Below are 132,367 nucleotides of genomic sequence, written 5' to 3'. Positions count from 1 at the left end.
GCATGATTTTTTTTTATTGATGTCGACACACACATAGATATAGATATATACATACATACATACATACATATATATATATATATATATATATATATATAGAGCAACTATATTAATAATTAGTGAGTTACTTTAAATTGTAAAAAAGTTTTTTCTAAAGTAAATTCTCGATATAAAAAAATAATAATTTTACAATTTGTTATATATAATAATAATAATGATGATGATGATGATGATGATAATAATGATTAAAATAAATAGTAATTTTTAAATATAATTTGAAACTTTTCATAAAAGGATTTTAGTAAGATAAAATTTTAAACTTCTTAAAAGAGTACAATTTATTAAACTATTATTACTATTTTTGGTAGTAGAATTTTGCTGAGTACAATTTAATTTATTTATTTGAGAAAAAAGTACAATTTTAAATTAAATGAAACTTAGAAAAGTTAGTTGATAAACTTGTTTGAGAATAATATTATGCCAAATGACTCTTGGAAACTGATTCCTTACAAACCCACTTACATTTTCTAGCCTCAGCAATACCGAGACAGGCTCTAAGAAGCCCAAGAAAGTTTTCTAACGGTTTGGGGTAGCCACACATTTGGGTCAGGTCCTCGAAGACCTTTTAATGATTATTAAGCTGGTACCCTTAAGTTTGTTCAAAAGAAACTGTGAATTTGACACATTTTGTAGCCTAGGGGCCATAAATGACAGAACTAGAACTCCATGATCATTGTAATGCAAACTCATCCACTACAGAATTTTGAAGATGATTTGTACTAATGCCAATACCACAATAAACCAAACTAATGTGACAAAAACGAACGGGTACATAAAATCCTTCCCATCTTACTATGTGCTTGTTATGTTTTCTTTTGTAATTAAGCAATTTGATAAGAATCGTCCAAACCAGCAGTTTTTTCTTGTTAGCCTTAGGTAACAGCTCCACCAAATCCTACTTAGTGTAGCCCGATTTTTTTCTGCTCTTTTTTTTCATAAAACGCTATAGATTTTGGTTATGGTTTGTTGTAGCTTTTGTTCATTGAGGGTGATTTGGAGATAGTCATCAACTCCGATCCTTATAGGGCAAAGCTAATTCTATGTCCTCTATTGGTCACCTACTTCAAAATGCTAAGTGTCATATAGAGACATTTGGCAATATATATATATATATATATATATATTTTTTTTTTTTTTCTCTTGTTAGGCATGAAGGTAATTCTATAACTCATAACCTTACTAAGCATACTTTACATGTCATAAGCTTTTTAGTTTGGATAGAAAATGTTCCACTAGTACTCCTTTAATTATGTTATAATTCAAGCCAACTTAGTTTTGGTTCCTTGAAAAAAAAATCCTCAGTTTTCTTCCCAAAAAAAAATTGTCATTGATTGCCAACACCTAATCCATTAGACCTAACATATTTTTAGTAAGATAACCTCTATTAAAGTCACATAATTTGCATAAATGACTCATTAAGCCATTTGAATAAAATAAAGTGGATGGTAATTTGAAATGCCAGATAATAAAAATTAAAATTCTTATTTCAACTGGATCTAATCCAAAACTTTATTCATAAAACAATTAGTCATTTAACAGGAATAGTTGTGACTATCAACTACATGTTTGTAAGTTGGAACCAACCAAATGTTGTTCCATTAAGGAGTTGGTTTGACTACTGAAAATTACTGATTTTGTTGAATATCCATCGATACTTGATAGCTAGTGCTAGAGAAGTTGTAACAATCATGACCAGCTAAAATTTCTATGAAAGGTCTTTCACTTATACTAGATCTGTCACACTTTCCCACCTCTTGTTTGTTTCTTTGTTTTTTTCCCACCTTTTTTGATTGCCAAAGTCTGAGCCCACCTCCATGTATTTGATGCCCTTTTCGTTACAAAAATCTAGAACCCAACTTTTTGGTGGTCTAATTTTGACACAGGAGCTCTCTTTTTCAAAGGAGTTCTACTTTATGAATGATGCTTGTCAATGCCATACTAAAGAAGACAAAAACTCGTGATACACGTGAGGAACATATTATATATGCATATAGTCGTTCTTGTCAAAACGTAGGACCTAACATTTTATACAAGGTTGTTAAATCCGGGATCTTACGTAGGATCATGGGAGGTAAGTGAAATCGTGAATCGTAGGATCGGATCGTGGATCATAAGATCCTACATTATTTGAGAAAAAAACAAAAAATACACATTGGTATGTTAAATAATCACATAAATTATACATTTATTAATATAATTATCATACATCACTATATTTATTTATAAGCATCATTTAAAGAGGCCAAAAATCTCAAAATATGACACTCTATTAGAATATTTTTTATTCGGATCCAACTGACTCACTCTCTACATTAGAGTGGAAAAACTTGGTCTATTGAGATTTTATTTTTCATTTAAGTCCAACTGAGTTTTCTATCAAGTTTAAAAACATTACAAGAAATAAAGGTGGTTTGGAATCATCAGAATTGTGTGATCTTATCAATCCTGAACGATTGCAAAGATCCTTGAAAGATCTGGATTATTTTGGGCAGGTGAGATCGTAAAATCGTAGGATTGCAGGATCTAGATTGGGATTCTGACAACTATGATTTTATGAACACTTTTCTATAAATAAAAAAAAAAAAACATTTTATGAACAATCAATTATGTAGTGAAAAGTGGTTAAGCCAATTAAAAAGAAAAAAGAAAAAAGTGGGTCAGTGTTCAAGCGTGTCTTGTCTTTTTATAACTAATTAAGCTTTAATTAGTCACATTTTTTTTTTGGTTTTGATAAGATAACGTCATCAATGACGATTGACGACTGACAAATTTCTGGTTTGCCAAAAATTTAAGTTGCATATGTGCTAGCTTTCGTTTTGGTTTTGTTTTTTTGTTTTTTGTTGTTGTTTGACCTAGTTTTGTTTTTGTTTAAGTTATTTTTGTTGTTTTTATTGTTGTTAATTGAGGTTTTTTTTTATTTTTTATTTTTTAAAGGGGTTAAGGATTATGTTTGAGGAGCTATAATTATATTTTTGAAGTAATGTTATATTTACAATAAATCTTATGTGACAAACTGTTATTGGTAGGTAAAAAAAGATATCAGTATTGAACTTAAATCATAATCAATAGCAGCTTACTACCTAAGATTTATTGTAAAATTACTTTAAAAATGTTGTGGATAAAACATTAATTTTATATATTTTCAACCCTACAATTTTATTGATAATAATCTCTAAATTGTATCCACCACTCAATGGCTTCTTTTAGTTTGTCTTATTGGCTGACCAAGACCACCACTCTCCAAATTCATTTCACGCGTACTTCCATTTTTGTATATTTAAATTGGATGGAATTCATAGCTATCTATGCCTTATTAGATGTAGACATTCTAGATGTAATCTAAGCTTAGCTCTCTCTCACATGACTTAAACCAAACCTAACTCCACCCAACCTCCACTTTTTATTTTAAAAGAAGTAGGTAGTGTCACTTGGAATACATGGAGGGGCTAATTGAGTCTGCCCCACGTTTTTTGGGATTGTTTATAAATTAATGCTTTGAACATATCAATAAAGGGATTTCAACTTGAAAATGAAGTCATATTGAGGGTTATCTTTTTATCCTTTTTGGATCCTTCCAAAGTAGTGGTTGCAAAAAGAAACAAACATGATTAGAAAGTTAATGGAGGTCTAATATGATAGGATCATGTCTCAAATAATTTATAGTTAGAATATTAATAAAACGATAATATCGGCATCACTTCAATCAACAAAAAAAGAAATCATAATTAAGGCTCCTAAAAAGCGTAAAACATTAGATGGTGGAATGATGTCGTGGAAGTCTGAAGAAAGCACACACAATATTCTCTTTGATGGATAGAAACTAAATTATTAGTTTCTAGGCAGTGAACCTCGAATCCATGAGGGGTTCCATGAATCTACAAGGTGATAAATTAGAATTCATTGAAGAAAAGTTTGAGATAAACCCTAAAATTTTATTGGTAATAATCTCTAAATTGAATTTCCTTTTGAGGCTACAGTACGTTTAAATAGTAAAAACAAAACTTAAGGCAACTAGAAACCCTAAGGTAGCAACAAAAGAACATGATCCCCTAATTTGACAAAACAACGTTAATAGCACCTAAAAGTAAGGAAATAAATAACCTAAATCTAAAATAACAAAAATTACATAAAAATACTAAAATTAAATTATTACAAAATTAAATATAGAACCATGTTACATCAGACTCCACTTGAAACAAACTCCTCCTTAAATTGTTGGTCGAAATTTGAAATCTTTCACTCCAAATAAACAAATACTTTGAATGCTTTAATAACTTGATCTGGTTTCAAACTTGAATTCTTCATAAAGGGTAACATAAAATATCTTTTCATCTACCTTCAATTTATTTGCAATATCAATCAACAAAGGATTGATAATAAATTAAAATTTTCTACTCCAAGAAAATCAACATATTGTGTAGTCATCTCAACAAATCAACCGGAACTTGTGGGTGGTGGATGATGGACTTATCATCATATTTAATCTTAATTGGATCTTCCACATGTGGTATTGTATTTGTGTTTGCAAAACTTTTAAATCCTTATACAATCTAGAAAATTGTGCGGTCAATGGTTGTTAAAGTTCCCAATTAATATTTTATTTTAATGTTAAAAAATGAATATACAAGAGTCGTTCTTTTTTAATATTTTTGTGTCTGCAATAGATTGTGCAGATTCAAGTAATAGATTGAATCTGCACCATCTGTGGAATTTGCACCATTTGTGGCTTCTTCTTCTTTTTTTGCTACCGGGGACCTAACCGTGGAGGTAGAAGAGCTGTGGAGGAGATAGAGAGAAAAAACGTGCAAAGAGAAAGAGAGAGAGAGAGAGACATGCAGTGGAGAGAGAAAGAGTCAGCCATATAAATATTTTTGGGCTTAGAAATAAGTATAGAATGTATTAAATAAGAGATAATAAATGAGATCAATTAGGATATTAGCATTAATGGGACCTTCAATTTATTTGCAATATCAATCAACAAAGGATTGATAATAAATTAAAATTTTCTACTCCAAGAAAATCAACATATTGTGTAGTCATCTCAACAAATCAACCGGAACTTGTGGGTGGTGGATGATGGACTCATCATCATATTTAATCTTAATTGGATCTTCCAAATGTGGTATTGTATTTGTGTTTGCAAAACTTTTAAATCCTTATACAATCTAGAAAATTGTGTGGTCAATGGTTGTTAGAGTTCCCAATTAATATTTTATTTTAATGTTAAAAAATTACTATACAAGAGTCGTTCGTTTTTAATATTTTTGGGCTTAGAAATAAGTATAGAATGTATTAAATAAGAGATAATAAATGAGATCAATTAGGATATTAGCATTAATGGGACCTTCAATTTATTTGCAATATGAATCAACAAAGGATTGATAATAAATTAAAATTTTCTACTCCAAGAAAATCAACATATTGTGTAGTCATCTCAACAAATCAACCGAAACTTGTGGGTGGTGGATGATGGACTCAACATCATATTTAATCTTAATTGGATCTTCCACATGTGGTATTGTATTTGTGTCTGCAAAACTTTCAAATCCTTATACAATCTAGAAAATTGTGTGGTCAATGGTTGTTAGAGTTCCCAATTAATATTTTATTTTAATGTTAAAAAATGACTATACAAGAGTCGTTCTTTTTTAATATTTTTGGGCTTAGAAATAAGTATAGAATGTATAAAATAAGAGATAATAAATGAGATCAATTAAGATATTAGCATTAATGGGACCTTCAATTTATTTGCAATATCAATCAACAAAGGATTGATAATAAATTAAAATTTTCTACTCCAAGAAAATCAACATATTGTGTAGTCATCTCAACAAATCAACCGGAACTTGTGGGTGGTGGATGATGGACTCATCATCATATTTAATCTTAATTGGATCTTCCACATGTGGTATTGTATTTGTGTTTGCAAAACTTTTAAATCCTTATACAATCTAGAAAATTGTGTGGTCAATGGTTGTTAGAGTTCCCAATTAATATTTTATTTTAATGTTAAAAAATGACTATACAAGAGTCGTTCTTTTTTAATATTTTTGGGCTTAGAAATAAGTATAGAATGTATTAAATAAGAGATAATAAATTAGATCAATTAGGATATTAGCATTAATGGGACTTTCAATTTATTTGCAATATCAATCAACAAATGATTGATAATAAATTAAAATTTTCTACTCCAAGAAAATCAACATATTGTGTAGTCACCTCAACAAATCAACCGGAACTTGTGGGTGGTGGATGATGGACTCATCATCATATTTAATCTTAATTGGATCTTCCACATGTGGTATTATATTTGTGTTTGCAAAACTTTTAAATCCTTATACAATCTAGATAATTGTGTAGTCAATGGTTGTTAGAGTTCCCAATTAATATTTTATTTTAATGGTAAAAAATGACTATACAAGAGTCGTTCTTTTTTCATATTTTTGGGCTCAGAAATAAGTATAGAATGTATTAAATAAGAGATAATAAATGAGATCAATTAGGATATTAGCATTAATGGGACTTTCAATTTATTTGCAATATCAATCAACAAAGGATTGATAATAAATTAAAATTTTCTACTCCAAGAAAATCAACATATTGTGTAGTCACCTCAACAAATCAACCGGAACTTGTGGGTGGTGGAAGATGGACTCATCATCATATTTAATCTTAATTGGCTCTTCCACATGTGGTATTGTATTTGTGTTTGCAAAACTTTTAAATCCTTATACAATCTAGAAAATTGTGTAGTCAATGGTTGTTAGAGTTCCGAATTAATATTTTATTTTAATGGTAAAAAATGACTATACAAGAGTCGTTCTTTTTAAATATTTTTGGGCTCAGAAATAAGTATAGAATGTATTAAATAAGAGATAATAAATGAGATTAGGATATTAGCATTAATGGGACCTTCAATTTATTTGCAATATCAATCAACAAAGGATTGATAATAAATTAAAATTTTCTACTCCAAGAAAATCAACATATTGTGCAGTCATCTCAACAAATCAACCGGAACTTGTGGGTGGTTGATGATGGACTCATCATCATATTTAATCTGAATTGGATCTTCCACATGTGGTATTGTATTTGTGTTTGCAAAACTTTTAAATCCTTATACAATCTAGAAAATTGTGTGGTCAATGGTTGTTAGAGTTCCCAATTAATATTTTATTTTAATGTTAAAAAATGACTATACAAGAGTCGTTCTTTTTTAATATTTTTGTGTCTGCAATAGATTGTGCAGATTCAAGTAATAGATTGAATCTGCACCATCTGTGGAATTTGCACCATTTGTGGCTTTTTTTTTCTTTTTTTTCTTTTTTTTGCTACCGGGGACCTAACCGTGGAGGTAGAAAAGCCGTGGAGGAGATAGAGAGAAAAAACGTGCAAAGAGAAAGAGAGAGAGAGAGAGACATGCAGTGGAGAGAGAAAGGGTCAGCCATATAAATATTTTTGGGCTTATAAATAAGTATACAATGTATTAAATAAGAGATAATAAATGAGATCAATTAGGATATTAGCATTAATGGGACCTTCAATTTATTTGCAATATCAATCAACAAAGGATTGATAATAAATTAAAATTTTCTACTCCAAGAAAATCAACATATTGTGTAGTCATCTCAACAAATCAACCGGAACTTGTGGGTGGTGGATGATGGACTCATCATCATATTTAATCTTAATTGGATCTTCAACATGTGGTATTGTATTTGTGTTTGCAAAACTTTTAAATCCTTATACAATCTAGAAAATTGTGTGGTCAATGGTTGTTAGAGTTCCCAATTAATATTTTATTTTAATGTTAAAAAATGACTATACAAGAGTCGTTCTTTTTTAATATTTTTGTGTCTGCAATAGATTGTGCAGATTCAAGTAATAGATTGAATCTGCACCATCTGTGGAATTTGCACCATTTGTGGCTTTTTTTTTTCTTTTTTTTGCTACCGGGGACCTAACCGTGGAGGTAGAAGAGCCGTGGAGGAGATAGAGAGAAAAAACGTGCAAAGAGAAAGAGAGAGAGAGAGAGACATGCAGTGGAGAGAGAAAGGGTCAGCCGTATAAATATTTTTGGGCTTATAAATAAGTATAGAATGTATTAAATAAGAGATAATAAATGAGATCAATTAGGATATTAGCATTAATGGGACCTTCAATTTATTTGCAATATCAATCAACAAAGGATTGATAATAAATTAAAATTTTCTACTCCCAGAAAATCAACATATTGTGTAGTCATCTCAACAAATCAACCGGAACTTGTGGGTGGTGGATGATGGACTCATCATCATATTTAATCTTAATTGGATCTTCCAAATGTGGTATTGTATTTGTGTTTGCAAAACTTTTAAATCCTTATACAATCTAGAAAATTGTGTGGTCAATGGTTGTTAGAGTTCCCAATTAATATTTTATTTTAATGTTAAAAAATTACTATACAAGAGTCGTTCGTTTTTAATATTTTTGGGCTTAGAAATAAGTATAGAATGTATTAAATAAGAGATAATAAATGAGATCAATTAGGATATTAGCATTAATGGGACCTTCAATCTATTTGCAATATGAATCAACAAAGGATTGATAATAAATTAAAATTTTCTACTCCAAGAAAATCAACATATTGTGTAGTCATCTCAACAAATCAACCGGAACTTGTGGGTGGTGGATGATGGACTCAACATCATATTTAATCTTAATTGGATCTTCCACATGTGGTATTGTATTTGTGTTTGCAAAACTTTTAAATCCTTATACAATCTAGAAAATTGTGTGGTCAATGGTTGTTAGAGTTCCCAATTAATATTTTATTTTAATGTTAAAAAATGACTATACAAGAGTCGTTCTTTTTTAATATTTTTGGGCTTAGAAATAAGTATAGAATGTATTAAATAAGAGATAATAAATGAGATCAATTAGGATATTAGCATTAATGGGACCTTCAATTTATTTGCAATATCAATCAACAAAGGATTGTTAATAAATTAATATTTTCTACTCCAAGAAAATCAACGTATTGTGTAGTCATCTCAACAAATCAACCGGAACTTGTGGGTGGTGGATGATGGACTCATCATCATATTTAATCTTAATTGGATCTTCCACATGTGGTATTGTATTTGTTTTTGCAAAACTTTTAAATCCTTATACAATCTAGAAAATTGTGTAGTCAATGGTTGTTAGAGTTCCCAATTAATATTTTATTTTAATGTTAAAAAATGACTATACAAGAGTCGTTCTTTTTTAATATTTTTGTGTCTGCAATAGATTGTGCAGATTCAAGTAATAGATTGAATCTGCACCATCTGTGGAATTTGCACCATTTGTGGATTTTTTTTTTCTTTTTTTTGCTACCGGGGACCTAACCGTGGAGGTAGAAGAGCCGTGGAGGAGATAGAGAGAAAAAACGTGCAAAGAGAAAGAGAGAGAGAGAGAGAGACATGCAGTGGAGAGAGAAAGAGTCAGCCGTATAAATATTTTTGGGCTTAGAAATAAGTATACAATGCATTAATTAAGAGATAATAAATGAGATCAATTAGGATATTAGCATTAATGGGACCTTCAATTTATTTGCAATATCAATCAACAAAGGATTGATAATAAATTAAAATTTTCTACTCCAAGAAAATCAACATATTGTGTAGTCATCTCAACAAATCAACCGGAACTTGTGGGTGGTGGATGATGGACTCATCATCATATTTAATCTTAATTGGATCTTCCACATGTGGTATTGTATTTGTGTTTGCAAAACTTTTAAATCCTTATACAATCTAGAAAATTGTGTGGTCAATGGTTGTTAGAGTTCCCAATTAATATTTTATTTTAATGTTAAAAAATGACTATACAAGAGTCGTTCTTTTTTAATATTTTTGTGTCTGCAATAGATTGTGCAGATTCAAGTAATAGATTGAATCTGCACCATTTGTGGAATTTGCACCATTTGTGGCTTTTTTTTTTCTTTTTTTTTGCTACCGGGGACCTAACCGTGGAGGTAGAAGAGCCGTGGAGGAGATAGAGAGAAAAAAACGTGCAAAGAGAAAGAGAGAGAGAGAGACATGCAGTGGAGAGAGAAAGAGTCAGCCGTATAAATATTTTTGGGCTTAGAAATAAGTATAGAATGTATTAAAGAAGAGATAATAAATGAGATCAATTAGGATATTAGCATTAATGGGGATATATATATATATATATATATATATATATATATCCATTCTTAAATAAGAAGGCAGTTGTTTTTATTAACCAAGAAGATTGGGCAAGTGTGATTGGACAATTCCGTCATCACCCTATACTTCAATTCAATTTGATTCTTTCTTTTTTTCTAAATGATACTTGTCATACTAAGAAGACAAACCCATGATAAATATGAGAAATAGATTTTGCTTAAATTACGTTTTCATATCAAAAGATATGCCTTGATATCTTACGAACATTCAAGTATTGATTAGAACTTCTAATTGCATTATGATAATCTATTTTTTGAAACGCACATGAAATACTTCTTTTTTGGGGTAAAATGTATAAACTACCCTCTCAACTGTGGGTCAAAACTAAACTGATTAGCTGATTTTCTAATTGAAATTAAAAGTTCCTTGAACAATGAGAAATATCCAAAAATTGATCATTCTATCCAAATTTTTGTCTCTCCATATTTCAATCTTATTAAAAAATCTATTGATATATTCTCAAAATTAAAAATCTGTTTAAATTTAAGGATAGTATGAAAAAAATAAATAAATTCTTTAAGATTTCTATGAAAAAACCAAACATATGAATATTTATATTCCTAGACATTCAAATTTTAAGAAATCACATTCCAAGAAATTTGAATGTTTGGAGTAATATAGATTCACAAAGGTAAGTTGTGGCACAAACATAACTCTTTCAATAAAGTTAGAAAGAGGTACTACCATGCTGTCATCATGGCTAACCTATAAATTATTTATAGTTATTATAAAAAAATAAAAGATGACACAAACTCGTGATGCACACGAGGATCAAATTATGGTTAAAATATGTTTCTTGTCAAAATGTAGGCATTAACATTTTATGAACGAAGGTTCATCAAGAAAAAAAAAACATTTATGAATGATCAATCAAGTAGTGAAAAGTGGTAAAGTTCAATCTTGTTTTTTCTTTTAGGGTGCGTTTGTTTCAACGGTAAAGCAATTCTGGAAAATGTTTTCAGGAAAAGAAAATATTTTCAGGTGTTTGGTAACATTTTAAAAAATATTTTGGAAAATATTTTCTGGTGTTTGGTTGTCATCTTGAAAATATTATAGAAAATGCATTTTGTATTTGTTGCTCACATTTTCTCACATTTTCTCGGCTTCCAAACAAATATCATGAACAACAAAACCCAAAACAAAAAAAAACTCATCAAATTCTTACGATACAGCTCAACAAAACCCAAAAATAAAAAAATCTCATCATCAATTTTTCTCTAACAAATCAACAAAACCCAAATCGGTGATCTACGAAGAACGAAGACAGAGAGAGAGAGAGGCGACTGGCGATGGCGATCTACGAAGATCGTGCCGGCGCGGCGCGGCGAAGGCGAAGGCGAGATCGTGATCGGCGATGGCGAAGGCGAGATCGTGATCGGCGATGGCGACTGGGTTCGACGAAGAGAAAGGCGAAGGCGCGATCTCGCCGGGACTGGGTTCGACGAAGAGAGAAGCGACGGCGCGACTCGCCGGCGCGGGTTGGGGCGCGACTCGCCGGCGCGGGTTGGGGCGTGACTCGCTCTCTCTACTCTCTCTTCGTGCTCTCTCTCTCTCTCTCTCTCTTCGTGCTCTGTCTCTCAATTTTCTGGAAAATTCCCATTTGAAGGTAAAATACAAGTGGAAACGAATTTCCGGGTCAGAGGCCTAAGTTTTACAGTCAACAGAAAATATTTTCCGTTTGACCATATTTTCAGCACCTGCCAAACACCCGAAAACGCGGAAAACCATTTCCTGAAACCGTTTACCGTCGAAACAAACGCAGCCTTAATAACAAAGCTTTAATTCGTGGCATTTGGTTTTTTGGATAAACTGAACAGGTTACATCATAAAAGTATGACTTTTTTTTTAAGCAAAAAAAATATATCAAATTTGCCAAAAATTAAAGTTGCATTTGTGCGAGCTGTCAGGTTTGGTATCCTTGTATGAAATAACTTTATCATAAACCACTTTAACTAATAAATTGGGAATTAATTATTATAATCTAATAGTGGGGTATTGTCATACATAGCTTGGCTTACTTAATTATAATAATAAAAAAGTAAAGTATGCGGGCATATGGTTCTGCTTATATTTCATCATCAAAATAAGGTTTGGCTCATGACCAATGACTCCCATATATGGTGGAGAAGCTACAATTCCTAGGCGTTTTACAAAAATTAAAAAATAAAATAAAATAAAGGAGTGGCAATATCATAGGTGACGAGTACAATATTGAATGACGTCAAGATCATAGATGACGATACGGTATTAGTTATGCCGAAATAAAGGATCTTATATTAAAAAAAATAAAAATAAATAAAGGATCTCGTAAGCAACGGACTACAGTGGTCAGAAGGGCAATCATGGGTCAGTCAATATATAGACAAAGTATAGACACAGGAGCTCTCTTTTTCAAAAAAGCAAAGCAAGCGGTTCCAGCATTATGTTTTTTATTTTTTTGAATCTTCATAACAGTCACGGCTAGATACTTCTGTAAGGTTTCCAAAACTCTTACCTACCTAGGCTAGGTCCTAATTTTCTAAATGATACTTGTCATACTAAGGTGACAAACCCAAGATAAATGTGAGGAACAAATTTTGCTTAAATTACGTTTTCATATCAAAATGTAGGCCTTGATATCTTACGAGCATTCAAGTATTGAATAGAACTTCTAATTGCATTATGATATTCTATTTTTTGAAATGCACATGAAATACTTCTATTTTGGGGTAAAATGTATAATAAACTCTCCCGTCTACTACTGCGGGTCAAAACTAAATTGATTAGAAGATGATGTGCTGAAATCGTCAGTAAGTTGTAGACTCCAAAGGCCTATAATAGGTACCTATGGCATGAAAACAAAATGGACCAAACAGAAGACATCAGTGTGGTACCGGCCAAGAACCTTCTGAAGGTCAAATTAGTGAATGAGAAATCTCTAAGAATTCTATAGTGAAAGAGCTAGGGATTTTCTACGTACCTCAGGAAAGAAAAGATCTGGTCCTTATGTAGTGGTGAGTAGTGAATTGAGATCCCCTTAAATGTAGAGATCTTTCCTTGTGGATGGTATTTGGTGTTAGGGTTCCCGTGATTCTACGGTGTCTTTCCATATGATAAAAACATGTGAGCATGATAAGGCCTTGGTACGTGATGCGCAAGATATTGCCATATATGAGTACTTGTGGGGATCACGTATGGCCATGCTAGACCCGTCGGCTTCTCCATTCTATCGGTCTTATGGTTCATCGTCACTTCATTTCTTCCTGTCCATATGGGACGTATCCGTCGGCATTGGGGTCGTATGTTTTGCTATTGTCGTTGGTTCATCAAGGGTCCTTCGTTGCCTTAATGCCGACAACCCCGCAGAGGTTGTCTGCTCTCTTAGCCTTCCGTTTATAAATGCTTGTTTTTGTCAAAAATGCCCCCATCAGTTGCCTTCTACTCCATGGCTCTGTTGGCCCTAGTTGACGAGTCGTGGAGTATCATAAGCATTAATTACGACCTTTTTGAAAAGGGTGTCATTAAATGTCCTTGAGCAATCTTGGTTTAAATTTTGGGTGACACGTGGCGTTAGCTGGTTGGCCTCGTTTCCAATCATAGGCGTCGCTTCGTATAACGCATCCCTTGCTTTATAAATAGTTCCTCTCTTCCTTTTTCATTTTTCTTTACTTCTTTCTGAGAGCTTTGTGAGACCTAGAGTTGTCATGTTGTAGATCACATTGTTTGTCGCTTGTGAACTGTCGTCTTTTGAGAGAACCGTCGCTCAGATTCTTCATCCGTTTTTCTTGTAAGTTTCCTTCTCTTTATTTTTAATTTCTACTTTTGTGATCAGTCATCTTTTGTATTTTGAGACTAGTCAAATAGGTTTTTAGAAAACCTCCAGCACTTGTAGGTGGATAGATGTCAGATAAAGAAGTGACAAGTGAAATATCATCGTCAATTCGTGAGGGTGCGAGCTACTACAAGATCTATTCGTCGCACGAGCCCGAGGAAGATTTCACTCGGTCCTTAGAAAGGGAATTATCTACCCATTCCCTCAATGATGAAGAGGAGAATGAGAAGGAAGAGGATGAGGGAGATGTCAAGGGAGATAAGTATGAGGGGGGAGAAGAGCATAAAGAAGACGAGGAGGATGAGGAAGACGGGGAGGATTCATCCAAAGGAGTAGAGACGGTAGGTCAGGGGGACGGGGGCAATCGGCCTTTTATTCTACTTTTGATATGGACGGTTAATGATTTTAACTAGATGATGTCGGATAAGTCTTCAATACCCTTCGGGATCGCTATCAAATCCCTGAGTGCATCCTAATCCTTCTACCTAGAAAGTTTGAGAAGTGTTATTCTAGAAGGACTGTGGACATCGGTATGTATGATGCTATATTCGTTGTGGGACTAAGGCTGCCATTGACGGACTTATACCATCAACTTGCCAACTTCTTAGGCTTGTCTGTCAGCCAGATCGCTCCTAATACTTGGAGAATATTCATTGGAGCAAAAGTGATCTGGGGTTAGCTTAGTGGTGGGAATTGTCGGCTTACCCTCGACGAGTTCTTCTACTGCTACAAGCCTCAACATATTTCCTTATCTTAGGGTATCTACCATTTTCTAGCTAGGAAGATGTCGTTTAGATTAGTGTCAGACATGTCTGACTCCAATAGGAATTGGAAAAATCGTTACTTCTTCCTCCAAGGGACGGATTGGGTTTGTAGGCCTGAGGAGTGGGAAACTATGCTAGATGGTTTTGATAATACTTGGGGAATCGTAAAGGAGTCAAGTGGGCTATCCATTTATTTCATTCCACCCCTCCATCTGCTTTGTCATGCATCTAACACCCTTGTTCTTGTTTTCAACCCAGGTCCGTCCGCAAATAACCAAAGAGCAGGAGGCTTTCATCCGTCGGGTATTGGAGATCCCCTTCGAGCAAAGGAAGTGGAAGGAACTCGTCATCCTCGATACTTTCCACGCGTTTTGCGACAGCCCTGAACTGACCCCATCAGCTCGACGACTACACACCTTCTCTCGTCAACATAAGTCTTCAAACTTATTATTTATTCCAAACCGTCTGTTGTTTGTTTCTAGTGTTTATTCCTCCTTCAAAAATGGAAGCAGGAAGACAAAGAGCACTAGTAAGGAAGTTTGCTACGGCACTCAAGCAGCAGCAGCAAGGCTGCATCTCAACGTCGGCCTTTAAGGCCATCACTATAGGGATGCTTAAGAGAAAAAATGATGGCCAAGACGATCATCCAAACAAGAAAGGAACGGTCCCTCTATTGGTGACAAGCAGCCGAAGCACCCATCGCCCCCTAAGCCTTCTAGCCATGGAAAGGTCTGATTACGGGAAAGGGCCCTGTCATCCCTGCTCTGTCCACAGACAACTTACCCATAAGGATTATGCCATCGAGATGGTCAACTCGATCATCAAGAAGACAAACCTGGATCCTTATGCTGATAAAACCACAGAGGACTTGGGGGCGTCTAGTCTCTACGACCTGTTTAAGGTACGTTCTTCTTTAGTTATAATTTTGTGTGCTTTTTCTTCATTCTTTTCCTGATGGGTGTCTTGATTCAGGCGCTGGTACAAATAAGGGGGCTTCAAGATAGGTACGTTGCCAGCGAGGGGGTGATCTGTTAGTACCACAAGCATCAGGAGATTGAGAACAATGAATGGGATCAGTACAAAGAGGCCGTCCGTATTCTCAACGAAGAGCTGACGACCACTCTTGCCAAGCTGAAGGAGGAAACTCGTCTCAGAGAAGAGGTGGAGAAGGTGAAGGCTGATTTGGCGACGGAGTTGACCACCCTTCGTGGGTAGATGGATAAGGCAAAAGATGACGCCGTAGCGAAGTTTCAAGTTTCTCAACCCTTCTTTGACGCTTGCAGTGCTTATTATGGTGATGGATTCGACGAACGCTTAAAGCAAGTTAGGTCAATCTACCCTGACCTGGACCTATCCCAAATCGTCATATATGACACGATACTGCCGACTCCTAGAGGAGATGATACTGTCAATGATGAGCCCGATGATTCTACCTACACGATTGAGCAAGAGGCAAAGTATGATGGTGTGGTCAATGCCCAGCCTATTCCTAAAGGCCTTGTTTCTCCCGTGGTCTCGTCTATTGTGGACTCGTCAACTGAAGGTGGCCCAAACGTCGTGAACCCAACTGTCTTGGATGCTCCTCCATCTTAGCTTCCCTTTTTTAACTTGTATCTAAGCATTTTATCTCACTTTTTAGACAATAATGAATGCCCCTTCGTTTTTTGAGTTTTGATGTAAAACATTTTGCCCTCCATGGGCTTTTATCTATTGTCTTTTTCTTTTTATATTCGTTGCTTACACTTGGTTTTATTTGTTGGTTGATTGGGAATATGCCTTTGCCATATGTGTGCTTACAATATTCCATTTTATCCGTCCGTCATGTAGGACTTAGGATAATTTTTGAGGACCAAGTACTGGTCGGTATCTATGGTCATCCGTCCACCCCTTAGCATAATTTTTAAGGACCTGGTACCCATCGGTATCCGTGGTCATCCGTCCACCCCGTAGGTATGACTTACGATAATTTTTGAGGACTAGATACCCATTAGTATTCGTGGTCGTTCGTCCACCCCATAAGTAGGACTTAGGATAATTTTTTAGGACCAAGTACCAGTCGATATTCGTGGTCGTCCGTCCACCCTGTAGGTAGGACTTATGATTGTTTGAGGAGAAGAGAAAAAGGGCAATGTTTCTGATAATTCGTCCAAGTTATCTTAATAATAACGAGGTCCAAAAAGAATACTTAACATCCTAACATCTTTTAATATTCAAAACCAATAAAAATGTAAAAAGGAAAAGGTAACATAAGCAAAAGAAAAGATAACATAAGCTGCATCTAGCCATTACTAGTACTATTTCCTTAGGAGCTCGGTGTTCCACAGGAGATAGAGCTTCTGCCCATCGAGGGTTTCCAAGTAGTAAGTCCATTTTCTACGGCAACCAATGATCTTGTAAGGTCCCTCCCAATTGGGGCCCAGCTTGCCTTGTGAAGGATCCTTAGTGGCTGTTGTTACCTTCCTCAAGACTAAATCCCCAACTTGAAAGTGATGAGACCTGACCTTGGTGTTGTTGTGTTTTGCCATTAGGTCCTAATAACGAGCCATTCTTTGTTCCATTGTTGCTCTGACCTTGTCGAGGAGATCCAATTGCAGTCGCAATCCTTTTTCATTCCTTTCGCTATCATGGTGAGATATTCGATAGCCGGGATGACAACTTCTTGTCCGTATGCAAGGTAGAAAGGTGTCTCTCCTGTAGGTGTGCGAGTCGTCATTGTGTATGCCCATAGGACACTTGGTAAATCTTCTAGCCATACACCCTTTTGCCCCCTCAAGCCAAGTTTTGATCATTTTGAGTAGGGATCAGTTCATGGCTTCAACCTGTCCATTGGCCTGGGGGTGACCAGGAGAGGAGTACTGGTTCTGAATTCCCAATTGTTGGCAAAATTCCTTGAATGCGTTGTTGTCAAATTGCTTGCCATTATCAGAGACTAAGACTCTGGGGATACCAAAGCAAAAAATGATGCTTTTCCAAATGAAGCTACGAACATTTCTCTCTGTGATGGTGGCCAATGGTTCTACCTCAACCCATTTGGTAACGTAGTTGATCCTTACGATGAGGAACTTGAGTCATGTTTGAATGACGATGTTAGTTGTGTTTAAACAACTTTTTATGTTTAGCTATGTTTGAACAGCTCTTTTATTGAGTCATGATGATGTTGTGTTTGAACAGCTTTTTTTTTTTAGTCATGTTTGAATAACGACGTTAGTCATGTTTGAACAACTTTTTATGTCTAGCTGTGTTTGAACAGCTTTTTTATTGAGTCATGTTTGAATGATGATGTTAGTTGTGTTTGAACAACTTTTTATGTTTTGTTGTGTTTGAACAGCTTTTTTGTTGAGTCATATTTGAATGAAGATGTTAGTTGTGTTTGAACAACTTTTTTATGTTTTAGCTGTGTCTGAACAACTTTTCTATGTTTAGTTGTGTTTGAACAGCTTTTTTATTGAGTCATGTTTGAATGACAATGTTAGTTGTTTTTGAATAACTTTTTTATTTAGTCGACTTTAGTATTTTTGTATTAACAACTTTGCTGGCTATGACCCCATCGGCTGTGTATGAATAACTTTTGATTTGAAATTTTAACAACGGAGATCCTTGGGACGTCTCCCAAGAATAACTCCTAAGTGTTTCACATGTTTTTGTAGATAAATAACTCATGGATAATCATTGATAAATATGCATGGATAATGCTTTCATGTATTATTGATCTATGAATGACGAAAGCAATAACAGTCGTACATACTAACATGAAGATTGGGAAACTTGAAATGTAAGAGATTCCTTACTAGTAGTACTTCTTCAAATGTTCTATGTTCCATGGTCGAGGTAGTTCCTGGCCGTCTAAAGGTTTTAGGTAGTAGGAGTCTTCTCTAGAGTGACGGATTACTTCATAGGGGCCTTCCCAGGCTAGTCCTAGTTTTCCTTAGGATGGGTCCTTCGTTGCCTGCAATATCTTCTTGAGGATGAGGTCTCCTGTGTTGAACCTTTTTACCTTGACCTTTCTATTGTAGTATCTAGCCATTGCTTCCTTATGTTTGGCCCTTTGCTTCATAGCTTTCTCTCTGACTTCATCAATTAAATCTAAGTTGTTGTTAAGCTGGTTCTTCTGACCTTTATAAGTTTTAACTCGGAGGATCATTAGCCCCACTTCCACTAGTATGATGGCTTTAGTGCCAAACGTCAGTTTGAATGGTATTCCTCCCGTTGGTACTCTTATGATCATCCTATATGCCCAAAGGACATTTGGTAGTTCTTCAGGCCATGCCCCTTTTGCCCCCTCAAACTGAGTTTTGATAATTTTGAGCAAGCTTCTGTTCGTCACTTCTGTTTGACCATTAGCTTGAGGGTGCCTTGGAGAAGAGTAGTGGTTCCTGACTCCTAAGTCTTGACAAAATTTTTGAAACTTAGGATTGTCGAACTACTTTCCGTTGTTTGAAATTATGACACGTAGGACTCTGAACCTGCAGATGATGTTCTTCCATACAAACCTTGTGACTTTAGCCTCTGTTATCGTTGTTACTAGTTCTGTTTCTACCTATTTTGTGAAGTAATCAATTGCAATGATCAGAAATTTGAGTTGCTTCTTCCCTAAAGGGAATGGGCCCATAATGTCAATTCCCCATTGAGCGAATGGCCATGGTGAGGATTTGGGTGTCATCCTCCTGGTCTCATCTAGATATTTGTGAAGCATTGACACTTATCGCATGCTCTGTCGAGGTCGTGTGCGTCCTTTTGTAAGGTCGGCCAGTAATATCCCGCTCTAAGTGCCTTTCCTGTTAAAGACCTTGCTCTAACATAATTTTAACAAATTCCCTCATGAATCTCACAGAGCACATAATCTGCTTCTTCTGACTTGGCACATCTTAAGTGTGGGAGTGAATAACCTCATTTGTACAGTACACCGTCAATAATGACGAAGCAAGCTGCTCTGATATGTATCTTCCTTTCTTCTGTTTTATCTTCTGGGAGCCATCCTTCTTTCCAGTAACGAACGATGGGAGTCATCTACTCATCTTGTTCTTTTACCTTTAGAACTTGCTCACCTTCTGTACTTGGTTGCCCCCTTATCTCTACACATAGTTCGGAGGTTGTATTATAGTTGTCTAATGAGGCCAATCTTTCTAGGAAGTCAGCTTCTACATTTTTGGCCCGAGGGATTTGCACAAAGTCTAGGCCATCAAAGTGTTGCGAGAATTGTTGGACAATCTTTAGATACTTCTGCATCCTCTCTTCTTTGGCTTCATAGTCTCCCTTCACTTGTCCAATTATTAGCTAAGAATCAGCTTGGACAATAAGATTCTTTGCTTTGAGAGCTTTTGCTAGGCTTAGTCCTGTTAGCAATGCTTCATACTCAGCCTCGTTATTCGTTACTGAGAATTGTAGTCTAACTGCATACGTCAGTATTTCTCTTTGTGGAGATATGAGCACTACTCCTGCCCCTCCTACTTTCTTCGTGGTAGACCCATTTGTTTGGACTGTCCATGTTTTCATGGGGAGTTCTTCTTCCTTGCAGGGGTAAGTGAATTTTGCGATGAAGTTCACTAATATTTGGGCTTTGATCGCTGCTCGAGGCCGATATTCGATGTTGAATTGGCCCAGTTCAATTGTTCCTTGAATAAGTCGTCCTGCTGTATCTATCTTGTTCATCGTCTTTCTTATTGGTTGGTCTGTCATGACGACGATGGAATGTGCTTGGAAGTAAGAATGGAGTTTCCTAGAAGAGATCAACAATGCGAAAGCTATCTTTTCCATCCTTGGGTAATTTGCCTTTGCTCCCTAGAATGCCTGGCTGGTATAGTAGATTGGCTTTTGGGCATTTTCTTCTTTTCTGATCAGTGCCGGACTTACCGTGGTATTGGACACTGCTAAGTAGAGGTATAGCTTCTCCCCCATCATCGAGGGACTTAGTAATGGTGGCTTCGTCAAATACTATTTTAATTTTGCACAGGCTTCTTCACATTTGTTAGTTCACTGGAAGGATTTTTTCAAGACCTTGAAGAATGGCATGCACTTTTCCATTGCCCTGGAGACGAATCTGTTTAGTGCTGCGACCTTTCCTGTCAAGCTCTGAACCTCCTTCACTGTTTTTGGTGATTTGACCTTGATTATTGCCTTTACTTTATCTGGATTTGCCTCTATGCTTCGTTGGGACACCATGAATCCCAAGAATTTCCCTAAAGCAACAGTAAAAACACACTTTGTAGGGTTTAACTTCATGTTGTACTTACGTAATATGCTGAAGGTTTCTTTTAGATCGTCTAAGTGGTTGGCTTCTTCCTTTTCACTAGCATATCCTTTACATATACTTCTATATTCCTCCCAATTTGGTGAGAGAACATACGATTGACCAATCTTTGGTATGTGGCTCCTGCGTTCTTCAATCCAACTTTGTAGCAGTACAACCCTTAGTTGGTGACGAACGAGGTCTTCTTCGTCCATGAGGATTTGGTTGTATCCATAAAATGCGTTCATGATAGTTAAGATTTTGTGTCCAGCAGTTTAGTCTACCAGTTGATCAATCCTTGGCAAGGGAAAGCTATCCTTTGGCCAGACTTTGTTCAAGTCTGTGAAATCAATGCACATCCTCCATTTTCCATTGCTCTTCTTTACCATTACCACGTTTGCTAGCCAATCTGGGTAGAAGGCTTCCCTAATGAAACTAGCTTCTAGTAGCTTCTCTACTTCTTTAGTTATAGCTTTGTTGTGCTCTAGTGCAAATATTCTCCACTTCTGTTGTTCAGGTTTGCACTATGGGTTGACATTGAGACGATGCTGTATGATCTTCCTATCAATTTTGGGCATATTCTCGTGTTTCCAGGCGAAAACATCTTGGTTTGCCCTTAAGAAGGAAACCATCTTCTCTTTCTCCAGAGCTGGAAATGCTGATCTCATCTTCAATACCTTTGTCAAATCTCCTAGGACGATCTCAACTTCTTGTGGTGTTTCTGACGATTCGGGGATGGGTTCTGGTTCATTGATCACCCATGTGTCGTTCTCCCCAGATGCTAAGGCAGCTTGGTAGCACTTTCTTGCTAGAATTTGATCTCCTATGATTTCTCTTACTCCATGGGTAGTTGGAAATTTCACCTTCAAGTAATATGTTGACATTGTTGCTCTTAGTCGGTTGAGTGTAAGTTTTCCCAAGATGATATTATATGTTGAAGGGCAGCCAACTATAAGGAAATCAATTTCCTTGGTGACTTGTGCTGTGTAAATACTTGCAATTATGGTTAGAGTGATGATGCCCCTATGGACGATTTTATCCCTAGTGAAGCTTACTAGAGGAGAGGTGAAAGGCATGATCCTTTTCTTATCTAGTTTCATCTGCTGAAACGCAAGTAAGTAGATGATATTTGCTAAGCTTCCATTGTCAATGAGCACCCGATGGATGTTGGATTCTTCTACTCTGAGCTTGATTACCAATGGATCGTCATGGGGTTGCCTAATGCCATGACTGTCTCTCTCTGAGAAAACAATTTTTAGAAGTCCAAAAAAAATGGGAAAGGAAATGAAAAAAAAAAAAGTGAGATGTTGAAAATAAAGAAAAAAATTGTGAGATGTTGAAAAAAAGAAAAAGAAAAAAAATGAATGAAAGATGAAGATTCAAATAGAAAATGAGGACTTGGAAAGTGAGAAAAGAAAAAGAGAGGATGAAAATGAAGATAAAAGAAAAGGAAAAAAAAAAAAGTAAGAAAAAGGTGAGAAGAGAAAAAGATATGATGAGAAGATGAGAATGAGAGATTAAAAAAAGAGAGGAGAGAAAGAAAAAAGAAAAGAAGAGGAAAAATGATGAGAAGATAACAAAAGAAGGAAAAAGAAGAAGAAAAAGAGAGATGAAAAAAAAGTGAAGAGAAGATTTTGAGGAATCATATGACATGTTGTGCCTATGGTTCAGTCCTGATGTGTTTGGACCAAACTTGATGTGACCCATTGTGATTGATTTTTCCCTGATGAGTTTGGACCAAACTTGATGTGAACTATTGTGATTGGTTCTATCTTGATGTGTTTGGACCAAACCTGATGTGATGTGATATGATGTGTTGTGGTTGGTTTAGTCTTGATGTGTTTGGACAAAACCTGATGTGACCCATTGTGATTGATTTTGCCTTGATGAGTTTGGACCAAACTTGATGTGACCCATTGTGATTGGTTATGCCTTGATGTGTTTGTACCAAACCTGATGTGATCCATTATGTTGATGTGACCTAATCATTGTGAAAAATATAAAAGATTCAAAAAATTTCAAAGTTCCAAAGAGGAATTCAAAACCTTAAGAAGGATATCATTTAGAAAAAAAAAAAATTCAAAGTTCAAAAGAGACATTCAAAAAAAAAAAATCAAGAGAGAGATTGATACCTAAGAAGAAAGTCAAGAATTTCAAAATTCTAAGGATAATTTCAGAAGAAAGATTTCAAGTTTCAAAAATCCAAGAGAGATTTCAAAAATGGAAGTTTTCAAAAGTGGATGGATTTGAATGATGAATTTCTTAAATGATTTTGATTTCCTTAAATAATAATAAAAAATTTAAATAAATAATAAGAATGATGAATTTCTTAAATGATTTTGATTTCCTTAAATAATGATTTTTTTTTTTTGGAAATAAATAATAAGCGTCTTGAATGATGAATTCCTAGATGTGTAAGTTGTGTCTTTTAAGCTTTCTTTATGATGATATGATGATGTGTTAATGTGTTTATGGTGTCATGTTGATAACATAACGTGTGATGTGTGATTTTGGCTAATGATAGTATCCATTCTTTGTTGTGTTTCTTTGATTCTAAGCTCAGGATAGCAAACTTAAGAGTTTTGATGTGGAAGGTGTGGGTAGTGTCCTATTGTGAGAGACCGCGCCCTCGGTCCATTTTTTGGGTGTTGGGTTAAACCCACATGAGTGGGTGAACTAGGAGATGGAAAGTACAAGTCATTTGCTAGAAAATAATTTCAACACAATTAACATTAATAGGTCACTTCCATTTGAGACTTAATTAGTTCCAAATTTACCCTAATTAAAAAGATAATTACACAAATTACTGATTAAATAATTAATGTTTGACTATCTAATTAATTAAATGTGTGCAACCTTACCATAAGATGTAGTCCTAGCCAATCAAATTATGACATGTCATTAATCTCAAATTAATTATAATTATAACCAATTGGAATCAATTGTTCATAATCACGTATACTCAGACTCAATTTGTGATAGTGCATCTCAACCATTAAAACTTGATTTGATAATAAATTTCAATCTAATGGTTTGATCAGGGCTTATGACCAGTCGATTTGATCGTTACAACATCAAGATCATTTTGATGAAATGAGTTAAGGATCTAATGGCCAGAATTAAATTGCCTATTTCCAAGGTGAAATCAACCTTTTACCCTCCATGTGAGGTTAAATGCGGGTTGCAAAATGGGGTATCAAGACCTATACAGTAAAATATTCGTGCACATATCCTTCGGGAATTGGAGCATGCAAACACGATAGAAAATGTAGAGATAGAGATGAAAGACTAAGGTGTCACCCTGAGGCAAGAAACTCACCAAAATAAGTAGAGATGGAGATGGAGATGGAAGACAAGTACGACCTGGAGAAGTTTGAGGCAAGAGCCCCAGATGAACACCACAAATATTATCCTTTTAAGCTCATAAGAGCACCCTTGTTTGGTTGTTTGAGCTCGTAAGAGCACCTTTGTTTGTTTTGTTTTCTTTTAATTGACTCGAGGATAGTGAGTTACTCACTTTTTGCTTGTAATTAGCAAAACAGGTTCTAGGATAGTGAACCTGTTGTTGCTTGTTTCCAAAGCACCAAAGGTGGGAATTTAGACATATGAATCCCACTCAACTCTTTGGAGTTGCACCCCAGCCCATGTATGCATGATGTGTGTCATGTGTGTGGGTTGGGTCCGAGTCTTACATTGAAACAAAATATTTTTTCTCTAAGTCTTTTGATTCTGTTAGCGGAGCTCACAAATCAAAATATGGGCATATGTATACACCGCATTTTTTAACCCTTACAACTCAGACCCCCGTTCCCCAGTGATGCTGAAATTCTAAGACCCAAGGTTGGTTTGGGGCCTAATCGAATATTAAATTGACTTGAGGAATGTTAAATGGAAAATAAAACTTTTAATGAGCAAATAAATCTATTTTTGAAAAATAAGGACCAAAGGAACCCTCAAAATGCACATGCAGGAATCAACCTACGCACACGGACACGGTGCATGCATACGCATGCTCAAACTTGTGCATTTGTAGAGGATTCTAGAAACTATGAAAAGATAGTTTTTTTCATTAAAACTGAGTTTTTGAATGAATCCCACATCGTCTAAGAGTTGTTCCAAACTCTATCTTCTCAATATAAACAGCCACACATAGTACCTTTTAAAAAAACATATTGAAATCCAAAGGGAAAACACTAAGATTCACTAGAAATAGTGAATCAAAGAGGGATATTTTCACAAAACATCCTCAAATTAGTTTTCTTTTTATTAGAGCCCTATCTGGCATTGATCTTTGAGTTTAATATTACTAATCACTTTTTATTGATTGTGAGTAGATTTGACTAAGGGGAACGGTTGAAAATCAAGCTTAGGAGTTTTTTTTTTTTTTTTTCAAGGGATTGAGTTCTAAGATCTTTTCTTTCTTTTCTATTTTAATTCTGCTTTTTATCTTGTTGCTTTGCTTGTTTTATGTTTATATATATTTTTTTGTAGTTTAGGTTTATATAGTTTTTTATGTTTTAAAGCAAGTTAGGCTGTTAGAATTATTGTTTTGAAGTCCTACTCTGTTTTCTATATTGCTGTACTCTTGGCTAGGGTTTCTGTGGCCAAACCCATATGCACATAATCCTGCTTGTGCACGCAGGCTGGATTATGCGCACGTTGGCTTGTTCATGTGTGCAGATGATCCTACCCAAAAACCCTAACCCTAGTTTATCTAATTTTGTTTCTTATTTCCTTGCATGAAGATGCTTTTGTTTTGAACCTCCTTTGTATGTTTGTGTCTCTATTTCATTGTTTGATTATTTGTTTGCTTTTCATATGTTAAGATTAGGTTTTATCTTTGGTTGCTTTGTTTTGATGCCATGAACATGCATTCACATGTTCATGCATCAATGCCATAGGTGCTGAGGTGCAGTAAGATAAGTTATGCATTCATATGAACATGCATTTTTGACATAATCTTGTTTAGGATACATGATATGGTGGTTTGAATAAGCATGTTTGTGTTCTTAATATTTTCAAAAGATCTCTTGATGATACCATGATTATTTGCTGCCTATGTTTTGCCTTGATTTGAGTGCTTACATGTTTATGTCTTGGATATGATATGATGACATGATGATAGATGAATGCTAGGTTGATATGAGATGCCATGTTAGATGAATGCTAGGTTGTTAGGATATGCCATGATAGATGAATGATTAGGTTTTTGGGATGATTGATGTCATGTTGTATGCTTAGATGTATACTAGTGTGTATATGAGTATAGATACAATATTGAATATGTCTTTAATAGGGTTAATACATAAGGCACAATCAAAGGAAGCCAACCTTAGGGTTGAGCAGTTTTAGATACCTAGCACCTTCCCAAAATCGCACCTAAACTCCGAACCCATATCTCTGGTAGTAAGATCAAAAAGGTCCTTTCTCGAGGATGCTTCTGTTTTGATCCTCCTTTGTATGTTTGTGTCTCTATTTCATTGTTTGATTATTTGTTTGCTTTTCATATGTTAAGATTAGGGTTTATCTTTGGTTGCTTTGTTTTGATGCCATGAACATGCATTCACATGTTCATGCATTAATGCCATAGGTGCTAAGGTGCAGTAAGGTAAGTAAGATAAGTCATGCATTCATATGAACATGCATTTTTGACATAATCTTGTTTAGGATACATGATATGGTGGTTTGAATAAGCATGTTTGTGTTCTTAATATTTTCAAAAGATCTCTTGATGATACCATGATTATTTGTTGCCTATGTTTTGCCTTGATTTGAGTGCTTACATGTTTATGCCTTGGATATGATATGATGACATGATGATAGATGAATGCTAGGTTGATATGAGATGCCATGCTAGATGAATGCTAGGTTGTTAGGATATGCCATGATAGACGAATGATTAGGTTTTTGGGATGATTGATGTCATGTTGTATGCTTAGATGTATGCTAGTGTGTATATGAGTATAGATACAATATTGAATATGTCTTTAATAGGGTTAAGACATAAGACACAATCAGAGGAAGCCAACCTTAGGGTTGAGCAGTTTTAGATACCTAGCACCTTCCCAAAATCGCACCTAAACTCCGAACCTATATTTCTGGTAGTAAGATCAAAAAGGTCCTTCCTCGAGAGGACGCTATATATATGGTTCCTAGGCCATTGTAAAAAGGTCCTTCCTTCGTTGTGTCCACAAATATGCCTAAAAATCATTTTCCTAGAAATGGTCAATTGAATCCTAAAAGGAAAGTTTTCAAAAATAATAATAGACCTCAAGGAAGGGGAAACCCAAATAAAAATAACAAAAAGAACCAAAGACCCCCTTCACAAGATTAATTTTTAGATCCTATTTTGGCTGTGGCAAGAGTTGGCATATTGCTCGATTTTAAAAATTTTGGAAACGTGAATTTGTTCCATAGGCTAACGTAACCAAAGAACCTTTAGTGGCTTTGATTACAGACATCAATATGGTGCAATATATTGAAGAGTAGTGGGTAGATTCTGGTGCTAATAGGAACGTTTTCTATGACAAAGATTGGTTAATGTTGTACACTCCATTTGATGAAGAAATAACAATTATGCTTGGTGACTAACAAAACCAAGGTTCTTGGGAGTGGTGAGGTCGATTTGAAATTCACTTCTAGACGTGTGCTAACATTAAAAGATGTGCTTTGCACTCTGTCCATGAGAAAAAATTTGATATATAGCTTTTTGCTTAAGAAGACCGGCTTCAAGTAGACTATGGCATCCAATAATTATGTAATCACTAAAAAGGGTTTATTTGTGGGCAAGGGTTATTCTTGTGATGGAATGTTTAAGTTAAATGTTGAGAATAATAAAGCATCTACTAGTTCAAATTTATATGTTTTCTTCTATTAATTTTTGGCATGCTCGTTTGTGTCATATAAATAGTCATTATGTGGGAATCATGAGTAGTTTAGGATTAATTCCAAGACTATCAAAAGATTTTAAAAAATGTGAAACTTGTAGTCAAGCTAAGATTACAAAAAGGCCTCATAAAAGTGTTGTAAGAAATACTGAATTGCTTGAGTTAATTCACTCTGATTTATGTGAATTTGAGGGAATTTTAACTTGTGGAAGAAATAGATATATTATCACTTTTATTGATGATTTCTCAAAATATACAACTGTTTATTTGTTGAAAAATAAAAGTGATGCTTTTGAAAAATTTCAAGATTTTTTAAAAGAAATTGAAAATCAATTTGGTAGAAAAATAAAAAGAATAAGAAATGATAGAGACTGTGAGTATATATCAAGTGCATTCAACTCATTTGTTCACTCTTTGGGAATTATCCATGAAACTACTGCACCATATTCACTTGCTTCTAATGGTGTGGTTGAAAGAAAAAATAGAACTCTAATTGAGTTAACTAATGCCATGTTAATTGAATCTGGTGCACCTTTACATTTTTGGGATGATGCTATTTTAACTGCATGTCATATTTTGAATAGGACGCCACATAGAAAGTCACATACCACACCTTTTGAGATGTAAAAAGGACAAAAGCCAAATTTAGGATATTTGAGAGTATAGGTTTGTCTTGCTTATGTAAGGTTTACTAACCCTAAAATACCTAAGAGTTACTACCTATAATTTTCTTGGTTATGCGATTAATAATGCAACCTATAGATTTTTTTATCTTGAAAACAAAATAATTCTTAAATCTAGTGATGCAATTTTTCTTGAAGAAAATTTTCCTTTTAAATTGAAAAATAGTGGGGGTGAAGAAAATATTTTATCACAACCTAGTTCTTCTACTTCTCATTTACAAAATCAAGAAAATTTTGAATTAGAACCTAGAAGAAGTAAAAGAGCTAGAGTTGAAAAGGACTTTGGTCCTAATTATTATATTTTTAACATTGAAGAAAATCCCAAAATTTAAAAGAGGCTTTGATATCACTTGATGTTATACTTTGGAAAGAGGCTGTAAGTGATGAGATGAAATCTCTAATTTCTAATAGAACTTGGAAATTAGTAGATCTTCCACTGGGTTGTAAGACCATAGGTTGTAAATGGGTCCTTAGAAAAAAGTTAAAACCGGATGGATCAATAGATAAGTTTAAAGTTAGGCTTATTGCAAAAGGCTTTAAACAAAAAGCTAATCTTGATTTCTTTCATATATTTTCTCTGGTAACAAGAATTACATATATTAAATTGTTAATTGCTATTGCTGCAATTTTTTATTTGAAAATTCATCAAATGGATGTAAAAACTGTTTTTCTAAATGAGGACCTGGAGGAAGAGATTTATATAGATCAACCTAAAGTCTTTGTAGAGCTTGGACAAGAAAACAAGGTATGTAAGCTAACTAAACCCCTATATGGTTTAAAATAGGCACGAAAATAGTGGCATGAAAAGTTTGATTCCTGCATGATTGAGAATGTTTATAAATCAAATGAATGTAATAAATGTATTTATTCTAAATCATGGAATAATTTACATGTTATAATTAGCCTCTATGTAAATGATATGTTGATTTTTGGCTCAAATATGCATGTTATAAATGAGACAAAAAATATGCTTAAAAGCCATTTTGATATGCTCAAAATCATTTAAGAAATTCATCATTGAAATCCATCCATTTCTTGGGTCTTTTGTTGGCTAGAAATGTTTCATATGTTGTGCCTTATATATATGTTTGTGGATTAACAGTTTTTATTCGCTTACCAACCTTATTGAAGAAGAGAGAAAAAGTGGGGTCTAGCCTCAAGCAACCAAAAGTGCATCAAATACATAGATGTGGGTTCGGACTTTAGAGTTCAGACTCAAGCAATCCAAAAAATGTTGGTGCAAATACAATAATAATGGAAATAACATAATGAGAAACTGCATAATACTTCAAAATATTATTATATTTAAGAGAAAAATTACACATCACTACATTGGATTAAGGCACAACACTCGCTCTTTTTAAGGAGATTCAAGCTTTTAGTTGGCTAAACTTTGTACCTGATGCAGGTCAAAAACCAGACACGGCGACTGAGAGACATTGGAGATTCAACGATGAATGGCTGCAATGGCTGCTATGATGGTTGAAGCGACTGTGAATTTGGAGTAACACCAAAGAGAGATAAGTCTGCTAAGAAAACATCAGAGCAATGGCTGTTGGAAAATACATGGAAAATACGTTTTTGTATCTCATACAAATATGCGCAGCGGAAAATTAAAGGATCTATTTCATTCGCAATTGATAACATGTACTATGCAAGTTTTAGAATTAGAGAACAAGAAAGGGTACATTAGTGCGGTGAAATTCAAACCAAAGATCAAAAACACTTGGGAATACTTTTAATCTTCACTCCAATTCCACTTAATGCCCAAGATGTGTTGTCTCTCAATCAGTTTTCAAGGAGAGAATAGGAGAGTGTTCAACACTCACATGCAAACCATTTCATACCTTGTATGTTCTTCATGAAAACACTCATGAAAAGGACCTATAAAAAGCCTTAATGAAATTCTATATGTTTCTCTCCTTATATATAACTGATTATCTAATTGGGTTAGCCTTTTGAGCCAATCCAATTAGGCTCTTGTGTGTGGCTTGGAGTGGGACCAAAAGGGACCAATAAGACATTAGCTCCAATGGGCCTTTGGCTTTTCTGTCAACTCTTGACAAGTCCAAAGTTACCATTAACTATATTTAATACTACTATATAAATATAGTTGCACTCTAGGTCTTATCTTTAAATTATATCCCAAGACTTTATTGTACATGCAACCTCTTCATGAAATATTCATAGTAATACAAAGTCATGAAAGTAGACTATCACTTTAAAGATTACTACATCTTAATCCTTGAGTACTCGGTTTAATCATTTAAGTTATTCATTATATATTTATGAAATCTAATTCCATAAATATATATTTTAGTTTAGTTGAGCCCAACTCTCTGAATAACCAAACCCATTAAACTTATCTCAAAGGAATATTTTGTATCTTCGTTAAAAGACTATGAATTTCATCTTGAGAATATATGTTCCATCAACACTAAATGTGGCTGCCCAACATACTGAGATTTTGATCATGACTTTAGATCTCACTCGTGATATATTAAAGCAACCTACACTTTATGATCAGGTTCATTATCTTCTCAAAATTAAGAGTTCATGTAAATAGAAGTCGTGAGATTTATTATTCATTTGACAGTGGTTAGGAGAATAATAAATCTCACAGCGATCCAGTTCAATATGTCTTAACTCTTAAAACCTATCAACATACTAACTAGAAATCGCTATTTCCATGATCAAGACAAATCATCTTAGTTTATATGTTATAGTCTTCGTAGATAAAACACTCAATTTCATCACCGACTACGAACTACATTTTGAGTTTACAAAGAACTTGTGATTTACATTTTCTGTGACTAAATCACATATAATACATCTCATGGATTAAGATAATGTCTCATTAGTTCATTTATAAATAGTCTCATATAATTAAATAATTTAATTTTTTATGACATGCCAATAAATTGGATTTTAGGGCATAAACCCCAACAATGACTTTGATACCATGTTAAATATTAGATATGATATATTTCATGTTGAATATGCTTAAATAGATGTAGAAGAAGGAAGTATAAAATAGAAATACAATAACACTAGGGCTACATCGTTATTATATACGAGTGTAGTACAAAACTTGTATTACAATTAACTATAACATGAGTATATATAGTAGACTAAACTCTAAACTAATAGACTTCTAGTATAAGTAGGAGACTTGACTTGCACACAAAGTAGAATTAGGCTTGGGCCTATACTAATGGACTATTATATCTCTAATACCCTCTCTCAAACTCATGATGAAAGCTTAATGAAACCTAAAGATTTGATAAGGTTAAGAAGATCTCTTGAATGAAGTTTGGCTCTGTGACAGTAGTTTGAGAAAGGCAATGATCTTGTAATGTTGATGCAACTTCTAATGGTGACATGACTATACTTGAGAGTTTTGATGGTAGAAATAGGAAGCGAAAAAAGATGAATGCAAGGAAGAAACACTGAGGAAGACAAAGATTACTCTTAATCACACCATAAGTAGTAAATACCATGGCCACAAGAAGGTGACTCTGATACCATGTTAGAAATACTGAATGAATGTATTGTATTTCTCAAATAATAAAATATACATGAGTGCCCTTATTTAAGAGGTAGAATGTGTAATACAAATATGTGTGTTATACAAGTAAACAGGGTGGATGTGAGAGACCGAAAAAAGTAGCTCCTAATGATGCTCTCAGAAAAGGGGTATGGCATCAGTACCTTCCCTTTTCAGGATTATGTGTGGAGTTGTCACTATCTTTTGTTACAAAAAAGAAGAAAAAAGAAAAAACACACATGGTACACACTTGAATAATACAACCTCTCATTAGTTTGAATGAATTACAATTTTATATAATGAAATATACATGGCTTTGTTTCCTAGATTACAATCTATAAAAAAAAAAAAAAAAAAAAAAAACGATAACACACTAATGCTACGGACCAAAATCTAGACTCGAGAGCTAGGATACAGAATGGGAAGGTGTTAGACACCCATTCTACCTAAACAGAGTTTGGTCTTCTAGACTCTAAATGACCATTTATGTACTCATTTAAATGATGCATGACATATTAAAGTTCCCAAATTCAAGATTAATTCATCCTTTAAGGATTCAAAGTTTGTAGTTTTTATTTAAGAAGAAACCCAAAAATTGGTGATATTTTACATTGAAGAAAAAAAAGGTTCAAATCTGTATGTAATGAAGATACAGATCAATTTTTTATATGCAAAAAAATTTCAAATCTATATTTAATAAAAATACAGATAAGTTTTGTATGCAGAAAAAATTTTGGATCTGTATTTAATGAAAATACAAATCAGTTTTTATTCAAAAAAAATTTCAGATATGTATTTAACGAAAATACAGATCAGTTTTTATTCAGAAAAAATTTCAAATCTGTATTTAATGAAAATACAAATCAGTTTTTTATTGTTCTTTTAAAAAAAAATAGTAATTAATTGTAGATCTTGAAATTTAAAGGAGAACTAAATCTTAAACATGTTAATCAACTATTAAACTATAAGAAAAACATTGTTTGTATCACGTACAAAACATACGCAGCGAAAAATTAACGGATTTACTTCATTTGCAATTGATAACATGTACTTTGTAAATTTCAGAATTTAAGAACAAGAGAGCGTGTCTTGGTGAGATAAAATTCAAAACCAAAGATTAGAAGTACTTAAGAACACTTTTAATCTTCACTTCAATTCCACTTAAGCCCAAGAAGTGTGGAATCTCAATCAGTTTTTACGTACATGTTCAAGGGAGAATAAAAGAGTAGCTTACGCTCACGTACATATCATTTTCATACATTACAAAATTCTGTATGTTTCTCTCCTTATATATAACTGATTATCTAATTGGGCTAGCCTTTTGGGCTATTCCAATTGGGCTTTAGTATGTGGCTTGTAGTGGGACCAAAAGGGACAAATAAGACACTAGTTCCAATGGGTTTTGGGTTTTTCTATCAACTCTTGACAAGCCCAAAATTACCATTAATTATATTTAATACCACTATAAAAATATAATTGTACTCTAGGCCTTATTAATAAATTATATCCCAAGACTTTATTATGTATTCAACCCCTTCTTTAAATATTTGTAGTAATACAAAGTCATGAATGTTGACTGCCACTTTGAAGATTACTACATCTTAATCCTTGAGTAACCAGTTTAATTCTTTAAGTTATTCATCATATATTTATGAAATCTAATTTCATAAATATATACTTTAGTAACTTCTTACGAAAGTGGTTAGGCCTAACACTCTGAATAGTCAAACTCATTAAACTTATCTCAAGGGAATTTTTTATATCCCCGTTAAGAGATTATCAATTTCATCTTGAGAATATATGTTCCTTCAACATTAAATGTGACTGCCCAACATACGGAGGTTTTGATTGTGACTTTAGATCTCACTCCTGATATATCAAAGCAACCTACACTTCATGATCAGGTTCATTATTCTCTCAGGATTTAGAGTTCATGTAAATATAAATCGTAAGATTTATTATTTATTTGACAGTCATTAGTAGAATAATAAATCTCAAACGGTCTTGTTCAATATGTCCTAACACTTAAAACATATCAACATATCAACTAGAAGTCTCTACTTCCATGATCAAAACAAATGATCTTAGTTGATATGTTATAATCTTCCCAGATGAAATGTCCAATTTTATCACCGACTACAAACTGAAATTATGAGTTTACAAAAAACTTGTGATTTATATCTTTGTGATTAAATCACATAAATCACATACTATGCATCTCATGGACTATATGATAATGTCCAAATATTCATGTTAACAATATTTTAGATAATAATAAATCAAGTTTATTACATGGAAAATAATGTCATACATGGCATACAATAGGATTTTAAGGCACTAATTCTAACATAAACAACAAATTAAACATGTGAACATGGTAGAAAAAAAAATGAACAAGGTTGTATCAACAATAAATAAAATCAAACATACATTCCTGGAAATCTTACAATGAACAAAACACATAGTTAAGAAAGAAAAGAACAAACAAAGAATAATAGTAAAGACATACTTGCATGAATATACCCTTCAATGAAAGAATATTTTAGAAATCAAAGAAGTTTAACCTCTTTGAGATCTAAAATATGTTCACTTACGGAAAAAATAAAATTCTTAAAGCCAAGGTTTCCAGAACGTCTTTAACGTAAGGGGAGCAAAGAAGTCAGAAAAAGAAAGGCCCTGATTTCTGATGTTTTTCCCCTATTTATAGAGGTAGGATGCTTGAAAACTAAGCTGAATAGAATTATATACAAATTGGATTGCGTCCTTATCCCTAAAAATTTGAAATAGATGTGTTTTAACCTAATTAGAGGGTTTTCAAGCCGGGCCTCAGAGTAGTGCCAATCCAAGAGTGCCAATTGGCCCTCTCGCATGTCAAGCCCCACTTCCAATTTTGGTTCAATTTGGACTCCTTGTTTTGGGATTTTTTGAGTCAGGAATTACACTTGGACATGTTTCTAACTCTTATTATTAAAATTAATCCCTTTTATTTTAATAATTAGATCTTTAAAACAATAAATATCTGATAGAATATTTTAAAAAGACTTAATTATCAACAATTCCCTTGTTATCTGATTATCCATTTTATCCCCATGCAAGCAGGCTTATTTTTGACAAAAACCAACAATCAATCACAAAATTATTTAATTAATTTTAATTGTTTAACCAATTAGAATTAATTACAATTAACCACACATGATTAGCTTTACTCACACACAATGCATACAGACCGTGAAAACTTGATCTCATGATATCCTTCAATCTGACAGTCTGATTCAGGAATCGGGCCTACCCTCGTGACTATTAGAATCTCAAGATCATTTTTATGATATGCAATCGATGATTTAATCCATATAATGCAACTATGATTTTTGGGTATATAAAATGGTCATTTGAGTCATCTTCCTAAATTAAATTATGGGTGCAAAATTGAGTATCAATAGTCAAGGATATCACAAGATATATATATATATATATATATATATATATATATACGTGTGTGTGTGTGTGTGTGTTCTAATTTTAGTAATTTTGTTCTATAAAATTACATTTTTTTCCCGTTAACAATATCATTAAGTCTTGTAAGAGTAATGCTATAATCACAAACTTTTTTATAACATTTTTACGAACTGTTGGTTTGTACATGGACCCACCACTCGCATCATTTTTTTACATACTAGTAACTACTTATTACATCAATAATTTATAAAAAAAAGTTTATAGCGCTAGTATTTTCCTCATTTTAATGACTATAAAAAAATTTATAAATAGCTCAACAACAAAAATTACCAATAGTAAAACTTTTAAAAAAATTAAGCTCAATTAATCAATTTTATTTAAAATAAACAACCCTATCATTTAAAAAATTCTAAACAAAAATAATTTTGTTCTTACTAATACAAAGAAAAAAAAAATCTCAAGTAGCTAAATTAGTAATAGAGTCAAAGGTTGAAACCGCTACACACAACCAACAGTAAAGCCGCCCCCTTTAACTCAAAGGTCTGGCTCCGTTCCTGTCTACAGTGGGCCTAAGGCCCACAGCCTTTACACATTAACACAAACCATTTCTTTCTAAACTCTAAGCACTTGATGAATGAGAATGGGCTAATAGTACAAAAACTGTTTGCTCGACGAAAGATATTTAAAAGAGCCTTGTATGGGTAAGGGAGCGCATTTGGTGACAAGAGAAGAGGCCAAATTTGGTAAGATGAGGTGGCCTAGTCTCAGATAATTTTTATTTTTAGTTTTTAATTTTAATTTTTCGAATCTTCAGAAGAGTCAAGCCTAGACACTTTTGGAAGGACCCCAAAAGTCCGATCTCCATGGGACCTAATCTCTAAATAATACTTGTCATTCTTAGAACCAAACTCCTGATAAATGTGAGGAACAAATTCTGCTTAAAATACGTTTTCCGGTCAAAAGGTAAGCCCTAATATTTTATGAACCATCAAGAATTGAGTAGAACTTCTAGCGTCTAAGTGCGTTTATATATTTATTTATTCTTTTGTGAATGGAAAGCGTCCAAGTGCGTTTATGATCATCAATTATTGACACATGATATGATTTTTAATTTCTAGGGGTAAAATGTAAATATAACCCCTCAACTTTGGTATAAACAAAACTGACCTACCACATGGCTGGTCTGCTGCCTTTGGCCAACCCAAAATCAATATATATATAAAAGCAGAGACCTCATTGTGTGAGGGTCTAAGCTTTTGCCAAGTGGCACCTTCTATGAAATTTCTCTACAATCATCCAACTCTCTTATTAATTGACTAGGTTTACATCACAACTCTCTCTCTTCTTTATGTCTTTTAGTATACCAAATGTTTCAGTTTTTTTTTAATTTTTATTTTTAATAAAAAGGGATACTAATAACTAATGAGATCGAGATAGATAATCTTCTAGCATTTCTGTTGCCTAAATTACACAAATTCATATCTTTTATTTACTGTAATCATTATTATTTTATTTTATTCTATGGGAATCCTTATTATTTTATGGTTATAAATTTACATACAAACATCTCATAAACAAAGTTTCCCTAAGCTATTAGTCTTTTTTTTAATATGGCAGGTTTTTACATTAGTTATATAAAAAGTTTCTGCCTTTATGATTGTGTAGATGCATTAATCATAGCTTGCCTCCAGAATAACGTTTTGGTTTTCAACTTTTTGTTTTCACATTATGTACATTATCAATACTCTGCTATAATGATTAATGTAGGATTTTCTAAATCTTTGACTCCCCAACCTCTCTCTCACACTTTGCCTTCCCCTCTCAACTTTGACCATATGCCTCCATTCTCTTTCTTTCTCTCTTAAAAAAACTTTCTTTCTCTTCAAAAAAAAAAAAAACCTTTAATAGTTAAATTTCCTAAACTACTGCTATTCTCAAATTTTGTTTCCATACTCACAATTTTTTAAAACACCAAGCCAATGGAAGAAACCTATTGCTCTTGTGATCTTTTGTTGTAGTCAGTGACTATCCATCGCACATTAAGTGGCCTTGACATGTATGAGTTCAAGCTATCTTTTGTTATTTTCAAAATTTCATTTCTTCACTTATAATCGGTAGGGTTAAGATCGTGAGATTCTTTGTTTTCCTATTTTCTGTTATAGGTTGCGTTATTGTGTATATCGATTTCCAAAAGATGCTTGAAGTCTAGAACTGAGAAGTCAATAATTGTTTATTTAGTGTAAAAGTCACATTGTCATTGTCATTTCAAGATTGTCTAATCTTAGCATATGACTTGAGTAGACTGGTCTTTTCAAAATAAACAAAAGCTAAACATGTTGTAAATCATAAATTGGATTATAGAGATCAAGTAGTAATCATCTAGGGTGGAGGTGTTTTTGTTTTTTTTTTTTTTTTAAACAAAATAGAAATTTTACTCTAGTCAAGTCTAAGTATATATGTGTGTGAAGCTCTCTCTTGGAGACTTGAACCCGGCCCTTACTCCCCATACCCCTACAAGCACTTATACTTGTGGAATGATCATCACACCAAGGATATGCAATGGTAGGGTGGAAGGGATTTAGTCAAAGGCAATTGAATTTGCAGAGGAAAAACAACGCGACTATTCAATCCGCATTCTTTAGACTCCAAAGCTCATTTCTTGAGTAAGTTTCTTGATATTTAATTAAAGAAATACATATTGACTTTTTTCCAACAATAAATTGAGTTTTGGGTTAATGGTTTTTTTTTTTTTTTTTTTTTTGAGTTTTGGTTTAATGATGAATGTATAATGATCTATATGTTGTGTGTGCTTTCTTTTCTATGAATTTCAATAATGTATGAATCGAGGATTTTAGCATATGGTTTATTAAGGTTTTTTTCATCTTTATTTCATTATTTTGTTTAGCTTTTGTTACTTTTTATAATGAACTCTTACTAACAAAATTTTATGACAATTATGGTATAATATGTGTACAACATTCTCTAAACTTATCTTACATAAAATATTACAATATTATCCATGCATCGCACAGGCAACTTACTAGTTTTAATTAAAGAATGATGTTGAAAGAGGCTGAAAATACTAAGAAATGTGTGGATTTGTTGACAAGATGACAAATATGGTCAAATGAGGTGTCCCAATCTTTGTCTGACATTTTATTTTTCTCGAATCTTATCAGCCCAAGACACCTTTGTATAGTATTTCAAAAGTCTACACTCCTTTTATCCATTTTTTCTCAATGATACTTTCCATACTAAAGGAGACCCAAACTCGTGATACATGTGAGGGACTAATTTTGCTTATTATATGTTTTCCTGTCTAAAGGTAGGTATATTTTATGAAAAATCAAGCTCCTTTTTTATTTTATTTTATTTTAAGACAGTGGAAAAGGGGAGATAAGATTCAAATTTGGTTCCAAAAATCAGTACAATGCAAAAGTGATATGATTTTTAATTTCTAGGGGTAAAATGTAAATATAACCCCTCAACTTTGGTATAAACAAAACTGACCTACCACATGGCTGGTCTGCTGCCTTTGGCCAACCCAAAATTTTAATTAAAGAATGATGTTGAAAGAGGCTGAAAATACTAAGAAACGTGTGGATTTGTTGACAAGATGACAAATATGGTCAAATGAGGTGTCCCAATCTTTGTCTGACATTTTATTTTTCTCGAATCTTATCAGGCCAAGACACCTTTGTATAGTATTTCAAAAGTCTATACTCCTTTTATCCATTTTTTCTCAATGATACTTTCCATACTAAAGGAGACCCAAACTCGTGATACATGCGAGGGACTAATTTTGCTTATTATATGTTTTCCTGTCTAAAGGTAGGTATATTTTATGAAAAATCAAGCTCCTTTTTTATTTTATTTTATTTTAAGACAGTGGAAAAGGGGAGATAAGATTCAAATTTGGTTCCAAAAATCAGTACAATGCAAAAGTTGGGCTGATGTGTTTTTCACTGGATGTTGATGTGTAGTGATCAATCTGGTCTGGAACTTTTTTCATGGTGATCTGACGGTTACTGTGGTCAGAGAGAAATGATAGAAGAGTTCATGGGAAAAAGCTTAGTCCAGAATCATTGATTATTATAGGGAGATGCTTACAAATAAAGTTTTTGGAAGTAAGGAAAAATTCATAGTAGCACAACAACAGCCACCTTATTGTATTTAGACTTTGAATTCTAGAGTCTTTTTGGCTGAATATTACATAAAATTAAGTTTATTTGCGATATGAGGACTATTCAAACTTATCTGGGAAAATGAGGAGAGAAGAGAGTTTCGGCAATACCATTACCAAAATTATGAGGAAAAAAAAAAAAAAAAGGGAGAGGAGAGAAATGAAGTGATGGTAAAAGAGAAAAAGGAATTTCGGTGACATGATTGTCGAAATTTATGTGCCCAAAATATTCAACTGCCCGAAATTGGAGGAGAGAGAAAAAAATTAAAATCAATTTTGGTGATGTGATTACCAAAATTGGAGGAGAGAAAAATAAAAATTTGTAACAACTAAAACCAATTTCAGTGATGTGATTATCGAAATTGGTGGAGAGAAAAAATTTTGCAAAAATTAAAATCAATTTCGATATGAGTGATGTTTTACTCTCTCTCTTTCTGTCTTATGAAATATGCAAAAATGTTTTTTTTTTAGAGATAATTACAATATGATGTTAATCTGCAGCTCGAACCCTTTCCTCCTAAACTCCCAAGCACTTTGTACATGGAGAGATATCCATTTAGCTACAAGGCCTTTGACAATATGCTTAAATGTTTGTCGCCTTTTTATTTTTTTGACAGTCAGAACACGTTAGACTAAGTAACAAAAAACTACCTACAAAGTACCATAAAGATTTATAATTGCACAATGTAACAGTAATAATAATTATGGCAAGGCCAATGCTAAATAGATACTGAAATACGTGTACAGCCTAAAAGAAATGAAAAACAAAGAAACACATTGACCTTTTCTTTCTCATTTTTTCTGTACACTGCCAATTGAAAGCAATTTTGGTGACCACATCATCGAAATTGATTTTAATTTTTGCAAATTTTTTTCTCTCTCCTCCAATTTCAAGTAACTACCATCACTAAAATTGATTTTAATTTTTTCTCTCCTCCAATTTCGGGCAGCTGAATATTTTGGGCAGGAATTTAAACACCACATCCCTGAAATTCATTTTTCTCTCTCGCAATCACACCATTTCTCTCTCCTACTTTTTCTAAGAATATCGCCGAAATTCGCTTCTCTTCTCATGTGGCAAATAAACTTGATTTTTTGCAACATTTAGCCAAAAACTCATGAATTCCATCTTGTCTCAAAAAGTTGGTATCCCATTGAGAGTCTTTTGACTCAATATTGTAAAAATTAGAGTTTATTGGATTTATATGTACTATGCAAAGCTTTTTAGCTAAATGAGGAGAGATGAAAATTTCGGTATTGGTGTTGCCGAAATACAAGTAAAAGAAGAGAGAGAAATTGATAAATCTAACATAATTTTGGTATTTTGGTATGGATGTTGCCGAAATTCAAGAAAAAAGAGGAGGGCGAAACTGGCAAATATTTCTTATGAATTTCATCAATTAGATTGCTGAAATTATTTTGGTTTTGTTAGTTTCCTTTTTTCGTTAGGTTTCCGTTTGGTTATTTCATCACAGTTTATTTTTATTTAAAATAAGAGATAAGCAACTTAGGGGGATTGAACCCTTGAGTAGGGATGGCCATACCCTTTGGGTGATGGATATCCAACCCTATCCGATCCAAATATTCCGAGTAATACCCGGTTCTTCATGGGTAGATCTTAACCAGGTAGGGTATGGATATTATCCAAACCCGACCCATATTAAAAATAAAAAACTAAAAAATTTTAAAAGAATGAAATATATATATGAACTGTTTCTAACTAGTGACAGGGTCTAACAAGAAACAACTGTAATTTTGCAGTCCGGGTCTTTATATAGTTTTCTTAGATAAATTTCTTCAGTCCCTCTCTGACTCTCAGTCTCAGCTCCATTGTTCTAAAAATCCCTCAGCTTTTTTCTCCAATGGCTTCTCATCTTGTAATTACACTCTCTCTCATCTCATACCTCTTCTTGTTCACCTCTTCTTCTTTGTCAGCTTCTAGAATTATTTTACCATAAGATTCTCAGAAAGTCTCTATGGGCTTATACTACAAATCCCTATGCCCCTACATCGCCAATTTCATTATCAATTACCTGAACGCATTGTTGATGGAGAAATTCCAAATGGAGAATCTTGATCAGATCTACCTAGAAGACGAGCTTGAAAATCAGAAGAAGGCATTGAAGGCAGCGCTAGAGAGAGAGAGAGGAAAGCGGAGGAGGCGAAGAATTCAAAGCTAGATGAGAAGAATGTGGTAGGGTATGGATAAAATTTTTTGGATTAAAAAATATATATTTTAATGGGTTTCAGGTTTCGGGTAGAGTATGGATATCCATAGATAATAAATTCGGGTAAGCTTCGGATATGGATACTTATGGGTCCGTTTGGATAGAACTTATTGCTGAAAACTGAAAACTGAAAACTGAAAACACTGTAGCAAAATAATTTTTAAAGAAGTAAAAAACACTGTTCATTCCAGAAGTTACTGTTCATTGGCCTAAAATCACTGTTCATGGCCAATGAACAGTAACAAACACGCGTTGAAAAAAAAAAAAAAAAAACAAAACAAAACAAAACGTGGACGCAGCTAAAAGAAGCTGGATCCAAACGTATTCTAGTGGATATTGATATTTGGGTATCCATAGGTAAACTTTTCGGGTAGGGTATGGATCGAGTATACTCATACCCTACCTATGGCCATCCCTACCCTTGAGCAGGTGTTATTCCACATAAGAAGCAACCAGTAGACTACTGCACAACATGCTAAATCTCTGCGGAAACTAAATTTACTTATTCTACAATTGGTAGATATTTCAAGTTTTCAAAAACACAAAAAAAAAAAAAAACACACACACACACACACACACATTCTTTTTTATATACTTTCCAAAAATTGATAGTTATGATAACAAGAATGGTAAATCCAAATTATAGTTCATCCATGATGATGTCAAAATTAATTGATATTAACTAAATAAAAAATAACAATTTTGTAAAAACTAGTAACCTTAATTAAAAAGGAAAAAATTTAGCTACAACCTTACTCAATAAATTTTTATTTGGAGGTGAATTTTGACAAATCCATTAATGAATTACATCTTCTTTTTATATCCTCCATGCTTGCAAAAATTTTAGAAAATTAAAAATCAATAGTTATATCATTAATAAATCAATAAATTGTTTAATTGCAAGTTTTTGTAGTTTAAAATTATGCATAAAATATAAGCTTATAGATCATATAGTAAATAATATTCAATTGACACAAAATTTGACGTGTATTAAAACTATAAAGAACATGCAATTCAACGTTTAGATTATAAAAATATGTAGTAATATTTATTTTATTGTGTAAGACTACAACCAATTTTGTAGCTAAATTTTGTCCAATTAAAAAATTATCAACAAAAATTTGAATATTTTACAAACATATTACATGAATTAAAAAAGAAGATAATATTGTTAATATTTTTTAATTTAAGATAAATTTTGTTATTTTATTTTATATTATTTTAATAGCATATTATAAGAATTTTAGTAATCAAAGTTGGCAATACAAGTCATACTTGCATGATGTGTCTTGAGTGGTATAGCGTAATTTTGCCATGACTTTTTTTTTTCTTTTAAAAATTTATATGACTCGTTATAAATAGATTAAAATTGTTAATATAGTTTAAATTTTTTGAAAATAATATTTTATTTCAAGAGTAAAAATTAAAAAAATACATATTTTTTAATATGTATTAATTTACATCCATTTTAATTTGGGATTACTAAATTTTTCAATCACAAAAAATACCTAGGGATATGATGAGTGTTATGCGTTTGTGGTTGAAATAATAATTTATCACACCCCTAGGTATTTTTGTAATTGAAAAATATAGTTATTGCAAATTATAATAGATTTAAATTATTAACATTTACCAAAAAAAAAAAAAAAAGCCTTTGAGCATGCACACGAGTGTGTGCTCAAATGCTAGTATTCCATAATTATCAAGTGCTTCTCAAAGGCTTTTTATTTTTTTTAAGAGATTACTACATTTCGTAATCATAAAATATATATATATATATATATATATATATATATATATATATAATGAGTATTATGCAGTTGTAGGTGAAATAATTTTTTTATCACATCGCTAGGTATTTTTACAGTGCTATCCTCAAGTTTTGTATGGTTGGGATTATTAATACTTATCACGCGTGTACTTAGAGGCACTTCTTCTTCTTCTTTGTTTTTTTTTTTTTTTCTTGAAGGCTAATGATTTACATTCAATATAATTTGGAATTTCTACATTTTTCAATTACAAAAATAACTAGAGTGTGATAAGTATTATGCAAAAAAATTATTTCACCCGCAAATGCCTAAATTTCATCACTCTGGGTATTTTTGTAAAAATGTAGAAATTATGAATTATGATGAATTTAAATCATTAAGCTTCAAAAAAAAAAATCTATTTCAATTTAGTAATATAATTATTTCAAATTATACAAAATTAAACAATCCAAAAAGGAAGAACCAAACTCCTTATTGCTCTCATCCAATTGAAAAGTGACCTTAAGAAAAATAATTTCAATTTAAGTGGTTGGACTTCAATTCCATTAAAAATATGCTAGGAGAATAAATACTTTACATGGAACCCAAGTCCAAAAAAATAACACATATAACCCTCGAATAAATGATTTTATTTTCCATATGCATTGAACACTTTGCGTAGCAATCTAGTGGTTGGTTCTTAGGTGGAATAACCTCATTGGTTTGATCCCCCTGATAGTTTATCTTATTTTAAAATAAAAACAAGCCATGAAGAAACTAACTAAAACAAACTAAATAGAACTAAGGCTGTCCACGAGTCGGCCCGGATTGGTTTTAGACCTAGCCCAGACCCAACCTGCCAGCGTTAGGTGGAAGGCGGAGGGACTCAAAACCGACCATCAACATCAATCGGTAGAGTCGGTTTCGTGTTCGGGTGGTGTTTGGTTCGGGCTAGGTCACTGGAGAGAGTCGCTGGATCCTACGAAGGTCACTGGAATCTTCAAAAAATTCATCAAAATATGCAAAATCTCAAACATATGCACCTAAAATCACCAAAATCAGCTTGGATCTCCTTAAATCTAACCAAAATCAGCTTGGTTCTCCTCGAATCTCGCCGAAATCAGCTTAGATCTCCTTCGAATCTCATCGAAATCAGCTTAGATCTCCTCAAATCTTGCTTGAATCAGCTTCGATCTCCTTGAATCTTGCTGGATCTCACCAAATATGGTAGAGATCTCGCCGGATCTTCTCGAATCTGAGCTTGATCTTACCGGAGTTGGCCGAATCTGTGTATAACATCAGTCAGGTTGGGTTTCTAGGGTTTTGGAGAAGAAAACCTTCCACTCGACCTGTCAGCGTTGAGTCTTGGGCGAGGAAACCTATAACCGACCAACTGGAGCGTTGGTTCGAATTGAAATCGGGTAGGGATCGGGCAGGTTGGTCGGTCCGGTGGGTCTGGGTCGGGTCTGGACACCCCTAAACAGAACCGAATTGATGAGAATTTTTGTCACTTTCTCTCTCCTCTTTTTTCTTGAATTTGGGCAAAATCAATACCAAAATATCAATATTCAAACTTATCAATTTCTCTCTCTTCTTTTACTTGTATTTCGGCAAAACCAGCACCAAAATTTTCATATCTTCTCATTTAGCTAAAAAACTTTGCACAATATACATAAAGCCAAGAAATTCTAATTTTTACAATATTTAGCCAAAAGACTCATTAGGTTGATTTGTCTCTTGCAAATTATACTTATAACTCAAACATTTCGGAGACTTGGATGGATAGCCCTCCATCATTGCTCACCCATTGTATATTCTCTGAGTTTCTTTTTAATTGAAATATCTGCCGCCTTATATATATATATAAGCAAACCCAATTACAATAGAACTCATCTTTTCAAGTAATAATAATATTGTTGCCTTAAATATGATTATGAAATTCTTTTTTAATTTTATTATGCTTAAATAAACTCAATTTGTTTTCTAAAATAAAGCTGAGAATGAAATATTCTTTTAACATAAATAATTTGGTAAAGATGTTTAATTCTAATATATTAACTTGTATAAATTGCAAAACAAAAAAAAATCTAAATAATAATCCATTACAAATTAATTACATATCTAGTAGGAAGTAGGGGTCCACTTTTGGCCATATGACATCATCTCAACAAGTCCAGTGCATTGGATGTGTTGGACCTAACCGAAGTTTATTGCTAAAACTATGTATAATAATTTATCACATTCCACTTCTGCTCACTATTATTTCCCTTTGGTGGCTAAACTTGCATTACTCTTTTATTGAAATCTTACCATTGGACTTACTATTTGTTATTATCATTAGGTTCATGATAAGTTGTAATTCGTCTACATTCAAATTTGTGATTACTCGACTGCAAATCGTAGATTACTTCCCTGTTGTTTTACCAATAGAAGTCTATGGCTTCGGGGGGCCATGGCCTCCCTTGACTTTCAAAAATCCTCCCTCCATCTTTGGACATAGATTTCAATAATGGCCCTTACTAAAAACATTTAATGCATTTATATATTTAACTAATGCGATTTGTATTCCCTTTAATTACTCTTATATCATTTATAGCTCACTAAATTAAAGTATATTAATTCTATATATATCATAAATAATTTAATTATATTTTACTTTTATTAAATTGATTTGTATAATTTCGGACTTGTCTAGACTTTTTTATTATTATTTATTTTGGCAATGATGTAAAGACTTATTTGATATAAATATTTTTGTTTAGGTAAGAAAATATATATCAAATGTTAAATCAAAATTACAGATATTCCATGTATAAATATAAACACTAAATAAATATTATATATGTGTGTGTTATTCAGTTATTCTTTAGATTTATTTTTTTATGTATATATCTAGTTTGGCCGCATTGAAAAGATTTTCTAGCTCTACTACTGGCTTCACTAATACTTTATTTGTGAGTACATATTACTTTATCGATTTTCCTTTAATGTTAAACAAACATTATATCATTTATCTCGTCACCGGATCCATACTATTCTAATATTCAATTTAATACAAATAAAAATTAAAGTTTCATTATTATTTGTACCGTTTTACTTGGACTTTTGGTTTTATTTCTAGATTAGGCTTCAAAAAATAATGCCGGTGCCACAGAAAATAACATAATTTGTGCCACAATATTTTCACGTGGCAAGTTGTGAGTCGTAGAGGTGTGATGGTGAATTCACATGGGGACACACCTCTACCACCACAACTCGCAACATAGGCAAGTTGTGGCACAAATTATGTCATTTTATGTGACATCAACATTATTAAGCTTCAAAGTGTATCGATAACTATTCATTTTCTTTATTTTTTTTGGCTGATGTCAAGTTAAACTTGACCCTCAAAAGACACAATAAAAGGCCCTAACAAGGATTAAAAGGAAAAAAGAAAAAAAATTAATTTAAAAAATGAAAATATATTTTGGACCAAACTCCAGTGATAAAGTGTATATTTTTGTTATTTTAATTAATATTTTATATACTCTTCCTCTTACCTTTTTTTTGGAACGCCTGTCATTTTGTTTTGCATTCCTTCTTGCCACTGGTGAAAAGTGGAACCAGCACAAGCAGATCCTGCTCCTGCAAGTCTTGATCGTGATAAGCACCCCTGAAGTCTTGGAAAAGAAAGATGATGCTTGTTCCAAGTAAGATCAGTAGATCACTAATTCATTTATGGCCTCTTTTCTTTACTATTGAATGGCCTATAGCTCAATATTTGTTTTAGATGTTCTAATGCTTTTGCATTTACATTCGTCAGTTCTAGCCGGTATGTTCTTCTCAAGGAAGAGAAAGGCAATTGAAATTCTCCCTGAAAGTGTGAGAACGCTTTGGAGCAAGTGGGAGCTCCGAAGTTTGGTTATATTTAGTTTTTGCTTGCAATGCATTCTCATGGTGATTAGCGAACGTAGAAAGCGCTCAAGAAATAACTGGATCAGAGTCGTTCTGTGGCTTGCTTACTTGTGGGCAGATACAATTGCAACAGCTTCACTTGGTGTGCTTTCCAGCAACCAAGGTGAATCTGAAGGTCGTTTTGTAGACCCAAATTATGTTATAACAGTTTTTTGGGCACCATTTCTTCTTCTGCACCTTGGTGGCCCTGATACTATTACTGCCTACTCCTTGGAAGACAATGAGTTGTGGCTAAGGCACTTGCTTGGGCTACTTGTCCAGGTGGGAGGAGCTATCTATGTTTTCGTTACAACATGGACGAGTACGAATTCACTTTATATCATGGCAATTCCAATATTTATTGCTGGAACCATCAAGTATGGAGAAAGGACATGGGTTCTGATGTCTGCGAGCAGTGAGCATTTTAGAGACTCCATGCTTTCTCCTCCTGATCCGGGTCCCGATTATGCGAGATTAATGGAGGAGTATAAGTCAAAGGAAAAGGAGGGGTTCGACGTTTTTCCAGAAAACAACCCTGAAACTGGCAGAGAAGAGAATTATTCTTATGCTGATGTAGAAACTAACAGCAGAATTCCAGATGCAGCCCTTCTAAGCAAGGCCTACATGTTCTTTGAAATTTTCAAAAAGCTGCCTGCAAATCTCATCCTAAGCTTTCATGATATCCATAAGAGTCAATACTTTATCGAGAAAGATTCTGAGGAAGCTTTCAAAGTGATTGAGGTGGAGCTTGGATTCATGTATGATGTGTTCTACACAAAGGCAGTTCTGGTTCATTCTCTTAAGGGTGCTATTCTTCGTTTGATCACTTCTATTAGCACTTTTGCGGTATTTGTGGCTTTCTATAAGATCGAGAAGCATATCTACTCGAGGGTGGATGTAGCTATTACTTACATGCTGCTAGTTGGAGCTATTTTGCTAGAGATTTATGCAGCAGTAGTACTAGTTTGCTCAGACTGGACGACACTATGGCTGAGTAAGCATGGGAATTTGGGGGATATTTTGTATCCTGTCATCTCATTGATTTCGGGGTCTAGAAAAAAGAGATGGTCTAATGCCATGGGACAACACAACCTAATAAAGTACTGCCTTAAAGACAAGCCTGCCAAGAAGAGATTTAACCAGACGTTCTTGTGGATTTCAAAATTATTGGACAAGTATTGGTACAAGATTTCAGTGGAAGTTCCTCCAGATTTGAAAACCTTGATTTTCGAGGAGCTTCAAAACAAAATACGTGATAATCGTTCAGAACAAAGAACTCTCAAGAAAATTTGTGCTTATAGGGGTGACGGGGTAATTGAAAAAACTCCAAATGAACTTGGCAAAATCGGGGATGAAAATCTTAATTTACTCAAATGGAGTGTTACGGAAGAATTTGATCAAAGCATTCTTCTTTGGCACATTGCAACAGATCTCTGCTATCATTGGGAACAGAAAGAAGATGCGTTATCTGTTTGTGATCTATATTGTAAGGTGAGCAAGTTGTTATCAGACTATATGATGTATCTTCTTGTTATGTGCCCCTTTATACTGCCCAATGGGATTGGGGAGACCAGGGTCAGAGACACATGTGCTGAGGCCCTTGGATTTTTCAAGGAAAGGAAATCCATAACGAATGGAACCCAAGCTTGCTTAAAGTTAAAAGAAGTGAAAACTAAAATTCCACCATATAAAGTAAAAGGAGATAGAAGCAAGTCAGTGCTATTTGATGCTTGTAGGCTGGCTCATTCTTTGCAATCCCTGAAAACCGATTTTGGAAAACAAAAAATGTGGAAATTGGTTGGACAAGTCTGGGTGGAAATGTTATCTTATGCTGCATGTCAGTGTCAATGGAGGGATCATGCTCAGCAGCTTAGGCGAGGTGGAGAGTTGGTCACTCATGTCTGGCTTCTTATGGCTCATTTTGGTTTAACTGAACAGTTTCAAATTTCACAGGGCTATGCAAAGGTTAAGTTGAGTGTGCAGTGATTGTGTGGTTTTTAATGCAAAAATAAAAAGGGGGCTTGAACAAAACTCTCCTTTGTTTGCTAAGAATAATTGACTATGGATGCATTTGTGATGGGACTGTTAAGATTTTAGTTGCCAAATCTTGTGCTTGTACTCTGTTCTGTTTATGCTTTAGCGCGGCCTTTTTACCTTTATTTTTTAAAAGAATCTATTGGGTTTTTTTTTTTGGATTGAAAAACCTGTTGGCTTGTATCTTATTTATCATGTTGGCTGGTGCTTTAAAGATTGAAGTCTATAATGTTACACTGCACATACCATAGATGGAAAAAACATATTCAATCCTATCAATTCCCTCAAACACACCTAATAATAAATAGGTATACCTCACTATTTAATAGATGAGTTTAATAGGTATTACACAATTTATTATCCATTTAAATCGAGTACTAAAGGATACTCTAGTGGATAACTCTTTAGAAATTAACATTATTTTTCTTTTATAAATTTTTTTAAAAGATAGAAAGTATAATCCTCAAGATAGTTTTACTGTCTAGAGTTTTTAACTTTCCACCTTTTTTTTCTTGAAATTTTTTTTATACAAGGGTTGAGATTGAATTTTTTTTTTTTACTCTCAATCTCAACCCTTTAAAGCTAATGCATGTGGGGTATTGCACTTGATCTAAATCCCACGAGCCACACTATTGTTTGTAAATTGGATGTGACTAAAGTAGTGCTTGTGTAACTCCTATGCCACTGCACTATTTCACTAACTTTTACATTTATCAACAGTCCTTTCAGTAAAAAAAATTTAATTTCAGCTAAATAAATTATTTTCAAACAAACACTTAGTATAGAACAATGTAATTCCTCTTCCTCATCTCCCCCTCCTTTGATATCTTTGTAAGATCATCTTTATCCCACTTTATTTCTCAATTCTCAAATTCATCTTAGTTTTTCTTTTTTGTCGTGACCAAACAAACAAGAAAATGGGAAAGAAAGAAACGATTTGTGCACAACTTTACTGGCTCTTGAAAATTGAAAGCCTGAGGAAATTGAGCTTCTTTTTTTTTTGTTGCCAAAAGTAGAAATTGTATTCATAACAAAGAAAGAAACTTATACATATAGGACGAAGGATGACACAACCACATCCACATATATCTAATTACAAGAAAACATCTGACTCATCATGAGAGCAAATCGAAAAAAACAGAGCAGACCCAGAAAAACAGAGCCAAAGTATTTAACTTTCATATATTATCATCCTTCTGACTATCACCGCTTCTTTGATCCTGTTGTTGTGAATGGGATGAATTATTATAAGGATTGGATTTATTAAAATTAGTGAATTGGATTAGTTCTTCAGGTTCGGATTTGTTGAAATTGTGGAACAATTTTTTATTTTTATTAAGAATGTTGTGAAACAAAAATCGGCACTTGGTTTAATTCGACTGGGCTGGGCTTTATAATTTTCAAAGTTTATAATAACGTGTTAGTACTTAGCGAACGTAGCAGCTTAAGTAAGATTATTTTGACATAATATCAAAAATTTAAGATTAAATGGACACATTCTAAAGATTAGAAACTAAATTAACACAACTTAAAACTTAGAGACTAAATTTGTAGTTTGCAAAAAGAAAAAAATTTAAAGGTTAAATTTTTTTAATTTAATAACTGAGTTTGTTTAACTGAGTTAGCTTCAATTTTTAACTTTCTACCTTGTCTATTTATTTATTGTGAAAGCAGATCCCACATGGTTAAATTAAGAAAAGTAAAAGAGAAGTCCTTTCCCATTGCCTACTATCAAGCTAATTAAATCACTCGCTAGATGTGACAATTCCAAAAATGCATTTCAGCTTCTGAATTCCTCCGTTACCGGATTCTACTAAAACAGTTTGTACACCAAAGCTTCATTTCAAGCATATATTCAACCTCTCAAATGCTGACCGATCACTTTTCAAAATAATACAACCACGATGGCAACTTCATTTACTACCATTCTCTATAATTTCTCTCATTCCCTGTCTGATGCCATTTTTCGTTTCATTATCGACTTTGTTATCATCATCATCATTGTAATCGGCCTAACCATTTACTACTGTTTCTGTGGGACAGAAAAAAATAATGACAACGACTACAAGTGGATTAAAAATGAATGGAAGTTGCTGAGCCTTCTTCAAAAAGACGTGGAAAGCGTTTCGAAGTCCGATTCTGAAATGGATAAGGAAGTCTATAATTTCTGGCAAACCGAAGAACCCAACCAGGGAATGACAGCACGACTAAAACCAACTGAGGAAGAATGGTATAAGAAAAGCACAAAGTTAGAGCGTCTCTCTTTAAATCTTGAAGACACTGATAAAACTTCTAAAAGCATGTCTGGAACCGCTATTCGTGGCTTCAAGAAAGAAATAGATCAACTCCTTGGTAAAAAGAAGACGGAGGCTAGAGACATCTACAAAACACTGGAGAATTTAAAGTCTAAGATCATAAAGTTGCAGATCAGACCAATTGATGATGAACACAGCGCTGATGATGCGCACAAAGAAGGCAAAGATCCCATTGCTCATCTCGTTGATGATGTGAAAGAAGTAGACGAACTCATTCCTAATGTGAAAAGAGAAGACAGAAGCTTTTCTGCTCCCCCTGCTGATGTTAGAGCTGAAATACAGAAATTCAAAATGCATCTGGCACTAATCCGTGCTTTCCTGACTGATTTACAAAGGTTTGGTCTCAAAACTCAAACGGAAAAGGCTTGGCTGGAGGAAGCAAATGAGATAGTTTCTGATAAAGAAACTATCAAAACTTTGATAAAGAAAACCAGAAATCCACAAGGGATGAGTTTATATTTACTCCTAACTCGGAGAGCAATGAATGAGCTTAGGGACGAGATGAAGCGTATCAACACAGGGTTCGATGAATTCCTCGAAAGAAAGGTGAGGTTCGGTTTTCAATCTATCAGACCATTCATCAGAAGAGAAACAGAGCCATCAAAATCCGACTCTGGAACCCTGCAACGGCAGGCATCCAAATTGAAGACCTCAGACGATGGCTTCCATGTTGAGTCTTATGTAAACAAGCTCAAAGAGTATGAGCTCAAAGATTCTGAAAAAAAATATCTCACAGATTTATACAACAAGTTTAACGAGGTCCATGGAAAATTTGAAATAGCAAAATCTATAGAAGGCATAACCAGTTCAACAGAGGAAAGGTTGAAGCAAATGAAGAAATTGACTGAAGATACAGAGTATTATTTAAAAAAATATACAAAGAATCCAACTGATCTGGGTGGCATTTGTAAACTTTGGAGAAACCCTGAGAAGACACTTCGCAAGAAGTTGCAACAAATCGACGGCGCTTTGGATATTCTTGCAAAAACTACGGAAGCATATAGCTTTGAAATTGGGGAAGAGATGAGAGCAGTCGGATTGGATGATGACATACAGGAAGTGGTCTCAAAACTAAAGAAATCTGGAGACGATGCTAAACATTTCGTTTGCATTGTGGGGATGAAGGGTATCGGTAAGACCACCCTGGCGAAGAATATATATGATTACAGTGATATTGTGGATCATTTTCCGGCTCGTGCTTGGGTGACTCTAACTGATCAAAAGGCCAACGACTACGATGACGTTTTTAAAAATCTAGCAAAGAAGGTATCAGACTCAGAACCTAATGGATCACAGAAGGAAGAGAATGGAGGAGGAGACTGTGAAATAAAGGTACGTAATTTAAGGTTCATTTTATGTTTTTATTTTTATTTATTTATTTAATCTTGTTAAGAGTTGGGATGTTTTCTGCTAGTTATTGACTGTATTGTGATAGTTACAGACTTACAGTACATTTGGTGTGCTTTCTGTTTTGAATGAAATACTAATTCATGCGTAGCAATTTTACATTGATGAAGTTTTTTTGTTTTACTGTGTTTTTTTTTTTTTTTTTTGGCTAGTGTTGTGTTATTTACAGTACATTCGTTGTACTTTCTTTTTGGTTGAATCACATGATAGCTTTATTTTTAAAAAAGGTACGTGATATTTTTGCAGAATAAGAGGTACCTTGTGGTTCTCGACAACTTCACAGCAGAAAATGAAAATGTCTTGAAAGCTCTAAGAGAAGCATTCCCAGCAGGGACAGATGGGGGTAGAATTTTGCTCACCACACGTGACAGGTGTGTAGCTGAGGAAGTTGATCAGAGTATCGAACTTCATCATCTTAGGTTACGAACCAAAGAAGAGAGCTGGAGATTGTTTATCCAGATGGTGGATGATTTTGGGTCTGCTACTAATGATGTAAAAAGACTAGCTGAAGAAATTGTTGGAAGATGTGTGGGCTTGCCACTTCAAATTTTGCAATTTGGGTATCTTATGTCCGGGAAAGATGTGAAGGATACAAAGTTGTCAGAATGGCTGAAGCGCATCAATCCGCCTCAGAAACCATGGCTTGATCATATCCAGGGAGTAGGAATTCCTGATAGGCCTGATAATTGGAAAAAAGTTTTTCCTTTCTTCAATCTCTTTCCTGGAGACTGTGAAATTCCTGCAAGGAGATTGGTCGCTTTGTCCGTTGCAATGGATGATTTAAAACAGTTGATTGACCTCAACTTAATTCAAGCTGTTGAAATAAATATTAAAGGAAAAACAAAGAAATATCGCCTGCCCAGTGCTATCAGAGAATTCAACTTCTCTGAAAATAAGAGGCCAGAGAATCGTCTTGCTGATCTTCTTGACAAGAAGTCTGATTGTTTCAATGATATTCATGGTAACGGTACTTTATCACCAACAAATCAGCAAACGTACAAAGCTTTAATCTCCTATCTCTCATTTGATACTCGAGAAGGAAATATACCTGGAGAAGACATAGGGAAGTTTCTTCAAAAGGGCATTGCAAGTGGTTGTTTCCAAAGTTTAGAAGTTCTTGATCTTGAACATGTATTCAGGCCTCAATTGCCCAAAACCTTAGGAAAATTAGGTCATCTCATGTATTTAGGCTTAAGGTGGACTTACCTGGAGGAAATCCCACCATCCATAGGCAACCTAGTGAACCTTCAAACTCTGGATGTGAAGCATACTTATGTCACAACTCTACCTAAGTCCATATGGAAATTGCAGAAACTTGAACGCCTATACTTGAACGAGAGTCATCGAACTAAATTCGTATCTCAACCAAGGAGCAGTTCCCTAAAGGATCTACAAATATTATGGGGTTTGTTCTTGGATAATGCAAGTGATATAAAGAATGGGCTGAACAAGCTGAACAAGCTTAAAAAACTAGGACTGGCATTCGAGCTAGAGTTGTCACAGCAACACGAATTGGCAAATTGGGTGAAAGGTCTGAATTCCCTCGAATCTTTGAGATTGAGATCAGTTGACGAGAACGGTGATGCTCAGGATCTTCGCTTGGATAATTTGTCAGGCCTTGAAAAGCTCTCCAGACTATATTTGTTTGGAAAGCTAAAGATTCCTTCCATCAAAGATCTATTTCCAAACACTTTGTCTGACCTTACGTTGTCTGCCTCGGGGCTTGAGGATGACCCAATGCCAACATTAGGAAAGCTCGACAGTCTTAAATCACTCTGTTTCTACTTTGACTCTTATAAAGGAAAACGGATGGTTTGCCAGGGCTTTTCCCAACTTCAAGTTTTGAAACTTTGGTATCTAAAGGAGCTAGAAGAGCTGAAGGTGGAGAAAGAAGCAATGCAAAAACTGAGGGAGCTAGAGATCAGGAGCTGCGAAAATTTGAAGGTCTACACTGGTTTTAAGCACTTAACGAGTCTCCAAGAATTGAAATTGACAAAGATGTCATCAAATTTCACCACAGATATAGAGAAAAGGAGGTTAGAAATTTGGTATGCTCACCCTCCCAGGATCACAAAGTCAACTGGTAGTCCGAGTTGAGTGGAACAAAACTCTGGCATTATTGCATTCTAGGTATGTCTTTCTTTTCAGTTCTCTGTTTCTTCTGATGTAGCCTTCCTTCAAAGTTCAAACAAATACTGAAATATTTAACACTGCGACTTGTTACAGATTTCATTATCATCTGTCCCTTAGTGTTCAAGTGGCATTGGACGAAAGCAAGAGAGTTGTTGGTGGATGATTGTCAATCTTCTATTTGGATCACCATGAGGGTACTTGTTTTTCTTTCAAATGTCACTTTGTTTCAATTCTTGCGTTCAATAAGTGGTGTGCTAGTGCAGATTAATTGAATAAATTGGGAGACTTGGTTGATAAGAAGTTCTCCCACATGTTGGTTCCTTTGTTGTTATTTGTATTTTAACTCTTTTCGGAGAATGTTTCTGTCTCTCTCAGTGGTGGTGACGTATCTTCTAGAATAATAAGCAGCTTTGTGGTTCTAGTTATTGCTCCTATCTAGATAAATAGATGTTTTGACTATTTCATACCTAAGTTCTTTCTGAAATGAAATGGAATTAGATATGCAAAAATGAATGATAAGAATAATAATCAATTCATTAAAGGAGCATATGAATATTTTCAACTAGATCATCTTATCATCTGAAGTTAGCCAAATATGTAGTTCCATCACTTCCCAAACAAAAAAGAAAACTTTGTAAAAAGAATAAACACAACAAAGATTAGATGCATTAGTCATTCCCAAACTTCCTCCTTCAATCAAACCACTGATTTTTAATGTCAGTCTTCTTAAAAAAAGATAAGACTTATTTGTTATCTTCATAATAAAGATAAGATAGAATCACATAAATGAAACATCACAAAATACGGAGTATGTCATTACTTTCTGTTCCCAATAAACATGCTCTAGCTAAATATTCACATAAACCCTTTTATTATATACTCAGTAAAAATATTATCACCAGAGAAGAAAAACAACAGCTTGGAACTGCCATCAAAAGACATGAGGCACTATCATGGAACAGTCACGTCATTGCCACAAAAGTAGACCACGCCATCTAGAATTTGGTCATGGTCACCAACTCACCATGCAGATGCGCACTTGCTTGATACTTTGCTTCCATCTTGTAGTAGGATTGTGAGTAGGTAAGATTGAGCAGGTTGAGGAAAAATATTTCAACAAATCAATATCATATCATATACTATATATAATAGCAAAAGTCTTTTCCTGCAATTAAGGAGGTGTTGTCATGTAGGAAAAATGCTCATCTAAAATTCTGCCGCATATAAGTTAAAAGGCAATCAATTATGTTGTTTGGCAATGCTACAACAACATTTAAAAGCCTCTCATTATAAATAAAAAATAATAATTGGTTAAAATAAGATGTACACAAAGATAGAAATAGAGAGAGGTGATGAGGCCTAGGACACGGAGAAAGAAACAAGGAAAGAGGCAGAACGGTAAACACTACTTCGATTGGACATTAAAAATAAAAAAGTTTCAAAACACAATTTTGCAGGCCCAAAACCTAGGCAGAACGGTAACAGAGAATGCACGGAGTGGGGAATAGGGAGAAAAAAATCTAAGACCATAGACGAAGAATAATAGAGATCGAAAGAGAGATAAATCTCAGGGCATCCACCACCGTCACGCAGCTGGAACCGTTATAGGTAAAGGTTTTCTTTATTTTATTTTTAAAATTACGTGATAACTATGATTTATGTTTGGGTGTTTGGTAGTATAGGTTCAATTTAGGCATTTGGGTTACATTTGATTTTGATTAAGGTTATTATATTGGATTTGGTTTATGGTTTGGCTATATGTGTTGTTCATTTGGTTTTCGTTAATTTTTCAATCAAGTTATAAAGTAGAGAGTATTTTTGGTCTCTTCAATTTCTTTACACTTCTTGAATGAGCATTCTTGGCAAAGAGTTTCCAATCATTTCACTCTGTGTTTATCAAGTTCAAATTTAGGTTTTTGTTTTTAACTCTCTCTTGGTTTTAGTTATAGATTTCATTTGTCATTGATTGATTTCAATTCCGATCTGTGTAGTAAAAAAATTAATGGGTTTTTCTTTAGCTTTTCTTTTTATGGGTTTGTAGGTGGAAAGGCAAATCATTGGAATTTTTGTTCTTAATTTTAATTTCTTGGGTTTTGTTTTGTTGATTTTTTTTTTTTGTTAGAATTTTTTTTCCTTGTTTGGTAGATTTTTATTAGATTTAGTTCTTGTTTGCACCTGAAATTTGAATTCATTTAATTATAGCATAAGAAACGGTTAAGAATTATGCAGCAATTCTTTTCTTCATACCCTTTTCTTATTTACTTAATTTTTTGTTTTATTTCAGATTATGAGAGATATAATTTTTCTGTTTATAGGTTATGGTATTATAATCTCTGAGCATCCTAATACTCTTATATCAACATGAATTGCAAGTGTTGTAATATATGTGATTCTAATTTTGAACTCGATTGTAAGTGTAGTTTGCAATACATTTGCCTCTATTAGATTGCCGCCTATTCAGTGCAGCCTTATTTTTGGAATACAAGATTGATGAAAATTGAAATGCTATGAGTATACATTTTTATAGGTACTACATTAAAAAGCTTCTATTTTTTTTTTTTTTTTTGAGAAACAAAAGCTTCTAATTTCATGTAATGAATCTGAGTCCTAATTTTAAGTAGGCGTAAATGTACTTTTAATCCCTACATTTTGCACTTTTTCCATTTTAGTCCCTACATTTTAATTTTACCATTTTTAATTCCTAAACCAATTAACACCTGACATTTAGGTCATTTCCGTCAGTCAACCGATGAAAATAGCTGATGTGGCTGACGGTGTAATAAAAAATAATATAATCGTATAGAATATAATGCCACGTTAGCATATAAATTTAATTTATTAATTTTAATTAAATAAAAACAGAAATAAAACCAAAAATCACTAAGATTAAAATCTAAAAAGTATCTTGACTTTCTCTCTCTGTGGGAAGAGATCACAAACTGGGTTCAAATTATTTTCTCTTCCATCTCACTTTGTTAAATTAGTTTTTCTTCTCCCTCTCTCTCTCTCTCTCTCTCTCTCTCTCTCGTGTTTCTCACTCTCGTGGTAACTAGTGGTGTAGTGGCTCGTGGTGGCTGTGGTGGGTGGTGGTTTGGGTGGATGGGTTGAGATCGAGGTGGGGTGAGGTTGGTCTGGGGTGGGTGGGTTGAAACCGACTGGGGTGGCTTGAGTCATGGTGGTTGGGGTTGAGTTCAGGATGGCTGGGTTTGAGCATGGGTTAGGGTGAGTGGGTTGTGAGCCGGCTGGGGTGGGTAAAGGTTGGGTTGGGTTTAGGTCAGGCTAGGGTGGGTGGATTGAGACCGGCTGGGGTGGCTTGAGTCGAGGTGGCTGGGTTTGAGGTTGGGTTGGGGTGGGTGGGTTATGAGTTGGCTGGGGTGGGTAGAGATCGAGATGGCTGGGGTTGAGATTGAGTTGGGTTTGGTTGTGGCGGTTAGGATAGTGGGTTGTGGCGACTGTGATGGTGGGTAGTGGTTGTTTGATCAGTGGAGGTGGTGGCTGGATTTTTCTGTATTTGGGCAGAAAGAAAATTTGTGAGTTTGGGTTCGGGTGGAAAGAAAATTTATGAGTTTTTGTGTTTAAGTTTATTGGTTGGGTTTGTGTTTATGTTTGTTGGCTGGGTTTGATCAGTGGAGATGGTGGCTGGATTTTTCTATGTTTAGGTAGAGAGAAAATTTCTAGGTTTAGGTTCGGCTGGAAAGAAAATTCTGTGTTTAGGTTTGTGTTCTTGAGTTCTTTTATCTGGGTTGGAGTTCTTGTTTTCTTCATGTTCTTCTCGAGTTTTTTTTTCTTTTCTTTTTTTAATTTTTTTAATTATTTTAATATTTGTTTTTAATTTAATTAATTAATGTGTGATTATATTATTATTTTTATTTCATCGTCAACCACGTCAACTATTTCCGTCGGTTGACTGACGGAAATGACCTAAATGTCAGGCGATAATTGGTTTAGGGACTAAAAGTGGTAAAATTAAAATGTAGGGACTAAAATGGAAAAAGTGCAAAATATAGGGACTAAAAGTGCATTTACACCTTTTAAGTAATGAGCTTGACCATTTAGGTTTATATTATACAAATAACAACTGAACGCCATGAACAAGGAAAATATTTGGAGTTGAGAAATTCAAAATGCAAACATTATAGATCACCAATTTTGGGAAAACTAAATATCAAGAAACTTATTAATCTATTGTTCTTGGTCTCTTACTTTTTCCCTTTTTAATTAAAGTCCAAGTTGTTCAAGTAATAGGAAAGCTATTACTTTGTTAAACAAATAAAAAGTAATAGCATAATCTTAACATATATACTTAATTTTATCACAGATAGATCAAATCAATTGGTGTATATTTGCATTGCATGCATCTATGATTTTGTAAATTTTAAAGACCCAAAGGAGGAGGAGACCAGATCTGCATTTAGAATTCATCTCCATCTAAACTGAAAAAATATTACTACTACACAATCATTCATTTTAAACTCTCTTTTTCGGTAGATGATGTATATCTTACATGCCCACATTGTCTATCATGAACCAAGAGCCCCTGCTACAAATAAATAAATACTATGAACAATGTTAATGTTTTTTGGCTAAATGTATAAACGTCTAATTACTTAAAATTTTATTTCTAAGTTTTATTAATTCATTTTCAGTATTTGAATTTATACAAGAAAAAATTACAAAAAGATTAACATAAATACTAATTTTATCTATTAATGAAACTACCCATAACTCATCATAATCAAAACTAATTTATTTGAATAAATAAAACATTTCCATCATTTTTATCTAATACTAAATTTTTATTATTATCTAATACTGATTAAAATAAATTTGATGCACAGCATAAATTCAACTAAATTAGATTAGTTTAGCATGATTTTCTTTGGGAGGCCTATTGGTTTAAGCTTATTGATAAACTTTTGCTTCCTTGAGTCTAAACTGTTAGTACTTAGTAGACCACCCTCGAGAGTTTCTAAACATTCTTCTCTATCAAGCTTTAGCCATGACATTTTCCTGGAGTGTTGTTCATCCAAACTAAAAAATAATAAAAATAAAAATCATTACTTAGTAGACCACCCTCGAGAGTTTCTAAACATTCTTCTCTATGAGGCTTTAGCCATGACATTTTCTTGGAGTGTTGTTCATCCAAACTTTAAAAAAAAAATCATAAACCTCATTTAGTGAGTTCATTGGTAGTAATTTTAGCATACGATTAAGATGGGTGATCACACCATAATATGATGTGTCCTCACAAGTGCAATGACCCAACTTGGTGGATGTATTTGTTAATACTAATCGCTAATCAGTGCAATGCACGAGTTAGGTTAATAAAAATTAAAAATCTATTTTGCATGAAGAGACATCAACTTGAAAATGAACAGGAAAAAAAAATTAAATTCAAAATTACAAACTTAATCTCACAATGCCATTTTAAAAAAAAATACACTTTATTCATATATAATTGTGTAAGAAATACAATTAGAGAAAGATCATTAATTAGTCTCGTGCAATTCATCTAAAAGTAATAAAGTTAAAATAACTTATCTATACTCTTTGAAAGGCACTAGAAGAACATAATATTCACTTCAATGATACATTCATCTTTTTGAATGAATGTAAAATCCTCAAAATGTTAAATTTGCTCAATAGAGATTCACCAAAGTAAGAAATGACACACATTTCTTGAATCTAAGTCATATAAAATGTGCAACATATGCCTGCAACAATAACTACAAAGGAAATTGATCATGCAAGACTGCATATTTTACATCAAGATTAAACTCAATTTCCACTTAAAATTGAAACTTACCACAAATCCTAGTATTAAAATTTTTGGAATCTCATAAAATAAGGCTAAACCAATTAACCAAACAAATGGGTTGTAGAGAACAAACTTTAAGGTGAATAAGCTATCTTGCACTTATGTTATATGACTATTTAATAATCCTATCAGATCTTAACGATGCTCATAATCCTTTGTTTTATTAAATATATGTAAAACATATAGGTTTAATAAAAACAAACTTTTGGTCATATGTTTGCATTAGCTTCAATTCATTCTCCAATCTACATTAGTTCTATGGGGAGTAAAAGAACCCGAGTAGGCATTTGGGCCTTTGGGCTCCGACAAGAAGGACCAATTCGTTCTTGATTAAAAGGCCGTTAGGATTGCAAATCGGCCCATACGCTGAGGGTCCGAGGATGCGCCCGAGGATAAATCTCTCCTCGGATAGACTCGGGAGGACTTGGAGATACGCTAGAAAGATCAAGGCAGAGTTCCAGAAAGACTGTTGGTTAAGAAGGGGATCCCTGTACCCTCTAGATGCACCGATGTTAGAGAAATATCTTGGGAAAAGGCTGTCACCTCCACATTAAAGATGCTGCACCTACCTCCCTGGCCGCATTAATGGGGAAGTGACCCCTGAACAGTAGAACTAAAACTTTTAGTTACTATTTAAACACTTAAAGAAGGTGGTGTCAGAGGAGGGGGATAAGATTTGTGCAACACGTGGATAAAGCACTAAGAGAAGAAGTATTTAAGGAGGGAGAAGGCCAAAGAGAAAGGGGGGATTAGTGATCAAAAGGAACTAAGAATTGTAACCTTCAAGAAAAAAAAGAGAAATAATACAGAAACTGTCCTCGGCTTATGTCCGAGGAAGCTCCTTTGCAATAATCATTTACTATTCGCAAGTGTTTTTACACCTTAGCCTGTCTATTAAGTTTCTAGTACCCCTAACTAGATTTCAGATCCACACTCTATAAATTTCATTGTTTAAGGCTCATTGGGCCTGAGCCCACAGTTGTCTTTGGGTCCAGGTGCAATTGTGCACTTACAAGTTCACTTGTAGAAAGTTCTCTAAACAAACTTTATAAACAAAAGTGATATATAGAGAACATCATAATAACATATAATGACAAAATAAATTCCTACTAACACCTTAATCACAAACAACACCATTAAGTATGATACAGAAACTGTGATCCAATACTAACTCCATAACCATATTTATCCACAATTCTTAAATTTTTTGGTATGTAATCTTGTTTTTCCTAGAACTCTTCCTTCGCCGTATCAAATCAATTTGCTTTATACTAAATTTTTGCACAGTGTGCAATGCATTTTGAATTTTATAATTGATACTAATATCACTTACTAGTTATTAGTTTTCTCTAATATTTTTAATAATTTTTCTTGTAATGTAATCTTTAGTGTTCTATTTTATACATAAAAAAAATAAAATAGAAAGACATTAAAAGTAGTTAGTGATTTGATCATATTATATGTGTTTGAAAATTTAAAAATTGCATGATATGTTAATTAATATAGCTAGGCATATTTCTTGCCTAGTCAACAATGTTAATATCATTTTGATAAAATGAAATTGCAAATATCCTTCAATTATATTTTTTACATTCTTGATTGTGTGTTATGAAATTTTTTCTTTCTTTTGTTAGACTTTGTTTCAATTGTTGCAAAAGCAACTAAATTTGAGTAAGAATACCATATTTCAAATCAATTTTTTCTTATATAAATCTTAGAAAATGACATCAAAATTTCATTATATTTAAATAATTAATGTATTGCTTAAAATAATAAATACAAAAAATAAATGTATCCATCATATTAGTACTTTTTTTAATTACATAGAATAAATGCTAAGATATTTTTTCCATATATATATATATATATATATATATATATATATTATTTATTTACATTACATGTCATTGAAATGAGTTAGAAAATCTAAAGAATTGAAATTAATTTTATTGAATTCACAAATATTTATTTTTGTAAGGGTCATGTTTTTATGTGATTAAAATATCCTTCAACAAATGCACTTTATATTATTAGTATTATTATTCCAATTAAAAATGATTTCTTATATAAAATATATAAAAATAAGCACATAAAATTCCTTTCATAAAAATAATTAGTACATAACTATAGACAATCAATATGTATATTTATTCCATTAGCTAAATCAATAAACTATAACTTGGATAAAAAATAAATTTTGTCATGTGGTAGCCTAAATAAAGATAATCTTAAGGTATGTGTCACATATATAAGAAACTTAATGTTCTCTCCTATTAGGTCTCTGCTTTTATATATATATATATATAAGAGTTCTTTGAGTACCAAAGTTCCAATTGTTATGAATATGTTCGTTCATGGAAAGATTATAGAATTGGAGAGAGGCGAATGAGATATTTACTAAGGTAAATACTAAAGAGTATATTTTACAAAGGTTCTAAAAGTCTAGACTATTGTAATTGTTCATTCTTTAGTAAATTTTCTATGGGGTCGGATACCCTAAAATGGTTTTTCATTTGAAGAGTTTTCAAAAGTTTTTCACTTCATCACTATGTGCTTTATATTGCTTTTTTTTTTTTTTTTAATATATAGTATTTTGATTTTGGTGAGACTTACTATGACTGTGCAATCTATCAAATTTTTAACTTTGTACTTATCTGAAAATCAGTCCAGTAATTCTTTACTCCACTGCTTAAATTTGGGGTCTAAATCAGAATTTTCACTGACCTCCACAAGTTGATATATCTCAAATCCAACCCAACCTACGGTACCTCTCTTCAACCCAAGTTGCCCAACCACTCAAAAAATCAATTTGAGACATCCAGTTGGATTAGATTGGTTTGTAATTAATGGCTAAATACACAGCCCTAGAAATTTGTTGATTTCCAATGAATCTTGGATTAAACATCACCTCCCCAGAATAAATATGTATTAGGTAAGCTTACTGCTGGTTCAATCCCATAGCATTTTTTTAACTAACTTTACTAAAGATAGAGAGATAATAGCACCTTTTTTGGGGGGGTTAATAAAAAATAGCATATCGCAGTACATATTATCCACATGAAAACTGATGAAAAACAATGAATATTAAAACTTGCGACAGACAGATTAATTACATGTTACTTACCCCCAAACAAGAATCCAAAACCCAGATAAAATTTCTAAAACTGGAACTTGTTTAATTATAAATTAAAAACAATCAAGAAAATAAAACTCAATGATTCAGTTTTCGAAGAGTTGATGATCAATTTTAAAATATATAAATAAATTATAATAAAAAAAAATAAAAAAAGAGCATTTGATCCTGAGAGAAAACCCATGTATATTTTAAGCAGGGACTCATAGTACTCTTTCCAAGTGCCCAAAGTGGTACCAACTTCTTGTTTTTAAAAATAAAATAATGAAACAGGAAAGAACGTCCTATCTTCCATCTTTATTTGCAAATTTTTAACCACCATGACACGAAAAAGAATAATCTAACTGCTCAAAATACAGAAGAGACATTACTTATTGCTTTCCCTTAGAGCTTAAAATAGCCCGAACAGTTTGGGAGATGCTCTACATTGTCGCTTTCTAAGTGCATCACTACCTCATTCATTTTTTTTATATTCTTTAATCTGAAGCCTCTATCAATCCCCTTCTATTTGGTCAATGATCAAACTGTACTACATAAAAAAGAACAAACCTCAAAAAAAACAAAACAAAAGCATCTTTTCTTTCTCTCTTCCTTCACTTAAAAACATTCTCTTTTTTTATCAAACACTATGACAATAGGAGAACCAGAACCAAACCACCCCACCTCAGATCAAATCATGGATTGGCTCGATACAGGTACAATCTTTCCAGCTTTCATGGATGATTCTTACAATTCAGGATGGTGGGATGAAAGCCAAAACATGAGCCAAGCTCTAATTGACACTAATTCTACCCTCACCTATCTCACCAACGACACTGCCAATATCACCACTTCCACACAAAGTGATTATGCAAGTATCACCAATCATCCATCACCATCTGATTCATCAAAGAAAAGAAAAACTGCCTCTGACCCACTTCCCAAACCATCTTCAAATCATCAGCGGAAGAATCACAACCGTAGGATCTCCCTGCAGGCAGAGAGTGGAGATGCAGCAGCTGCAGTTGATCAAGAAGTTGTGACAGACAAGAAATCAGTTGGAAACAAGAGAAGTTCTAATAAGTCTACAGGAAATAACTGTCATAACGGTAACAACAACAAGAAGAAGGAAGGCAGATGGGCTGAACAGCTCCTTAATCCTTGCGCCGAAGCCATCACAAAGAACGACATGTCACGAGTTCAACACCTTCCCTATGTCCTCAAGGAGCTCCGTGATGCAAAGGGTGATGCCAATCACCGCCTCGCTTGGCATGCCTTTGAAGCGCTGACAAAACACATATCCTCCTTTTCATCTTCTGCCGCTTCCTCCTCTAGTAGTACATCATCAATAGACCCAAAAGTTCTTACTTTTGCTTCCACAGATTCACGTATCTTCCAACAACCGTTGCTCAAATTCAATGAGGTAAGTCCTTGGTTCGCCTTTCCTAACAACATAGCAAACGCTTCTATCCTCCAAATCCTAGCTCAAGAGCCTAACCGCTCGGGCAATCTTCACATTCTTGATATTGGGGTCTCACATGGTGTTCAATGGCCAACACTGCTTGAGGCTTTGAGTCGCAGGCCAGGAGGGCCACCTCCATTAGTCCATATCACAATCATAGCACAAACTACTGAAGATGATCAAAACAAAGAGATGTCATTTACAATAGGACCTCCAGGTGACAACATCTCCACTAGGCTTCTCAATTTTGCCAAGCTCATGAATGTTAACTTGCAGATCAACCGGCTCGATGACTATCCATTCCAACGTCTAAATTCGCAAGTCATAAACACGGTCTTTGATGAGACCTTAATAATTTGCGCGCAGTTTAGGCTTCATGGATTGGATCACAATGCCCCAGATGAAAGAACCGAGTTCTTGAGAGTGCTAAGGAGTATGGAGCCGAAAGGTGTGATCCTAAGTGAAAACAACATGGAATGCAGCTGCAACAATTGTGGGGATTTTGCAAAGGGGTTCCCACGATGAGTGGAGTTTTTGTGGAGGTTTTTGGACTCAACGAGCTCAGCTTTCAAGGGGAGAGAATGTGACAAGAGGAAATTGATGGAAGGCGAGGCGGCTAAGGCATTGTCCAACAAGGGAGTGATGAATGAAGGGAACGAGAAGTGGTGTGAGAGAATGAGAGGAGTTGGGTTTGTTGGAGAGGCTTTCAGAGAGGATGCTATTGATGGAGGTAGAGCTTTGTTGAGGAAGTATGATAGTAATTGGGAGATGAGAGTTGAAGAGAGAGATGCTTGTGTTGGATTATGGTGGAAAGGGCAGCCAGTTTCTTTTTGTTCTTTGTGGAAGTTGGACACAAAAGACATTGACAGTAAAAACAGTTACAGGTTTCTATTTTGCTCTTTTCTGATATTCCATGTAAACTTTTAAGATTATTAAGCTACATAGATATATAAGCATGTGAAAAGGCTGATTAGGCAGTCTTTGCTTCTTGCAATATGCTTTATTTGTTTTGCAGCTACTTAGCTGAAAAAATTATCCTTGCAATATTCTTGTTCAAATCTTTTGAGGACACAGAAAAGATGAATTCTGAAAGAACTCCTTGACTTCTGTAATTTTAGTACTTAAATTGTTGTCCATCTTTTTTCTTCAATAAAAATTGTAATTCCTATCAAGAAGTACGTACTCTTTTTTTTTTTAGAATCCAGACCTTTCGGCTTAAGAAGTACGTACTCTGAACGAGCACAATAAGGTTCAGTACAATCTGAAGGCATGCGCTCTACTTTATGTCTTTAATTTAAGGGTTGAGCTTTCACCTTTCCTCTGCCCGAATCCCAACTTGCAATAAAATGCTGAATTTCTAAGTGCATTATGGTGAGCATGACACATAAGTGAAAGTGCTAGCAAATAAATTAAAATTTAAGTAATAAAAAATAAATCTCAAGTTAGTTGTAATACCAACCATCCCACCAAAACAAATGAATGAGAATAACACATTTGCCATAGAACTTTTTGACATATATTTAAGTGTTTCTTTTTCATTTTCCTGTATGCATTGTGTTCTCCAGCCATTGTAAGTTGCAACACCAACCATTCCACCAAAACAAATGAGTGAGAATGACATATTTGCCCTAGAACTTTTGACATATTTAAGTATTTCTTTTTTCATTTTCCTGTATACAAAGTAGACAATTAGTATATTACAGGGGTCCAATGGTACCTGCTCAGGTCATACAGCTTGATTACTATCGCTAGAACCAGTTGGACCGCTTGAAAAGCCATTCAGAATGCCCATTATAGAGCACAGAGCTTGAAAGATGAGGCTTGGACCACTTGAAAGGCCAGTGAAATACCCCTAGACCGATATTTAAAGCCAGATTTCATCAAATTCGCTTCTTCCATCAAACCAATGACCCAATCGCACACAAATTATATTAAACAACACTTTAAAAGCATTCTTTATAATTCTAGTCAGTTTTCAAGTTGCAGAGAAAGGAGGAAAGAAATTAAATTTACAAAATCTACAACACCCAACCTGTTATAGAATTTGAATTTTTTATAAGTGAAGTCTTGATAATCAATTAAAGCAATATGCATCACTTTACTAGGTATATTCACATTAGATGCTCCTATAAACCTAACTTTCACCCCAAAAAATAAGTTAACTGTACCTCTTTAGAACTCTTAGCCTCATAAACAAAGAGACCAATCATTACATGTCACTTTGACAAATACAGTGACTCTCCACAAACTCCTCATCACAGTGTGCTAATTCAAGAAACAGTAACTCTTTTCCTCAGGAATCATATATCCTCACTGAGTTCCGTATTTCCTGCCTACAAACAGGGCACTTAGGTGAGGATTCACGTTCAACTGAGATAGCACACAGTTGGCAACACACTAGGTGCCCACATGGAATGAATGCAGATCGCCTTCTCCTCATCAGACAGATCACACACAACTCTCCGTCTGGAACATCTCCTGTCTCCTCCTCTGATGCAATCTGAGTGTCAGCATCGGGATTAGCAGCCTGGCTTTGTTGCTGGAGCTGTCTATTTTGCCTCCACTCTTTCCATCTATTCCAATTCCTGAAGACAATTATAAACCATGTATTGAAAAAAAATTACTTTTGATTATGATCAGATCAATGCTTTCTTTCAATAGTTAAGCTTGTTTCTCATTCGGGAATGAAACAACCAACTGAATAAGGCATTAGTCTGATTACAGATCTGAATCCTCTCCTTTTCTCTTTGAAATGGAGAGTGTCCATTTTATGGACAGGATCTTTCTGAAATAAATCAAGGGAGTAGGCCATGCCACCTCAATTAAAAGCCAACATCTCAACCCAACAACTTAACTAGAGCAACTTTAACTATGTTAAGTAAACTAAAGTAAACTAATATATATATATATAAGCCTCTGTTAACTCTGCCAGAAGAGGGTACTTATCAGAAAATAAACCTCAGCCAGATAGAGGGGAAAAGACAAGGGTGTCTAACTAAAATAAAATCAGCGAGATCTCAGATCTCCATCTCTTTGGGCTACTATCTGATGTCCAGTTCATATGGGGTGGAAGCAATGAAGGCAGAGGCATCGGCAGAGGCTGGTGGCGGCTGTGGTAGACTGTTGATGATGGTAGGGCGGCGGCTGTTGTTTGAAGCTTAGCATATGTGCTTCTTTCCCTGAAAAAGGTTTTTATTTTAAGTTTCCGGGAAAATCTGGGTTTGATTGCATATGAGATTGGTCTTTTTCTTTTTCCCTTTTTTTTGGTTCCTCTACCCTTCTGAGTTCTGAATCTTCTATTTTCCAATAGCACAAGAAACAGATAACTACTCTCTTGGTCCTAATAAATCACCGTGGGAAGCAAAACGGTGATTCGGTAAAAAATTTGTTTCTAATTCTTAGGGGCTTCACGATTGCTCTCAGAACCCATTAGACTTACCATTCATTATAGGAAAAGAAAGAATCTTTGGATCATTATTGATATTTGATAGCAGTAGCACAAATTAAATAATTGAAGGCCCTTTACCAATCCATTGTTGTTTATGGTGACAACTTTCAACATGCATTGAACAAAGCAGTAGCAGAACAAGAGTTTCCTCTCAAGTGGAGCTTCAGTCACATGAATAACTCCAATCCTCATATGAATTCCGATTAACTTTCACTTCAAGAATCACCCTCTAAGCTTGGGATAAAAAATGCAATAAATGGGCATCTGTATTTTGTATAAATTTATGGAGAACAAGCAGGTATCCTCCAACCCTTACAGACTGGGCATCAGATAGGAGCCAAAAGAAATGATCTCTGGTTGTTTGTATTTGAGTTAGATACCTTTGTGACCTTGTCTCTCCCCTCACTGAGCAGAGTTAATTTAACACGTATTTTTTTATTTTGTTTTTTTTAAATGGTTAAAAGTTGCTAGAATTAAGTTGTTGGGTTAAAATGTTGGCTTTTAAATGAGGTGGCATGGCCTACACCCTTGATTTATTTCAGAAAGATCTTGTCCATAAAACGGACACTCCATTTCAAAGGGAAATGGAGAGGATCAAGATCCCTGATTTACAGCTCTTCTTAAGAGGGATAAGACATTTGGATTACATTAGAAAAAGAAAAATGTATTGATTCTGTTTCATGCTAGTTTGAATGTCGTTAAATCTATGTAAAATAGAACGATGATATCTATATTTTAGGGGCTTATCAAGAAGATAGACAAGAATGATCTTTAGCCAGGAAAGAAGACATCAAAAGCATGACCTTTGTATTTTGGTATCTAGATTGTATTGCCCCCATAGTACATCCCTAGTGTACTTGGGTTTGCTTCTTTTTTGAATAAAATTTTTGTCACTTATCATAAAAATAAATAAATAATTTAAAATAAAAATAAAAACTATAGCATGCTAAAACTATCATACCTCATAACTGCGTAGCCAAGTATACCAATTGATAGGGAGCCAAAAGCAACACCAACCCACAAAAGTATTTTACTCCTGAAGGCAAGATCTACAATCATCTGATCCTTGGTCAAGTCAGATCTGCAAAAGACCATTGTGACACCAATTATGCCACTTAAAGCAGCGCCTCAAAGAATAGGTATAAAAATGCCTACAAATCACTTGAACAGTTGATACAAAAACAAAATTCAAAACTGAAAGTGCAAAAAGATATGGAAAACGCATATAATAATGGTATCCAAAGTGGTTTCCTGTTCTAAAACCAAGGTAATAGCCAACTGATTAGTTGACATTTTCACAGACCACCCATCATCCTCATTTACCACCTTCAAATTAACAGGTAACAGGATTCAACTCATTTAATTATATTAGAACTCCTAGATGAAGCACTAAAAAAAATCACATTATTGTCACCTGGATTTCCTTGCCCAACCACAAAACCTAACAGAGCTCATTCAAGAATGATTCACTTACAAAAAGTAAGGAAGATCCTTGCATGACTTGATCTCAGGAATTCCATTTTTAAAACTGCACATGCCAACAGCAGTAATATCCTTTCCTAATGGAAGGATTTTCTCTTCGTCAAGCAGACCAACCTTCCAAAAAGTAACAGGTAATGGTGTCAAAACATTTGCTATAAAAATGACAATATCACAAAAGCCCAAAATAGATGGAAGTGCAAAATGAAAGACCAAAATTGATTTTTCAATACAACATAAAATCAATTTTATTGTGCACAAGTGAAGAAATATTAGATTTTGATTTACCAAACTCACAGGATATTCATGGCCAAAAAGTGCCTGAAGGAATGTATATGGAGAAGCAGCAATAGGCTGCAGTTGATGAAAAACTGTTGTTAGAGGGAGGGGATGGTTTGAGCCATCCATATTCACAACAACAAAATCAGAATGCGGCCACCGACCACCATCAACCAGAACAAAAGGAACCTGCAAAAGGAAACAAATAAAAGAGGCAAGGCTTCATTATCACAAATGCAAAAGAATAACAGATGAAAGGCCATAAGTTTTATTCAACCAACCATAACAAAGCAAATTCCTCTCCAGATACATGCACATTAGAGAAAAGCCATGGGAGGTTATGCCAAGCCCAAATATTTGGAAATTACAGGAAACTACCATGTAAAAACACACCAACGTCCAAAAATAAACAAAATAAAATAACAACTTCATCCGAGGCTAGTTGGCTTTTCCAAACCACTAGATTGGCCAGCTAAGCCTTCTTGAGGGTCTTAGGCTAGCACTGATTCCCTGAATAAGCTTGCAGATCCCATTCTAGTGCTTGGCCAATCCAATTAGATAACCTAGCTGACAACAAATCATCTCTAATATCAAACCAACACCTAAAGATCATCTTGCAACAGTATAACAGTATATTCAAATCGGTTACATCACAACCAAGCAGTTTTTGGAAATAGCATTCCCATTAATAACACATACATTTAATATAAATAAATACCTAGAAGCCTTATATATATATGTGTGTGTGTGTGTGTGTGTGTGTGGGTGTGTGGAAACTTAAAACATACATTTGTAACAAAGTATTGTACAACCAGTAAATTAACAGTTAATTGCTATTACAACAAACAGTTCAACACTACTATGCCTTTATGCGAGTCAAAGTTTCAATAGTAAAATGATACATTTTCATAAACTAACAAAGATGAGATATGAATTTAGATCTTAAGCTTTTTCTCTTTAAAATTTTTTATGATTGGATGCCAGCTTTAGGCTCTTCTTCTCTGTGTTCATTATTAGACTTGATTGATCTTGGTACTCTCAAAGGTTGATTTTCCTGTTCCCATGTATATTCCCCGTGTACTTGGGCTATTATTTCATCAATAAATTTTGTTACATATAAAAAATAAAAATAAACAAAATGATGAGCTACGAATTTACCACTCTTATTGAGCTTGATTCTTGTTCTCTCCGGGATCTAGCAAATATTGCGCGTAAATCAGACGTCCATCCAAAAAAGCCCTTCCATTCGTTGTATAAACACTTCATCACATACAGTAAAATCACATAATCAATACAAAAGTACTTTCACAACCCAGCAAATATTAGTGTACCAAAACTAGAGACAATGGACACAAACATTAAAATAAAAAATAAAAAATGCAAAGCTTTTACTCTTTTAAACAGCCGACAGACATTTCTTATCATGGAGAACACAAAAACACATTGCTCTCAAAGTATAAGTAGAAAAGCTAATCACCTTAGGCAATCTACATTTTTTCAAAAAAATTGAAAAGTATAAGCAAAAGAAGATAATACCTTGATGATGCTGATACCCTTAATTTCATTTCTTTTCACATTAATTTGCAGTAAAACAGAACTAGGAACGTTCCTTTTTATCTAACATAGTTTCAAACTACCATACAATATCTCTCCCAACATGTTTCTTTTCCTCTGGTTTTCTCCACATTCTCAGTAACCAAGCAGAGTATTAATAATTTTAAAAATATTAACAATAATTCCACAAAAGGCTGAAGTAGGAAAACACAGCTCTCTGAGCTCCCTAACACAAATTCATTTGAATCAAATTGTTTCCTTTCATATTGCCACACTTTCTTAGCAATCAAACATGCATCACGTTAAATTTTAGAAACAGAAGCACTAATTATTAATACAATTTTTAAATTTTTATAAAAAAATTACATAAGGGAAAAAAAAGGAATTTCCTTTTCATCTAACACAGTTTCAAATCACAATTCAATCTCTCTCCCAAAATCTTTGTTTTCCTCTGCTTTCCACCATTTTCTCACCAACCAAACAGATCATTAATAAATTCAATATTTTAATAAAGAGTTTTAAAGAAATCAAAAAAGAAACACAATTCCAATGGGCATTGCTCTTAACCTCCAACAACTTCAGTGAAGATTATCCTAATCCAAAGTAGGTTGTTTGAAGTTCCAACAAGTCAACATGCTGACGAAGTGTGTTGTTGGCTGCCTTCTGTAGGTGGGGATGTTTAGCTTTCATTCTGCCACTCAAGATGCAATTAGGAGCAAGAAGAAGCCTGTTTTTAGTTTATGGAGTATAATTTGGTTACCCAGATTTTACTTATCAAAAAAAAATTTTGGTTACCCGATTTGGTTTTAAAACGTGCCATTATCATTAATTGGCTGTAGAAGACAGATTGGCAACTAGTAATTTGGTTCACTTAAAATCTCAGCTTATTTCACCAGAAGCTTATGTACAGCTTTATAAAGCCTCACTTTTTAGTGGGTAGAGCTGTTCTTTTACTCAGTTTCATTTTTAAAGCAAAATAAGCCAAGAAAAAGAGGATAGAATGAGGAGGTGGGGTTGTAAATTATAGTGAGAAGGGCAAGACTTAAGTACAGTACTTAGGTGTTGTTCCTTAAATTCCCCTCTTAAGATTCTGTCATGTGGATTTTTTTCTCATAAGATGAACGTGTATTTTTTAGTTAAGTGGTCACATGGCAGAATCTTAAGAGAGAAATCTAAGGAACAGCACCTAAGGTACTGTACATAAGTTTGTCCTGTGTGAATTCAGCAGGAACAAAATAGAAACCTACAAGAAGAGTTTGGAAGCACCTGCTTGTCAAAATGTCTACTTGTGACAGAGACATTGCAGCAGGGATTAGGTGGTGTCTTGGCTTGCTATTCATCTAAAAGGTTCCAAGTGAAAGCAAAGATTCTCAATTCCACAATGTTTGATGATAGAGGTGGAGTTGATGAAGCAAGTTCAAAAGTATAGAACTCTATTCAATCCTGTAGTGTGTAATGATTATGTTTCTGATATCTGTTTAAGACCTTGCACTAGTGTACTTTGTTACATTAAATTCTAGCATAGTTTCAGATTACCATTCTATGTATCCTTTTGAGAACAACTTATTTAGCTTTTTGCTAAAAGTATGCTGAAGTATACTTGATTACTTTTACTTAGAAAAAGTGAAGTTTTAAAAAGCTATACATAGAAGCTAAAAAAATCAAAAAGTTGGCCTATAAGGTGGTGCCAAACAAACACTATATCTCTTCCAATATGTTTATTTTCCTTTGCTCTCTCACTAACCAAACAGAACTTTTTTTTTTTTTAATAGAAGAGCCCATTTGCCTCTAACCGGTAAAAACTACGGGCAACCTGACGCCACCCACAAGAACCAATTGCAGAGTAATCCAAGACCTTATGTTCATGCCCAAGAGCATAACTAAAAAGAACATCAATTCAACATATAATAATGGAGGATTCTCAATTAATATAGCTAAGCTCCTCTTGTGCTGCATCAGCCACCTGTTTCCCACTATTCCCCTTCATTTTTTTAGTTCTTCCTTTCCACATTATTCCCCACTACCATTACTCTTCCTCCAATCCTTCCTCTCCCTTTTTTTACTATACTTCTCCCTATCTTCTTGACTAAGTTAGTCTACTTCTAAACTGGCTTTTCCTAAATTCCTAATTTATTATCTTCAGAATCTTATGTTATCTTAAGCAAACTTCATAGAAAAATTTATACATTTTCTTTTTATAATAGGGCTTAGGGGTTTTTACACATTGTAATTCCATTCTTGAATTTCATACTTCTATGAGCTTTTCCGTTTGATTCATTGTATAATTTGAGTTTCTTTGTATTCATCATCATGAACATGAAGTAAATTCTTCATATCAATAAAGTTAATTACTTATCAAAAAAAAAGTAAAACAAACTAAACACTCTAAGGTCCCAAACACGAATATTGACTTTCTCAGCAAGCAAACACAAATTTCAGAAACAGAAACACTAATTAATTATTGATAACAATAATAAAACCAAAAAAAAAAAAAAAAAGTTCGTTTTCCTTTGCTTTCTTCTACTTTCTCACTAACCAAACAGACTATTAATCAAACAGAAGCTTCTAGAAGATAAATAAATAAATAATTAGAAAATAAAACGCACCGTTTGAGTTCGTTGAACGATGACGGCTTTGTCACCGGACTCTTGAGATAAGAGGACATTAGGCTTGAAGGTTTTCCAACTAGAATCGACGGCCGATTTGGCCTCGACGGTGCCACGTAGGACAACGAGTTTCTGATGATGATGATCGGACGGCTGGGAGGAGGAGGCGTCTCGGTCGTCGTGGACGGCGAGGATGGAGCGGAGGTCGGACACGTGGACGACGGAGGGAGCTTTGAGGATTTTGTTGAGGGAGGAGGAGGTGGCGGAGAATTTGAGGAGGGAGCGCACGGCGGCGTAGGCTAAGGCTATGCCCAAGACGGCGCCGTCGAAGGAAAGCGCGAGTTGGGAGAGAAGAGAGGCTAGGGCTTGTTCGGGTGAAGACATTTGGCGGTTCGTTAGGGGTAGTCACATTCGGTTATGTGTATGTGAGAAAAACAGACAGAGAGAGAGAGAGAGAGAGAGGTTTTGGAGAGTGAAGAGAAAGTGGGGAAGGGGGAAAGTACAGTGATTGTGGAGAATGGGGGAGGGCGTGTTTGGCCAATTAGAACGAGGAACGTGAGCTTTTTTCTTCTTCTTCTTCTTTTTTTTTTTTTTTTTTTGAGATAATTTAAACAAATGGAGCATACTTTTAATAATAACTTTTTATTATCAAACTAAGATACCAATCAATTTTTAGCAAAAATTGAATCATAGATCTTTTATTTAATCATTAGAGACTTTATAAGTTTAGTTAACTGAAACCCACAAGCAATGTGGGTTTTATTATGACTAGAGAACGTGAATGACAAAAACAAAGTGGAACACTCTCTTTTTTTATTGTAACTCTTTATTGATATACTTTTTTTTTTTAGTTTATTACTTAAATTTAAATCTCTCTTCTCTATTTGTCATTATTGTTATGAATATCACATCCTCAAAATCATATTAATTGTAATGAACTCACGAGACTACTTAACATATCTAAACAATCTCTATTCAAATTTTGCGATTTTCTTATATCTATTTAGATATATTCTTAGTTACTTGAATAATCTTTTTCCTCAAACGAAAGTCAAGGAGATATGAGATGTCACATTTTTACACTAAAAAATATATAAAAAAAAAGTTATGATGGTTAAAATTGCCTCAACAAATCCCAATTTAAGTAGTCTTAATACATGGTTACACAAATCCCAAGATTGTCACATCATCATAAACAAAACTAAGAATTCCAAATTCTGAAAGCTCAATCGATTAGCTAGTATCATGGTATAAGTTACCTCAATGGATCGATTGGTGTCAAGCTATCTATCAAGACGGTAGATGCATCACTAAAATGAGAAAAACTTTGGGTAGTTTGATCATATCTTCTAGTAGTCTTTCTTGAATATCTTCTAGAAACTATATACTAAGACTTAAATACATAAAAAGTGCGCTCTGACTCAAATTTGCCAACATACAAAAATATGACTCTAATAACACATTATGACATTAACTAATGAAGTATTGCCAGGACTTTTCTTTTCTAAGGACAATTAAATTCAATGCATCTATGTGCTTGAATTTAATTAGAGAATCTAATGTAATGTACATAAAAAAACTATATCTAAGATTTATTCTTATTTTAAATAATGAGTATCAGTTTCTTGTTTTCTTAAAGAAAAATAGTTAGGGTGATAAGTCTTTATGCTTGAGCCATAAGTTGATCTGAACTTCATCAATTATACATACATTCATATATGTATATATTTATTTATTTTTCTTAAACGTATAATCAACTTCATGCAATTTATTTAAAAGTAATGAAATTAAAACAAATGAATAACCACCTAGATTTGTCTATTTATAGCATTTATGTTTAAAAAGACATCCACTTAAATTTAGCTATACTGAAGTGAACTAAAATGCTACATTAATATGGCTTAACAAAAATGCAGTAACAATAAATATTATGCTTAATATTTTAGATATTTGAGATTTATATATTTTTTTAATAAATTTGGACTTATATTAGGTGTTTTCAACCCAAACACATTCTTTCCCATTATGTAAGTGCACAAAAATATATTGAAGTGGACCAAAATGAATCGAAGTGACCTAAGTTGATGAAATATGACCAAATGGAACAAAGTGGACCAAATGGACAGAATATGACCAAATAGGAACAAGGTAGACCAAATGAACCGATTAGGACGGAAGTCAACATAATGGATGGAACATGACCAAATTGGACCGAATAGGTCCGAAGTAGACATACTAGACCGAACTGGATCAAATAAGACAGAGTGGACCAAAGTGGACCGGATAGAAGTAATGTGAACTAAATAGGACTAAAGTAGACAAGATGGACCGAATAAAACGGAAGTGGACAAAATTGACAGAATGGCCCCAAATACGACTGAAGTGGATCAAAGTGGACAGAATGGACCGAATAGGAGTAATTGGACCAAATAAAACCAATGTGGACTGAATGGACCGAATTAGACTAAATAAGACCGAATGAACCGAATTGGACCAAATAGAACTTTAGTGGACAGTATGGATTAAATAGGACCGCACATGACCAAATTGGACCGAAGAGGACAGAATGGACCGAATAGAACCAATGTGAACCGAATAAGACTTTTGAATATTTATCATTTTTATTGCATTTTTAGGGCTCATATTTCTAATGTTTATTTTAGTATTTTCTTTGTATTTTTTTTAACTCAAAATTAAAGAGTTTAATCCAAATATAATAAAATTTCATACTTTCACCCAAAAATGAAGAAAAATGAATTTTTGAGCTAAACTTGATAAGAAAACCTACAAAAAGAATCAATTTAAGGCCTAATTAGTCTAAAATGGTCTAAAGGGGGGACCAAAATTGACCGAGTGGACCGAATTGGATCAAGTGGAACAAATTGGACCGAAGTAGACCTAATTGGACTGAATAGAAATTTTTTTCATTTTTAGGGAGAACAAATTATCTTCAAAAAATTTAAGAGAAAAAATTATACATTATATTACAATATAAAATAATTATTTATTCTCACGCAACGTGTGGGTCTACGACTAGTTGTTTTAATTCTGACTCAATTAGGTAACACTTATCCCCATTGAACGTCTATATAAACTGGGTTATCTACTCACCTGTGGGTTCTAATTAGCTTAGCTGATAAAATTTCTTGTTGTCGAATAAAAGATCTATGGTTCAAACCTCCGCCTACACCGAAAAATCAATTGGTTTCTTGGCCTGATTAATGACAATGAAAAGCAATCATTGTGAAGCAAACTTCATAGGTTAAATTCAATCATATCTGTCAAAAATAAATCAAATGGGTCACCTCTGTGATTTTTTAGCATGCCATTAACATAAACTAAAATTACCTTTTTTTAATTTTTTTTTTTTTTATTTGGCTTAGACAACACACTTAACTAAGAGTCTTGTAATTCAATTGGTAGGCACATTATAAGGTTTCTAAGACATCTAGAATTCAAAAACACACACTAAAATGAGGCATAATTGGACCATTAAGTTGCAAACTAGCTAGGGAAACTATTTTTCAAGCTAATTGATTTCTTATTAATTCAAAAAAATAAAAAATGCTCCAAGTTCCAAGTACATAAAAATATCTCACTTCTAATGTTTTTGCTGCCTAGTGTCTTCTTCTTCTTGTTTTTATGTTTTTATATTATTTTTTTTCCCCAGGTCTTCTTCAAACTAGGTATAATGTCTTTTCCTGCAACCCAAAAGTTGAAATATTAAAATCATATTACCTTCGTGGGGTCATTCAAATAGCAAAAGTTAGCTCCAAATATGTTTATAGCTATTTTTTTCAACTTATTATAAGATAATTTATAAAACTATATATGTGTATCATTTAAACAAGTCACATAATCTATATATATATATCTATATATATATATATATATATATATATATCTAAAAGTTTAAGCGTACCATTTATTGTTACTACTCTTCTGTTAAGCAACATTAGCGACCACATTATCTACCTATTTCTAACCATAATGTCCCTTTTATATTTTCATCTCTCCACAACTTTCAATCTTAATGTCACTCTTCATCTATCCCTTTCTCTTCTTTTTATTTTTATTTTTACATCAAATTCTTTTCTTCTTCTTCTTTTTATTTTGACTCTACTTAGCCTCATTCTATTACTATAAATATGTCATTCTCTCTCCCATTCTATACATATTTTCCCATGTGAAAAAGGTTATTACTCTCTCTTTCATGTTTTATTTTGTGTGAATTTTTTGTTTTTTGTATCTCTACTTTAGATTGATAAATTTATGTATTCTTTAGAATTCTACTTTGGGTTGATGCAATTTGCTTTTATGTTTTTAAGTTATTATCTTTTTTTCTTTTTTCTTTTTTATGGTTGTTAAGTGTTATCATATTACATATAAAGATAATTTACAAGAATATAAAGTTATTCTCTTATATGGCATGGCTTGGATAATTTGGTGTTTGACTAATCATGACTATATTTTTTATTCTGATGCTTCTTCTTCTCATTTTATTTTCTATTTCTCTCCCGAAAAATGTGATCTCTCTCTCTCTCTCTCTCTCTCTCTCTCTCTCTCTCTCTCTCTATATATATATATATATATATATTGATGCTTCTTCTTCTCATTTTATTTTCTATTTCTCTCTCGAAAAATTTGATGGCAACTTTACTTTAGTTGATAAATCATTTTTTTTATAATACTATTTTGGGTTAATATGACTTGGAAATGGTTTCTTTTTAGTTTTCCATCACAAGTCTCTCTCTCTCTCTCTCTCTCTCTCTCTCTCTCTCTCTCAGCTTTTGTTTGATTTTTTTTTTTGACATGATACTTAGTTATTTTGGAAATGAGATTTTATATTTATATCAAAATACAATCTTGGTTATGTATTTGAATGTGTCTATCAACTATTAAAATCACCAAAGATGAATATTTATAGACTATATTTTTTTTTTAATTTTTCATTGATTTATTGTTTAGTTATAACATCAAAATTAAATTATATGAATATGTAAGCTTAAAACTGCCTAAGATAAATTTGTGCTCCTTGTTCGGCCAGCCCTGACAATTGGTTGGTTGCTGTTACTGGTTCAAATCATTCTTCTATGTGCTTGTTTGGTTTAAAGCCTATATATATATATATAGTCAAGATTTTAAAAGTAGAAAGTAAATAATAAAAAAGAATAATAATGTAGCCAATGATGTGGAGGATGAGGAGGCTCAACAAAAGCATAATAACAATAAATGCAATATAAAGATCCTGTTAAATGCAATTAAATCTTAATAAATAATGTCTATGTAGTCTTTTTTTTTTTTTTGGTTAGATCATGTTCTCTTTACGTTGTTATACAAATTATTTTCTTTCATTTTGATAGGTGAAGTGTTCAATTTTAGACATAAAGTATACTTTTTTCTACATATTATTTTAAATATTAAATTTACAATATGGTCTCTTAGAAATATCTGGGAAATATGCAGTTTCAATCTCATGTATTCATATTAGTAAACAATACCCAATCAATAGTTTGAAACTACCCTTACAATAAGAAAAATTATAAATATGATAATCTCTCTTAGGAGAATGAAAATTTTGAATAATATATTTGAAACTTAAATAAATTAGTTGTATAGGAAAATATAATGCAAAATAACATAATTTAGCAAAATATGGACCACCTAAAAAATTAATAATATCAATCAAACAAATCCAAACCATAAAATGATGATATATTTTGTGAGATAGATAAATGAAAAATAATTTTAATTTTTTTGGAGATAAATTATTTTCCACAAAATTTAGAGAACAAATTATATATTATACGATTTCTAAAAAATAATTATTTATTCTCACGTATTACATGGGTCTGCAACTAGTTCATTAAAAAAGTCATATAATTAAAACTACACACTTCGCAGTATCTTTTTAATCACCATATTATGGATTGAAGCACAATAACTGCAAGCATATTTGAATTTGAAATTTTGAAACCAAACCTTTTCTGTCATTCAAATATATGTTGCAGTTTTTTTCATACATGAATTGGAAGTTTATGGAATATAAATCCTAACTTCACGCATTAAACTTAGAGCAACCAAAAACTGATTGGTATTTTGGTCAGATAATAAAAAACTATCATTAGGAATAGCCGCCATAGGTTGAAATCTCTCCCAAAAAAAAAAAACTTAAGAGCAACCTAAAGCAAATGATTTTATCGATTCATTTACCAATTAGGCCCATCAATGTTATTCTACAAGATAGCCACTAAACCATTTGGTTCATATAGTACTTATGCCTCTCCTCAACAAGATGCTATCTCTTGTTACAAATGTATGATATATGTGGATTTAGATACAAATATATCATATATAGCAATCTAGGGTATTGCACTTGATCCAATTGCTCTCATTTATCTCACAAAATATTTTTACTTCTTCAATTTTTAACTTTTCGTTATTTACTTCTAATTTATATTCAATGGGATTGAAAGTTGCTTTTTTCAACTCTCAATTTTAGTTATTGAGAGCAATTGAACATGGCGCTCAATCCCACATGTAAGAGCATCAGCATTGAAGAGGCCAAACCTCTCCTCTATGCCAAATTCCACAGTAGCATACCATTGAGCCCCAAAAGAGAGCTCCATTGAATGTTGGGTTCTGGAACAATTGCAAAAAAAAATACCATGGAGCTACAGTGCGATTCTAAACATAGAATCACACGATAGCTCAATGATAAATGTTATATTAATATTTTATTGTAAATATCAGTCCTTTCTCTCTCCACGGTCTCTTATCTCTGTCTCTCCATCGCTACACTTGATCTCTGTCTCTCCTTCTGCTCCTGCGTGAACTACAGTCCTAAACTTCTTCTTCGAAGTCGTCCCTACATACCCACCACTCCCTCCACTTGGATTCGACACATCATCTTGCTCGTCCCTACTATGTCCCCCACCGCCACCCAAAGTCGATGGCAAAGCCTCTGCTGGGTCGCCACTAGATACCCAGTTGGGGTTCGATAGTATTGCAAGAATTGATGGTGGTGTGGAACCATGTAAGCGTCGCTGGAGGCCACGATAGCGGCAAAGGAGATCGGAGAGTTGTGTGGGTTTCTGGCGGTAGTGGGTTTGTGACTGATGTGACCGTGGGTCAGGTGGTGCGGGGCAGCAGCGGCGGCATGGGTCGGTGGTGGGTTTTTGGTTTTGATTTTGTTTTGATTTTGATTTTGGGTTTTGGGTTCTGTGGAGATCAGAGTTTTGGGTTGGTGGTTTGTTGGGGTCCGGTGGGCGATCAGCATGGTTGTTGATGGTGGGTTTTTCTTCAAATTTTTGTTTTGGGATTGTTGTGATTTGCTGGGCTGCTAGTGATTTTTTGTTGTGATTTTGGTATGGAGCTACAGTGCGATTTCTGGTAGTTGTTTGATTTGGGTGATTTTTTGTTGTGATTTGCTTGTTGTTTGCTGGGTACGGGTTTGCTAGAGGATGAGGCCGGTGCTAGAGGTTGAGGGAGAAACAGAGGAAAGGAGGAGAAAAAGAAAAATAGCAAAGAACGAATTAAAAAAGAATATTTAAATAAAATGGGAAAAAAATAGAGTTTTTGGATGTTGGGTGTATTATGAAATGGTAGGGTATAATTGATAAAGTAGTTTTTTAGATGGTAAAATATGATAGAATTAAAAAAAATCAATGCTGATGTTCTAATGGCCATTCACAATAGGAGGCTCCCATGATCTATGGGACCCATTTGTTGGAAGAGAGCTCGCTGCGTGTATCTAAAACAAGTGATGATTACTCCTTCTCAATAACATGAGTACCAATGCAAATTGCAATGCAACACCTTGAGGGCGTGATACTCTAAAACCTTAGGCCAAAAAAAATAAAAGAAAAAAAGTTTACTACATGACTAATGTCCCTGTGTATCACCACTAGCTTCTATTTCAGTCCTTAGCAAGGCCCAACTGTATCAATCATCATTTTAAAAACACATTACTAACTCAAGGCAGGATGGGTGGCCCTGCCTCCATAACACTTTTGAGTAATGGTACAAACTCAATATGTTTTACAATTTTTTCACAATTGTTGATATGGTCTATTGTGATCTATGCAACGTCATTTAAGATGTGGTTCAAAGCAGAATATGATGGTCCAAAGAACGGAACTTTCACAGGACCACCTGTGAAAACCCCAAGTCTGGTTTTGCTTGCTCATGACCGTTGTTACTAAAACATTGTGGCCCCATACAAATAAAGCCTAGACCGATAGTCTGTTGAACTAGGCTCATGTGTGCCACAATATTCAATGGTCCTGTAAAAACCCCAAGTCTGCAGGTTTTGTTTGCTCATGACCGTTGTTACTAAAACATTGTGGCCCCATACAAATAAAGCCAAGACCGATAGTCTGTTGAACTAGGCTCGTGTGCCACAATATTCAACCTGTTTGACGCATCCAGCTATAGGAGCTGATCAGCGAGTACATCAAGTTGCACTAGAAGTAAAACTTAAAATAAATGATATTCAAAATGTATTAAATGACAGTAATGAAAAGCCTTCGCTGAAAAATTGACAACTGGAGAATTCTCAGTCCATATGCGCAATCCTTAGTCAAACCTTTTTTTCTTGGGGTCTCAACCACAAAAAATAAAAATAAAAAATGTTCCATGTTCAGAAACCATTTGCACAAACAAGGATGTGCTGAAAAAAAAAATGTTCAAGTCTTTGATTCTAATCATTCTCTTCTTCAAATTTTGCACTTCCCTTGACACCTTAACAACAAACCAATCCATCAAGGATGGCCAATCTTTGATTTCCAAACACAACTATTTTGCCTTGGGCTTCTTCAGCCCTGGCAACTCTAGCTACAAGTATCTTGGCATTTGGCATGTCAAAATGGTACCACAAACTGTTGTGTGGGTTGCAAATAGGAACCATCCTATTATTGATTCTTCTGGAGTTCTCTCAATCAACCAATACGGAGATCTTGTCCTCCATGACAGTAATAACCGTCTACTTTGGTCTACAAATGTTTCTGTCCAAGACCAAGTGACAACCTCCCCGGTAGCTCAGCTTCTTGATTCAGGAAACTTGGTATTAGTCCAGGACAATAACGAAAATGTGTGGCAAAGCTTTGACTATCCTACAGATACTCAGCTTCCAAACATGAAGCTTGGTTTGAATCTTAAAACTGGGATTCACATGTTCCTAACATCTTGGAAGTCAAAAGATGACCCTGGAACTGGAAACTATAGCTATAAGATTAATCGTAATGGCTTTCCACAAATGTTTTTGTACAACGGTTCAACCCCATATTGGAGACATACTTTTTCGCCAGGGAATAATGTATTCACTGTAACAAGTTTACCAGGTCGAAAGGTATTTTTTGTTTACAACCAAGATGAAATATCTGCCTACTACTCTGATGATGACCCTTCCATCATGACAAGGGTAGTGTTGGACAACAGTGGATTGCTTCAGAATCTTATGTGGAATGATGGTGTTCATCAGTGGAAGGAACAATGGCCAAAACCTGGAAATCAGTGTAACAAGTATGGGCGTTGTGGTTCATATGGTAAATGCAATCCTGATAATGAGTGCATGTGTCTGCCAGGGTATGAGCCTAAGTCTCCAAGGGATTGGTATCTCAGAGATGGTTCTAAGGGTTGTGTGAGGAAGAACTCGGGGTTGTCTATGTGTAAAAATGGAGAAGGGTTTGTTAAATTGGGGCGTTTGAAACTTCCCGATGCATCAATTGATGCAGCTTTGATAGGCACGATTATGAGTAGCTCAGAGTGCGAGCAGGCATGCTTGACGAATTGTTCTTGCACAGCTTTCACCTCCATGAATATTTATGGGATGGGAACCAATTGCTTCGCATGGTATGGTGAATTAATGGACATTCTAGAGTACGCAGATGAAGGGGGGTCAGATCTAAATGTTCGTGTGGATGCGATTGAGTTAGGTAACCTTCTTTCCTCTTTTGCATTTTCATAAACTTTTTCATTTCTTTCTTTTTTCAGTTTTTTCCTCCTCCTCCTCCAGCTAAGTATATAAGGAAATCCAAAGGCTCTCTTAGCAAGCAGAGGAAGCTGGCTATTGCATTAGTGTCTATTGTTGTGCCAATGTTTCTAGTATCCTTACTAGCCTATATTTGGCTAGCGAAGAAGAAGAAAACAAAAGGTAAATAAAGTCACTTGAGCATTTGTATTGTTCACATATACATGTGTTTGGCTCAGCTATGACGAAATGTCCCATATATCAGGAGTCATTTAGATTAGTCCTCCACATGATGTGAGCTATATTATATAGATCCTGATATACAAAGCTATATTAAGCAATGTCTCTTAAATATGTTTTGGGACAGTGAAGAGAAAAGTACACAATCAATCATTAAATTTCGCGAGTACCAAAGTTTCTTTCAAGGGGCATGAGCTCGAGGACAGTAGTACACATCCAGATTTACCGATTTTCGATCTAAGCTGCATAGTTGCTGCCACTGAAAATTTCTCTCCTACCAACAAACTTGGGCAAGGAGGTTTTGGCTCTGTATTTAAGGTACAATTACAATTCATTGACTTTGTTACGCATTTTTGTCTGTTTCATATTCCATTAGTATAACCTACGAGTCTGCGACCAAAGTTATTGAAGAAACAGATAGAGCTTTGTTGCTTTAAAATAATATTCATGAGTAAGCTTAAGTTTGGGTCATGATTGCAGGGCCAATTATCTAATGGACAACATATAGCTGTAAAAAGGCTGTCCAAGAGTTCTAGACAAGGAACAGGAGAATTCAAAAATGAAGTCATGTTGATTGCAAAACTTCAACACAAGAATCTTGTCAAATTGTTAGGTTGTTGCATTCAAGAGGATGAAACAATGCTTATTTATGAATACATGCCCAACAAAAGTTTAGACTCTATTATTTTTGGTATGTCTTCTTGCTAAAAATCTTTGCCTTCACGTTTTATGTTCTTTTATTATATATGTGCAAAAAGGAAAAAAAAAAAAATCTTTCTAGTTCCTAAATCCACATTTTTCAGTACTGTTACATCATATTTGGTACACACTTGAGCAAAATCTTATTGTAGATCATACAAGAGCATCATTCCTAAATTGGAAGAAACGCTTTGAAATCATCCTTGGGATTGCTCGAGGAATTTTGTACCTTCACCAAGACTCAAGACTAAAAATAATCCATAGGGATCTTAAAGCTAGCAATATTCTTCTAGATGCCAAGATGAATCCCAAGATTTCAGATTTTGGTTTGGCTCGTATATTCAAAGAGGACCAAACTCAAGATAAGACAACCAGAGTTGTCGGAACATAGTAAGTATGCACTTAAACTTGAATGCTTGAACACATACATAGCCATAAAGCATTTTGCAAATGTTAAGATTATGTTTGATACTACTTATCTGCAGCGGTTACATGTCACCAGAATATGTAGTATATGGACAATTTTCAACAAAATCAGATGTTTTTAGTTTTGGTGTCATATTATTGGAGATTGTGAGTGGCAAGAAGAATTGTGATTCTTATCAGGAGCATCCTTCCCAAAATTTGATAGGACATGTAAGTAATAGAGAGCAACTATCTTTTACCATTTTCTTTCACGGTACATCTCTTTATAGATAATGCTACAAACACACAGGTTTGGGAACTATGGAGAGAAGATAGAGCTTTGGATATAGTTGATTCATCAATAAAGGAGTCATATGTTTCCGATGAAGTTTTAAGATGCATTCAAGTTGGTCTATTATGTGTTCAAGAAGAAGTAGTGGATCGACCAACTATGTTTGCAGTTAATCTTATGCTGAGTAGTGAAACAACTCTTCCTTCTCCTGAAAATCCAGCCTTCATTTTCAAAAGACCTTCCAAAAAATTGGACTTAGTCACAGGAGGAGCTTCTTGTTCTATAAATGAAGTGACAATAACTAAATTTGAAGCTAGATAAAGGTAAAGGTTCTAGTTTAAACAATGATACATCCTTAGTAGAGTTTTATATCTTTGTTTTCTAACAGCACATCTTTTACCAATTTCATTACACCCCTCTAACTTATGCCATTTGCATGCATAGCAACACGATTTCTTATTGAAAAATGTCCCATTTGTGTTTTGATCTCGTAGATTCAAGTGGTAAGCAAACTCATAGAGTTAAGGAGACATCTAACCTTTTTTTTTTTTTTGAGTTAGAAGATAATAATAATTTAGACGCTGAAGCATCTAAGTTATCGTAACTTATTATTTTAATGCTTGACGCAATTAGGTAACACTTATCCACATTGATTGTTTTTATAAATTGGGTCATCTATTTATATGTGGGTTCAAACCTTTGCTTACACAAAAAATCAATTGATTTCTGAGCCTAAATAATGATAATGAAGAGAAAAGTAAATTAAAATGGGGCAACTCTATGTGATTTTTTAGCATGCCACTAACATAAACTAACAATACCTTTTTTAAATTTTTTTTATATTTGGCTTAGGCAACACACTTGTATAAGAGTCTTTTACCTCATTTAGTAAGCACATTATGGTGTTTCTATGATATCTAGGATTCGGAAACACACTAAAATGAGGCAAAATTGGACCATTAAGTTGCAAACTAGCTAGGGAAACTATCAGTCATGCCAATTGATTTTTTATTAACCAAACTATTAGTCATGCCAATTGATTTTTAATTAATTCAAAAAATGCACCTAGTTTCAAGTACATAAAAATATTCCACTTCTTAGTGTCTTTGCTGCCTAATATCTTCTTCTTTTCTTTTTTTGCTTTTTATTTTTCCAGGTCTCCATCAAACCAGGTGTAATGTCTTTTCCTGCAACCCAAAAGTTGAAAAATTGAAATCATATTACCTTCTTGGAGTCATTCAAAGAACAAAAGTTGGCTCCAAACGTGTTTGTAGCTATTTTTTTCAAGTCATTACATGATAAATTATGTAAGGTTGAAATTTATCAACTATTTTGTTGGCTTTATTCCTTACCAATTTGCTTGTAATTCAGCACTTAGAAACCCTGTATTTAGGTGAAATTCATGTAAGGGTAGTGTGTAAGAAAGTATGAAGAAATGCTCAAGACTATGCAATGAAGCAGGGACTCGCAGCTGGATCTCGCGGGTGGCTCGTGGCTTGCAAGCCGCCAGATAATGCACACGAGTGAAGCATGCAGAGAAGATGAACAGTCATGCCAACTGGAGCACTACAGGACAAAAAGTCCAGTCTGACCATTCTGTTTGCTCGCGGCTTGAACTCGCGACTCAGTCAAGTCGCGAGGCCAAGTCGCCAGCCAACTCTGTTAAGAAAATCCTGACTCTTCGCATTCCATTCTCACTCCAGTATAAATACCCCTTATACCCACAAAATGTAGAGAACTTCCAAAGAGAATTTTTGAGAGAAAAACCCTAAAAAAAACAAGATTGATTCATCCACAATCTTTACATAGAGACTCTTCGAATTCCTCTACTCTCTTCCTCTCCATTGTTACATCCTTGAAGAGGTACATTACCAAAACCTTTTCTCACCATACCCATATCTGTGAGAAGGCTGTTTGGTACTTTAGGAAGCAGTTAAGAAGGGACCAATTTCATATAGGTGGATGCTATGGGCTATAGCGGAATCTAGTAAGCTAAAGAAGAAATAGGTTCGGCACAATCTCATTGGAGTAGGAGCTTGGAGGGCTTAGATACGCTAGGTAGATTAGGCTTGGGGGTCTTCTGCTGTCCATGTATCCCAACTACATTCTTTAGTGGATTATTGACCGCTTGGAGGGCGGCGGAGAGGTTTTACGCTGAAGGCTTCGGTTTCCTCTTCGATAACATATCACTGTGTTGTCCTTGTATTTGCGTCTCTCTTCCCTTAATCTTTGTCATTTAATTTCTGTTGTGGATGTGATTTTATTTGGTCTAAATTGTTTATCAATTATGTGTTAAGCTTAAGTTCGTATTCCGCACATTAATTGTTTGATATTAAGCTTGAATCGGTAATTTGTTAATTTGGGTCTAAACGTTCATAGTGTTTTACACGCTATTTTGAACTTTCAAATTATAAGACTATCTATGTGTATTATTTAAACAAGTCACATAATTCATTAAAAAAAATCATGTAATTAAGACTAGATATGAATGGTCTCCTTAATCACCATATTATAAGTTAGAGCAAAATAACTCCAAACATATTTGAATTTGAAATTTTGAAATCAAACTTTTTCTGTCATTCAAATATACGTTGCAGAACATAAATGAATTGGAAGTTTATGGAATATAAATCCTAACTTCATGCATTGAACTTACAGCAACCTAATGCAAATGATTTTATCAATCCATTCACCAATTAGGCCCATCAATGTTATACTACAAGACAACCATTGAACCATTTGGTTCATATGGTATTTATGCAGGGGCGGAGTTAGAAATTTTCCTTTGAAGGGGGGTGGGGGAGGGGGTGGCCAAGACTAAATGGTCATATTGATTCACAAGATAGACACACACTTATATGCGTGTGTTTGTGTGTGTGTGTGTATCTTGTGAATCAATATGATCATTTAGTCTTGGCCAACTCTGTGTGTGTGATTACTAGACAAATTTGTCTTTGACTATGAAAATTAGTTTTAGCATGTGTATGAGATTTTTCAAATAAGATTAGTGGACCCTATATTGGACTATGAAAATTTATGCATCTAATCTAGTATTAGATGTGTTTGTCATACCAAAGCTTAAATATGGTTGTTTTTTATGTTAGTACGAAATACTAGTTATAAATAATGAATTAGACTATCAATTAGATTAATAAATAAGAGGAAGAAAAATAATTATCGACCATAATATAAATAAATAGAAATAGAAATTGAAGTTAGATAAAAATGAATAGAATTTGATGTAAAATAGTAATGCAAAAGGTGAAGAAGAAATGGAGGAGTAGAGAGATTAGGGAACACTTTCATTGTGAGTGATGAGGTGGGTGGAAAATACAAATTGAAAAGGTGAAGTAATAATCTTCTATAAAGGAAGCTACAACCCAATAGTAAAAATGATAAAAATTAGGTTTGTGTGATAATGTGTTGGGGGAGGAGAGATGGAAAAATACTAACAAAAGGTCAAAATAGTTGAATAAATTTGAATGAAACAAGGAGACTTGAGGGGGCCAATTAGTTTCATTTGAAGGGGCCAAATCAAACAAAAATTCTTTAAGGCCAATTTTTTTTCCAGCTATAAAATATTTTTATGCCTCTCCTCAACGAGATGCTATCTCTTGTTGCAGATATATCATATATGTGGATTGAGATACAAATATATCATATATAGTCATCTAAGGTATTGCACCTAATCCAATTGTTCTCATTCGTCTCACAAAATATTTTTACTTATTCAGTTTTTAACTTTTACTTTTTTACTTCTTTTAACTTTTTTTATTCAATGATTGAAATTGAAAGTTGCTTTTTTTTACTCTCAATCTCTGTCATTGAGATTGAGAGCAATTGAACATGGTGCTCACTGCTCAATCCCATATATGTAACAGCCATTCACAATAGGAGGCTCCCATGATCTATGGGACCCATTTGTTGGAAGATAGCTCGCTGCATGTATCTGAAAAGGTTGATCATTACTTATTCTCAATAAGGAGAGTGTCTATACAACACCTTCACCCTAAAACCTTAGGCCAAAAAAAATAAAAGAAAAAAAGTTTACTAGATGACTAATCTCCCTGCGTATCACCAGTAGCTTCTATTTCAGTCCTTAGCAAGGCCCGTCTGAATTAGCTACTCATTGGTTCTAATCATTCTTTGCTTCAAATTTTGCACTTCCATTGACACCTTAACAACAAACCAATCCATCAGGGACAGCTGAGATGGATTTTATATTTTTATTGAATTAGTTCTCCAAATGTGTGCTAAGTGTTTATTAGGTAGAATTTGGTTATATAGATGATCCACGAAAATCCTTAATTGTAATTTGAGATGTGACTAACATTTTTCTTAGACTGTGATAAATGGTATTGAAAAATTTATTTTGTAGATGATGCAAAGACATTTATTTATTCATTTAAGGATCCATGTGAGAATTTGTTTGGGAGTTTTTCAGACATTACCATCATCTTCATTCTTCATTGTCAAATTTTTTTTTTTTTAAATAATACAATTGTTATACTAAGTGAGAAGGGAGATTTGAACCTTTGTTTTTCGCTTTTATGAGATCAGATATTCTCTCTAAGTTACAAAGCTCTTAGCATTTTTCACTGTCAGTTAACATCTTTGAAAGACAGAAAATGAAAAGCCCAATACGTTCTAAACTTGTCCTATAATATTAGAACATAAAAGACTATAATTCAAACCAAGCAAGAAGGCCAAGTGACTGTACTGTGTAGTGTGCACCACTATGGAACTGTTCAAAATTAGACAACTTCACTGCTTTGCATGCAGCAGCTAAAATTAATATTTATGCGCATTTTGGTATAATCAAAGCTACCTTGAGATTTCATTTGGGAGATGAAATTAAAAAAATAAAAAAAAAATGCTAAGTGTGCTTCTTTCAGTTTTCTTTTATAGTTCTCACATGTCCAATTAAGCATTTTGTTAACTTTGGTACGAATTTTTCATGTTTACTCAAAGTGAGAGAAAATCTTTTATTTGGAATGGTTGAGATTTAAGGAGCTGTTGTTTCTGTTGATATTAGTGATGATCTCTACTAATTTTTGCTGCATCAATATTGGTAATCTAAAACTTGACCAGTTTGTGTTTTTAAATTAACCTTACTTCCTATAGAAAAGATGGTTTTTAATCTATTCTATATATTTATCTTATTTTATTGAAGTGTTTGAGTTTGATTTAAACATTTTTCTTCTATCTTTTTATGCATAACTGCAAAGGTGCAATGAGAATTAAAGATGTGTGCATCGTTTTCAGAATTACTTGCAATGATTGAAACATAGAACAGTGAGCTTATCTTCATTCCCATGAAGTTCTCTTTTATCTCCTCCATTTGATGTTAATAGTTTTAGAACTAATCCCATTTGAATTTGATGATTTGTCTACAAAAATCTAATGGACTATTTTGTGCATTTTTACAGATCTTGACTCAATATTGTTCAAAATCCTAAATTCCTTGATGTGTGCTCTAGCAAATTTTAATTTGGAAGTCAGATTACTTTGAAATTTTCATAGGATTTACTAAGATGTTCAAGTTTATTATCTATGTCCCTTCCCATTTCGCACTTTTTGTTTGGGTGAATGATCTTAATCTATCTAGCAGATTGTATTGCACTGTTGTTGACTATAAGTACTTTTTACATGGGCTGCCAATGGACTATGATTATCACAATTGGGTATTATCTTAAAAACACTCTCTTTCTTTGTGTATCATTGTGTGCAAGTTTGTATTTTCTTTTTAAAATAATTTCGGTTTGGTTATTAAGAAAGTGTAGGGATATAATACATATGATAAGTTTTGGATTTCTATTTAGTATGTTTGGGATTCAAGCATCTTTATGTAGTTTTTTGGGCTAAATTTTAACAGAGATGGTGAAGGTTCAGTGTGCTAGGATGATGCCTTTGAGAAGAGGTGATGGATTCCTAAAAAAGATGAGAAGCTGACAGTTTACAACTTTACATTAAGCAACATGGCATTTGGAATTGGAGTTTGAATCCAAAACCTTAGGGTAGGAAACATGTAAATGTTCAATTTCAATGAATAAAAACTCAAGTCATAATATTTTCATGGTTGTTTGTAGTTGTTCCTCTGAATGATTATCTAATTTAAAGTTTTCTTTCAATCTTTTCTTTTAGGTTTGGTAAGGTCTGGGAAGAGTTATTCACTTATCCAAAAAAGGCCTGGGAAGGGTTGTAGACTTTTTTGGATGAATTATGTGGAAACTTTTGCAATTAAGAGGAAACTATACTCAAGCTTTATTTATTTTTATTTATTTTTCGATAAGCAACTATACTCAAGCTTTATAAAATTTTTATTCATTTGAAAACTATTTTATCAAATTTAGTTTGTTAAATTCTGATTAAGATGAATGGATAATTCAAAACAATGAGTACACTAATTTTTTATTTGTTCATTTTAAATGTTGTTACACAATATATTTATATATTGATTGTTGCATCATTATTATGTGATAAAAGTCTTTCCAGGTATTATTTGCCTGCCACATCTATAAAACCCTAAAACTTAATGCCACATGCAAAACATGTATAAACTTCAACATCAATGATGTACCAGCGGTAATTAAAGCTTGCAAGGTGTTCCATAATTATTATGAAGTTAGCAAAAATCTTGGTAAAATTGTTGATGTTTGTTTAGGTTTTGTGCAAATGTGATTTTTACTTGATATCCCTTGCTGAAAACGAATGGGAGGATTGCCTTTGTTATTTCAGTGGTTCCTCTTGAATTGGCTTGAGTTTTCACTTTTTATTTTATTTTTCAAATATTATTCTAACTATGATAGTTCATGTAAAATTAAAAAGCTTTAATGTATAAACTATACTTTCATAAGATTTTCCCGTGCATCGTACGGGTTAGCGACTAGTTTGTTATAAGAGAGCTCGCTGCATGTATCTAAAAAGGTAGATCATTATTCATTCTCAATAAGGAGATTGCATATGCAACACCTCGAGGGCGTGATACCCTAAACCCTTAGGCCAAAAAAAAAAAGTTTACTAGAGAACTAATGTCCCTGTGTATCACCCTTAGGCTTCTATTTCAGTCCTTAGCAAGGCCCCACTGAATTAGCTAATGCTCGCCCAAGATCAATCATCATTTTAACAATACATTATTAACTCAAGGCAGGATGGGTAGCCCTGCCTCAATAACACTTTTGAGTAATGGTACAAACTCAATATTTTTTACAATTTTTTTCACAATTGTTTACATGGTCTATTGTGATATGTGCAACATCATTCAAGATATGGATTGAAGCAGAATATGATGGCCCAAAGAATGGAATTTTCAAAGGACTACTTGTGAAAACCCGAAGTCTGGATTTGTTTGCTCATGACCGTTGTTACTAAAACATTGCGGTCTCATACAAATAAAACCAAGACCAATAGTCTGTTGAACTAGGCTCTTGTGTGCCACAATATTCAACCTGTTGGATGCATCCAGCTATAGGAGCTGTCCGGCGAGTACATCAAGTTGCACTAAAAGTAAAACTAAAAAGAAATGATATTCAAAATGTATTAAATAATAGTTATGATAGTCATCAAAAGCCTTCGCTGAAAAATTGACGACTACAGAATTCTCAGTACATATGCACAATCCTTAGTCAAACCCTTTTTTCTTGGGGTCTCAACCACAAAAAATAAAAATAAAAAATGTTCCATGTTAAAAAACCATTTGCACAAACAAGTGTGTGCTGAAAAAAAAAAATGTTCAAGTCTTTGATTCTAATCGTTCTTTTTATCAAATTTTGCACTTCCCTTGACACCTTAACGACAAATCAATCCATCAAGGATGGCCAATCTTTGATTTCCAAACACAAAAAATTTGCCTTAGGCTTCTTCAGCCCTGGCAACTCCAGCTTCAAGTATCTTGGTATTTGGTATGTCAAAGTGACACCACAAACTGTTGTGTGGGTTGCAAATAGGAACGATCCTATTACTGATTCCTCTGGAGTTCTCTCAATCAACCAATATGGAGACCTTGTCCTCCATGACAGTAATAACAGTCAACTTTGGTCTACAAATGTTTCTGTCCAAGACCAAGTGACAACCTCCTCGGAAGCTCAGCTTCTTGATTCAGGAAACTGGGTATTAGCCCAGGTCCTCCAGGACAATAACAAAAAGGTGTTGTGGCAGAGCTTTGACCATCCTACAGATACTCAGCTTCCAAACATGAAGATTGGCTTGAATCTTAAGACTAGGATAAACACGTTCCTAACATCTTGGAAGTCAAAAGATGACCCTGGAACTGGAAACTATAGCCTTAAGATGAATCCTAATGGCTCTCCACAATCGTTTTTGTACAAGGGTTCAACCCCATATTGGAGAACTCCTTATTCGCCAGGGAATAATGTATTCACTGCAATAAGCTTATCAGGTAAAAAGTTCTTTTTTGTTAACAACCAAGATGAAATATCTGCCTACTACTCTAATGATGACCCTTCCATCATGTCAATAGTAGTGTTGGACAACACTGGATTGCTTCAGGATCTTGTGTGGGATGATGGTGTTCATCAGTGGAAGGAACAATGGTCAGCACCTAAATACCGGTGTGACAAGTATGGGCAATGTGGTCCGTATAGTAAATGCAATCCTGATAATATTAATAAGTTTGAGTGCATGTGTCTGCCAGGGTATGAGCCTAAGTCTCCAAGGGATTGGTATCTCAGGGATGGTTCTGACGGTTGTGTGAGGAAGAACTCGGGGTTGTCTATGTGTAAAAATGGAGAAGGGTTTGTTAAATTGGAGCATTTGAAACTACCCGATTCATCAATTGATGTAGCTTTGATAGGCACGAGTATGAGTAGCTCAGAGTGCAAGCAGGCATGCTTGACGAATTGCTCTTGCATTGCTTTTACCAGCATGTATACAGATGGGAAGGGAACCGGCTGCTTGGCATGGTATGGTGAATTAATCGACATTTTACAGCTTACAGATGAAGGCTCGGAACTAAATGTTCGTGTGGATGCAACTGAGTTAGGTAGCATTCTTCACTTGCTTGCATTTTCTTAAAATTTTCATTCTCTCTTTTTCAATTTCTGAATCATGTTTTCTTCATACTTTCTTCCTTTCTTTTTTTTTTTTTTTTTTTTTTTTTTTTATACTTTTTTTTCCCTTCAGCTAATTATACAAGGAAATCCAAAGGTTCTCTTAGCAAGCAGAGGAAGCTAGCTATTGCATTAGTGTCTATTGTTGTGCCAATGTTTCTGGTATCCTTACTAGCCTATATTTGGCTAATGAAGAAGAAGAAAACAAAAGGTAAATAAAGTCACTTGTGCATTGTATTGTTCACATATACATTTGTTCGGCTTAGCTATGACAAAACGTTCCATATATCAGGAGTCATTTAGATTAGTCCTCCACATGATGTGAGCTATATTATATAGATGCTCAATTACAAAGTAATATTAAGCAATGTCCCTCAATTATGTTTAGGGAAAGTGAAGAGAAAATTACACAATCAATCATTAAATTTTGCCAGTACCAAAGGCTCTTTCGAGGGGAATGAACTCGAGGACAGTAGTACACATCCAGATTTACCGATTTTCGATCTAAGCTGCATAGTTGCTGCCACTGAAAATTTCTCTCCTACCAACAAACTTGGGCAAGGAGGTTTTGGCTCTGTATTTAAGGTACAATTACAATTCATTGACATTGTTATGCATTTTTATCTGTTTCATATTCCATTACTATAACCTACGACCAAAGTTACTGAAGAAGCAGATAGAGCTTTGTTGCTTTAAAATAATATTCATGAGTAAGCTTAAGTTTGAGTCATGATTTCAGGGTCTATTATCTAATGGACAACAAATAGCTGTAAAAAGGTTGTCCAAGAGTTCTGGACAAGGAATAGAAGAATTCAAAAATGAAGTTATGTCGATTGCGAAACTTCAACACAAGAATCTTGTCAAATTGATAGGTTGTTGCATTCAAGAGGAAGAAAAGATGCTTATTTATGAATACATGCCCAACAAAAGTTTAGACTCTTTTATTTTTGGTATATCTTCTTTCTAAAAATCTATGGCCTTCATGATGTGCCTTTATTATATATGCGCAAAAAAGAATATATTCGAAGCACCTAAAACCACGTATTTCAGCACTATTACATCACATTTTGAGTATACTTGAACAAATTTTATTGTAGATCATACAAGAAGTTCATTCCTAAATTGGAGTAAACGCTTTGAAATCATTATTGGGATTGCTCGGGGGATTTTGTATCTTCATCAAGACTCAAGATTGAAGATTATCCATAGGGATATTAAAACCAGTAATGTCCTGCTAGATGCTGAGATGAATCCCAAGATTTCAGATTTTGGCATGGCTCGTATATTCAAAGAGGGCCAAACTCAAGCCAAGACAACCAGAGTTGTCGGAACATAGTAAGTATAAAACATGCATAAGCATAAACACACACTAGAATTGCACGCATACAAATAAATTAAAACATTATTCAAACTTTAAGATTACTTTTGATATTGGTTACATGCAGTGGTTATATGTCACCAGAGTATGCAGTATTTGGAAAGTTTTCAACAAAATCAGATGTCTTTAGTTTAGGGGTCATATTATTGGAGATCGTAAGTGGCAAAAAGAATAGTGATTCTTATCAAGAGCACCCTTCCCTAACTTTAATAGGGCATGTAAGTAACAGAAAACAACAATCTTTTACCGTTTTCATTTACAGTACAACTTTTTGTATAAAATACTACCAACCTCACAGGTCTGGGAACTATGGAGAGAAGATAGAGCTTTGGATATAGTTGATTCATCGATAAAGGAGTCATGTGTTTCTGATGAAGTCTTGAGATGCATTCAAGTTGGGTTGTTATGTGTACAAGAAGAAGTAGTAGATCGACCAAATATGTTAGCAGTTCATCTCATGCTGAGTAGTGAAAAAACTCTTCCTTCTCCTAAACAACCTGCTTTCATTTTCAGAAGACCTTCCAAAAAATTGGATTTAGTCACAGGAGCTTCTTGTTCTATAAATGAAGTGACAATAACTAAGTTTGAAGCTAGATAAAGGTAATGATTCTTGTTTAAACAATGAGACATCCTTAGTAGATTTTTCTCTCTTTTTTTTTTTAACAGCACACTATTGCCTATTACACCCCTCTTATGCCATTTGCATATATAAAATGTAGTACTAGGATTTTGTATTGAAAAAATGAGGCATTTTTGTGTAGTTCTCATAGGTTCAAGTATGTGGTAAGCAAACTCAGAGAGTTAGGAGCCATTGAAACATAATTAAGTTGAGCAAAACTAATCAAAAGGGTTATACTTGGGATCCCTGTGGCTGTGATACTTTACGTTAAGTGCTTCCTTGACTCTTTTCTTGTCTTTTATTGTATAGTTTAAACAGGTACTTATGACAGCATGTCTGGACCAGCTAAACCAACACAATTGACGATTTTGTCAAAGATTGCAGAGACTGTTATTTTATATCAAGTGCAAACGAAGATGAGGCCTAATTGGACCATTAAGTAGCAATCTAGGCAAACTATTAGCTAGAGAATTGATTTTTCCTTGTTCACAAACTGCTTCTTTATATCTTTGCTTCCCAAATATCTTTTCTTTCATTTTAGAAATTTAAAAGAGTTAAAATCATTGTACCTCCATAGGGATCATTCATATATATGTCGCAATACAAATGTGATTTGGAATTCTATTACATATTGTTAACATGTATAGTATTATAGGCTTCAGGCCCAACTAGATTACTTGTATAGCACACATTCTTGTACTACACTCTTACTTATACTACACTCCTATGCCTCATATATAAAGGCACTCATGTATATTCTTTCACTGAGAAATACAATACAATTATTTAGTATTTCTAACATGGTATCAGAGCTACTACTCTGACCTTTTCTTAGCAGTCTTGTCTTTATTGGTATTACTCCATTCTCAACATCGCTTCCGCCATCACAGCAACTGCCGCAGCCTTTTGCCGTTGAACCTCTGATGTCTTCCAGACATCGTCCTTTGGTTCCGGACCTATAGCAGCTGCTGTTGAGGAGTTCCACACTACAAAGACCACTGTCATTTTCAGCACCGCCGCACATCTTGCTCCGATCAATTTTCTGTAGGTACCACTGAGTTCTTCTTGCACCGATCTACAAACTAGTAGAAGCCTAAAAGCCATCGGAGATCGCACGCGCCCCCACGCGCCGGCCAAAGGTTCTACTTCGTAGTTCACGCGCCTCACACGCCTCCACGCGCCACTGCATAGCTGGGTTATTGATCCACGCGCTCCCACGCACCATGTTTACCGGTCACGGGCCTCCACGCGCTCGCATGCGCCTCAACCCTCCTACTTACATCATTGCTGACGTCATCTTGCCACATCAGCTGTAGTTGCGTCATCGCTGACATCATTTGCTTGCGTCAGCCGCTAACGTCATCGTTTGACTTCTGGTTGTTTGACAGTTGACTTTCAGCTAGTTTGACCATTGACCTTCAGCAGGGTTGACCGTTGACTTTTGCTAGAGTTGAATTTTTTGCAACCCAGGTGCTCCTTACCCAGTTTTTCACGTAGATTTCATTTTTGCAATCCATTTTTGCATATTTTACTTCTAAATGAAGAATAAGGACATGTCTTCCTTTTGCAACAATCGTCGTCGACAATCCAGCAAACGTTTTTGCAATTTTTGCAAACGTTTTGGCCATAATATTGAGACTTACTATCAGCGCAATAAATCAATTGTTTCCATTTCTGCTGCTATTGTTGCTAACACTGAGAGTGTCCAACCAATGGCTCTCGTCTTTGCACAGTCTAAGTCTTCAGGTCGCACTTTCACCATGACCACAGATGACCTTAAAAACATCATCGCTAATGTCATTCGTATGGTTGGTAATGCATCTTATTCCTCTTCTCTCTCAGCTTTATCTGGTATGTCTCCTTCCTCTTGGCTTATGGATTCTACTTGTTGCAATTAGATGACACCTCAATTGTCCTTATTTTCTGACCTTAAACCTTCACCACACCCTCTTAATATTCGCACAGCAAATGGTTCCACAATGTATGGTCATAATATAGGTCCCGTTTCGACCTCCAACCTCTCGATTCCTATGGTCTTTAATGTTCCTGACCTTTCTTACAATTTATTTTTTGTGGGACAATTAGCTGAGTTGGGTTATCGCATTATCTTTAATTATTCTGGGTGTATTGTGCGAGACCTGAAGGATGAGATAGGAGCTTATGACCGGTCCTAGAGTTGGGCACATGTTTCCCATGAACAACCTTCGTCTTCCACTTGTTGCTCTTGTTTCCGTTGCTGCAATTTCTTCTATTCCTTCCCTTGCACTTTGGCATGCTCGACTTGGTCACACATCTTCTTCTCGGGTACAACAATTGGCCTCTAGAGGCTTGTTAGGTTCAGTGTTTACAGAAAATTTTGATTGTGTTTCATGTCAGTTAGGAAAATAACCAGCTTTACCTTTCAATACTAGTGAATCAATATCCACTGATATCTTTGAACTTATTCATTCTCATGTTTGGGAGCCTTCCTCTGTTTCTAGTATTGGTGGATCTCGATATTTTGTTGTCTTTGTTGATGATTACTCTCGCTATAGCTGGATTTTTAATATGAAACATCATTCTGAATTATTGCAAGTATATTCTAATTTTGCAAAAATGGTTGAAACTTAATTTCCCAAACGTATCAAAATTTTTCAATCTGATAATGCTCTTGAGTACACTCAATATGCTTTCCAAGCAGTATTGCATTCCTATGGCACTATTCATCAACTAACTTGTCCAGGTACCTCTCAGCAAAATGGTAGAGCCGAACATAAACTTTGTCATATTCTTGACACTGTTCGTGCTCTCCTTCTCTCAACCAAAATTCCTGTTCCTTTTTGGGGCGAAGCTGCTCTTCATGTTATCCATGCTATCAATCGCATTCCCAATCCTGTCATCCAAAATCAAACTTCATATGAGCACCTTTTTGGGTCACCTCCAGACTATCACCACCTTTGCTCCTTCGATTCTGCTTGTTTCGTTATTCTTCAGCCACATGAGCATAACAAACTTGAGCCTCGGTCAAGGCTTTGTTGTTTTCTTGGCTATGGCGAAACTCAAAAGGGGTATCGGTGTTATGATCCTATTTCTCATCATCTTCGTATCTCCTACAATGTTGTCTTTTGGGAACATCTCCTCTTTGTCAAGCTCTCTCACTTCCATGCTTCTCTATCTTCCTCCTCTCTCTTAGATCTTTTTCTAGATGAAGCACATATTCCTTCTGTAGCTGCTTCTGATCCTCCTGTAGCTACTCTGGATTCTCCTGTAGACTTCTTTGTCCAACCACCACACATCCTTGATCCCTTTCCTAGTTCACCCTTTAATGAACAGGTGGAAGATGAACAAGTCGAAGACAAGGTACCCAACCCTAAGCTTGAGTACCCTGCTCCTACTCCGCCTAAAGATCTTGTACAAGACATTCCACCTCGTCGCTTAACTCGGGTAAGATCCATTCCTCACATTTACTTGACTATCATTGTTACACTACCTTTGCTATACTGCACAGCCTCACACCTATCGTAAGGCTTCCACTGACCCTTTATGGCAGATTGCAATGAAAGAGGAACTTGATGCATTATCTAAAAACTATACTGGGGATTTGGTCACTCTTCCCCTTAGGAAATTTGTGGTTGGTTGTAAGTGGATCTACAAGATTAAGACTCACTCTAATGGGTCCATTGAGCGCTACAAAGCTCGTCTTATTGTAAAAGGTTTTACACAGGAGTATAGGATTGATTATGAAGAGACCTTTGCTCCGGTTGCTCGTATCTCATCTCTTCGTGCCCTCTTAGCTGTTTCTACTGCCAGTCAATGGGACCTTTTCTAAATGGATGTCAAAAATGCATTCCTTAATAGAGATTTAAGTGAAGAAGTTTATATGCAACTTCCTCCTGGTCTCTCTGTTGAATCAAACAAGGTGTTTTCATCTTCGATGTGCACTTTATGGCCTTAAACAAGCTCCACGAGCTTGATTTGCCAAATTCAGCTCTACCATCTCTCGCTTAGGTTACATGGTTAGTCATTATGATTCTTCCTTATTTCTTCGTCACACTGACAAAGGCACTATTTTGCTTCTCCTGTATGTGGATGATATGATCATAACTGATGATGACCTTAGTGGCATTCAAGAACTCAAGGATTTTCTTAGTCAGCAGTTTGAGATAAAAGATCTTGGACATCTCAGCTACTTCTTGGGTTTTGAAATCACTCATTCTACAAATAGACTTTACATTACTCAAGCCAAGTATGCCTCTGAATTCTTGTCTCGAGTTAGACTCATTGATAGCAAGACTATTGACACTCTAGTTAAGCTTAATGAGCATCTGACTCCCTCAAGGGGAAAACTATTGTCTAATCCCTCTCTTTACAGACGCTTGGTTGGCAGCCTAGTTTATTGCACAGTTACTCGTCCAGACATTTCCTATGCTGTTCACCAGGTGAGCCAGTATCTGTCTGCTCCACGATCGACTCACTATGCTGCTGTTCTGCACATTCTTTGATACCTAAAGGGCACTCTCTTCCATGGTCTTTTATACTCTGCTCAATCTCCTCTTGTTCTTTGTGCATTTTCTGATGCTGATTGGGCAGGAGATCCTGTCGATCGTAGGTCCACCACTGGCTATTGCTTTCTTCTTGGTTCTTCTTTGATTTATTGGCGAAGCAAGAAACAAACTCATGTGACCCGCTCCAGTACTGAAGTAGAATATCATGCCCTTGCTAATACCACATCTGAGCTCCTTTGGCTACGATGGCTTCTCAAAGATTTAGATGTGTCTACATCTTTTACTACTTTTCTTTATTGTGACAACCAGAGTGTCATTCATATTGCTCACAATAATGTCTTCCATGAACGGACTAAACACATTGAGATCAATTGTCATTTTATTCGTTATCATCTTGTCTATGGTGCTCTCAAGCTAATCTTGGTCTCCTCTACAGATCAACTTGCAGATATCTTCACCAAGTCACATCCTAAGGGAAGCCTTCGTACTTTGGTTGACAACCTCAAGTTGGTCTCAAATCCACCTTGAGTTTGAGGGGGACTGTTAACGTTTATAGTATTATAGGCTTCAGCCCCAACTAGATTACTTGTATAACACACATTCTTATACTACACTCTTACTTATACTGCACTCCTATGACTCCTATATAAAAGCACTTATGTATATTCTTTCACTAAGAAATACAATACAATTATTCGGTATTTCTAACACATATAAACTCCAACTTGACCCATCAATCTTAGATCAACCTAAAACAAAAGATTTTATCAGTCCATTAACTGACTCACTATAAAGAGCGAATCAATAACTTCAAGATCACTGTCCTTCAGTATATCTATCTTTAATTTTGGTCCCAAGTGCCTGTAAAAGCATAAACCTTGCTATAGTAACTTGAAAATTCGATTAAATCCTGAAGTTGATAAAAAAGGAGCTAAAAAAGATTACCATTTCAACTAATGGAACAATAATACAGGGAATGTAACGTCCCAGCTTTTTTTTTTTTTTTTTTTTTAAAAAAGAAAAGAAAAAGAAAAGGGGCATGGTCAGATTTTTATTTACATTCACATGTGCCCCCCACCTATCCACCATTTCCCACCACTCATTTTCACACCATCCCTTGTTTCTCTTTTGGCCGGCCATCTCTTTTCTTCTTTTCATTTTCTTTCTTTTCTCTTCACTTAAACACACACACACACACACCTATTTCCCACACTCTCCCACCGGGTTCCACTCCAAACCACCATCTCACCAACATTTTTCCAGCAATATCACCGAAAAATCCTTAGAAACCTCTATGTATCTTCATCCTTTTTATTTAAGGTAAAAATTTCTAATCATTTTTGTGAGTTTCATATTTTGGTTGAGGTTATATTTTTATCTAAGCTTTGATAATGATACCCATGTGATTTGTGAGTCTTGAAAATGGTATTTATGTGTTTATATGTATGGGTTTTTTCTTGATGGATTTATTTGATAAGTGGGTTTGTAGTTTTTACCATGGTGGCTATCTAAGTGGTAAAGATTTGAGAGTTTTGTCTTTTTAATGTGAAATAAATAGTGAATATAATTTTTATTGACCTTCCCACGAGACACCCGCTGGTAAGGCCTTCCCACGAGACACCCACTGGTAAGGCCTTCCCGCAAGACACCTGCGAAACTCTCTGCCTAGAGGATTTTTAAGTGTGACTTTTTTACTCTTCACCGATACTATATATACCCTCATTACCCACAAATGTGTAAGGAGGCTATTCAGAGAGAAAACCCCTAGATAGGTTTTCAACAACACACACACACCCATCTTTTAGAGAGAGAGCTACTAATTCTTAGTGAGAAATCATCCTAGCATCTTCTCATTTCCTCTCCCATTGTCATACCTTGAGAGGAGATTTGTACCCAAACACAACACACACATTTTCAGAGTGTAGAGAGTTTTTTGGAGATTGGGAAGCTTTGGGAATTTTCCAAAAGAAGCTGATGAGGCTTGGCAGATGCAATCTGGCGTATTACGGGATCCGAAAAGCTAGAGAAGACATGACTCCGTGAAGTCCGTTGGTAGTAGGAGCTTGGAGGGCTCAAGTACATTAGGTAGACTAGGCTTGGAGGGTCTTTTGTTATTCGTGTACTCCAACTTTATTCTCTAATGGATCGATTACCGCTTGCAGGGCGGCGGAGAGGTTTTTCGCTGAGTTTTTCGGTTTTCTCTTCGATAACACATCGGCGTGTTATCTTGTGTTTGCATCTCTCTTCCCTTACTCTTGTGCTTTACTTTTATTGTTTGTTGTTCATGTTTATGCACTAGAGTAGTATCGGTTGATTGCGCTTCATTTACTCTTGTTTCCGCACTTAGTTTAAGTTAGAGTAAAATCAATCTAGCTGTAATCTTTTAATTGGGGGTCTAAACAGCTCTTGTGTTTTTAACACAAATCCAAGCTTTCATAATCTATAAATACTATATAACTAAAGCTTTTGACTTTTTTTTATTTTTATTTTTTTATTTCATGAAAACTTGTCACGTCATCTTTGATACTTCCACAATTTTACACCTCAACACTTTTTCTTTTTTAATTAAGTTAAAATTTTGGGGATATTTGCCAACTAGCATAATTTTTAGAGACTATTTTGTTAGTAAACACAATTTTGAAACCATTTGGGAAACTAGCATCTTGAGTCTGTGAAGTGGAACAATTTTGACTCGAGTTTTAGTGCTGAGGTGGAACAATTTATCCACGCGGAACTTGAGTTTCTCATACTCGAGTTCTATAGAAGTATCTAAAGAACAAAGATGAAGAAGAAGAACCAGAACTGAAGAACCAGGTCCGAAGGAAGAAGAAGAACAAAGAACATGATCTGGAAAGCGCAGATCTAAAGAAGAAAAATAGAGATCTGGAGAACACAGATCCAAAGAAGCAGAAGAGGAAGACGAAGAATAGAGGAAAAATCTGTAGAAGCAGATGAGAAAGAAGAAGTGCAGAAGAAGAACGAGAACGATCTGGAATGGTGGAACTCGAGTATTATAAACTCAAGTTCCACGTAAATAATTTTTGTTTCTTAGCTCAGGAACTCGAGCATTTAAGACTCAAGTTCTATCATGAAACTCGAGTCTTAAAAACTTGAGATGCTATTTTTTCACATTGTTTTGCAAACATTACCACTAACAAAATTGTTAAAAATTTAAGGCTAAATGAAAAAAAATTCTTGAAATTTTAGTTGCTTAGAGCAACCACATCAGTTCTTTCATTTTACACATTCATTTTTACACTAAAAACCTACTTTTTCTATTTTACACATCCAATTTTACAGAACACCCATATCAGTTCATCTATTCTACACATCTTTTAATTAAATAATTAATTTCCTCACATTTTTTATTATTTCCTTAACTACCCGGATTTATATACGCACCTCTCTCTCTGTCTCTACCCATTTCTATTTATTGCTCTCTCTATCTATACCCATCTCTCCCCTGAAAAACTCTCCCTCTCGATCAACTCTCCCTAGCTCCAATCTACTCCGATCCACGAGCTCCGAGCTCCGATCCATGAGCTTTGATCTGAGCTCCTATCCACGAGCCACGAGCTTCGATCCACAAGCTCTGATCCACGATCCACGAGTCACGAGCTCCAATTTGAGCTTCGATCCACGATCCACGAGCTCCGAGCCATGACCTCTGATCCACAATCCACGAGCTCTGATCCAGTCAAGCACCGATCGTTCCGATCAAGCACTGATCTGTGTTTGTGTATCTCTGTTTTTTTTTTTAGCAAGTTTATCTCTGTGTTGATTCTCTGTGTTGATTTGTCTGTGTGGATGCGTTTGTGTGTGGGTGTCTTTGTGTGCATCTGAGGAAAAAGAAGAAGATGAGCAGTTAACTGGGCACAGAGAAGAGAGAAAAAAAAAGGAGCGAACGAAGATTAATAAAATAATGTATAAACGAGCTACAGTAACCGTGTAAATATACACGGTTACTGTAGTTCATGGATAGATTTGCACAATTTTGCATATTTTTACACCCACTGATGTGGATGTTTTTTTTTCTCAAAATGTGTAAAATTAGTAGTTTTTTTATTATTATTTTATTTTAGAATATTTTAGAGGGACTAATGTGGTTGCTCTTATACCCGATAGTATGCCCTCTCTTTCCCTCCCCGATAAACGCTTTTTCTTTATCTCTTACCTTTCTCTCTATCCGGAAAACCATGGGAAGGGACAACGATGACGAAAATTTGTCTTAACTTTATGAAGAAATTCAACAATGTGGTGGGGAGATGCAGTATATTGTTGTTGTAATTCAACTTCGTTGTTGTTGTAATTCAGTATATCTAAGAATTACAACAACAATGTAAGAGGTAAATCAAAGATGTTCCCCCCACCACCATGAAGAACATTGTAATTCCTTACATAAATCAATGGTGGTGGAATTTCTAAGAATATCTAAGAGCTAAATCAATGATGGTGGAATTACAACTAACATCTTCATGCACAATTTTTTTTCTTACCATCTGACCTGACCTTAGAAAATCACCCAAATCTTCAATTGTCAACTAACCCATATAATCTGTTTGTCTCTCTATTTGTTTGTAAACTACCATTACCGCGTTGCCTCAATTCTTGACTTTGAATCTCGGTACATCCTTGTTTTTTTTCTCTCTTCTTCCATATGGATTTTTCTAATTTTTCTTTTATTTCGATTAGTTCACTATTGCTTGATTATTATTATTATTAAAATTTAGACTCCTGTAAAACTAGATTGTTTAACCTAATTAATTAGAAAAGTGAATATTTAGGTTTATTATTCAGATCTAGGTTAAAACAATAACAATCATATCATGCAAAGCAGCGGAAATAATAAATAACACAATGATATGATGACCCAGGAAAACCAAATCAGTAAAAAACCTAGGGAGGATTTAACCTAGCTATCTTCAAAGTAAACCTAAATCCACTATAAAAGAATCGAAGTGTACAATAGCGACTTAGACCACTAACATCCTATTGCTACCCACCAGTAGAACTTACTAACACGACCATGTGCAAGCTCCGAGACCACGGACTCTTTCTTTTTTGGATTCTCCAGCAAGTACAAGCACCACCGCTTGTGTATCTTTAAGCTCTTATGGCAGCAACTGAACGATCATCAAGCTCTCGAAGAAATCTCCTTCTTGATAATCCTAAGCTTGTGTGAAGGCAAGCACCTATCTAATCTCACAAGAGATTCACACAAACAGCAATATGAGCAACAAAGGCTCTAGAGAGATTTTGGGTACAAACCCTAGATATAAAAAGAGACACACTATTCTCTTTCTTAGAAGTCTTTCAAAACGTGCTTAGGGTTTCCTTTATATAGTGGGAGAAGTAGATCTGAAACCCTAATCCTTAATGGGCTTGAACTGTTGTTTGGGCCGACTTAAAATTCTGCAGAAAATTCCTGATGCACGATTCTCGATCGATTGAGTCTATTCTTCGATCGATCGAGCCGTGCAGAAATAGAACAGTAATTTCCTACAACTAGTCGATTTCAAACTTACATTAAACCAAACTTTGAGCAAGTCTAAATCTAGACTAAATGTTTTGATCATGGTTTGCCAACACAATACACATTGAAGTTCAAATACATTAATCCCTAAGATCTTAGAACCTAACAAATTTTTTTTTTTTTGTGGGTTTCCTTTGGTTTTGGAGGATTGCAAGGAACACAACCCAGAAGGTTTTAATTCTTCTACTATTCTATTCCATTCCCTTTTCTACTATTAAAACAAAAAGAGAACAAAGTTCTCCATTATTCTATGGTTCATTGTTTTAAGTTGTACTATGTTGATAAAACAAAGTTTAGAATTTCAGATATTTTAGTGTTAATTGCTTCTTTGCTGAGATGTAAATTTTTTTCAACTCTATAAGATTCTTTTTTGTTTTTTTGTTACGGTTTTATTTATTTATTGACATGTGTTTATATTAAACATGTTGAGAGGGCGCTCATTTAAGTCACATTATTATTGGTGTAATTGGCCCTTAACCAATTCTACATATTTATACATGCTTAAAGTCAGTTAACTCACCAACTTTGAATTCTCTAGCACATTCTTTTATTGTCTTTGACTAATAGTAAAAATATCTCTTTCACCAACCTTCTAGACAAGTTAAAACTTTGTGGCTGAGATTAAACTATGCAGGGAAGCTCTAGATAATTCCGGAGAGAAAAAGATTGAGTGAGAGATGTCACAAAGACATCTAAAGTTTTTTTTTTTTTTTTTTGAGAATCACAAAGACATCTAAAGCTGAAAAAGAAAGTATAGACTCCTAGAGTTTAACATAGAGATTGCTTAAGTTGAATTCTACTTTGCCCTAAGACTTTAATTTATTATCACATGTGGAGCAAAAGAAAAATGAAAGGATAGGGAAAAAAAATTGCAGTTTCTTCTTTTACGAAAATCTGATCTAGATTATTGTTTTAGTCATCAAAAACCTTCGCTGAAAAATTGACTCCCAATTCCTAAATAATTCTCAGTCCACACGCACAACCTTTAGTTTTTTTTTTTTTGGTCTCGACCACAAAAATTAAAAAATAAAAATAAATAATTTTTTTTGAGTTTTAAGACCATTTGCACAAACTAGGATTTCCTGGGAAAAAAAATGATTAAATCTTTGATTCTAAATTCTAATCATTCTCTTCTTCAAATTTTGCACTTCCCTTGACACATTAACAACAAACCAATCCATTAAGGATGGCCAATCTTTGATTTCCTAACACGAACGTTGTTACTAAAACATTGTGCCCCATAAAAATAAAGCCAAGACCGATAGTCTGTTGAACTACGCCCTTTTGTGCCACAATATTCAACCTGTTTGATGCATCCAGTTGTAGGAGCTGATCAGCGAGTTCATCAGGTTGCACTAAAAGTAAAACTAAGGGTCTGTTTGGATATCACTTATTTACTGAAAACTGAAAATTTATTATTGAAAAGAAAAATAATTTTTAAATGTGTGAATAGTGCTATGGTTCCAAATTTACCTAGAAATTTGCGTTTTGCTGAGTTTGGCTGAGTCATGAACAGTGCCATGAGACCCAACCAAAAACGAAAATGCACACTTGGCAACACGCAAACGCACACTAAGAGTCTGTTTGGATACCACTAATTTGCTGAAAATTAAAAACTTATTACTGAAAATACTATAACAAAATAATTTTTAAATGTATGAATAGAATTAAAAAGCCTAAATTTAAATAGAAATTTGGGTCTCGCTGAGTTTGACTTGATCATAAATAGTGCTATGAGACCCACCAACAACGCAAACACACCCAAAAGCACACTTGCCCCTATGCAAACGCACGCTAAAAAGAAATGATATTCAAATGTATTAAATAGTAGTTATGATAGTCATCAAAAGTCATCGTTCAAAAATTGACGACTAGAGAATTCTCAGTCCATATGCACAATCCTTAGTAAAACCTTTTTTTTGGGGGTCTCAACCACAAAAAATAAAATTAAAAATTAAAAATGTTCCATGTTAAGAAACCTTTTGCACAAACAAGGATGTGCTGAAAAAAAAAATGTTCAAGCCTTTGATTCTAATTGTTCTCTTCTTCAAATTTTGCACTTCCCTTGACACCTTAACAAGAAACCAATCCATCAAAGATGGCCAATCTTTGATTTCCAAACGCAACAATTTTGCCTTTGGCTTCTTCAGCCCTGGCAACTCTAGCTTCAAGTATCTTGGTATTTGGTATGTCAAAGCGACACCAAAAACAGTTGTGTGGGTTGCAAATAGGAACGACCCCATTAATGATTCCTCTGGAGTTCTCTCAATCAACCAATATGGAAACCTTGTCCTCCATGACAGTAATAGCCTTCCACTTTGGTCTACAAATATTTCTGTCCAAGACCAAGGGACAACCTCCTCGGAAGCTCAGCTTCTTGATTCAGGAAACTTGGTATTAGTCCAGGACAATAACAAAAAGGTGTTGTGGCAGAGCTTTGACCATCCTACAGATACTTTGCTTTCAAAGATGAAGCTTGGCTTGAATCTTAAGACTAGGATAAACCCGTTCCTAACATCTTGGAAGTCAAAAGATGGCCCTGGAACTGGAAACTATGGCCATAAGATGAATCTTAATGGCTCTCCACAACTGTTTTTGTACAACGGATCAACCCCATATTTTAGAACTGATTTTTCGCCAGGGAATAATGTATACACAATCTCATCAGGTCAAAAGTCTTTTTTTGTTAACAACCAAGATGAAATATCTTTCTACTACTCTGATGATGACCCTTCCATCGTGACAAGAATAGTGTTGGACAACACTGGATTGGTTCGGGTCTTACGTGGGATGATGGTGTTCATCAGTGGAAGGAACAATATTCAGCACCTAAATACCGGTGTGACAAGTATGGGCAATGTGGTCTGTATAGTAAATGCAATCCTGATAATGTTAATAAGTTTGGGTGCATGTGTCTGTCAGGGTATGAGCCTAAGTCTCCAAGGGATTGGTATCTCAGGGATGGTTCTGAGGGTTGTGTGACGAAGAACTCCGTAAAAATGGAGAAGGGTTTGTTAAATTGGAGCGTTTGAAACTTCCCGATTCATCAATTGATGTAGCTTTGATAGGCACGAGTATGAGTAGCTCAGAGTGCGAGCAGGCATGCTTGACATTTTATGTATACAGATGGGAAGGGAACCGGCTGCTTGGCATGGTATGGTGAATTAATCGACATTTTACAGCTTACAGATGAAGGGTCGGAACTAAATGTTCGTGTGGATGCAACTGAGTTAGGTAGCATTCTTCACTTGCTTGCATTTTCTTTAAATTTTCATTCTCTCTTTTTCAATTTCTGAATCATGTTTTTTTTCTTCGTACTTTCTTTCTTTTCTTTTTCTTTTTCTTTTCTTTTTTTCTCCCTTCAGCTAATTTTACAAGGAAATCCAAAGGTTCTCTTAGCAAGCAGAGGAAGCTGGCTATTGCATTAGTGTCTATTGTTGTGCCAATGTTTCTGGTATCCTTACTAGCCTATATTTGGCTAATGAAGAAGAAGAAAACAAAAGGTAAATAAAGTCACTTGTGCATTGTATTGTTCACATATACATGTGTTCGGCTCAGCTATGACAAAACGTCCATATATCAGGAGTCATTTAGATTAGTCCTCCACATGATGTGAGCTATATTATATAGATGCTCAATTACAAAGTAATATTAAGCTATGTCTCTCAATTATGTTTAGGGACAGTGAAGAGAAAAGTACACAATCAATCATTAAATTTTGCCAGTACAAAAGGCTCTTTCGAGGGGCATGAACTCGAGGACAGTAGTACACATCCAGATTTACGGATTTTTTATCTAAGCTGCATAGTTGCTGCCACTGAAAATTTCTCTCCTACCAACAAACTTGGGAAGGAGGTTTTGGCTCTGTATTTAAGGTACAATTACAATTCATTGACATTGTTATGCATTTTTATCTGTTTCATATTCCATTACTATAACCTACGACCAAAGTTATTGAAGAAACAGAAAGAGCTTTGTTGCTTTAAAATAATATTCATGAGTAAGCTTAAGGTTGAGTCATGATTCAGGGTCTATTATCTAATGGACAACAAATAGCTGTAAAAAGGTTGTCCAAGAGTTCTGGACAAGGCATAGAAGAATTCAAAAATGAAGTTATGTTGTTTGCGCAACTTCAACACAGGAATCTTGTCAAACTGTTAGGTTGTTGCATTTAGGAGGAAGAAAAGATGCTTATTTATGAATACATGCCCAACAAAAGTTTAGACTCTTTTATTTTTGGTATGTCTTCTTTCTAAAAATCTATGGCCTTCATGATGTACCTTTATTATATATGTGCAAAAAAGAATATATTTGAAGCACCTAAAACCACGTATTTCAGCACTATTACATCACATTTTGAGTGTACTTGAACAAATTTTATTGTAGATCATACAAGAAGTTCATTCCTAAATTGGAGTAAGCACTTTGAACTCATTATTGGGATTGCTCGGGGGATTTTGTATCTTCATCAAGACTCAAGATTGAAGATTATCCATAGGGATATTAAAACCAGCAATGTCCTACTAGATGCAGAGACGAATCCCAAGATTTCAGATTTTGGCATGGCTCGTATATTCAAAGAGGGCCAAACTCAAGACAAGACAACTAGAGTTGTCGGAACATAGTAAGTATAAAACATGCATAAGCATAGACACGCTAGAATTGCAGGCATACAAATAAATCAAAACATTATTCAAACTTTAAGATTACTTTTGATATTGGTTACCTGCAGTGGTTATATGTCACCAGAGTATGCAGTATTTGGAAAGTTTTCAACAAAATCAAATGACTTTAGTTTAGGGGTCATCTTATTGGAGATCGTAAGTGGCAAAAAGAATAGTGATTCTTATCAGGAGCACCCTTCCCTAACTTTAATAGGGCATGTAAGTAACATAAAACAACAATCTTTTACCATTTGCATTTACAGTACAACTTTTTGTATAAAATACTACCAACCTCACAGGTCTGGGAACTATGGAGAGAAGATAGAGCTTTGGATATAGTTGATTCATCGATAAATGAGTTGTGTGTTTCTGATGAAGTCTTGAGATGCATTCAAGTTGGGTTGTTATGTGTACAAGAAGAAGTAGTAGATTGACAACCTATGTTAGCAGTTCATCACATGCTGAGTAGTGAAAAAACTCTTCCTTCTCCTAAACAACCTGCTTTCATTTTCAGAAGACCTTCCAAAAAATTGGATTTAGTCACAGGAGCTTCTTGTTCTATAAATGAAATGACAATAACTAAGTTTGAAGCTAGATAAAGGTAATGATTCTTGTTTAAATAATGAGACATCCTTAGTAGATTTTTCTCTTTTTTTTTTTTAACAGCACACTATTGCCTATTACACCCCTCTTATGCCATATGCATATATAATATGTAGTACTAGGATTTTGTATTGAAAAAATGAGGCATTTTTGTTTAGTTCTCATAGGTTCAAGTATGTGGTAACCAACTTGGAGAGTTAGGAGCCATTGAAACATAATTAAGTTGAGCAAAACTAATCAAAAGGGTTATACTTGGGATCCTTGTGGCTGTGATACTTTACGCTAAGTGCTTCCTTGACTCTTTTCTTGTCTTTTACTGTATAGTTTAAACAGGTACTTATGACAGCATGTCTGGACTATCCAAACCAACACAATTGACTATTTCGTCAAAGATTGCCGAGACTGTTATATCAAGTGCAAACGAAAATGAGGCCCAATTGGACCCTTAAGTAGCAAGCTTGGCAAACTTTAGCTAGAGAATTGATTTTTCCTTGTTCACAAACTACTTCTTTATATCTTTGCTTCCCAAATATCTTTTCTTTTATGTTAGAAATTTAAAAGAGTTAAAATCATTGTACCTCCATATTGATCATTCAAATATATGTTGCAGTACAAATATGATTTGGAATTTTGTTACATATAAACTCCAACTTGACCCATCAATCTTAGATCAACCCAAAACAAATGATTTTATCAATTCATTAACCGACTCACTATAAAAAGCGAATCAATATTAACTTCAAGATCACTGTCCTTGAGTATATCTTTCTTTAATTTTGGTCCTAGGTGCCTGTAAAAGCATAAACCATGCTATAGTAACTTGAAAATTCGATTAAATCCTGAAGTTGATAAAAAAAGAGCTAAAAAAGATTACCTTTTCAACTGATGGAACAATAATACAAGGAATGTAACGTCCCAGCTTAAATATATATATATATATATATATATATATATATATATATATATATATATATATAAAATTAAAAAAAAAAGGGGGGCATGGTCAGATTTTTATTTGCATTCACATGTGCCCCCCACCTATCCACCATTTCCCACCACTCATTTTCATGCCATCTCTTTTCTCTCTTTTGGCCAGCCATCTCTTTTCTTCTTTTCATTTTCTTTCCTTTCTCTTCACTTAAACACACACACCCATTTCCCACACTCTCCCACCGGGTTCCACTCCAAACCACCATCTCACCATCATTTTTCTGGCAATATCACTGAAAAATCCTTAGAAACCTCTAAGCAACTTCATCCTTTTTATTTGAGGTAAATATTTCTAATCTTTTTTGTGAGTTTTATATTTGGTTGAGGTTATATTATTATCTAAGCTTTGATAATGATACCCATGTGATTTGTGAGTCTTGGAAATGATATTTATGTGTTTATATGTATGGGTTTTGTCTTGGTGGATTTATTTGATGAGTGGGTTTGTAGTTTTTACCATGGTGTCTATCTAAGTGGTAAAGATTTGAGAGTTTTGGCTTTTTAATGTAAAATAAATAGTGAATATAATTTTTAACATAAAATAAAAGACATATATCATGAATAACCTCATAAATATAAATCAATAGTCAATGTATCACAATGTGAAACAAGAAAAGAAATAGAAACTAAAATGTCTCCCCCTAACATATACATCATCCAAAAAATAAATACATCCAGAACAAAACAGCATGAGCCATAAAATAGATACAAGATGAAGCACCTACATACAATTTAAAGCTCCAAAGCTCCAAAACAAAAAAATCTCCCCCTATCTCCATCCATATGTACTCCCCCTTTTTTAACGAATTGCCAAAGAGCAATCAAGACTCATCATCAAAAGGAGGTGGTGAAGGCGACCACCGAATACTAGCCAACTCCGCACGCAAAGCCTGAAGCTCTATGAGGACATCCACCAATAGCTGACCATGAGTCGCCTAAACGGTCATGACAGTGTCCAAAATATGACAAATGCTAGAATCATTAGAAGTAAAAGGTGGAGGATCAACAGCAGCAATCAGATCAATAAACTCCTCAGTAGTAGGATCACCTAAAGAAGAAGGAGGAGGAGGAGGTGCAACACCTAAAGAAGACTAAACTCTAGGGCGTTTAGAGCACTCTCGCATTTGAGCAGCTCTCTGCTAAAGGAAGGTGGCACCTATGGGAGCTATAATGTGAACGGGCTCAGAGGCTGGAAAATCCTTTAATCCTAGATGTAACAGAATCCGATGTATGAAAACAGGGAAGAACAAACCATGTGACCTAGAACTACTACTATGAGCCTTAACCATGAATCGAATGAAAAGAGTAGGAAAACTCATGGGAGCATCTGTCACAAGAGCATACAAAAATGCACAACGCTCAATAGGAATGGTGTGCAAGTTAGAAATGGGACAAATGGAATGACAAGAAATCTTGAAAAACAAATAATTGAGCTCAGTAAGCTCATGAGAGGTAATGCGAGGATCAATGCCCCACTGAATGGTAGTACCAGTGATGATGGACATAATGTCGTCCAGAGGAGGAGACTCAGTATAGGGATAAATTGGATGTTGTACCAAAGGTACACCAAGAGTAGAGGCCACTACTTAAGGAGTAATGGTAAACTCTTTTCCTTTTATCCAACTCTTCACAAAATGAATGTTGGATGAAGTGGAGTGAACAGAGAGGTTCGAATAGAACTCTCTGATCAAATAGCTGGAGGAGGAGGACCTATATCTAAGAGAGGCAACCAACCCCTACAATCAAAACTCCTACGAATCTCAAGGTCCAACTCATCTAAAATCACTTTCCTCTCGACCCACACATTCCTATATATGTTCAACTTCTCCAAGGTTTCTTGGTTTTTCTTAGTTAGAAACCTATGACTCTCAAAGGATGGAGAAGAAGAAGAGGAGGTGGTCCTATGAGCTCTAGTCTTCCTAACTATGATGCTAAGGATTGAAATAGGATAGATAAAATACAAAATAAAAAAAGGGGGCAGATTGCATCAGACAGGGTTAGAGCACCAAAAAAAAAATCTATATGATGCATGAACAGAATAACCACATGATGCATGCTCAAATGCATTGAGAATAGTTCAATTTTACGTTGAAGACACATAATTTGGCTTAAACATAGAGTTTATGTCAAAAACCCCAAATTTTGAAAACCCACTTTCAAACATCCCAACAAATTGTTAAATTTATCATTACACAAGTTAGATAACAGTATATAATGATAATATGAATCAATAACACAAGCCAATTTCATCAAAAAATGCTTAATTGAACAAAATCCCCAATTCAAGTAGTTTCAAGCCCTAGAAATTTCAATTTGTCCCAATTCATCAAATTGATCAAATTAAACCATGAAGAACATGTTTAAATCATCCAATAATAGAAACCCATTGATCAATTTTGAAAGAAATCATTGAAAACATAAAAAATCCCAAATATCTATAAGTTCGAAATTCCCACCTAAAATGCATGAAAAATGCATGAAATGTGTGAATAAAATGAAAAAGGAGGGGTAGAATAGTCTTACCTGTGCTAGAAGACAAAAACCTTGAAGAAAATTTGAGGGAAAACGACAAAAAATTCGTCTTTGAATCTGGACCGATCGAAGAGAGAGAGAAAAGCTTTTGAAAGTTTTGAAAAAGTGAAGAACATGTGAAAAGCTAATGTTTTTAAAAAACCTTCTGAACGATTTTCGATCGATCGAAAAATACATTCAATCGATCCAGCATTGATCGAGCCAGGTAGATTCAAACTTAATTTTTAATCGCAATTTCGATCGATCGAGCAACAAGTTCGATCAATCGAAAATCTTGAATAACAATTTTTCAAAAAACTAGGCATTTTAATGCAAAAACTCCTCAAAGCACAGTATTTTATGAATGAAATGCATCAGTATGAGATGAAAAGTTTTTTCAAAACCCTTGAATTTAACCCTCATTATCCAAAAATAAGATTTCCAATCAATTTGTCCTCAAAAACACCAACTTTAAACACATTTTGCAACAAAATCAAGGTTTGTCAATCTTAGATGGCCACAACAAGATCACACACAATAATATGTACCAAATTTAACAAAGAGTAACTTGTGTAGTGCGTGCAACTAGCAAAAGCTTGAGATACATGTGAGGTGATATATGGATAGAAATCAATCACAATTTCTACAAAATTCATCACATAAATTAGAAAGAGACTATCACTCAAAGAGTTACATCATATAACTCCCACATCTCCTAGAAAACAAGCTTGAAATCATGTAAGTTTCTTGAATCTACCTCATAATGTACACACCAATTTTATTTGATTTGAAACTTATTAAAATAGCCAAGATAATGTACACACCAATTTTATTTGATTGTGAAGTTATTATTGCCCAATAATGTACACACCAATTTTATTATTTAAACCGAGGCTACACCTTATGTTCTTTTTGTGCATGTGCTACACTTTCTGGAGGACAAAATCTTATGATATGCACTAAGGTATTCATGATTGGCTAGTTAACAGTGGTGAGATGGTTATTTATGTCTTTCTCATTGAGTTCAAGTCTAACAATTAAAAGCATGTGACTTCAAGATTAAGATCAAATGATCAAAAACTATAAACATCTCCCACACAACATGCACTACAAACCTCAAACTAGTAAAGTGCAATAAAATAAGCTCATCCAAGCTAAACAAAGTACATAAACATGTTATGCAAAGATGGTTGGCCAACCTTGATTTCAAAATCCAAGAAAAATAGTGTAAAACACATTTGTTTTTCCCTTTTTTATTTTTATATTAAAAAAAAAAAAACCTAGCATGAAATGCATGAATGTTATGCAATGCAAATCTAAAAACAAAACAAACCAAAACAACAAAGAAAATTGTCACAAAGAGTAAAGAGATGAAACACAAGGATCATGTCAGAAAGACTCAATTAGATTGAGCGTTTTGCATCCAAAGCTTTTTAGATGCAACTCTAACATTGGAGTTATTATTCTGATTAAAATGATGAGCAACTCTAGGATTGGAATAAAGGTTTAAAGTCTTTACCAATTCACCAATAAGTACCATAAGATCTTGTGCTTGAGGCACAGGTACGTTTGGTTTATTTGCTCGCTTAGCAGCTTGCAGCTTAAAACAGTTTGGACGGATGTGCCCAGACTTTCCACAAAAATGACAAACACATGCAGGTCTATCATGAAACTTCTCCTTAGGAGGGTTAGGTGTCTTAGGCTTAGATTCTTTAAGATCAACCATAATCTTCATAAGAGGAGCAACTCTCACTGGTTTGACAATCTTACTCACGGGAGGCTCAAAAGAAGGAAGAAAGTTTGTTGAATGTGTTTTAGGCACAGAGATGCTTTCTACAAAACCTAAACTAGTTTTGTCTAAGGGAGACTTCTGAACACTCAGCTTGTGATCAAGTTTGGAACTAGCAGACCTATTTGTTTGTTCTTTAGCAACAAATAATTCAAGTTCCAACTTCTTAACTTTATCAAGCAATAGCATATTCTCAGTCTTCACATTATTTAACAATTCATTAGCATCAAACAGTTTCAACAACAAATTTTTCTTATCAAGTTCAAGACATGCAATTTTCTTTAAGCCTAAATCAACATTCATAACATCCTTTGCAGTAACCTTACAAAGCTTATTATAGGCTTCTTGCAAATCTGTATCCTCAGAGAGTTTCCCATCAGAAGGGTTCTCTTCAATAGCAACACTTTCATCAACTACAGCAGTAGCTGTGAAAGCAATGAAGTTTCTATCCTCATCACTACCAGGCTCATTATAAGAAACTTCATCATCACTAAGGATTACAGCCATAGCCTTACCCTTAGACCTTAAGAATGTAGGACATTCTGATTTCACATGACCATACCCTTAACACCTAAAACATTGTTGACCCATAAAATTACTAGAGGTTTGACCTACTTTCTCTTTAGGTTTTTCAGTGTTATTCACCTTAGTGGGATCATTCCTCCTAAAATTTCTAGGTTCAACATTGTTTTTACCTCTTGCCCTTCTGTTATTGTTCCTAAGAAAATTTCTAAAGTTCTTGGCAAGATATGCAATCTCTGTAGTAGAAAGTTCATCATCAAATCCATTCCCATCAGCATCATTAACTGACTTACGAGCCATTGATTTGGATTTGTTTTTCTTGGGTAGCTCTAACTCATAGTACTGGAAAGATCTTACAAGTTCATCAACAGGGATGGAGTCCACATCCTTGCTTTCAGTAATGGCAATCACTTTGGGTCTAAAGTCCTCAGTCAAGGATCTAAGTATCTTCCTAACAATCTTAGGTTGATCATAGATTTCACCCAAGTTATAAACAGAGTTAACAATATCATTCAGTTTAGCATAAAATTCATCAAAAGATTCATCATCAAACATTCTAATACTTTCAAATCTAGATGTTAACTGCTATAATTTGTTAATCTTAACTGTCTTTATGCCTCCATGCACAGTTTGGAGAATATTCTATGCAGTATGAGCAACCTCAACATTTGAGATTCTCTTGAATTCCTCCATAGAAACAGCATTAAAAATAACATTTATGGCTTTGCTATTAAAAGCGGCTGCTTCTTTATGAGAAGTTTACCACTCACTAACTGAAGTAGTGGGCTTCTCCCATTCGTACTCAATGGAATTCAAGACTCTCTCATTAATAGATTTCAGGAATGCTTTCATCCTTACTTTCTAGTAGGCATAGTTGTTTCCATCAAAATGAGGTGGGATCACAAGAAAGTGACCATGTTCCATGACAACAGGGTCAAGGATCAACTCTTAGATCAAATGATCTAAACACTAGAGCTAACATGCTCTGATAGCACTTGTACAATTTTTAGGCCCCTTAAAACACAAGTTATTTAACCTAGTTATTTAGCCAAGTGATTAACTTAGGTAAATTATTCAAATCTAGGTTAACACAAATAAATCATATCATGTAAAATAGTGCGGAAAAGTAAATAACACACGATATGATAATCCAGGAAAATCATACCGGTAAAAAACCTGGGGAGGATTTAACCTAGTTATCCTCAAGGTAAAACAAGATCCACTATGAAAGAATTGAAGTTTACACAATAGTGACTTAGACCACTAACATCTTATTGCTACCTCAAGTAGTAAACTTACTACCACAACCACGTGACAGCTCCGAGTCCACAGACTACTTCTTTCTTAGATCCACAGTACCCACAAGTACATCACTTGTATTTCTTGAAATTCTTTATGCAGCAACTGAATTGATCACCAAGCTCTCGACATAAATCTCGATATTGATAACCCTAAGTATGTATGAAGGCAAACACCTCTAGATCTCACAAAAGATTCACACACACAGCATAAACAACAACTCTAAAACATGGCTAGGGTTTTTCTATTTATATGAAACACAAAACATAAAACCCTACACGTCAAACAGACCTAGGCTGAGTTGAAAAAATTCTGCAGAAAAACAATCTGCACAAGCTTCGATCAATCAAGTCTAATTTTCGATTGATTGAGCCTTGTAGAAAGTGAACAGTAATTTTCTGCAATTACTCGATTCCAACTTTACATTAAACATACTTTCAGCAGCCTAAATCTAAACTCTAAGTTTTTATCATGGTTTGCCAACATTACACATTGAAGTTCTAATACATTTAGATCCTAAATCGTTAGAACCTAACAAATGTTGGAGATAATACCTTCGATGATTCATGAGTATTATGGGAGTCTATACCTTGTAACTTAATTGTTGAGAAGATTGAATGGCTATGAATGTCAAATGGTCCCATAAGCACTTTCACCCACCCCCGAATAAGTGAATCCTTTTTGCCCAAATGAGAGATCCATTCTCAAGTGAATCGTAGTATTCAAATTGATTCGTAGTGGAATACATTATTGTTGAGGTTAAGTGCTAGGCTTGCCTAATTAAATGCTTATTTGGCAATTCCTAATTCGTAGTTAGATACAATTTCAAGCTTTATGCTTATTGTGATAGGTTTGCTTGATATTGTTTAGGTTTTAGTTAATCTCCTTTGGAGCTTGGAGAATTAGGCTCTTTGCGGGTTGCAATGTAAGTAGCTTTTTAATGAGATTTTTGAAAAATAACCATGTTTCATAAACTTTTTTTCGGGTTAAACACACTTTGGAAATTTATATATGGATATATGTTTTTTTAAAGTCTTGTGTTGTAACCCTATCATATATTATTATGTATGAAAAGTGCATCATATTTGATATTGCGTTTGGAAAAATGCATGAATTGTTGACATGGAAAATATGAGCATCTTTTATTTAATCTTTGATAAGGAAATGATGGATTTTATGGTATATTAGAAAATTTAAAGATACTTATCTTTTCTTGTTATGTGGAAAATTGATAGAAAATCTCTTGACAAGAATAAGTTGAAAACCTTACAAACTTTGTGGAAGTTAGATTATTTAAGGTTTTTTTTTTTTTTGAAATTATCTAGATATAAACTATGTATTTGAAAGCAATGTAACATGTGAGCTTTATGTGGTTTTAACACCATGCCATGTGTGATTTCCCGGTGATCACATGATTTGGTTTTCGTAATCTTGTGACAACGAAATTAGATCCATGTTAGTGCCCTTTCACTCTGGATTACGCATTCTTCCATGTTGCCCATGGGGGAGAGAGGTTCCTTTATTGTGTGTGGGTGAGGCTGCTGCCCATGGGGCCAAAAGACCACATGCAAAAGAGGTCCTATTTGACATGTTCTCCCTGCTGCCTATGGGGGGAGAGAAAAACCTTAAGGTCTCGTTTGAGAGGAGGGAATGGAATGGAAGGAATAAAAAGAATAATTTTAGAATATTCTTCCCTTCCCTTGTTTGGGAGTTTTAATGGAGGGAATAAAAAGCCTATTCCCTTGTTTGGGATTTTACGTGCGAGGGAATAGAATGGGTGGGAGGGAATACTCATTCCTCTCTATTCCCTTAAAACCTCAAATTTTCATTCCCCCCGAAATTGGGAGGAATGAGAGGGAATGAAATTAGATTTAATGATTTTTTTACTAAAACTCCCAAAATACCCTATATATTCAACCTTTTATTTTAAAATAGGGATCTAATAGTAATATTGTCATAAAATGATTCCATTTCATTCCCTCTATGTTGGTCCAAAACAAAATTACTTACATTCCATTCATTTTCATTCTTTTCCATTCCTTTATTTTAAAACATCCAATCAAGGTTACTTAATTCAATTCCATTCCATTCTTTTCCATTACTTAAATACATTTCATTCCATTCCATTCCCTTATGATCATTCCATTCCATTCTCTTATGAACTCCCAAACGAAGCCTAAGGGTATGGGTGAGGCCGCTGCCCATGGGGCCAAGAGACTACATACTAGAGAGGATAATATCATGTCAGTTGTGAATAGATGGATCCCTTGACCTGTCTATGTGGTAGTGTGGTATATTTGTGATAAATTACCATATATTAGATTTTATGGCTTTGGAAATTATATTGTTAGTGCTCACAGATTATAGTATATAGTTTCATGGTATTATTATGAGAAACTTTGTGTTCATTATTTATCATTCTTATCATATTATTATTGAAAATGATCTTGCAGTATTCAGTTAGAAATTTCCCAAATTAAACCATGCTTTGTAACTGTTCATCATCATAAAACTTGCATTTCCCCCACCCCCATGAATTATGCTACTTACTGGGCTTTAGCTCATCTCACCCTCTAACCGTTTTTCAGATTAATTAGCTATACCTTAGGTATGGAGCTTACTTCATTGGTGATAATTGGAGTGCTATATTAATTTTGGAGCCTTTGCTGTAAATGGTTGATGACTCGATCTTGCTATGTGCAACGAGACCTTAATTAATTGTATTGGAGGTTGGCCACTTGAGGTTTGTTAGCCTTTAGTGTGGTAGGCCTAGACCCGATGTTAAAGTCCTTATTTTTTTATAAGATTGTGACTTTGTGTAATCCAATTGGAGTCTTGTAATATATTCATGTATTATGTGGAGACATGATTTTTAGTTATTGTTCATAAATGTGTTATAGAGCTCTGACTTGTAATGCGGTGATATTAGTATGGTCATATATTTTAATCCTGTAGAAAAGAAAGAAAAATAAAGATCTCCTATAGTTCGATTTGCCAAAAAGGAAAAATTTACAAGTACCTTTGCAATGTATTTCTCATGCTTTGGACCCTTTTGGGTTTGGGACATGATAGGGAATGCTACTGGTCACCTCGAATTATTAGTGTTTCCTTCACCCAAATAACACCATATTCACAACATGGAAAACAAAGTTACAACGCTTCCCCAGTTTCATGGACTCGGGCATGGTGTTACATAGGAACTAACATTATATTTTCCTTTGTATATATCAATTTACCTACATAATGTGAGTTGCCTGTGACCAACGGTGGAGTCAGAATTTTTTTTACGGGGGCTAAACTAGATAGAACAAAATTTTAAGTTAATATATATATATATATACACACACACACACACACACACAAACAAGTATATAAATATAACAAATAACCCTATTCAAAAAATTAATAATAATATCAAATAAAATAACTTAATTTAATTACTTGAATTAAGTAACCATAAACTATCATCAATGCAAGTATATGAAGCAAACATGTGGAGTAGAAGTGCCTATTATGTGGCTCATGAAGTTTTACATAGATCAATGTAAATATATGATATAAAACAGCCCTTAAAAATATAATATAATATATAAAAGTATTAAAAGTGCATTGGAAATTGGAAACCACTTACATATACCAAGGTTTCTCAAAAAATAAAAAATAAAAATAAAAACTTACATATACTCTATGTTGATGCCCATTTTTGACAAGAGGCCCAATAGCAAAAGAAGCCCAACAATAAAGGAAATGGAAGGAAGACAAGGGGAAAAATGGCAAAAAAATTAGGTAACAAGCCCAGTGGACTGACATGGCAAGAATGATGGCTAGCAAGCCCATAAAAGTAACAAGAGGTAAAATAAAGAGGTAAATGGGCCGAAGAAGCTAAAGGAATGAAGTGGTAAGCACATGGGGACAATGAGAGGTAAAGAAGAAGTAAATGAGCTGAGAAGGCCAAGGAATAAAGTGGTAAACTCAATGGGCTAACATAGTTGGAATAATGGCCAACAAACCCATAAGAGTGATAAGAGGTAAAGATGTATTAAATGAGCCGAGGAAGCCCAAAGGAGAGAATTAATGAGTCAATGGCCTAACACGGCAGGAACACTAACTAGTAAGCCCATAGAGGTAATAATAAGTAAAAGCAAGGCAAGCCAGTTAGGGAGGTCTAAATAAAGAAGTAGCAAACACAATGAAGCAGCATGGCAAGATTAATGGCTAAAAGGCCCACGACCATGAAAAAGAGAGATACAAACGTGGACCTAGTAGGATATGAAGACAAAGGCCTTCGCCTAGACAATACCCAACCCAAGAAGGGATAAAAGGAAGAAAACATAGGCTCAAAAGCCCACACATCCTTCACACCACAATGGATAAGCATAAACCAGTACACGGCAGAATGAGACAACGCAAGAGTAGCAGAAATGGTGTGAAGGGCAGAAGGAGACAAACACAGACGAAGTGGAACTCGCACAAAGGACCAGGGCACCACCTACTTGTACCCAGCCAATACATAGGAGGTGGGCCATGGGTCAAGATATTCAGAGGGTGTGGTTTAGCGATGGGGAGAAAGGGGGGTCTATTCTAGGGTTCCTACCTAAGCTTCTTTAGGGGAATGTCTTGTTGGGATAGCATTTCACCCAAAAGAAGTAAGTGTGAGCTGGGACCACTTGATTCATGCCATAGAAGTAGGTAGTGAGGTAACTTAATCCTTATCCATTGAGGTAAAAACATAAACAGGGAAAGGTAAGAAACAAGACTAGTAATTTTGTTTAGAAATAGAGAGTGGTGCAACCAACACACTCTAGGCAGAGGTAGTGGCTGGATAACCAGCTTAGTGGGTAGTCTTAGAGAGATGCCCACTGTAGACACCGTATTTTGTACTCCTTATAACTCGGGCCCCCATTCCCTAATGATGCTCAAACTCTAAAGCCAAAGGCTAGTTTAGAGCCTAATCAGATATCAAATTAACTTGAGCAGTGTTAAAATAGAAAATATAACTTTTTAAATGAGCAAAAATCTATTTTGAAAATAAATTGACCAAAGAGGCCCTCGACCCCCGTATGTGGGTAGTGGCCTGTGAATGTAGGCCAAAGCATGCATACATAGTCACACTCCTACGTACGCAGCTAAGGTTTCAGAAGCATGGAAAAGGCAAGTTTTCTGCAATAATGGCTGAGGTTTAGAATGAATCCCACATTGTCTAGGAACCATTCCAAATCCCAATTTTTCCACTATAAAAAACCTTACATGGTACATTTTTAAAACACACAGAAATCCTACTGGAAAAACCTAAGATTCACTAGAAAACAGTTCATCAAAAGGGAGTTTTTCATAAAATACTCTCAAGTCAAATTTATTTGATTGGGACCTCTTTTGGCCCTAATCCTTTTAGTTTAAGATTACTAATTGCTTGTTTAATGACTTGTGATAGATTTGGCTAAAGGGAACGGTTAAAATCAAAGCTTGGGAACTCCTTTTTGAGGTATCAAGCTTCAACCCTTTCTTTTCTTTTTTGGCTTTTTATTCTGTGTTTTAATCTTGTTTCTTTGCTTGGTTTATGTTTTTACATGTTTGTTTAGCTTATTTCTATGCTTATTTGTTGTTCTGAGCATGCTCGTTTGTTAGAATTAGGATTTTTTTTGTTTATGCTCTGTTTTCTGCTTCACGTTTCTAGGTTAGGGCATTAAACAAGTCCCACGCATGCATGTCATAAGCATGCATATGTAGGTTAAATCCTACGTCCTATGTACGCAAGCCTTTGGCTGCGTACATAGGTGCTTGCCCAGAAACCCTAATTCAGATTTCTTATGTTGTTTGGTTTGCTTGTTTCACATGTTTTACTTCTCTTTAAACCCTTTTCTTATGTTTATACCTATCAGAGTCTCTATCTTATATGCTTGTTTGTCTTTAACATGCTTAGATTAGGGTTTTATGTTGGTGTCTTGTATAAATACCATGTCATTCATTCACATGTGCTGTGTTGCTGAAAGGTAAGTGAGGTACGTCATGCATTCACATGAACATGCATGTTGTTTGTTTAATCCTCCCTTGATATATATGTATGAAGTTCATGCCTTGCTGTTAATCTATGATATGATTTGCTTGTTGCCATATTGATGTTTATGCTTGCTACCATGTTTGGGTTGCTGCCCTGCCTGGAGAAGTATGATAGGTTTTTCACATGCTTGATGAATGCTAGGGTTTGCATATGTGTGTGATTTGGCTTCTTTTTGCTTTATGGATAGATGAGTATTTTGTTTTGGGATGAAAGATGCCATGGTGTATGCCAGATGCATTTTAGCGTGTGTGTGAGTTAGAAAACAAGTAGTGAACATGTTTTTAACAAGGTTAAGGTATAAGACACGATGATGGGAGGCCAACCTTAGGATTGGGCGATCTTAGGTACCTAATACCTTCCCAAGAGCGCACCTAAACTCTGAACCTATACTCTAGTAGTAAGATCAAAGGTCCTTCCTTGAAAGGACGCTATATATATGGTTCCTAAACTATTGCAAAAAACTAGGTGGCGACTCCGAGACCCCTTGTTTCCACACCCACAAGAAACCAAAAATGGTTGAAGGACAAAAAGGGTAAATTCTATAATGGCAGACGATATAAAAAGGGGTAGCCATGAATAGTAAAAGAGAAGAGGAAGCAAGAGGTAGGAAAGAATAGGGAGGAGAAAACACGAAGAGAAAAAAGAAAGGATAAAATAAAATAAAAACCAAGTAAAACGAAAGAGAAAGTAGTGTGGTAGAAATAGAAGCATGCATTAATAGACCTCCTTTTCTCTCCCTCTTGACATGCCCACTCTCTGAAGGTTGTGAATCGAAGCTTAAACCACTTAGGCCCTTTCTCCCGACTGAGTAAATTTTATGGCAAAAGCCTTTGTTGAGGTTACCCGCTTTGGAGATTAGTTCCCTTCTTGAGTTCATTTCTATTGAACAGCTTAGCCCATAATCCAGCCAACGAGTTATTTTCATCATGCTTACTGGGGCAATTTTCCTACTGCTTGAATAGAAGTTACTAAGTTATCTACTTTTTTCTAATGTAGTGTTATTTCTGCTTGTTGAATTATTCTGCTGTAACCTTGTTAACTTTATTAACGGTGTTAGCTTTATTTAGCACGTTTTATTATTATAGCTATCCTGCTGTAGTGTATTCCTGCCGTAATACTTGTAACAATCACTCTTGCTATGACCACACCTTGTGTCTAGCCCACAACACTCACGTCAGAACGAGTCTACACCACGTAAGCTTGACTTGTGCACAAGCTGGCCTGAAGCATAATCCTAGCAAGGCCATTCCCAAATCTCCTACCTTAGACTAACGGGCCATAGTGCAGCAGAAGGGGTTAAGGTCCAACAATACAAAAGGGTCCCCACACCCTACAACATTTACTCGATTGTGAACCACAAAATAGAGAGCAAGCTATAAGCCAAAAAATAGTTACTGACTTTTAGTCAATTGTCAAAACTCAAAACTCTCAAACTGTTTACTCTGGCTCTTTAGCTACAAACTCATCTCAAACACAAACACAAAGAAAAAGAGAAAGAAAAGAAAGCGAAAGTGAGAGTTATACCATTGCAAGCTATGGCTTACTAAACCATAGAGATGCTATTTTCTTTATTTTTGTATTTATAAGAGTACTCTAGAGTCCAAATTTATAAAGGATTTTTTTTTTCAAATAATATTATTGATTTGGGTTTTGTGAAAGTTGTTTTGTTGTTTGTATTTATTTGGAGGGGTTATAAGCAATGGGCAAGATTATTTTTTGGGTTTCTAGTATCATATTGTTTTTGGGTTTTTCTGAATTAAAATTCTAGGCCCAAATGAATTTCAAGAGAATAAAATTTTCCTCAAAATCCAAGGGGGCATGGTAAGTATATATGCAAGTAATTTTATGATAATAATAATAATAATAATAATAATAGCATTTTCAATAAGAATCCCAAAGAGCTAGGGTTGGTCCCCCCTTAGCTCCTCCATTATCTGTGATTAAGTCTATGTGAGACCTTATAGTCAAAGTTTTTTTTTTTTTTTTTCAGTGTCATTAAATCCTCGATTAGGAGGTGGGAATGGAAACGAATGAAATTAGATTTAGGCTTCATTTGAGAGTTCATAAGGGAATGGAATGGAATAATCATAAAGGAATGTAAAATAATGGAATGTATTTAAGCAAGGAAATGAATGGAAAAAAAAATGAAAAGAATGAAATTAAGTAACCTTGTTTGGATGTTTTAAATAAAGAAATGTAAAAGAATGCAAAATAATGGAATGTAAGTAATTTCGTTTGGGAGTAATATAGTTGGAAATGAATGAAATTATTTTATGACAATATTACTATTAGACCTCTATTTTAAAATAAAAGGTTGAATATATAGGGGTATTTTGAGAGTTTTAATAAAAAATTCATTAAATCTAATTTCATTCCCTCCAATTCCTCCCAATTTCAAGGGAAATGAAAATTTAAGGTTTTAAGAGAATAAAGAGGAATGAGTGTTCCCTTCTACCCATTCCATTCCCTCCCACTTAAACTCTCAAATAAAGGAATGAACTTTCCATTCCCTCCATTAAAAATCCCAAGAAAATGGAAGAATATTCTAAAATTATTCTCTTCATTTATTTCCATTCCATTTCCTTCCCTCCGCCCAAACAAGGGCTTAATGAATTTTTTACTAAAACTCTCAAAATACCCATATATATTTAACCTTTTATTTTAAAATAAGAGTCTAATAGTAATATTGTCATAAAATAATTCCATTATTTTCCCTCTATGTTACTCCTAAATAAAATTACTTACATTCCATTCATTTTCATTCATTTTCATTCCTTTATTTTAAAATATCCAAACAAGGTTACTTAATTTCATCTCATTCGTATAAATTTTATTAAGTGTTTGTGTATCTTTCAATACATGATACGGTGTAAATTTTATCTCCTCAAGTGGGAGTTTTCTCTCTCGTTTCTAAGCGAGTATATCCCTCCCTTAGGTACAACCTTAAGGGTCTAATTTTTTCAATTTCTTTTGGCGGAGATTGTCCATTTTGTTATTATGGTGGAGGATGTGATTAATAGTTTGGGGAACATGAAACTTACCGCGGAGGAGGAAGAAACTATTAAGATACCTGAGGAGGCCAAGTTGCCTGAGATCGAGAGTTGTAATCTGAGTTTAATTGGCAAATTTTTGACTTGCAAGGCTTTTAATAAAAGGGTTGCATTGTCTATGATGAGAAGAGTATGGGGGTTGCAGCTCGGTTTGCAAACTATAAAGGTGGGAACAAATCTATTTCAGTTCAAGTTTCAGAATGATTTTGATTTGAACCGTGTATTGAAAGGGGGACCGTGGTGCTTTGATAATCAATTACTAATGCTCAAGAGATGGCATAAGGGGATGACTGCAAGTAATGTGAAATAAGAGTGTGCTTCTCTGTGGTTTCAGATTTGGGGAGCTTCGTTTGATATGCTTTCTTCTAGAGTAGCGACTAAAGTCGGGATTAGGCTGGGCATTATGGAAGATGTTGAAAGGCGTCGAAGACAAGACATGCAGAATTTTTTCATGAGGGTCTGGGTTGCATTGCCTATCTCAAAGCCTCTAAGGCGTGGAGGTTTTGTTGTAGACTCTGATGGTGTTCACACATGGGTGACATTTAAGCATGAGAGGTTACCTATATTTTGTCATTATTATGGCCTGCTTGGACATGATTTACGCCATTGTGCTAGTCACTATGCTATGGAGAAAAATGGAGGGGAAATAGAGTACCAATATGGAGACTGGTTGAAGGTTGCAGGTGGATGACAAAGATCACCACCACAGAAGGAAGCGGCAGAGGAGAAGGCTGATGCATGGATGCCCGAAAATCTGGGAGAGGATTTCTCTCAACGTGATGATCAAGCTAAGAATCAAAGGATAGAACCAAGCAGTCAGATGATGTGTCCCAAGAAAAAAGGAGTTGAATATATTGATGACAATACGATATCTATAGAGGCTGAGGATAAATGGAAATCTACTCCTACTATTGTAGTTACAGAAGTAGGCAATTTAAAGTCAAATTCTAAGATAGAACTGAGTAATCAGATGATGTGTCACAAGGAAAAAGGATTAGAAGATACTGCTGTAGTTACGGAAGTGGGCAGCTTAGAATCAAATTCTGAGATGACACAAGCAAAACACATAGATGGACTGAGTGGTCAACCTGGACCTAAACAAAAATCTACTTGGACTAGAATTATGCAGATGGACTATGACCTAGGAAGTTTCACTAAAGCATTGGAGGGTCCAATACTAGGGAAAAGAGTTAGTGAGCTGAATTCTAACTTATCCCTTTCACGTGCAGAGGTGGAAGACCAGAAAGTGAAGCATGAGAAATTATCTTCAAATTCTGCAGATGTATCAGCGAGGGTGGATGGTCACCCTTGCCGGGAGTAATAAATCTCTTAAGCTGGAACTGCCAAAGGTTTGGGAACCCTTGGACAGGTTGAAACCTTCGTAAAATTATAAGGGAACAAGCTCCCACTGTGTGTTCTCTGATGGAAACAAGATTGGACAAAGAAGGGTTTAATAGGTTGTATGGTGAGTTGCCTTACCAGAATGAAATCATTGTCAAAAACCTGATATGGTTAGCGGGTTGGCTTTAATTCGGAAGGAAGGGGTAGTGATAGATTTGATTAATTTCACAGCTAATCATATCCTAGTGAAAGTGACGGAAGAAGATGGGTTTGAATGGTGGTTGACATGTTTCTATGGTTAGCCAGAAGCGAATATGCGGTATAAGTCTTGGGAATTATTAGAGCACCTTAAAACTTTTATGGGTGGACCTTGGATGTGCATCAGTGACTTCAATGCAATAATTCAGTCTATAGAAAAGCTTAGTGAATTCCACCTCAAACGAGCCAAATTGATTCTTTTCGGGCTGCCTTGGAGCATTGCCAGTTGGAGGATTTAGGGTTTAAAGGCTATCCATATACTTGGAACAAAAATAGATCAGGGGATGCAAACATAAAACTCAAGCTAGACAGAGTTGTTGTAACGAAGGATTGGCGTGACAAGTTCCAGTTAAGTTCTGTAACTTATCTTCCCCCTCTTGAGTCTGATCATCTGCCTATTGTTCTTCAAACAGAGCACCTGAAGCCGAGGAAGGGTAGAAAAGGATTCAAGTTTGAGGAAAATTGGTTGCTTTGGGAGGAATGTGAAGAGGTAGAGTCGAATGCATGGGTTACTAGTGAGATTAAAGGTCACGGGTTGGAGATGATTCAATATAAAATAAAGACATGTAGTGAGGTGTTAAGGGCTTGGGGTTCAACTAAAACATATCTGAATACAGATGAGATAAAACAACTTCAGAAAAGATTGGAAGTGTTGAATATGGAGGAGACTACTGAAGTGTCGAGAGCTAAATATTTGGGAGTAAGCAAGACATTGGATGATTTACTACTAAAACAGGAGATTTATTGGGCATAGAGATCCAGAGTGGCTTGGCTAAAACATGGAGACAAGAACACAAAAGTTTCCACTCAAAGGCCTCACAACGTAGAAGGAGAAATCATACACAGGGAATAAAGAACTCTGTTGGTGCATGGTTGGAGGAGGAGGAAGAAATAGTTGAGGTGGCGGCTAATTACTTTGATAACTTGTTCAATGCAGGTACTTGTACTCAAATTAATGACTATCTCAATATTGTGCGCCACAAGCTGACCTCAGAAATGCAACAAACTTTGACCAGTGATTTTACTGCTGAAGAGATCAAGGCTGCACTGTTCCAAATGGGACCAACCAAGGCACCTGGACCTGATGGTATGAATGAATTTTTTTTTCCAAAAATTTTGGCATGTAGTGGGTGATAGTGTAGTTAATGCTATGCTAGATTATTTTAATTGTATCATGGTTCCTGTTATA

At 34.6% G+C, this 132,367-nt stretch overlaps 6 protein-coding genes and 2 pseudogenes across 10 annotated transcripts; 6 read left to right on the top strand and 2 right to left on the bottom strand.

Moving 5' to 3' along the window:
* Positions 1-20,141: 20,141 nt before the first annotated feature.
* LOC142634552 (uncharacterized) lies at positions 20,142-20,621 on the bottom strand. Its single transcript, XM_075808852.1, has one exon. It carries the CDS (start codon positions 20,619-20,621, stop codon positions 20,142-20,144), a length of 480 nt encoding a protein of 159 aa, XP_075664967.1.
* A 26,752-nt stretch (positions 20,622-47,373) lies between these two features.
* LOC142636640 (uncharacterized) lies at positions 47,374-49,924 on the top strand. Its single transcript, XM_075810911.1, has 2 exons — positions 47,374-47,514; positions 47,628-49,924. Exons 1-2 carry the CDS (start codon positions 47,499-47,501, stop codon positions 49,742-49,744), a joined length of 2,133 nt encoding a protein of 710 aa, XP_075667026.1. The 5' UTR covers positions 47,374-47,498; the 3' UTR covers positions 49,745-49,924.
* A 1,985-nt stretch (positions 49,925-51,909) lies between these two features.
* Positions 51,910-56,022, top strand: LOC142636885 (disease resistance protein RPM1-like). Its single transcript, XM_075811174.1, has 3 exons — positions 51,910-53,439; positions 53,761-55,644; positions 55,741-56,022. Exons 1-2 carry the CDS (start codon positions 51,937-51,939, stop codon positions 55,609-55,611), a joined length of 3,354 nt encoding a protein of 1,117 aa, XP_075667289.1. The 5' UTR covers positions 51,910-51,936; the 3' UTR covers positions 55,612-55,644; positions 55,741-56,022.
* A 9,204-nt stretch (positions 56,023-65,226) lies between these two features.
* LOC142634550 (protein NODULATION SIGNALING PATHWAY 1-like) lies at positions 65,227-66,966 on the top strand (annotated as a pseudogene).
* A 1,007-nt stretch (positions 66,967-67,973) lies between these two features.
* LOC142634152 (E3 ubiquitin-protein ligase SPL2-like) lies at positions 67,974-75,915 on the bottom strand. 3 transcript variants are annotated; one of them, XM_075808436.1, is made up of 6 exons: positions 75,406-75,915; positions 72,404-72,505; positions 71,255-71,434; positions 70,962-71,083; positions 70,449-70,568; positions 67,974-68,624 (listed from the first exon to the last, which is right to left on the bottom strand). In XM_075808436.1, the coding sequence occupies exons 1-6, from the start codon at positions 75,787-75,789 to the stop codon at positions 68,333-68,335; spliced, it is 1,200 nt and encodes a 399-aa protein (XP_075664551.1). In that variant the 5' UTR covers positions 75,790-75,915; the 3' UTR covers positions 67,974-68,332. The 3 variants fall into 3 exon arrangements, with proteins under 3 accessions (XP_075664551.1, XP_075664553.1, XP_075664552.1); XM_075808438.1 differs by having other exon boundaries at positions 67,974-68,612; XM_075808437.1 differs by having other exon boundaries at positions 71,264-71,434.
* Positions 75,916-83,975: 8,060 nt separating this feature from the next.
* LOC142637039 (G-type lectin S-receptor-like serine/threonine-protein kinase RKS1) lies at positions 83,976-88,366 on the top strand. Of its 3 annotated transcripts, none has more exons than XM_075811333.1 (8): positions 83,976-85,315; positions 85,399-85,558; positions 85,743-85,933; positions 86,096-86,306; positions 86,467-86,704; positions 86,800-86,950; positions 87,030-87,334; positions 88,168-88,366. In XM_075811333.1, exons 1-7 carry the CDS (start codon positions 84,089-84,091, stop codon positions 87,330-87,332), a joined length of 2,481 nt encoding a protein of 826 aa, XP_075667448.1. In that variant the 5' UTR covers positions 83,976-84,088; the 3' UTR covers positions 87,333-87,334; positions 88,168-88,366. The 3 variants fall into 3 exon arrangements, with proteins under 3 accessions (XP_075667448.1, XP_075667449.1, XP_075667447.1); XM_075811334.1 differs by having other exon boundaries at positions 83,976-85,340; positions 85,421-85,558; positions 85,791-85,933; XM_075811332.1 differs by having other exon boundaries at positions 83,976-85,340; positions 85,421-85,558.
* A 6,373-nt stretch (positions 88,367-94,739) lies between these two features.
* On the top strand, positions 94,740-98,055 carry LOC142637284 (G-type lectin S-receptor-like serine/threonine-protein kinase RKS1). The gene is made up of 7 exons (XM_075811562.1): positions 94,740-96,012; positions 96,153-96,290; positions 96,474-96,664; positions 96,819-97,029; positions 97,177-97,414; positions 97,525-97,675; positions 97,756-98,055. The coding sequence occupies exons 1-7, from the start codon at positions 94,740-94,742 to the stop codon at positions 98,053-98,055; spliced, it is 2,502 nt and encodes an 833-aa protein (XP_075667677.1).
* Positions 98,056-110,106: 12,051 nt separating this feature from the next.
* LOC142634549 (G-type lectin S-receptor-like serine/threonine-protein kinase RKS1) lies at positions 110,107-113,356 on the top strand (annotated as a pseudogene).
* Positions 113,357-132,367: the final 19,011 nt, after the last annotated feature.

This window comes from Castanea sativa, chromosome 5 (assembly GCF_040712315.1).
Source record: "Castanea sativa cultivar Marrone di Chiusa Pesio chromosome 5, ASM4071231v1".
NCBI classification, from domain to species: domain Eukaryota; kingdom Viridiplantae; phylum Streptophyta; class Magnoliopsida; order Fagales; family Fagaceae; genus Castanea; species Castanea sativa.
This window is presented reverse-complemented; position numbering and strand designations above follow the sequence as displayed.

Bases quoted from the DNA above. Each gene is read 5' to 3' on its own strand.
- LOC142634552 (XM_075808852.1), bottom strand. From the start codon at position 20,621: ATGGAAAAGATAGCTTTCGCATTGTTGATCTCTTCTAGGAAACTCCAT.
- LOC142636885 (XM_075811174.1), top strand. From the start codon at position 51,937: ATGGATAAGGAAGTCTATAATTTCTGGCAAACCGAAGAACCCAACCAG. The intron at 53,440-53,760 runs GTACGTAATTTA...ATATTTTTGCAG, and splicing joins GAGGAGACTGTGAAATAAAG to AATAAGAGGTACCTTGTGGT.
- LOC142634152 (XM_075808436.1), bottom strand. From the start codon at position 75,789: ATGTCTTCACCCGAACAAGCCCTAGCCTCTCTTCTCTCCCAACTCGCG. The intron at 72,506-75,405 runs GTGCGTTTTATT...TATGTGATGAAG, and splicing joins TCGTTCAACGAACTCAAACG to TGTTTATACAACGAATGGAA. The intron at 68,625-70,448 runs GTATGATAGTTT...AATTGTCTTCAG, and splicing joins CTTGGCTACGCAGTTATGAG to GAATTGGAATAGATGGAAAG.
- LOC142637039 (XM_075811332.1), top strand. From the start codon at position 84,089: ATGTTCAAGTCTTTGATTCTAATCATTCTCTTCTTCAAATTTTGCACT. The intron at 85,341-85,420 runs GTAACCTTCTTT...CTCCTCCTCCAG, and splicing joins TGTGGATGCGATTGAGTTAG to CTAAGTATATAAGGAAATCC. The intron at 86,307-86,466 runs GTATGTCTTCTT...ATCTTATTGTAG, and splicing joins TTTAGACTCTATTATTTTTG to ATCATACAAGAGCATCATTC.
- LOC142637284 (XM_075811562.1), top strand. From the start codon at position 94,740: ATGTTCAAGTCTTTGATTCTAATCGTTCTTTTTATCAAATTTTGCACT. The intron at 96,013-96,152 runs GTAGCATTCTTC...TTTTCCCTTCAG, and splicing joins TGTGGATGCAACTGAGTTAG to CTAATTATACAAGGAAATCC. The intron at 96,291-96,473 runs GTAAATAAAGTC...GTTTAGGGAAAG, and splicing joins GAAGAAGAAGAAAACAAAAG to TGAAGAGAAAATTACACAAT.